The 105185-nt window shown below is 44.7% G+C and overlaps 7 protein-coding genes and 1 long non-coding RNA gene across 17 annotated transcripts; 2 read left to right on the forward strand and 6 right to left on the reverse strand.

The window, feature by feature from the left end:
• Positions 1-4223: 4223 nt before the first annotated feature.
• Positions 4224-5300, reverse strand: LOC119221051 (uncharacterized). Its single transcript, XR_009956229.1, has 2 exons — positions 4436-5300; positions 4224-4284 (listed from the first exon to the last, which is right to left on the reverse strand). It is a non-coding gene; the product is annotated as an uncharacterized LOC119221051 (long non-coding RNA).
• Positions 5301-5944: 644 nt separating this feature from the next.
• On the reverse strand, positions 5945-11096 carry LOC134129019 (uncharacterized). Its single transcript, XM_062562170.1, has 3 exons — positions 10930-11096; positions 6153-10778; positions 5945-6046 (listed from the first exon to the last, which is right to left on the reverse strand). The coding sequence occupies exons 2-3, from the start codon at positions 10593-10595 to the stop codon at positions 5945-5947; spliced, it is 4545 nt and encodes a 1514-aa protein (XP_062418154.1). The 5' UTR covers positions 10596-10778; positions 10930-11096.
• A 56-nt stretch (positions 11097-11152) lies between these two features.
• On the reverse strand, positions 11153-36037 carry pi4kab (phosphatidylinositol 4-kinase, catalytic, alpha b). Of its 3 annotated transcripts, XM_062562289.1 has the most exons (56): positions 35945-36037; positions 35618-35817; positions 34699-34815; positions 34202-34295; positions 33970-34058; positions 33819-33891; positions 33438-33694; positions 32707-32773; positions 32256-32401; positions 32096-32161; positions 31889-31985; positions 31435-31626; positions 31251-31351; positions 30930-31059; positions 30327-30456; positions 29778-29873; positions 29473-29656; positions 28545-28648; positions 28085-28253; positions 27947-27997; positions 24514-24622; positions 23739-23875; positions 23515-23648; positions 23119-23201; positions 22950-23020; positions 22693-22817; positions 22536-22617; positions 22329-22412; positions 21942-22031; positions 21528-21647; positions 20788-20802; positions 20544-20636; positions 20300-20456; positions 20069-20196; positions 19808-19966; positions 19571-19722; positions 19337-19444; positions 19128-19255; positions 18860-19015; positions 18620-18699; positions 18309-18508; positions 17239-17329; positions 16401-16568; positions 15681-15734; positions 15472-15592; positions 15258-15387; positions 14014-14157; positions 13841-13911; positions 13657-13763; positions 13469-13573; positions 13252-13377; positions 13066-13186; positions 12728-12887; positions 12553-12642; positions 12391-12474; positions 11153-12306 (listed from the first exon to the last, which is right to left on the reverse strand). In XM_062562289.1, exons 2-56 carry the CDS (start codon positions 35714-35716, stop codon positions 12255-12257), a joined length of 6297 nt encoding a protein of 2098 aa, XP_062418273.1. In that variant the 5' UTR covers positions 35717-35817; positions 35945-36037; the 3' UTR covers positions 11153-12254. The 3 variants fall into 3 exon arrangements, with proteins under 3 accessions (XP_062418273.1, XP_037337310.2, XP_037337312.2); XM_037481413.2 differs by having other exon boundaries at positions 27947-28253; XM_037481415.2 differs by lacking the exon at positions 20788-20802 and having other exon boundaries at positions 11154-12306.
• On the forward strand, positions 22885-27870 carry serpind1 (serpin peptidase inhibitor, clade D (heparin cofactor), member 1). 2 transcript variants are annotated; one of them, XM_037481417.2, is made up of 8 exons: positions 22885-22900; positions 24956-24978; positions 25148-25405; positions 25669-26312; positions 26438-26586; positions 26669-26793; positions 26932-27076; positions 27185-27869. In XM_037481417.2, exons 3-8 carry the CDS (start codon positions 25149-25151, stop codon positions 27374-27376), a joined length of 1512 nt encoding a protein of 503 aa, XP_037337314.2. In that variant the 5' UTR covers positions 22885-22900; positions 24956-24978; position 25148; the 3' UTR covers positions 27377-27869. The 2 variants fall into 2 exon arrangements, with proteins under 2 accessions (XP_037337314.2, XP_037337313.2); XM_037481416.2 differs by lacking the exons at positions 22885-22900; positions 24956-24978 and having other exon boundaries at positions 25025-25405; positions 27185-27870.
• On the forward strand, positions 35982-41315 carry snap29 (synaptosome associated protein 29). 2 transcript variants are annotated; one of them, XM_037481418.2, is made up of 6 exons: positions 35982-36111; positions 36778-37011; positions 37091-37284; positions 39975-40060; positions 40147-40251; positions 40391-41315. In XM_037481418.2, exons 2-6 carry the CDS (start codon positions 36778-36780, stop codon positions 40549-40551), a joined length of 780 nt encoding a protein of 259 aa, XP_037337315.2. In that variant the 5' UTR covers positions 35982-36111; the 3' UTR covers positions 40552-41315. The 2 variants fall into 2 exon arrangements, with proteins under 2 accessions (XP_037337315.2, XP_037337316.2); XM_037481419.2 differs by having other exon boundaries at positions 36090-36205.
• Positions 41316-43253: 1938 nt separating this feature from the next.
• Positions 43254-56126, reverse strand: si:dkey-178e17.3 (somatomedin-B and thrombospondin type-1 domain-containing protein). Of its 2 annotated transcripts, none has more exons than XM_037483531.2 (5): positions 55648-56126; positions 47514-47696; positions 47105-47195; positions 45337-45495; positions 43254-44374 (listed from the first exon to the last, which is right to left on the reverse strand). In XM_037483531.2, the coding sequence occupies exons 1-5, from the start codon at positions 55898-55900 to the stop codon at positions 44269-44271; spliced, it is 792 nt and encodes a 263-aa protein (XP_037339428.1). In that variant the 5' UTR covers positions 55901-56126; the 3' UTR covers positions 43254-44268. The 2 variants fall into 2 exon arrangements, with proteins under 2 accessions (XP_037339428.1, XP_037339427.1); XM_037483530.2 differs by having other exon boundaries at positions 47514-47699.
• Positions 56127-57646: 1520 nt separating this feature from the next.
• On the reverse strand, positions 57647-70677 carry si:dkey-178e17.1 (tricarboxylate transport protein B, mitochondrial). Of its 2 annotated transcripts, none has more exons than XM_037481501.2 (9): positions 70283-70677; positions 64599-64706; positions 63442-63541; positions 61010-61148; positions 60507-60591; positions 60229-60333; positions 59502-59617; positions 59276-59349; positions 57647-59135 (listed from the first exon to the last, which is right to left on the reverse strand). In XM_037481501.2, the coding sequence occupies exons 1-9, from the start codon at positions 70392-70394 to the stop codon at positions 59021-59023; spliced, it is 954 nt and encodes a 317-aa protein (XP_037337398.1). In that variant the 5' UTR covers positions 70395-70677; the 3' UTR covers positions 57647-59020. The 2 variants fall into 2 exon arrangements, with proteins under 2 accessions (XP_037337398.1, XP_037337399.1); XM_037481502.2 differs by lacking the exon at positions 70283-70677 and adding an exon at positions 69901-70209.
• A 470-nt stretch (positions 70678-71147) lies between these two features.
• On the reverse strand, positions 71148-100033 carry cltcl1 (clathrin, heavy chain-like 1). Of its 4 annotated transcripts, none has more exons than XM_062562291.1 (32): positions 99592-100033; positions 90767-90974; positions 89411-89679; positions 88623-88784; positions 88398-88511; positions 88136-88309; positions 87798-87995; positions 87329-87529; positions 85284-85436; positions 85078-85200; positions 84560-84697; positions 84327-84491; positions 84059-84239; positions 83780-83943; positions 83569-83694; positions 83328-83470; positions 82393-82627; positions 82194-82316; positions 80693-80838; positions 80424-80607; positions 79696-79888; positions 78588-78745; positions 78343-78507; positions 76832-77107; positions 75845-75994; positions 75630-75761; positions 75426-75536; positions 75144-75314; positions 74736-74957; positions 74409-74435; positions 72620-72695; positions 71148-72381 (listed from the first exon to the last, which is right to left on the reverse strand). In XM_062562291.1, the coding sequence occupies exons 1-32, from the start codon at positions 99631-99633 to the stop codon at positions 72308-72310; spliced, it is 5004 nt and encodes a 1667-aa protein (XP_062418275.1). In that variant the 5' UTR covers positions 99634-100033; the 3' UTR covers positions 71148-72307. The 4 variants fall into 4 exon arrangements, with proteins under 4 accessions (XP_062418275.1, XP_037337393.2, XP_062418276.1 ...); XM_037481496.2 differs by having other exon boundaries at positions 71148-72432; positions 99592-100032; XM_062562292.1 differs by lacking the exon at positions 74409-74435.
• Positions 100034-105185: the final 5152 nt, after the last annotated feature.

Here is a 105185-nt window from a genome sequence, read left to right on the forward strand (position 1 = left end):
CGCCATCCACACGTACACACGCCATCCACATCTACACACGCTATCCACATGTACACATGCCATCCACATGGACACACGCCATCCACACGTACACACGCCATCCACATGAACACACGCCATCCACATTGACACACGCCATTCACATGGACACACGCCATCCACATGAACACACGCCATCCACACGTACACACGCCATTCACATGGACACACGCCATCCACATGAACACACGCCATCCACATTGACACACGCCATTCACATGGACACACGCCATCCACATGGACACACGCCATCCACATGGACACACGCCATCCACATGAACACACACCATCCACATGGACACACGCCATCCACATGTCCACATGGACACACGCCATCCACATGAACACACGCCATCCACATTGACACACGCCATTCACATGGACACACGCCATCCACATGGACACACGCCATCCACATGGACACACGCCATTCACATGAACACACGCCATCCACATTTACACACGCCATCCACATGGACACACGCCATCCACATGAACACACGCCATCCACAAGAACACACGCCATCAACATGGACACACGCCATCCACATGAACACACGCCATCAACAAGAACACACGCCATCAACATGGGCACACGTCATCCACATGAACACACGCCATCCACATGGACACACGCCATCCACATGGACACACTCCGTCAGCATAGTTCATAATATACAACAGGCTTTTTTTTTTAAATAATGACGTTGCTTATGTCCTATATGCTCAGCTTCTTGAATGTTCTCCTCATTGTAGTCTGTGTTGATATTCCCCTCTTTATTTGGCATTTTTCTACATGAAAGAAACACAGAAAAGATTCCTTTCATTAATCACAATATTTGGAACAACTTTGATTTGACAAGCCCCATTGAAACTTATCCTGACAATATTACACAGGTTCTTGAGTAACTCCACAATAAAAGATGGATGTTGACTAAATGTTGCCTATAGCTGTTATTCATGATACTTGGGTCACTCTTACAAACAGACATACATACCGTATTTTCGCGACTATAAGGCACACTTAAAATCCTTTTTTTTCCTCAAAAAACGACAGTGCGCCTTACAATCCGGAGCGCCAAATATATGGATCAATTGGTTGATTAAGAATGTTTTCATTAATCAAGAACGAAAGTTGGAGGTTCAGAGATATTGTTAATATCCACATTAACGTTTGAACAACGTTACCATGGGAGTGAAGAGTTTTCAGAACGCTTAATAACGTTTGATTTAGCACAGCCCGATCTAGTGGATGCATAACGCAACCCCAGTCAAACGTTTTACTGCAGTATCTTCTATTCTATGCGCCTTATAATCCGGTGCGCACTATATAGGAAAATAGTTCTAAAAGAGGCGATTCATTGAAGGTGCGCCTTATAGTCGCAAAAACACGGTACACATGCAACTATGGGGATAGGATCAGTATACCTGTAGGTCCACTGGGAACTGATCTCATCAATAATACATCAAGGTGTTTCCCCCACAGACATCTGTATGCAATGAAATATTAACCACACAGGATTTGCCCATGAGCAAGCACACACGTGTTCCTCTTCAATGATCTGTGTCAGCTTGTCATTTGTTCTGCTGGTATGGATCAGCTGAACCAAAGGCACGAGCAGCGCAGTGAGCCGTCATGGGATCTCTGCATGCCTCACTGACTGTTGGGCCCAGAGTGGGGCGACCTAAGCTCCTTTGGCCCTTTGCCCCCCCCCCCCCCCCCCCCCCCCGAAGATACACACAGACAAGATTACATGATTTCAACATGGTTGCTGCTGTTTTTGGATGTATGAACCAATCATGATGGTAAGAGGACAAAAGCAAAGACTCATTTTGGGTGGGGGGGGGTTCTAGCTTTATAATCAGCAGATATGAAACAAATGTTGTTGACGTTTGCAAGTCATGCTGAATGTCTCCAATAAGTCTCACATCTCTTCTCTGTGAGGTTGGGTTGGTTCTGGGCTTCAGGTCCTGATGCTGGCAGAGACCCGGGTCTTCTTCAGAAGAGTCTCAGATGACATCACTTTAGTACGCAACGTCTTATCAACAGCCTCAGAGCCACACTGAATGCTGTGGTAGCTGTTTAGCTTTACACAAGCTGATTGAATGCTTTGATCTTTGAATCAATCAAAACAGGCCCCCACGTTAAGGTGGAACACGTGACATGTGTGGAGAGGTGCTGCCCTCTGTTGGATGTACATGTAAGATTATTGTTATTTAAGACCATTTGGGTTGTGAATTAGGATTCTCAGATGGGTGATTGGCCGGGGACATTTCTAAACCAAAACAACAGGAAAACGCTTCATTTATTCTCTTGGGGTGATTATTCTCTACTCTTATATTGATTACAATAATAAACCCTTTTGTAGGAGCTGCATTTAAGTTTATGTCCATGTATTTAAATGACTATTTTTGGTTCTTTATTTGTGTTTAAAATCAAAGCATGCCCCCTACAGGTGAGGCAGGCCCTCCTGTGAGTTGGTGGGACTGTTCCAGATGGTGATTGGCATCATCAGACATCTAATCAAGTTTGTCCATACTCTTGTTTTTGTCAAATTAAAAACTCACCACCAATAATCTGGATGATGATGATTCAGGTACCCATCATTTGAAAAATGTTTGAATCCAGAAATAATATATTCATTTTATAGAAGTTACAGAATTTTTATATTTGTAGTCTATGCCATATAAAGTAAAATATAGTCAGAAAATACCGTATAAACATTTAACATATGTTAAATATAAACAAGAGAAAGTTTTAATAAACTGGTAAACTGCAACATTATAATGTCCCTTTTATCATGGAAATGGAAGCTCTGAAATATTTCATAGGATACCGGTACTACAACATGTGGCTATTTATGACATACCATACATATACTTTTATGAAGCAATTTCCTTCCTTTATTCATCTGTGTGTTATTTCACTTTCAGAGATTCCCTATAGAACTGATAACTGACCCCTGCCATAATGGGGCTGCGTTCACTTTACTTGAGTTATTGAAAAGGGATTGTGTAGTCATTTAAAAGACAATGTGAAAAACATTGTCATTGTATTGTATGACAAAAAAACGATTTGTGCAATATGTCACAGTATTGGCAATACTGTATTGTATGTAAAAATATCGTAGTAAATCAGTCAAAAGAGAAAAAAATGATCACTGAGAAGTGTGATTAAAAAGGTAATAGTAACATATGTTAAAAAAAATATGAATATAGTAGAACAGTTCTTCATAAGTCAGGTAAAAAGGACTCATGGATCAAAGGGACATTAGATAGTGTGTCAAATTTAGTGTGATGTTTAAGTTCATGGAATATTATTATTATTTAAAAAGTCTTCCAAATCAATAACACTACAGATAGTCAAAACGTTTAATCCAAGTATAAAAAGTCAGATAAAGCCATGAAGTAATATATTGGTAATATAATATAATAAATGAAATTGTTATATTATAACATATTTGTCAAAACAAAGGAATAAAATAGTTGATGTAAATTATTACATAAAATGTAAAAGTATCAACAGTATCAGTCAAAGGTTTGGACACACATTCTTTGACTAGTTCTGTATGTTGAAACAAACAAAGAGGGATATTATTGTTAAAAGTTACTATAGAATGTCAAAGGTATCTTGAAAAAGTCATTACATGTTATGTTGAAAATAGTTGAAATAGAAACAGTATCGATCATATGTGAAAAAGTCAGCAACAAGTGCCACGAAATGTCGTAGAAAGTGTAAAAATGAATTCACATTTATGACTCAAAAAGTAATAAAAAAATTAAAGTATGTCAAAAGAGGTTATGGCTCATCACGTCAGCAAAAAGTCAATAAGCTAGTATTAGCTCAAAGACAAAGTCAGTAATTAGAATATCAAAAAGGTCTCAGTATTTTTTCAAGGTAATTTATGTGAACTTTGTTTTATCCAATTTATTTTTATCGTACATCTTGTCAAAATGTGATATGTAGGAAAATGATGTTGAAAGAAGTCATAAAATGTGAAAGTATGTAAAATGACAATGAAAAAAAACAATGACATAAGTAGTAGCATGACAAAAAAGCATTAAAAAATTCTATACAATGAGTTCTTTGTGACTTATATTACTATGTTGTCTTCACTACGGTGTAGCAACCGCAGCTATTCAACTAGCTAAACTCTTTCTGCAAATGACGAGTTGAGTCGTAGTAAGCTTCTCAAGCTGTTTACTGTGGCTCTTTATATCATGTCACAGACAGAAGAGTGAAAACTGTAACAAACACAAGATACAAAATTGTTTAGTCCTACGTAAACATATGTGAATAAAACGTTTTTTAATTACAGTCGTCAAATCTCCTTTTACTGTAAATATGCATCTTAACATTAACCTTATAAATAAAACAATGAAGTTATCAACTTACGACATTGCCTCTGCAGCATTTACGATGTGGATTGCAATGGATGACGAAAGCATGTTGATGGATTCCACCATTTTCCTCTAACCACTAACAGGAAACTAACGCCTGGAACTCCTAAGGCAGGAAACCATTTCAAAATAAAAGCTTGTACAAAATAAAAGCCTAATGCCTAAAAGGCAACACACTCCCCGCCTGGCCTCAGTGAGGTCACTAGTACTACTAAACTAGGAAATGAGTTTCAGTACATCAGTCCTTAACTAAAAGTAAGATCACCTCGGAGACTGGCCTGAGGAAAGTCTTTGAAGATCCCTGAACTGTGGTCCTTAGTTCCACTTTCCTCACTCTCCCATCTTTTCCAGGAAAGGTCTTTGTGATTATAGCCGTTGGCCAGTGGTTACGGGCTACTTGAGTGTCTTTAAGAAGGACAATGTCTCCCTCCTGAAGGTTTCGGTAAGACTTGTGCCATTTCTTCCTGCAAAGCAAGGTGGGCAAGTACTCACGACTCCAACGATTCCAGAACCTGTTGGCCAGCGCTTGAACTTGTCTCCATTGCTTGGTGAGGAGGTCTTTGTCTGTGAAATCCCCGGGTGGGGAAGGGACTCCCCCTTTCTGAGTTAGGAGCATTGATGGCGACAAGATCAATGGATCCTCGGGATCGTTTGAAACTGGGATTAGTGGCCTCGCGTTTAGGATTGCTGTGACTTCTGCCATTAGTGTACACAGGACATCGTGGGTTAAGCGAGTGTGCTGTTCAAGAAGCATTGAATCAAGAATTCTTCGGGCCAAACCGATCAGGCGTTCCCAAGAACCACCCATGTGCGAGGCGTGCGGGGGATTGAACTGCCAAGAACACCCTTCTTGGTTAAGATACTTCTGCAGTTGTATCTGGTTGGTCTTTGCTCATTCCAAGTTCTTTACAGGCCCCTATGAAGTTTGTGCCGCAATCTGATCGCAGTTGTTTGGCTGGTCCTCTTATTGCAAAGAAACGTCTTAAAGCGTTGATGCAGCCTGATGTGTCCATCGAGTCAATGACCTCGATGTGGACAGCCCTGGAGCTCATGCAGCAGAAGATTATGGCCCACCGCTTGCTCTCAGCTTGCCCCCCTCTTGTCCGTCTGGTGCAGACGACCCAAGGTCCGAAGACGTCCAAACCCACGTATGTAAAGGGAGGACAGGTCGTAAGGCGTTCTGGAGGTAAGTCTGCCATGCGTTGTTGCTGGAATTTACCTCTAAGCTTACGACAGGTTACACATTTGTGTAGAATCGAATTGATGATCCTTTTCCCGCCCAAGAGCCAAAATCCCGCTGCCCTGACAGCACCTTCCGTCAGGTGACGACCTTGATGTTTGACCTCAGCGTGGTGGTATCTGGCGAGTAGCAAGGAAACGTGGTTGTCTTTGGGGAGGATAACCGGGTTCTTTTCTCCAATGTTCAGGTTAGCATTCTTCAGCCGGCCTCCAAGGCAGATAAGATTGTTCTGCAACATTGGGCTAAGCCGATGAAGGCTGCTGTTCAAGGGGACTGGCCTAGATGTCTCCAAAGCTTCAAATTCTTTTTTGAACGCTTCCTTCTGAACAGCTCTGATGATGACCTCCTTCGCTTGACATAGTTCGTCTGGGGTGCGAGACAGATCACACTTATGCCATCCCTTACATTTGTCACTCCAGTTGGATAGTTTTTGACACCTTGCGATATGTATTAGGAGTGCAACGGCTCGAACAAGGGTCTTGAAGCTGGAGAACCTTTGAAAGCGTTCTGAGCTGAGTCCTTTCTCTTCGAGCTTTGTGGCATAGCTCCTTACTTCTGGACGGATCTCTACATCCATATCTGGTTTGATGAGATCGAATGTCTTTACTGGTTTGTCGGGAGTTTTGTAGAGGAAGTTGGGCCCTGTGAACCACGTTGTTTCTGGCAGACGTGAAGCAGGAACTGACCGCGATGCATGGTCAGCAGGATTTTCCTCTGTGTGCACATAGTGCCATTGTTCGGGTTTCGTGGATTGGCGAATACGCTGAACTCTATTATGCACGTAGACATGGAAACGTTTGCTTTCGTTGTAGATATAGCCAAGAACAACCTTGCTGTCGCTGTAGAACTTGGTTGAATCCAGCTTAACATCCAGTTCATCCTGAATTAGCTCTGCCATTTCCACGGCCAAGACGGCTGCACATAGCTCGAGTCTTGGGATGGTTGGTTCAGACTGAGGTGCCAGTTTTGACTTTCCCATAACAAATCCAATCTGAATTTGTTTGTCTTCTTGTATGGCCTTCAAGTATGCCACAGCGCCAATGGCTTTAGTGGATGCATCAGAGAACACGCAGAGCTCAGTTCTCACCGCTTTAGCTAGAGAGACTGCTGTGTATGTCCTTGGTATGTGAAGGAGCTTGAGGTCTTGGAGTGAGTCTCTCCAGGCCTCCCACTTTTTCAATTTGTCTGCAGGTAGCGGTGCATCCCAACCAGAAAGTTCGACTGTGAGTTCCCTGAGAAGGGCTCTTCCTTGAATAGTGACCGGGGCCACGAACCCAAAAGGGTCAAAAACACTGTTTACCGTGGAGAGGACTCCACGGCGAGTAAATGGCTTCATATCAGTTGAAGCAGAGAAGGTGAACGTGTCCCTGGTTATCTCCCATAGAAGACCCAGGCTCCGTTGAGTGTGTGCAGCTTCCCCACTGAGGTCGACATCCTTTGAGGCCCCTATACGGTCTTCTGGTGGGAAAGCTTGCAAGACTTCTTTACTGTTTGAGGCAAACTTGTGAAGGCGGAGGTTAGACTCGGCAAGTGAAGTCTGGGTTCGGCGCAGTAAGTCGATGGCTTCCGCATCCGTTGGCATAGAACAAAGGCCATCGTCGACGTAGAAGTGACGCATAACAAAGTTGACTGTGTCTTCCCCATGTTTTTGGGAACCCTCTCTGATAGCTCGTCTAAGCCCGTAAATAGCTATTGCGGGAGACGGGCTGTTGCCGAAGACATGAACCTTCATTCTGAAGTCTATGACGTCTTTGGTCACATCGTTGTCCCTGTACCAAAGAAATCTGAGGTAGTTCCTGTGATCTTCTCGTACCACAAAGCAGTGAAACATCTGCTGTATGTCCGCTAGGACAGCAACCTTTTCCTTCCGAAACCGCAACAGAACTCCAAGAAGTGAGTTGTTCAGGTCTGGGCCTGTGAGGAGCACATCATTGAGGGAAACCCCGGCATGTTTAGCACTTGAGTCGAAAACCACTCTGATTTGACCTGGCTTTTGTGGATGGAACACACCAAAGGTCGGCAGGTACCAACATTCTTCGTCTTCTGCCAGAGGTGGTGCGACTTCGGCGTGGTCGTTCTCCAATATTTTTCCCATGAAGGCCACAAACTGCTGTTGCATATCTGGCTTCCTACTCAGGCTTCGTTGAAGTGATCCAAAGCGCTGCACTGCCTGTTCCCGGTTGTTAGGTAAGTATTGTCTTGGTTGTCGGAATGGGAGTGGAGCTACCCAACTTTGTGACTCATTCCTGAAGACCTCTTCGTCCATAAGCTTCAAGAAAACCTTGTCTTCAAATGAGGGTGCCAACCTGTTGTCGTTTTCTGTGTGATTGAAAACAGTTTGTCCCAACACTTCTCCTGTAACCTTACTGGAGGTGTGTCTTGTCTCCCTGCTACAAGGAACCATTTCTTTGACTCGTAGAAAACTGGTGCAAGGTGGAAGGAGCGATGGGCGGCCATTGTCGAGCACAGCTGTCTTGAAGGTGCTAACTGTAGGCTTGTGTGCATTCCCCAAGCAGACTTCTCCTACTAGCACCCAGCCCAGATCTAGGCGTTGGGCAAATGGGGCATTGTGTGGACCATTGATTTGTTCCCGTACCTTGTGAACTCTAATGATATCTCTGCCGAGTAACAGGAGAATCTCTGCTGTGGGGTCAACTTCTGGAATGTGTTCTGCTACCTTGCGAAGGTGAGGGTGACATAGAGCTGCGTTTGGCGTTGGGATTTCTGACCGATTGTCAAGAATGTCGTTGCACTCGATGAGGGGTGGTAGAGGGATTGTGACCCTGCTGTCGAGTGACTCCACCACAAACTCTTCAGCCCTACGTCCGGATGTTTCTGTTGTGCCGGAACACGTCCTCAAAGAATAGGAATATGGTTCGCACTTGATGTCGAAGAGCTCGAAGAAAGTAGACCTTGCTAACGATCGGTTGCTTTGGTCGTCCAATATGGCGTAGGCCTTGATGGCTTTGTCTGGTTGACGTTTGTGGTATACTTTCACTAAGCAAATCTTGGAACATGACTTGCCGACTTGTCGTGCTCCACAAACTTCGGTGCAGCTTGCGCTGACGACGGCTTTAGTGTCACTGCTCTCTTCTCTCTCCCCGCCGTTGTGTGGTGAGGTTGAGGGAGCCCCGTCTTGAAGTGCAGGACCCGGATGCATAGCAGCGTCGTGGTAGGTACTATCACACTCTATACACTTGACTGTAGTTGGACAGTCTCTTGCCAAGTGCGTAGTTGAACTGCAGCATTTGAAGCAGATTCCCTTTGCCTTGAGAAAGCTTTTCCTTTCCTCTAGGTGTTTGGCTCTGAAGGCTTTGCATCGTCTGAGTGGGTGGGGTTTACCATGTATTGGACAGGTTTTGTTTGGATCGCCGGTTCCTTTTAGGTCGTTTGAGTGTGTTGAGGCTATATCCGTCTTGTGAACTGATATAGGGGTTTGGTTACTTCTAAAGGAGGGCCTTTCAGGCTTCGCAGCTAAGCCGCTAGTACCTTGAATGGCAAAGCTAGGGTCATTCCTTTTCCGTGCCTCGTGGTGTACAAAACTTGCAAAGAACTCGAATGGGGGAAATCGTCCATTATTTTCATCCTTGTGCTTTGAACCGGCGGATACCCATCTTTCTTGAAGACCATAAGGCAGTTTTGCAACTATGGGTTCGATCCCTCTTGCGGTGTCCAGGTAAGACAGGCCTGGGAGGTAGCCGTCCTCCTTGGCTCCCTGCACCTCCATTAACAGGTCGGCTAGTTCTCGTAGCTTTGTGTGTTCTTTCCCTGAAAGCCTTGGGAAATGATCGAGCCGGTTGAAAAGGGACCTTTCGATGACTTCGGGTGCTGCATAACATTCCTGGAGACGTTCCCAGGCCCTTCTGAGTGCTACGACAGGATTCGTCGCGTGCACTGAACGGAGACGTCTGACTTGGTCGCTGGATTCTCTACCGAGCCACTTAGTCATTAAGTCTAGCTCCTCCGTGGCTGTGAGGCCTAGCCCTTGAGTGGCGTTTATGTATGATGAATGCCAGGCTCGATAGTTTTCTGGGTTATCATCAAATTTATATAAACTTGAACTCACCAGGTCGCGACGAGCCAAGAACTGTGCTAGATGTTCCGCTCCGGGTGCACCATGGCTAGCTGTTGATATGTAGCGTGGAAAGGAAGGCTGAGGAGAGTTGTCTGAGGAAGTGGTACGCATGTTTATGTTTGTCTGATGGTCAGTCTCCTTTCGTGGGACTTGCCTTTCCACTTTAATAGCTGAAGGTGTTTGCACATTTTCCGAGCCATAGTTTGCTAATGCAGGGTTGGTAATATTTTTTGCATATGACGGTTCTTTAGGACTAACAGGCGGCTGCCATGTTGGAGAGAAAGGATTGGAAGAATATCCTTGAGGGGTTTCATCTGTCGGAAGCTGAGATACTTGGGAACTAGCATTCATGGCTGCTTGCCTTAGTGACCTGGTACGTGGATGGGTTTCACCTGAGTGTAGCTCGTATTGAGACTGGACATATTCACTTGTACGCTCCAGTTTGTCCTTCTCTGATGGGCCTGCTTCATCCAGTACAACAAAATTGTCCATTGCATCTTCCCACACGGCAGCTTCAGCTTCGGCCGCTGCGGCTTCGCGATAACTAGCAAGCGCTTCTAGCTCAGCATCCTTTCTTGCGTTCTCTAGCTGCAATTCGAACTCGATTGCTGCTTTCTCTTTGTAATATTCCGCTTCTTTTTCTGCCTTTTCTTTCTGTAGCTTAGCCTCCGTTGCAGCTCTTTCTAGCTTAGCTTTAGCTTCTTTGTTTGCAAATGTAGCGCGTGCTTTAGCTGCCTCCGCTTTAGCACGAGCACGTGTTACTGAGCCAGCTGATGAAGTTGAAGACCGTGAACTTCTTTTACTGGCCACTGACTCCCTGTCGCTTTGTTTGCTATCCATCTTACCACGATGTACAACGCCAGCTTTCTTTGTCTTTTCACTATGTTGTCTTCACTACGGTGTAGCAACCGCAGCTATTCAACTAGCTAAACTCTTTCTGCAAATGACGAGTTGAGTCGTAGTAAGCTTCTCAAGCTGTTTACTGTGGCTCTTTATATCATGTCACAGACAGAAGAGTGAAAACTGTAACAAACACAAGATACAAAATTGTTTAGTCCTACGTAAACATATGTGAATAAAACGTTTTTTAATTACAGTCGTCAAATCTCCTTTTACTGTAAATATGCATCTTAACATTAACCTTATAAATAAAACAATGAAGTTATCAACTTACGACATTGCCTCTGCAGCATTTACGATGTGGATTGCAATGGATGACGAAAGCATGTTGATGGATTCCACCATTTTCCTCTAACCACTAACAGGAAACTAACGCCTGGAACTCCTAAGGCAGGAAACCATTTCAAAATAAAAGCTTGTACAAAATAAAAGCCTAATGCCTAAAAGGCAACACAATTACTGTTATGCTTTTGTTGTATATTACTCATACTTTTACTTCAAAACTATACTTTCAAACTTACTATACTAGCCCTTGTTATAAGTTATTGGACATACAATAGTTTTTAAGCAGTAAACCATCATATGATTTTAAAAAAAAGGTAAAATGTCATAACGTTTTTAAAATGTCACATTACATGCCAGACGAAAATAAAACAGCAAGACAGTTTCTTTAAGTCAATAGATATTTATGTGAATTTTTTATCTCATGCATTCTCATTCAAAAGGCATGACAATAGAAAAGGAGATCATGGGCTATGGCTATAAATATACAAAATGGCAAAATCTTTACAATCAGTAACATCAGAACATGGCTTAAGCCCCACACGAACATGGGGCACAGCACTTTGGATTCTGAAAGATGCTCCCACCAAAAGCCACACGGTAGTTTACGCTTGACTTCATGCCACTGCCCGTCATTCAATCTGTGTTTCACCCTCATGCACAAACAATAGAAAAGTTTGATTCATGTGCATCGTTTAACCCCCCGCCCCACTCCCTATGGTAACGGTAAATATAAAACACTAACCCCCCGTGTATTTCAGAACTTGTGTGCACAAGTTCTCCTGTGGTACGGACACCCCATAATACACACAGTACTCGTCTACATACAGTACCATGCTACAGATCAAAGAACTCGCATTGGTTCGTTAAAGAGAGGAACACGGTAATACGGCCAGGTATGAGATGAAGCAATAGGCCTGAAACCGGTCTGCTTCAGCTACTTCAAGTATCCGATTCCACTCCAAACTCCTAAAATCAACAACTCAAGGAATCCACGTTCACAACAGGAGAATATCTGATTCGGTATTTACGGAATGGGCAGATTAACTAGAAGGTTTATTTTACCAAAGTGCACAGACGTCAAGATGCAATAACGGAAAACAACGGCTAAAAACAACATTGGTTTAGAAAATAATAAATAAGGGAATAGACAACTAAGAAATATGGTTTGAGAGGAAATAAAAAAAACATCCAACCCGCAGCAAAAACCATGAGCAACAATCTTCAATGTTGAACATCAACAAAAGGCACAAACGAGCAGAGCAAACACGCACACTATGTACCAGTTAAAATATGCACATGCTCACACACAGGCGCTCAGTACGGGATCTGGTTCTGGTAATACTGGATCATGTCGTAGGTCCGACTCCTGCAGGACAAATAAAGAGGGGACATAAGTGAACAATGCCCTGTGGACATCAGCATCAAGCAGCTGTAATCCTCTGTAGCGAACCTGTTGCTGAGGAAGCAGTTCTGGATGACTTTGATGATTTCAGAGGCTGCGTCTTTCTCGCTCATGCCAGGGTTGAACCGCTGCCTGGATGTGAGATAAAGAGTCTGACCCACAGCACTCACACAGCTTCACAGGGGGAAACGTATCACTCGGCAAACTCACTTCAGCTGTTTGATGGTCTGTCCTCTGAAGCAAGGGAGGCCAGTGTCCAGCATAAGCGTAACCAAGGAGACCACTCCGTCCATGTAGGGCCTGATTCAGCGGAGAAACACGCTTTAAATGTTTCGTCCTTTGGAGTGCAGCAAACATGTGGTTTTAGAGCCTTCTGTGTGCTCACCTCACGGCCAGGTATCCCCTCACGCACATCTCCATGAACCATTTGAAGGGCGTCGCCTCCATCTTCCCGCCCATGATCATCACCATCTCGTCGGTCAGCTTGATGTCGGGTTCCCAGCGAAGGTTCCCACCAGGAGAGCTTTCAAAAATGAACCCAAAGTCTGGAAGCATAGCAACGCAGGGACGTTTCAGAACGCATAACGCACGAGGATGACATGGGGCACCACTGCCATAACAAATCAGATCAATGCAGTCGGTAAAGCTTGCAGACAGAACAAAAAAAGAGCAAAATTTGCATTCGAATATTTGTTACATTGACGTGTTCAACAAATGGCGCACCAATGTGGATAACGTGGCCTTGGCTGTCCAGCATGATGTTGCCGTTGTGTCGGTCTTTTATCTGCAGCACGTAGAGCAGCAAGCTGTAAGCCGCCATGCTGCGGATGAAGTTGTACCGCGCCTGAAAAGAGAATCCGTTAAGCCTGCGAAGTGAATGGAATTTGCAAGCACTGGGGTTTGACCGACCTTCTGGAAAGCCAGAGTGGATTCATCTCCGTACTGGTTCCTAAAATAGTCGTACATGCCGAAGTCCGTCTGTCGGCCCAGCTGGTCCCGGGACTTGCAGTCTGGGATGCATTCGATCACTCCGCACTGTAACAGGAAGGAGGACAACAAGCATTCGTTAGGTAGCTCCAGTCAGGAACTGACAGAGGAGCACGGGAAAGGCTTCCTGGGAACTCACTCCAGGGGCCGTGGCCACCACCCTGTAAGGGAACACGTAGAGATCCAGGCCCACCAACTGGAAGATGTTCTTGAACAGGCTGATGATCTGAAGAGCCAGCATGTCCTGGGAAAACAGAGGAAGAAAGAAATGCATCAAGTCACAACCATGGAACCCACTCCGGTGTAGAAAATGGAAGGAGAGCAGACCTGTCGGCAGTCGTCTCCCACTTTAAAAATGGCCGCCTGCCAGCAGATTCTTTTGGCCTCATCTTCACTCTTCATGTCATCCACAGAATCTGAGAGGCACTTCAGACCTGAAGGGAAGAAATCTGTGTTTAAACTCCGTCTAAATATGGGAAAAGCAACATTGACTTTAGGCCCCCAAAAGTACCTTCTTTCTCCAGCTCACTGATTCCACACCTCCTAACTTTGAACTTGGCCAGGTACGGCGCTTTGGCAGCACTAGATACAGACACAGAGGGACGCCCCAGGCCGGGACTCAGTCACACTTCTTTTTTTAGAACTGTTTTGCACATTGAAATGAAAGGTGGTTTTGAGGCCCACCTCTGCATGGGGGTCCCAGACGTGTAGTCTATATCCAAGACTATGGCCTCCGGGTTACTGGGAAGATAACAGCCAGGCTGGACTTTGATCTGGGACATGGCTTCCAGGCAGGCCTTCTTTCTCTCCTCCCCTTTGGGAAACGGCCTGATGAAGACAAACAGAAAAACAACTTCAACACACCAGATTTTCCACAGCTCTGAGAGCAGCATGCATGGGTATCTCACTGAACGTGAGACCACTAGGGACAGTGAAGCTCCGCTGTTAGTCACACAGCGAGGTCACCGGGGAGGGGAAGCCAGAAGTTTGTTCCCCGGACAGTTGCAATTAGCACTGTAATGAGGGCTGAGGGGATTGGTCTTCCTCTGGTGAGAGGCAGCGACAATGGGGCCTGTCAGAAAAGTTCCAGACCGGAGCACAATTATAGAGACGGTACAGCAAGCAATAAGTGAGTAAACCAACAACAAAAGGGATTAGGAGATCACATCACAGAAGGTACCAGAATGGAAAGGAGCAAAACATCTGGGCTTGAGGGAACATTACCAAGGGTCTTCTAGCTAACAGAAAAGTTTCACTGTAGTACAGCTTTGAGGCCTGTGGCAAAAACCACGGTTTCAGAGCCATTAAAGTGCTTTTCCTTTTCTTTCAATGCCCAACCACGATTACGAGTGTATTATTCATCATTACAGAGAAGTGGAGGAGTTTGTTTAGGACACCACTTTGGTCCAGGAGGTGTTGCCATGTGCTTGGGGGGATTTACAATGTAGCTTGAAACTTTGGGTCACTCTGGGACAAGTGTCGCTCTAGGGAAGAAGACAAAGTTTTTTAAACTGTAATGCCTGGTATGTGTAAATAGCAATAATCATCCCATCAAGAAGCTGTTCCCCAGACACTACTTAATGGTGCTACGGCAGGCACGTCAATTACTATTCTGTTGATGCAGCACATGATAAAAGTTTAGACTCAGCCGCTACAATAATAGTGAAACTAAAACATGTAAAAAAGTGGTGAGAATGACATGAATAGAAGGATATGGAGATAAGCAAAGCCAACAAGGAATAGAACTTAATCCAGGTAACGACTTCTGGTCATGAAAACTGACCATAAGAATACACCTAATTACATTTTCACTGTGCCAATGGATGTTTGTGGGATGTCAATTAAGAAGGTTATGGTGACTTCAGGAAAAGTGCAGCTGCAATGTAAAGACTACGTAAAGAAGGACAACAAGAAGCGCGTGTTCGTACTTGATAATGGCCGACACGTTGGTGATCTTGTTGAAGAAGTCAAACTCTCTCTGGTAGAAGCCCTGAGCCGGACCGGACAAAGAGGTGGTGATCTCCTCCACCATCTGCTCCAGCAGCTCCCCTATGTCGGCTGCAGGGAGAGACGAGGTTATGGCTTTCTGACACTTGCCTGTTCACGGGTTGTGGGCGTGCACGTGTTGAGTGAGCGTCTCACGGTCTTTCTGGTTCGCTTCCTCGTCCAGGTATATATTTGTCTTCATGTTCCAGATGAACTGGTGAGCCAGAAGCTGAGATGTCTGAGCGGCCCTCAGGATGTACTCTCTCACATAACCCATCTGCAGCGAGGGAAGGTTGAGAGGATTAAATCCTGAGATGTGTGCGGCCTTTGATTGCATCAGGACTCATTTGGATCGGATACTTTACCTTGTCGTAACGAAGCGCTTGGACAATTTGAGGAATGTAAAACAAAATTGCATCCTAGAAAAGGGTGCGGGAAAAAAAGGATTTGTTTAAAATAAATGAAATGAATACCATAAATGTGACATTCATTGCATACAAGTAAAACCCCTAAAAATAATAGTACTTCAAGTGACGTTGGCCTATCAAGTCACAGTGTAATAAAATATTATCAGTGCCATTTGACACTCCAGTACCTCTTCCACCTTGGCATAATAGTATAGTTTTAACGTAATGGTCTAGTTTCAAAGTAGCGCCTCAGAATAAAACGTGTTGTTGGATTATTATTATCAATGCATTAATATGTACATCCCTGGTGGAGCTAATTTATATCACTTTGTATAATGCTGCGTAGCTTAATCTATACAAATACGTCCTACTTTACTTACTACTTTTCACATTTTTAATCTGAATCCCCAAAAAAGGAAAAAGTAAGATTATCAAATACATAGTAGGAGTAAAAAGAGTAACATTTCCCTCAGACATGTTTTGGAATATAAAGGAGCAGGGAATGGAAATACCTAAGTACACAGTACTTAAATAAACAAATGGCATTAAACATATGATGTGACTCCCAGATGGCTGAACACAGTACTCCAGGCAAGTATTGGGACAACCTTTAGCAAAACTACAAAATTTCAACAGACATGGCAACATTTGACTGTGTATGTGTGTGCATGGACGTACAGGGGGGAAGGAGCGCAGTACTTTGACTCCGTACTGGGCTGTGAGCGGGTGAGGAGGGTACATGGAGGAGAAGTAGGACAGTCCGGTGGGGGGATCTGCAGGGGCCCAGCACAGGATGTGACTCAGCTCTGGAGAGTCAGCATCGATGGTGTGCCACGTCACCAGGAACTGATGAAAGACAAACAAAGAGGGGGGAAACCATAAATGATTCCAGTTTAAGAGGTAGATCAATACTTAGAATAGCTTCCACCATCATGAACACATCACTGGATCCATATTCCTGCATAAAACATGACAGCCATCAAGGTCATAAAGCCCAAACTGAAGGTGTGCTAACTAGCCTCCTGAGGAAAGGGTGTTTATTAGGTACTGAAGTGACTGGAATGAACAAACAGGAGATGTCAAGGAGGATCTTTCCCTGAAACGATAAAGGCCTTTGGGGAAGAGTGTGCTCCGTCCTCCCTGCCTCTTCCTCAGACAGATGCACAGCTCATTAGGAGTTTAGTCAGCCGCAGCTAAACCAAAAGGACTACAGCAAGCTGGAGAGCACAACTAGTGCACAACATCCCTCAAGTGATAAGAGGACTCCAAGCCAGAACCCTGACTACCAAAGACAAACTTTTTCCTTCTTTACTTTTTTTTTTAAACTAAAAAGAGTCAACAGTATTATCGTTCAAAGGCTGCAGAACTCCTGTCTATTTAGAGGAAAGCTTATTACTGAATGGCTTGTAGTGGCTCAATATATTCTGTTTTCATATACAGGACGAGGTCAACAAAGGGTTGAAGACAACCGATCTACTGTGTTGGATGGCAGACACAAACAGGTGGACCGCCTCACCTTAACTGCTTCTGGAACATCACAAACAGCAGCCGGGTCCATTCGCACCAGTCGGGTCACCTGAGAGACGATCGCCTCGGTGTTTTTAAATCTGTAAGAACAACGAAGAGCTTAAAAGGTATATGCAACTGTTCCGATGAAGCCAACATGCTTGGCTGAGTCACTAAGCCAAGTTCTGTCTGAACATCCATTCACAGCTGACCCGTAGAGCACAGTGGTCTGGTGGTTAACATTGTGACCTTACAGTGTGGAGTTTGCATTGTTTCCTCGTCCCTGCGTGGGTTCTCTCTGGTACTCCGGCTTCCTCCCACAGTCCAAAGACATGCGCTGAGTGTTTGGTTAATATCTGAGACATAAAACGGTCTAATTTTACAGCATAAATACTGCAGTGAATTTATTATGTCTAATAATGTTTTATTATTAGGTGACTCTAAATAGCCCGCTCGTGAGAGTGAATGGTTGTTTGTCTCTGTGTCAGCCCGGTGATTGACATATCAAGATTGCACCTCATGTCTTTCCCCAATGCTTTCCCACCGCCACCCTGTAAAGGAGTGGTGTCAAACTATCATCTAGAGGGACAAAATTTCAAAATGGGACTGCGTTGAGGGCTGGCCATGCACAGTAGGGTTGTCGTACAGGTCTCCCATGCGACCCCTTGCAGTGAGCGCGTCCTGGGAAGCCCCGCCTCCTTGCAGTCGATGCGTGCAGGCCGGATGACAGGGAGCAGAGCAGTGAGGGCTAAACATATGCATAACAGTATCATTTTTTAATGTATGGGCAGCTTGTACCTTTTTGGTATCGATGCAGAGAGCAACTTAGCGCAGAGAGGTTGTCGGCTCTGACTGCAGCTGCTGAGTGAGACTACGTGACAGCAGCCGGGTCGCTAGTAGCTATATCAGTGCCTATTGGGACTGGGGTTTTAGTCACGTGTCTCATTGACCGATGTTTACTCGTGGAGCGGATACGATTGTATTGCTCGAAGGGATAAGCAGTATAGAAGATGACTGACTGGTGACCGAAAGTCTATCGCACTCTGGGTTGACTACTGTCTAAACCTGTGGATGCAGCACCTGGCAGGCAGCTGCAGGGCGAGGTAAGGCGCTATGCTCCAGGCAAGGTCGATGTTGTCCTTCCACTGTTTCTCCGTCAAACTGATGTATTTGGACCTCCAGTTAGCAATGCTGGTCTCCACCGACTGCTCTGTGGCAATAGCGAGCTCTTGAGCAGACAACGGGTTGTACCATATGGTCAGCCGCTCAATTTCGTTGGCCTGAAGAGAGACATAATCATCATTCACTGAACAAAGTGTAGACATGTAATCATTTTCCCCTTCATATTTTTGTAAATTAGAAAAATAATGGGGTTAAGAAAATGCAAATACCAGTAAAGCCAGCAAAAGAGTCCGGCGTTTCATGTAGTACTTGTGCAGCTGAGTGCCTCTGTTGCTTTTTTTAGACGGTCCTGAAACATTGCAAAAGAGGAGGTATTTAATTCCTATTTCATCCGTGCATGAGAAGCAGAAAGTGGTTTAGCTTCAACACAACCATCTTCTACTGCACACTCACGGCTTATTAAAACGCATCATCCCGTGTGTGTGTGTGTGAGCGCGTGAGGGTTTGACCTGATTTCTTGGAGATGGTGGACATCCCGGAGGACAGAGGGTAGGTGTTGATCCACCCCTGAGCCGCCTGCTGCCTCTGGCCCATGGCCGCATCCAGACTGTTCCTGTCTGTGCCCGCCATGACAGACAGGCTGTTCACTGACATGTCTAGGGGATCTACGCAAAGGAAAATCAAAAACCATTGATGAAGTGTGAGTTCCTGGGCTGCATGAAGTTTCTAAGTCTGTTATTACTACGAGATGTGGGCATAGTTGTATTAATGTTGTACCTGAGGGGACCAGCTGTCCGGCTGCCAGGTACTTCTTGTCGGACTGCAGACTGGCATAGAACTTGATCATTATACTGATGTCTTCCCTCAGACGCTTATCAGTCTGAGTGGGAAACTTGGGAGCGACACTACACAAGAAAGATGGATGATATCACACTAAAATACAAGACCGAAAAAACACAAATTTGATTGAGCTTTTTATTTTTTACCTGAAGTAGTCAAAAGCAGAAGAATAGATCTTCTCTCTAAGAACATTTCTGATGGTGGCGTTTGTTACAACGTCAGCATGCAGCAGAGTCAGACCTAGAGTCAGCAGTCTGAAACAAAGCAAAGGGATGACACAACAGTCTTATCAACTGTTAAAGATCAAGCATTTCTCTTCTCTCAGCTGATAATAACAGTCTTATGAACTAATCTACGGTCATAACAATAAAACATGGCACCTGAATCTTGGTCCGATGGCAGCAACATGTCGGTTCAGGCTGCTTTTGGGCCCTCCGACACTCAGGGACAGAGATCTCTGCATAATGGCGGTGAAAATCTCCACCTGGTCGGCGCTGCTGTACTTTGCTATCTCAAACCTCTGCACCAGAAACTGGAGGTAGAAAAAATAAGAAGAGTGATATCATTTTCCAACCTGCATAACCAGCGTAACGTAGTTTACGTATGGGGTGACTGACCTCTATCCAGAGGAAGTGGGGGACAACATCGGGTGCGCAGGGGGCCGGTCGACTCTCCTCTGACACAGCCAGAGGGCCGGCCTCCACCTTAGCCTCCGAGAACAAGCCCATCTTCAGCTCCACTGTCATCTGCCAGGCTCCTGCCATCTCACGCATGAACTAGGCAGATGGAAAAAAAGAGAACATTTATACGGTAACATCTCTAAAACCAAGAGCCACAATCATTCAACACAGGCACACACATGGGATCCATTCACATACTGGCACTTCCACGCCATTGTGTGCGGCCAGGAGCCACTCCCAGCAGGCAATAGCCGTTTCCATGCCGTGTTCAGTAAACATCTTCAGAGGAGACCAGCACAGATGGTGCAGGAGCTGAGGATTGCAGTCTGAAGGGACACAATACTGAAACTTAGCAGAACTGAAATTGAACAAAAAAACAACTGGCACTATTGCTTAAAGACTTAAAATAAACGAGGCAGAGCTGCTCACTTTTGGTGGTTATAAGCAGAGCGGCCATCTTGAACATGGTCTGGGTGAAGGCCTCTGGGTCATTTTGGTCCAGAGCGCTAGTCATCTGAAGGATCATCAGCTTGGTGAGGTCTGACTGGCACTGTGTGGCCTTCGAGAACTGGATCATCCCAGCAACCTAGACGATACAGAAGCAGGTGTGAATCCTACAGAGTACAGAAAGTGCAGGAAAGTTACATATATTTAAAATATATCTAGACATCACCTCTCCTGTGTAGCGGTTGCGCAGGTTGAGCGAAGCCATGAAGTTGGAGTAGTCCTTCTTCATGCATGTGGGTCTCTCCGTCAGCTGGGTGGCCTGATGAAAACACACAGTTTAGGGGCCACTCAGGGGGCCACATGGCCACATCAGTAGGTACGCAAGTAGCATTGCTGAAACACGTCTGTGTGTCTACAGTCAGGGTGTCATGCCTGAGCCCTGTCTCTTTGTGTTTAGAGTTCTGACCAACCTGAGGGAACGCAGCCTAGGGGTGGCCACATGGTGGGGGGGAGGGAGAGAGACGGGGACAGCACCAGCATAACCCAATTAGCCAAATGGGCAACCAGCCAACCAACCCACCCGTCCATTGCAGGTAAGTAACCAGGCAACCAGCAAATCCACAAACCAGCAAAGCAACGAGGAAGGCAGTTCGGTGCAGTTTAATAAAGACAAAACACAACATGAAGACACAGATAGCACAATTCCAAGCCCAAGAACAAAAAGGCAATGCCTAGCAAGCAAAACAATATTGCACAGGCTAGTAGGCATTCACACATGGACATACAATGTTGGAAATAGATTCACTACTAGAATCAGTGTTTACAATTAAACATCTGCTAATAACATCTGCTCTGTGTTACCACATGACAAAACAACTAGATGGCACATGTGTTAAATGAAATAGCAAAGTTGGACAAATATTAATGAGCTTCAAATTAAGACTGAATCTTCTTTTAAAGTTAGCAGTAGGTTCTGCACGGTTTCTGCATCCTTTTACCAGTCTCACTGCCATTTCTCACTTCCTGAGTGTTCCGCAGTCTTTCAATATGCCTAAATGTTACAGGTAGCTCAGAATAAAACCATTTATTTAAGATGTGCAATTCCGCCACAATTTAGCTTCTATATTGAATATGAAATAGTTGGTAAGTAAATTTGCATGGATACCGCAAGTATATGTGTGTGTGTGTGAGGGGGGGAGGGGGAACTCACGCCGAGTGTAGTACTCTGTCTGTTGTACCCGGCGAAGTGCAGTATGCTCTCTGTGGCCATGGCCAGGCCAGTGTGCTGAGACAGTCCTGGCACCCAGTTCTGGTGCTTGTTCAAGTATTCCTATACAGGACACAACATACAGGAATGGAAAAGAGAGAAAAGAAAAGAGACAGTAATATTAATGTGCAAATAGGCAAAAACAACTTTGCCTATTTAAATAATTCAGGTTAAAAGGTATCTCAGGGTACTGTGCATTTTGTTTTGTTTTGGCTTAGTTACAATGAAATGGTAATTACAATTACTTCTTTAATTTATTGTGTTGACTCCCCAGCACAGTTAATCTTTCTGAAATCCCCCCCCCCAAAGAAAAAAGAAGTCGACCCTCTGCGGAAGCATGAAGCTGAAGGAACAGACCTGTAGGTGGGACTTTGTGACTGAAGGCGCCCACTTCATGGCCTCTTTCAGGATCTCACCACAGCGAGCGGCAAAGTCCTTCACTATGCTCTAGAAGGAGATAAAGAATCCAGGATACGATTATTAATGAAAAAAAACTTGCAGACAAATTGCTTCAATTCTATCTAACTCTACACAAATATATGGCTATGTAATTAATCTCAAAGATTTATACTTGTGCAAATAGAGGGTGTAATAAAACGTTTGTATAATTTATGTAAAATCATTACAAAGGCTAATGTTGTAATGTAAACCCTTTACATCTCAAACTTCTGCCACTAATGTTTTCAAAACCAACACTGTGCTGCACTCTAGTGGCCCTACGTGTCTACAACACTCTGAACACACCTCTCGGCCCTCGTATGTGTCAGGAACAGTGATGCTGTACGGGGTGTCTGGAATGTCGTAATATGGCTGATCCTTGTGGATGTCCTGGAGAAAGAGAAGACATTTGTTGTAACTGACTGTTGTAGTCATGTTCTTACATTTTATTTTAACTAGCGACGTGGAATCAAAGCTGCAGCAGTGTAGAATAGTCCACACTCACATACTTACCGCACTTAGGGAGAGGGAGAGAGTCTGCAGGATGTCCAACATAGTCTTCAACACACGGCCGCTCCAAAGCAGATGGGGGAATCTGATGGAGGTAAAAAAGATGTGGAATAGGATTCAAACTGTATTCAACACTGTGGGTGGGTGGGGGGGCACTCACGTCTCAGCCAAACCAGAAAGGTACTTGTCCGCCACTCTGCGGATCCTCTTGTGGGTGTGGTTAAAGTTGATCAACAAGAATTGGGCATGACGCTCCAACTCCTCCTCATGCTCTTTGGTCTTTGGCTGGAAAGCAAAGAGAGAAATGTGCTTGCATTGTTATTCAGTGATACGGGGAAATTAAACACACCGTCAGCGGGCCTTCCAAGGTAAGCATTTGAAATTGCACTAAGTGTAAAAAGAAGCATTGCTTCCTACCTTCTCAGCCATCATATGCAGGAAGACGTCAAACACCTTGTCGCCGACACAAATGATGCACTGCATCATGCCTTCATTAGATGAAAAACCCATTAAAACCTTTTTAAGTAAATTGGAGAGAATGCCTTACACGGCATGCCGGATAGGATAACGGGTGTAATGCCCTCACCAGATTTGTCTTTCTGGATGGCTTTGTCTTCCAAGTATCGAAAAATGACCTGGAACCGGTCAGGATCATTGGACCGAAGCATCCTGAATGGATCCAGCAGAATTGAGGTTTTAGACACTTGTGTATATACTAATCGCTCTCTAAAATGTAGCATTCAAAAAAGGCTCAATTTTCCAAACTTAAAGACAGTCTGAAAATAATCTACGTAGAATAAAGGTATTGTGGACATTACGGATTACGTAATTACGGGTTACGGAACAAAGCGACACACAATGAACATGTTGCTACAAGCACAAGCAAACGCTATATAATAATCTAATGAGAATTACTTTATGGACAACATATATTCTTAAAAATAACAATGTGCACTGGATCCATTGGCGTAGAGCTGCTGACCTCATGTACTCTAATCTGTAGACGGAGAGCAGGTAGGTGGACATGGCGAAGTCCAGCTTGTTGATGAGGGCGGATCCTTCAGGCGGGGGGTCCAAGAGATTGCTGACGGTCGACCGCAGCTCGCTCAGCTCGGCCTGGTAGACAGAGATGAAGAGATCAGCCGGCCTGTCGCTGCCGTTCTAAAGTCCTTTTTAAACTCCTTTAAGAGGAAAAAAGCAGCCTACCGGCGTGACGGTGTCATTTTTCAGGGCAGAGTTGTACTGCAGTTCAGAGCGCAGAGGTTCTCCGCTGGGAAAGGTGAGGAGAGGAGATGTGGTGGCAATCTCACACACACCTTCATACCATTCCTCCGGCCAAAGCCCTGAAAGCACACACATGTCCACAGGAGTTATTAAAAAGCAGTGAAATAACACCCGTCAGCATGTTTTTATGTGATATCGATGCAGAGGCTACAGGAAGCCAAATCTGTCTTTATCTTGTATAATAAACCCTTTCATCACACAACTCAAATTATTTCCCATCTGTGAAGGACATCTTGATAATTACTAATAAGACTTCCAATATTCTGAATAATTAGGTTTCATATTATGTATATATATTTCTCACATCTGGTCTAAATAACAAACGGACAGATAAAACCTGTGTTTATTAATGTTATTATAACATAATTACGTAATAAATCAGTTATTAGTATTTAAAAGGCATCATAATCATAATACCATTATTGTTGAACAAATTCTCAATTAGAGTATCAATGAATACAGAGTATTGAGATACACAGTAGTATCTGAAACACATTTCATCCTTTGAAACATGATTACTGCACACACCACAGTATAAATAGACAATGCTGACATTTGTAAGAGCTCAACCTTGAATGGGGAAGAGATTTATTTAGTAAGGCTATTGAACATTTACACAAAATCGTTCAATCATTCACGTATGCGTGAATATCCATTTTCTAGGGAAACCTGTAGCGTGGTGACATCGACTGCTCACCTGATCCTTCCACAGCAAAACCCATGACCACAGAGTACAACCAGAAGTCCCTGAACAGCTTCTGGAGACGCGGCTTGGCCTCCTTGATCGGCGGAAGCCGTCTGGTCAACTGTAAATTAGAGCAATACCCAGTGTTTCATGTTGCTTTGGTCCAACCATCTCACTTTAAATGGGAGCTACATAAAATAAGAGTGCATGTTGTCAATTTTCTGCATACAAGAGATAAATAATATTAATAACTAAGTGCAAAATATCTCCAGTCAGTATAAAAGCCCTTGTTGAACGAAATCTTTTGAGAGATGAGCTGAATGGTGAAGAGTTAACGGTTTGAGTCAGTCCCAGCTCTTCGGGGTCTGTTTGATCTGCTCTATTTGTTCAGTAGGAGCCGACATCAAAGTTCACTTTTGTGTTCAATTCTTTGTGCTCTTCGTCCTACAAACAGAAGCAACACAGTCCACAGCTCAGGTAAGACACGTTACACAGCCGGGCTGCTATTCAGGGAATGTTACGTAAAACCATTTGTATTTTTTTCAGTCTTACGAAATTACTGAAAAGCAACGGCATTGAATCTTCTAAATGTTGATCGGATCAGATTAATAGGGCCAAGCTGAATGTCCGTTCCCTATGCCTTCAGCATGTGGGTCCTCGGCGCCGTTTCTGTAGCCTGTCTACTGGTTACTCCATCCTTGGCTGGGATCAAAGACCTCGGGTCTCACTTCGCTGACCCTGAACCCCGAGGCTTTGAGGCGGGGGGGGCCGTGGACATGGAGGCCGTCCCCATGGAATTCCACAAAGAAAACACGGTCACCAATGACCTGGTTTTTGATGGCTTCGAGGATGCCGATTATATTGATTTTGACAAGATCTTGGCCGCAGGCAGCGACGACTACACGTGAGTACTGTTGTTATTGGATCCAAGATGTAATGCTGAGAGAGAAATGTGGAGGTGTAAAGAAAGCACAAATATTGTATAAAAAAAATAAAAATACTTGGGGCGACGGCTTCATTCACATGCTGACAACACACTTCTCTATTCATTGCTGGGAATGTTGGAATGTTACTCAAAGTTTCAGTTCTTAGGCATAAAATACAAAAACTAATTTTAAGCGATTCTACTTTTGAGTGGCTGGATGATGAGGTGCTGATGGGTTTCAGGGAAGGGGATGAGATCGATGAGATTGCCACTCCGGCCCCAGACATTGACATCTTTGCCGAACCCTCCGACCCCAAGATCCGCCGCGCCAGACTCTTGCGTCTGTTCCACGGCCGCTCTCGCCTCCAACGCCTCAACATGGTCAATGCCCACTTCGGCTTCAACCTCTATCGGAGTATCCGCAACGACGTCAACCAGAGCGACAACATCCTGCTGGCGCCCGCCGCGATCTCTGTCGCCATGGGGATGATGTCTTTGGGGGCGGGTCCTGGAAGCCAGGATCAAATCTACAGAGCGCTGGGATTTGCAGACTTTGTCAACGCAAGCCATCATTACGACAACGCCACGGTGCACAAGCTCTTCAGGAAGCTGACGCACAGGCTCTTCAGGAGGAACTTTGGCTACACGCTGCGCTCAGTGAACGACGTGTATGTGAAGAGGAACGTGGTAGTGAAAGATGCCTTCCGTGCCCAGACCAAGGCGTTTTATTTTGCAGAGCCGCAGTCGGTGGACTTCGGGGACCCGGCCTTTCTAGACAAAGCCAACCGCCGTATCCTGAAGCTGACCAAAGGGCTGATCAAGGAGCCGCTCAAGAGCGTGGACCCAAATATGGTGCTGATGCTGCTCAACTACCTGTACTTCAAAGGTGAGACAAAGTTTAGGGCACAGTGTCCCCGGGCCGCGTTCAAGAGGTGCGCATGCTACATTACTTTAAGGGAAGTAAATTGACAGCGCAGTTAACTTATGTCTCTTACATGTTCATTCAAACAGGTACATGGGAACAGAAGTTCCCCAAGGAAACGACTCACTTACGCAACTTCAGAGTGAACGAAAAGACAAACGTGCGTGTGCCAATGATGAGCAACAAGGGGAACTATCTGGCGGCTGCCGACCACGAGCTAGAGTGTGACATCCTACAGGTGGGTAGGCGCTCACTGACCTCCGGAGGTTCCAGAAGACAAACAGCATGCAGGTCAATAAGGCAGATGTTCTTATTTGCAGCTCCCTTACACAGGAGAGATCAGCATGCTCATCGCCCTGCCGAGTAAGATCACCGGCATGAGGACCTTGGAGCAGGAGATCTCTCCCACTGTTGTCAACAAGTGGCTCAAAAACATGACAAACAGGTCAGGAACTAGTGAACCGCAGAGCAGGGCACCTGAAATATTATAGTGGAATACATTTTTAAAGTTTAATGGCGTAGGTGATAACGCTGAAAATGTCTCTCTTCGAGATTTAAAAGATTTTTCCGTGCCTCCTTTTAGGACTCGAGAGGTGGTGATACCCCGGTTTAAACTAGAGCAGAACTATGACTTGATCGCAAACTTGAAGGAGATGGGCCTCACAGACTTGTTCCAGGAGAGTGGGGATTTCTCTGCCATGACCTCCGATAAGGTCTCCATGAGCTGGGTGAGTAAAGGTCATATCAGTCCTGAGGCAAACATCTAGAAAAGGACACCTTGTCATCGACTATCTATGACAACAGAAGGTTCCAACTAATGGAAGCCCTTTCCCCAGCTCAAGCACCAGGGGACCATCACGGTAAACGAGGAGGGGACGGAGGCTGCTGCTCTGACCCAGGTGGGCTTCATGCCCCTCTCCTCTCAGATCCGCTTCACGGCGGACCACCCCTTCCTCTTCCTGATCTACGAGCACCGCACAGACTGCCTTGTGTTCATGGGCCGGCTGGTCAATCCTTCAATGAACTAATATGTTCACTACGAATTCAATATTAATTCCATACATCCAACTAAAACATAACTGATTGAAATACCCGGGATGTTGTTTTGTTAATAATGAACTATTTCTGCATTACAAAATGTTTGTGGAAGATGAAGTAATGAGTCCTTATATGTATGTAGTCTCTTTCTTTTTCATATTTCTCATAGTATTGTGAGACTACTGGAGTGACAAACAAATCTTAAATCTAAATTATTAATGTATGTAACGTAATCTATATAACTTAAAGGAGCAATCAGTCAGGCTGCAGTAAAAAGCTAAATTCTCTACAAGAGCTCTGGTACGTTACCCGCTAACCGCCGCCAAAGTCGTCTTAAAATTAGGATGTTTCCTGTGGTACCTTGAATAGAGCTAACCACCATTTAATATTCAGCAGAGAAGTGGCACACGGAAGCTGGCTCTGCAGCCACCACGGTAAATATTTGAGTAAAACGCTAACTAATCTCTTCATTCATCTGGAGCACTCAAACACTTTTTATTTCAGCACAGACTCTCGTCAAACTGAATGTTCTTAGTCTTCATACGACATCACACACTCACCACTGCAATCACTGGAATGAGGACTCCTAGGTTGCCAGCGCTACTTGATGCCTGTGGGAGACAAAGAGCAGTCATCATTTCACAAACTTCTGCTGCAGTGAAGTATCCTGCAGTGTTTCTGTGTGCTTGGACTCGTACCTTCAGTGCGGGGCCTTTGTCCGAGGCCCTCTCACTGGCTCGCTTTCCTTCAAGGCCCAGCTGCACAAACAGCTCTAACAGGTTCACCATCAGCTCATCCACCAGCTGCTCCCCCTGGAGGTTGGCTGCAATGTTGGCCAGAGCATTTATCACTGCCAAAGAGCAGTGCCTTTGGGGCGAGGGAGGGAGAGGGGGGAGGGGGGATCATAAATGAACAACCAACAAGATGTATTTATCAAAGATATTTCATTCTCAACCTGTTTTCATCAAAAATGACAAAACCCACTGCTAGTGTAATCTCCAATCGCGATTGTTCCCAAACTTAGAATATAGGAACATTAGACCTCCCTGCCCCCGAAAAAGGGTTTGAAGTAAATGTACTATATTGTTATATTATAATTGTAGTTAGGAAGAGTGCAAAAATGTATATTTCCACATACAACAGGACGCCTTTGCTGACCTGTAGCCGTGGTCTCTGTAGTCCTTGGTAGAAGAGTACACCACTGAGCTGGCCTTCACACTGATCTGCTGGAACAGGTTCCAGCCCTCCTGGTAGATGTATTGCTGCAGGACAATCCGACCAGACATAAAATGCTCCGTTAGCTGATCTTCTGCTCTGGGGAAACTCATTTGTACATAACCCCAAAATGCCATACAAGACTGTCACTGGAACTAAAGACTGAAAGACATTGACAACACGGTGTGACAATGGCCTTCAAAGTCATTTTTAACTTGGCCACTGTTCTCTTTCCACAGTGACCCCCCAAGTGCACGGTAAGGCCAATTACTAAGCAAGCCTCTCGGATCATCTTATTGATCCTGATTTTACCATCCGCAGGGATGTTTCTGCTGATGTCAAAAGGATAAGCTTCCTCAATAAGGCAGAGGCATTTTACATTTTTAAATACAGCATACACTTTTGTATTTTACCGAACCTCTGCTCTGTCTATAGTCAGCGCTATGAAATGAGAATAAAAAGGGAGATAAAAGCGTGTTGCTGCGCTTTTGGTTAAGACAGTTTTGGTAAGTAATCTGTATCGGCTGTGTAATTTCAGATTCTTTTTAAGTCTTAATTATAGTCCAGAATACCCTATTCCACACAAAGGAGGTGTCAACTAGCACCCTGGAACCCATTCTTAATGCTCAATGTAATGAGCAAGGAAACAGCAGCAAGCAGGTTTCCGGAAACTAATCACAGTGTGTCAGCCCCACCGGGTTAAGAAATAAGTCTCCAATACAAAACTGTCCCTGCATCAAATATATACACATTTGAATGATCTTCTACTGGTTCTGTGCCGCCCTATTTACCTTTTTCAACCAGAATTACGTCAAATAATGGAGGTAAGAAGCGCCAACAGGTGTGTTGCCATGTGTATCTTTGAACTCACGTTTCCTGTAATGACCATGCAGCCAAGCTGGTCGATGATAAGCACATCCAGCTGGGACGGAGGCTGGCAGAGCTTCTGCTGAAGGATTTGGAGGATGTGCTCCATGACTTTAGGAGTGTCTCTCAGGGCCACTGCAATATGGCCGAGGGCTCGGATGGTGTGGTCCGGGATCAAATAGGCATCCCTGGCAGAGAGGCAACTTTTATATTTTGCTGTTAGACTGAAGCTGAAAAAAAATCAATGACGAAAGGCCACAATGAAGAACCCCCCATCCCCTCCACAATGAAGAACGAAATGTTGCTCACTTGTCATTTTCCTGGGAAATGTACAGCCGGTTGGACAGACTGGCCAGAAAGGCCGCCACTATCTCATTGTCCATGGTGAGACCAGCTTTGAGACATCTGGGGAAGAGGAAATGCACAGAGATGAAGGGTTTAGACCAGTGGTTCTCAACGGGTCTGGCTCCGGGACCCACCATCACCCCTTAATGACCCAAATCGAGGAACATTCTCAACATCTCAAATTTATTCAAAATCAAGTTCATGAGCTGAATTTTATATTCAGGATGTTTAATTATCCTAAAAACCAAATGTCTCCCCCATATCAGAATGGTTTGACCCAACCTGGCACACGCTGCTGAAAATATGGACAGACGAGCAGACAAAGAAAACAACACTCCGCTGCATTAAAAAAGTCTCTTCAAAATAAAATCACAGGATGAATTTTTTTTTTTAATCTAATTTTTTTTTTTTCACATGCAAAGGCCCGCGACCCACTAAAAACGGGTCCCACCAGTTGAGAATCAGTGGTTTAGACTTTAAACCTTCAAATCCCAGTTGGGGAGACAGTCTGACCTGCATATGTTGTCGATGGAAATGTCCCGCAGCTGCTCGTACATGGACGGCTGATCTTTCCTGTGCGACAGCGGGTTGAAAGTGGGCTGAGAGTGCTCATTGGTCACGTTTATTCTGATTTCTCCCGTGCCTTCAAAAAAGAAAAAGAAAATAGCGCAAAGACGGAAAAACACACATAAAAGAGCATTAGAAAAAACTTTTTAAAGGGTCAGCATTTAAAGCATTGTAGCAAATATGGTCATGCCGATAGAAGGAAAAATCTAAAGAGCCTGTTATCTTTTAGAATACAAAAAATTAGCAGCTACTGAAGTAGGGTATCGACACATTTGTCTGAATTGCATTTCTAATAGTCTGTATTGGTCCAGATCAATAGTGGATGGGAGTCAAATGGGACAACTGTTTTTTGACTAGGTTTCACAGTGTATCACTAGCTCTTATTGTCCCATCCACTTTCAGCGCGGGTTATTTGTGCTGCAGCTAAGAAATAAAAAGGTTCCAGCTGAACGTATTGTGGACATGTTACTGCTGAATAATACATTCCAACTGGGAGGTACAGGCATAATCAAAGACATTAGGAAATAATAAATAAATAAATATCAATACCTGTGGTGTACTGGCTGTGATACTTATAGAGTTTTATGAGGACAGGGGAAGGAATCACGAGGAAGTCCTTTAGAGAGGTGGAGGCAGAGTGAGCGACGACTGGAAACCTCTCACACAAACGACCGAGGCCCTGACACCCAGAGGGAGGGAGAAAATGATTACCAATTCATGACATGCAACCCGGGTCTGGGTCAGCGCCGGTGCAGGGCCATTACCAGGATAGTCGCTCACTTTTAATGAGGTCATTTTCTACCCTGCGATGTGGTGCCTGGTTTAACAGTGTACGTATCTTAGCGTTGTGTCTGCTGAACAGCATCGTACCTGGAGGCAACAGATGAGCAGGGGCATGTGAGCAATGATGACTTTACTTGAGGTTTTGGACTGCAGCTTCTCTGACAGTTTGGTGCACAAATTCTCAGCTCCTGAAACAAAAGAGGAGGACGAATAAACACCTGCGGCATGTGATTACCACTTCTGAACTCGGTGCTGTGCAACGATCGATTACCTTGCTCGTCTTTGACAGCCCACACCATGAGGTCCACGCAGGCGGCGTTGGCTTGGCAACGGAGCTTGAGGGGGCTGTGCTCCACCGGCAACCCCCCCGTGTCATGAAGTACCCGCTGGAGCTCTGACTGGCTGCTGCTGAACTGCTCCAGCACAAAGTCATGCACTTGCCGTACAAAGCTTGGCTGCAAGGCTGAGACACATGGGGAAGGTATTTCTCAAAGTAATGAATACTACAAGCTGTAACTTCAGTAACCACTGTGAATCCTGACATATGAAGAGAGGGTTACCATAGTCTAAAAGACTGATCTGATGACCTACTCTGTGGACAACTGTGTCAAGTTGCTTCTTCAAGCTACAGAGTTTTGAATAAGCAAGCTCAGATGAAGAAGCCTAGTTTCTAGATCACAATACAGCATTAATGCATCATAAATGAGCCTTTCCGGATGATTTACCTTTCATGTAGTACAGAGTGTCCCGCAGCATTTTGAACACGCACACATAGAGAGTGTCGCTGAAGGATTTGTAGTAGAAGTTGATTCCAGGATTAGACTTAAGAACAAACAGAAGAGACAGTGACAGAATAGTAATCAAGAGTTAGTTGAATCGGCTTTAAGTTCATCAATCCCAGCGTTTAGTGCAGACAGCGGTTGCATAGTTACCTCTGTAACCGCCGTCATGACGGCATCCAGAGCTTTCAAAAACGTCTCAGAAACAAACTTCTTCACCTGCAAATTAACACCACCGGTAAAGACCCAGCATCCTCTTACAGGGGAGGGGGGGACACAGGCTTCATGGTAAACGTGTGCCGGGCTCCTGTACCATGCTCAGGAGCTGTCGAAGCTGATCCACAGGTACCTCCACCTCGTCTTCAGCCTCCATGAAGAGAGGAGACACAGAGAAACTGGAGCTGACTGTCGAGAAATAGTGGTCGGGGTCCACTGTGCTGCTGTCCGGGAGGTAGCCCCCTGAAGTAAAAAGGGGAGCACTGAATGCATGGTATGTGGTACCAAGCAAAGCACACGGTTGTCCCAAATTAAATCCCCTTCACTGTACACACAACATGGATTATTACAGCACGCCAGAGATGTCTTCAGTGGGATCACCAATATGCAAGTAGGTTATGTACCAGTCAAAAGTTTGGACACACTTTGAATTGAATGACTAAATGTGTCCAAACTTTTGACAGGTACAGTGGTTGTGACATAACACAATGTGATTGGTCAGGGTTGGCATCAAATAATCCAAGCAGCTTGCACTTCTGAAGTTTTACCTTCAAAGAAATGTTGTCCAGCGGCTGTGGGAGAGCAGGGCGAGTGGCCCCCTGAATCTGAACACACCTACGAGACACAACATTACAGAGCACTTGCATTGCATTACATTACATGTCATTTAGCTGACGCTTTTATCCAAAGCGACTTACAATAAGTGCATTTCCACAGAGATACAAACTCAGAGGAACAAGTAACAAGAAAGTACAATTTTCATCAAATAAGCAGTTTCAAAACATCTTATAGAAAAGTGCCATTATAAATACAATTTAAGTGCTACCATTTGTTAGTGCTACGGTTTGCTAGTGTTTTAGTCAAGGTAGAGTCTTACTCAACCACTGCCAGAATAAACCAAGTCAACAGCAAAGTACACCTCTCTCGCGGACATTGGTGCCTTAATTGGGATATGAATTACTGAGTTATGAGCAGAAATGTGTCTTGTGACACTCTTTGACCACCAAATTATTATGTGTTGAGTTTGTGCCAATTCGAAAAACCCTCCAAGCTATAATTCATGTGGTCAGTGACCTTGACCTTTAACCACGAGGATCTAAATCAGGTCATTCTAGAGTCCAGGTGGCCATTTTTCTGTCTGACGGACGACCCAAAAAAACAAAAAAATTATGCGAGTCCTGAGACCTGATAAGCATGTGAGGATATGCTAACTCTGCAGTCACTCTAAATGTTCTGGAATCCAAACGGTGCACGCACGCACACATGCACAAACACACACCTGTACAGAGGGATCCAGGCCGGTCCTCCTGCGCAGACTGCCGCTCTGGCACACTGTGAGCAGTGAGGACGGCATGATGGAGCGAAAGTCATTGAAGGACCTGCGTCGCACCCCCTCGGTTTCCTCTGGGACGCAGCGGGCTGGGGGCGGGTCTTTGGGGAACAGCTTGGACAGCAGGGCTTCGTCTGTGTAACTGTACCGGCCAAATGCCCGAGTCATGCCGAGCAGGCTGGGGACAACATACCTGCACAAGTAGACTGGAGGCAAGAGAGCAGCCGTGAGGATGTTTGATAATGAAGGAATGCTGCTTCAGTATGCAGTTTTTTGCCTTTTTGTGTGTGTGTGTGTGTGTGTGTGTGTGTGTGTGTGTGTGTACTGCACCTTTATCATGATTATCAGGTGTTTCGCACATGTCCTGCAGTGACTGCATGACCTCCATTATAGTGTTTATGATCTGCAGTGAAAACGGTAATTTAGCACTGCATTCTAATCAAGGAACAGTGTGTATTATTTTAACACTTTCAAAGCCGACCTCTTGTCGGGAGTCTGGGTCCCTCTGAGCCACATCCGACAAAAGAGTCACCAGAGAGTAGCTGAAGTTTTCCGCAACCGGGAGAAATTCTGAGGAGCAGAAAAGGGCAAAGAAGCAAGAATTGTTATTTTATGGATGTCAATACATCTTACAAATGAGTATGATCGTTACGATGAGTAAATGGAGTCCATTGCAAAACAAAAAGGCCCCACTGTAAGAGTATTGTTCTCACCCTTTCCTTTTTTGCCCAACCTTTCTTCGATCCACTGGACCCGTGGCAGCCCTCTAAATAGGCTCAGCAAGTAGGGAACAAGTGTGTCTTTGTGCTGCCAGAGTGAAGCAAATCATTACACACCACAAGCAACTGGCACAGAGCAGCACTACTGTTCACCTCATTGGCGGTATACATCCAACTAGAAGTTTGGCAATGAAAAGTGAAGATACCCTCTCTACATAATCAGATGGCAGGGAAGCTTTCCTCCCCGTGTCTTAGTGTGATGAGATAAGCGGCTTTACGTGGCCAGCTGAGTGCCTAATCACCTGTTTAATCAGATCATGGATATAAGATTATTCTGCTGAGAGGCTGGTCGTAAAAGCGGACTGAAAGTATATATGATAATATAATATAATATAATATGAAGATATACATGATCTATTTTTTACTTACAAGCACAGTTCAAACATGGAATGCTTGAAGTGATAATGAAAGCCCCACTAACCACCACCCACCTGTAGGCCGGATTCCACCAGAAACACAGCCAACGCAACCACAGCGTCTCTGCGGCGCACATCCAGAGTGAACACGCCCCGGACTTCCACTGGACACATGCATTGCAGCTTCTGGACCTGAGAGAGAGCAAAGAGATCTTGAAAATCAACTAGTGACGGGGATCAGGCACATTGGATTTCATTGTGTAGTGTTGCAGTGTGGTGTTAAAAGACCTATGCGAGACTGATTGCATGTTTTAATACAGAGTCAATTCTACCTTGTATTTTCTTATCTGTTTCTGGTGATCAATACTATCTTTATAATATTGTCAAGGCGGGATAAATTCGCGATTATGTTGCCGCCGACATTACTGGCATTATCATAGTAAGGATTTATGAATCATGACATTTTTAAGCGTGACGTCACTATGCCTCATTCACACAAAAAACACATTTAAAACTGGCTTTATATTGAACTCAAATGCTCCATAAAACGAAATGACTCGTTGACAGTGTATTGACGGTTGACTTAATATAATTCCTAGTTTGTGTTTACACTAATCTCCATTTATTGGCTCAATAAACGGGATTAATATGAATGAATATAACGTTGGACTTGCGCGCGCCCGTGACAGTTTGCCATGAAAACACGCCGCACCGAGAGCCTTTCACTCATGAACCTGTTTAACTGCAGTGCTGAACCGCGCAAGCAGCACAGCCACTTTATTCACCATGGCTTTGCTTCTTTCATTGCGGGGGAAAAAATAACAAGATGAAGGGGGTTTTATTTACCGATTTATGAGGCTGTCAAAAGACATAAGGTTAGATCAGAAGAAGCCACCGACTGTGCGCGGAAGTGGAGCGACACCCTGTTGTTTTATCGCGAGCTAATTCGCTTTAAAAACTAATTTAACGTGAACGTACTCCGTTTTCTCCTCACCTTTTCGACCGGTGCTGGACGGTGGGCGGCTAAAGAGCGGGCCAGCGACAGCACTGTGTTGAAGTAAAAGCCTCTCGTACCGCCTCCCGATGCGGACATATTTGCCCACACATCAAACAGTAGAAACGCTGCGAAGCCTCGGTAGTGGAAACACACGGACAAATGGCGCAGCCGCAGTACGGAAACTCAGCAGGCACAACCTGAATGAGGACGAAGAGGTTCTTTAGTGGCATTCTATTGCACATACAGTACATGACGTTTGATTCAGTATTTTAGTCAAAGGTAAAAGGTAATAATTGTTCCTTTTCCCCCCAGTGCCATTTTTACTTTATCAAGTGGCCTCCGTTTCACGGTGTGCGTTTTTGTTGCGCAGCATTAGCCGCTGAGACAACGCGGCGACGTCACCGAATGTGACAGGAAGGAACAGGAAGTGCTTAGTTGCCAGCAGTCAGCTGATAGAGAAACGACATCAGCTACAGGTTCCACGGTCGAAGGTTTGTGCTTTAGGTTAACCATACAGTAGTCGCACTCCGGTTTTACTTTAGCCATCCGTTCTACGAGGAGAAAACGCCCACCGTGTATTCAAAGGTGCTGCTATTTAGTTATATTAGCTTTCAAACCTCGTTGATCAACGTTAGCAACAAGCCAACACCCCGTAGCTAGCACCTGAAACAAAGCTACCGCAGAAACAGTGTAACTTACATTGGTCAAAATAAGCCATGTGGTGTTGCAGACCTATTGACATCTGAAACTACCAATCAGGAAAGCGTTAAGTAGCTAAATTGGGATAGCATTTCTCAAATCATCATGTCAGTTCAGCCTCACATTAATTCATTCTTAAGAATATTAAATATGTTAAAAGATGAACATGGAAGCTACAACACCCCCAACGCATATTTACATTGTAATAGATTGGAATGAAGATAAGAAATTCTTGGCTTTTGTGAGTCTGTATTCAGAATGTATTTCTCTATCGAATTACTTGGTCATTGAAAACTAATTTTTTAACTTGCAGATAGCCAATTTTGAGCCAATCTTTCCTCCCTAATCTCTCTGTTGAGCCCAGAAAGTATTGAAAAGATGTGTAAGAGAGCTCTGGAAACGGCTAGAAGAATTGAGATTACATACACTATGTGTGTGCGTGTGCCTGTGCTCCACAGATGGCCTACCCGAAATCCCACAACCCGTTTGCGGACGATGAGGAGGACGATTTCAGGCCCAAAAGAAGGGAGTTTGAGGACGCGCCCGGCGACAGTGAGATGAGCGAACCGGAGAGAAGGCAGCGGTATCTCCAGCAGGAAGTGATGCGCACTGCTCAGTCTGCTGTGGACAGCAGTCACCGTTCCATCGGACTCATTTATCAATCAGAGAAGATTGGTGTGGAAACTGCAGAGGTGCGTCAATGTAGTATCAGCTTTACCCTGCCATGCAGAGGCTGACAAAAACATGCTAGCTATCACTTTGTCGCTGTAGGAGCTGGTTAGACAGGGGGAGGTTTTGAAGAGGGCCGACAAGATGATGGACAACATGGATCAGGACCTGAAGACCAGCCAGAAGCACATTAACGGCATCAAGAGCGTGTGGGGCGGCCTCGTCAACTACTTCAAGGGCAAGCCAGAGACGAAGCCCCCACCCGAGGAGCCAAAGGCCTACCAGGCCAACGACCGGTAAGATTGACAGCCTTGTTCTCACAAGTCTTTTCTCGTTTTCTTCAATTATATCATACATGAGCCATATCATGAGCCTTTATTAGTGTGTATGCTTCTCTGTACAGCTTCTATTAATTTTGGTTTTAGACCGTATACCACCACGACTTTTCTGGAGGTGTCCAATAAGATTTTAAACCAGATTCAATTGACGTCGAGAGAAAACAGATATTGCACCAATGGGAGTATAAAGGAAAATGTTATCTGATTTAAGTTTCAACTCTAACTGAATAAAATACTACTGCTTTTTAATCACCAGTTACAAATATTTAAAGAGCGTTTGAGGAAAAGAGTCATCATCCACTTAATGTGCCAATACTTTTTCTTAGATTATAATTACGGACTTATTTTTAAAAGGTTTGATTCTAAATCAAAAATTCTACTTCCCAGCCTGAAACCAATATGTTTTTAGTTAGTCTAATTGTTGGTATGCATGGATGCATTCCAAGTATTGTTCTTCCAATCTTAATTCAACTTATTATTATTATTCTAATTCTTCCATGGCACGTTTCAAGTCACTTTCAACTATTAAAACCGTTCAAATATTAAAATGTTCATCTCCATCAGGAGAGGGGTGCTATGACGTTTCGCTTTCTAGCTCTTTAATTTAATTTATATTAATTTAAATCATAAACTTTTTTTAACATGGTTTTCAAATGGAGTTTGTTTTCAAATCCTCTTAAACTTCAACTTTTTCAGCTTTTCCATTCATTCAGCTAGAGACACCATTTGAACTTTAAAATGTTGACAAAATTCTAACCCATTTTATAAAAAAAACAGCTTGTTGATATCTATTCTACTATTTTCATAATCACTAATTATGTTTCATTAGTTTTTGGGTCCGTTTGAGTTTTACATTGGTGAGTGGAGACAGAGTGCGAGCCGAGTCAGAATCTGGTAAAAAAAAAAACATATAGCACTATTGCCCTCGCGACCACAATATTCACTTTTCAGGCTTCATTTGGAATCAACAACTAATGCCGTGCTTGTGCTGGTTGGACTCATAGAGTATGGAATCCCACAGTTATTTACTTTTTGCGTGAGGAGCCCGAGAGTGAGACAAAGTCTGTCCCAAGCCCTACAGGCTCCAATACAAATCTGCCGACATATTCTTAAAAAAAACCAGAAGGTACAACCGAGAGACATTTAAACTACACTGATGCGCTCAGTAGAGTGGTCTCTCAAAATGAATTTTTTGGATACCCCGTATAGTTTTGCGCCAGAGGACATTTGTTTGAGGTGTAGGTTCTGTGTATAGTGCTGTCTCTATGAGCTCGCTAGTGAATGCAGGGGCTCCGTTGTCACGGTTACTCGCAGACGCTCTCGTCTCTGTCTGTGACTCACACCTGATCTGTATTAGCTGATTAGTATTCAGGTCTTACAGAGGACATTTTCAGAACTTTCCTTTCCTTGTTATTAATTAAAGAAATGAGTAGTCAGGTTTCAACATTATTCCATATTCTGTATACACATATACATCAAATACATTTCACCATCAACACGGGTCAATTTCATCATTTCCAGGCATGTACAGTACACCTGAAAAGTTTTTACCTTTTCCAAATATAAACACGTACAGAAGTATTCACAGCTTTTGCTCAATACTTTGTTGAAGCATCTTTGGCAGCAATTACAGCCTCAAGTCTTATTGGGTATGATGCTACAAGCGGTGCACACCTTTTTCTGGGAAGTTTCTCCCATTTTTCTGTGTCAAACCTCTCCAGATCCATCAGGTTGGATGGGGAGCGTCTCATGTATTGAGTCCTTCAGGTGCCTTTTAGCAAACTCCAGCCTGGCGGTCATGTGCTTTTACAGAGGAGTGGCTTTCGTCTGGTCACTTTACCACACAGCCCTGATTTGAGAGCAAGGCTGAAGCTCTGTGAGAGCGACCATCGGGTTCTTGGTCACCTCTCCGACGAAGGTCCTTCTCCCCCGGGAGGCCAATTCTAGAAAGAGTCCTGGTGGTTCTAAACTTTTTCCATTACTTATGATGGAGGCCACTGTGGTTTTTGTATCCACTGACACAATACTGTCTCTGAGGTCTACAGACCATCCTTGGCCCTCATGGTGTGCTTTGTCTCTATCAACTGTGAGACCTTGTATAGACATGTGTGTGTCCAGCCAACTGAATTTACCACTGGAGTCTCCAATCAATCAAGTTGTAGCAACATCTCAAGGCTGATCGTTGGAAACTATTTTTAGTCATGGTCAAGGCTGTGAATACTTAAGTACAGTTTCCCGTTTTTATTTAAATGTATTAATAGATTTGCAAAAATTCCCAAAACTATGTTAACATTATCATAATGTGGTGCAATTTAATTCATTCTGGAATAAGGGTGTAAGATAACAAAATATGGAAAAAGTAAAGTGCTGTGAATACTTTCCATATGCAGCAACAATACTCAGTTCCTAAAGGCACTGAATGTACAATATATGGCCGTGATTTTATAATTCTATATAACAACATAATGTCTTCACGCCACGCGCAAATCAATTATTAGAGTTTGGCGTGAAGTTGTGTGTTATATTTTACATGGTGGTCTCCGCCCCCCATAGCAACGACTGGGTGATGCTACGGTCCTGCTGGTGCCGTTGACTCTCACCAGCTTCCTCCACCAAAAGGCTGAACCGTGCTCGTCTGACTCTCTTAGATTACAGACTGCCGTTTCCAGCAGCAGAGGAAACGAAGAGAAGTACGAAGCCAGCCACCCCAACTTAAGAAAGCTGGAGACGGGAGGTAAGCGTTTGTTGTCACAGACCCTGGACGGGGCATAGCCGCTAACACCAGCCAGCTGCCATTGTTCCACCGTGTCTGTGTCCCAGGATTCGGAGCGTCTGCGTCAATAGATGACGACTCATCTGGCAACAAAGGATACCCTCAGAACAGACACCTCAGGGAGGCTCACCAGACCCTCGACAACAATCTGGGTAAAAAAACATTTCAACCTAAATTGATTTTGAGCTTATGTTATTTGAATATCCATTGCCACAATTAGCCTTCTGCTCCCTTTTGTAAGTATAGTCCACTCGTCCCCAGTTTAACTAACGTCCCCTGTGACTGACCTAGATGAGATGTGCAACGGCTTGAGCAGACTGAAGAACCTCGGCCTTGGCCTCCAGTCCGAGATCGAGGACCAGGACAACTCCATTGATTCTCTGATGAACAAAGTGGACAAGATGGATCTTAAGATCCACAATACGAACCAACAGATTAAAAACCTCAAATAAAACCACTGCTTGGCCCCTTGGGGGACGTGGGATGGAGGACGTCGTTTCAACACGGCTCTCCACCCCAGACTGTGCTCAATGAACTCTGTGTTCTGTTACTGCTGGTTTGAGATATTTTGATCCCTTTTTTCCTCTGGGGGACTCAGTCATTTCCGTGTCAGCTTTGTCCACAACATTTTCCTTCTAGTCGGTTTTATTTTCCGACAAGTTGATTTAACAAATCCTTGCAAATCAAAGAAACTGATTTATTAACTTGTGTGTATTCAGTGTTCAATGTACTGTTCTTTTTTTAATTCCCTCTGAAACTTCACTGGCGATTAGTTTGATCCGTTTTTCTCAATCACCAAATCAGATGAATGCTTTGACAAATGAAGGGTGTGCGTGTGTTTGTGTGCGTCCTGGACTCCCCATATGTACCAAACACTTGCACGTCACTTTCTGCCTTACATGAATATGTTCAGTACACTAATAATTGTCTTCATCTAACCATGAGATGCTTCCCTTTGTTTGTATATGATTGGTGTTCCTCCCCCCTAGCTTTATATACCTTGTTTTACAGGGATGAACATTGTGTTGAATTCTGCAGAATGTGAAGGAGTTAGTTGTGAAAAGTACTCTTCTCTGGGACATGTTTAGACCTAGATAGACCACTTTGAAGTTGTTTTTTAAAACAAAAACAAGTCCATTGCAAGAGAACTATTGTCACATGTATATCATGTAGTCTATAATTGAAGCCACATACCCAATAAAACATTTAGAAGGAGTCTTACATTTGTGTTCCCAGGAAGTCCCATCCACCACAAGGTAGTGCCATATTTCCAGGGTGGAACTACACAAGCCCCTCCCTCCCACGATGCTATCATTCATCAATTATTTGATTGGAACTGTTGACATGGTTTTGATAGTTTGACAGCATAATTAATACACAACAGAGTGCTGTTTTATAGGTTATGAAAAAAACATTTAAAATGTATAAAAACTTCAATGCTTCTCAGTATTCTTGATCAAAGCACACCAAAATTATCATGTCTATGTAGATTCTTTGAAAAAGCAAAGAAAGATTGTACTTTACTGTATTCACCAGAAATCAAAATCCTTGAACTATTCTGTTAGAATCTTTGAAAACAAAGAGGCTGATGATGACCACCACAGACGGCTGGTCTACCAGCTGTGTTGCTGTATGTAACTCGGGTCCTCGTGTCAAGGCGTCTATTCATTATCATTCCTCCGTGTTGGACCAGATGCTCCCTCAGTGGCAACAAGCCCTCATTAGGATGGCTTGCTGATTACAGTACACACTAAAAACACACACACACACACACACACACAGGGTTAAAATGACCACCGGCCGAGAGTTCCAGACAGCTACAACCTGCACTGTACCATAAAAAGTGTGGTATTATTGACAGCAAAGTTTACACCTTAGGACGGTTGAAGCAAGAAGCCGAGGACTTTCCAGTAGACGAGCAAAAGCAGTCGCCCCAAAACACAAACACCCTACTTGCTTGAGCAGCTACCAATTTCGTTTGGGCCACAGAGCGAGGGACAGATAAACGCTGTGCTGAGGCGACCTCAGGTGGAGGTGCCATCGTGCATCCAGCAACAGCACTGATGAGCGGAAGTGACCCCTGGGTTCCATTTCCCAACGCCATCCTGGGTTGGGGGCGGGGCAGGCTTTGAACAGCTGTCTTGTCAAAAGCAAACAATGGGCGCACTGTGACAAAGGCCCGTCGGTGCTGGAATGCCCCCCCTTTCACCATGCGTAATCCCAGAACACACTGCTGTCGGAGCCCATCAGGCAGCCGGGCCAGAGAAGGGGCCTTCCTGTCCTTTGGAAAGTGGGGTTAGCACCCAGAGGCAGGGCAGCCAGGGAGGGGTTCAGGCTATGGTAGAGCCCCCTTCAGAGGGGACGGACTGGCTAACGGTACTCTGCTACTGCCACTGTTGTATAAAATGAAAGAAAGAGTTGTGCTGACAAAGGGGATCTGGAGAGGGGGCAGAGGAAGGGAAAAGACAGACGGGGGGGGGCGCTCAGACACAGGAAAGTGATCTTTCCCAAACGAGTAACTCGCTGGGTGTTGATTTGTTGTATCTTTCTTCGTTTTATGGAAAGATTTCATGAAAAAAGTTACTCTTACATTTACCCCCTCGAATATGTCCGTCGAGTCTCCAGCCATAAGCCACTGTGCAAAGGCCTTATGAACATCCCTCAGGTTCAGGGACAAGACTTAACACTTATGGAGAGGGGGTGTCAAATTAATAAGACCACACATCACATGATGTATGAGGAGAGCAAGCTGGCTTTTACTTTTTCTTCTTCTTTTCTGACCGAAAAGAGAAAACCAGAGAAGAATCTTACATGCAAGATGAAGATGTCCTGCGTCTCGAGTGTAGACTGTATGGCATTCACACATAAACACACCCCCAAATTCCAGGGAAAAAAAAAAAAAAAACGTCAAACCATAATAATATACATTAGTTGTCCTTATGCCTGTCGTCATCCCAGCGAAGAAATGCCAAGAATGGGACCAGAAAAGATGTTGGTCGGTACGTGCTACGTATGTTACACATGCCCCTAGGAATAATTGCAGAGGAGAGGGGTGAGAAATGCTAATGGTGGTCTGTGGGACATCTGAATTATACAATGAAGATACGCACTTGAGAAGATATGACGTGGTTGAGGGGCGAGTGAGAGAAGAAAGGACAGTATAGTAGTTTATTTTTCACTTATGGACAGTGTACAGAGTATGCTGTGCTGCACTAATAACATCATTATAATAAATAAACACACAAACACAGAGACATGGAGAGAATGTCATAACTCAGTCCGTAGAGGGTGGAGGGGGCAAAAAGAAGTGCAGATGGAGCAGATTGTTGGTGTAACATGGCGTACGCGGGTGGTTCTATTGGATGGCTCTTGTGAAAGGATTTGTGAGGACAGAGAGAAGCGCGGTGAAATCCTCCTAAATGGCTCATTCCTTCCCTCTCCACTCTCTCCAGCAGACGCCACGACTTCCCTCAAACTACTGAAACACCAGGAGAACAAAGTCGATGGAGAGACACGCACCTGAGAATCAATACCTGATGTTCAACTTGACTTGCTGCTAGAAATGTATTTTGACGGATAAAAAAAAGAACGAAGGGGACAACGCTGTGAAAACACAGATATGTTGACTCAAGGGATTAAGGTGGTCGGGTAAAATGAAGTGTCTCCATTTAAGGGGCGGCTGGCTGAGGGCTTCTGCCATTTGGTGTTTTTCGACTGTTGGATACAATAAGTGTGGATATACAAGTACACGTACATTACACAAACGCTCAAAGGTAGAAAATGTATAAAGCAAAATAATATATTTATATATTTATACATTATGCAATAACAAATGCACTGGAATTGATGGAGGTAGATAGCAGAGATTCAGAGGTAAAAAGAAAAACAACAAAGGTACATGGATGCTGCTGTGCTTTCAAAGGGAGGATAAGTACAAAATGTGGCTATAGTAGTTAAAGGACAGACCTTCAGTGTGCTTAGCTAATAATGTGTACAGTACAGAGTATGATGAGAGGGGGGAGCAGTGGCAGGATGCTGCTGATCTCCTTGAGTTTACCCGTCCGCTAATCAGGATGGGAAGGGGCTGCGTGGGGGGGGGGGGGTGGTGCTGATGGTGGCTGTTGTGTCTGGCTTGGTCTTCCGCTGTAGGCGTGTGGTCGCGCATCGTCTCAAACAAAGAGAACAGAGTAGGGGGGACACCGGCATCCTTCAGAGGACAACTCTCGCACCCAGGAACCATGACAGCCCGGCACCGAGGCCGCCGCCCAGAAGGTTCTGGTGAAAGAGAGAGACAGAGAGAGAGAGAGAGAGAGAGAGAGAGAGACACAGAGAGAGAGAGAGAGAGAGAGACACAGACAGACAGACAGACAGACAGACAGACAGACAGACAGACAGAGAGAGAGAGAGAGAGGGCCAGAGATGGGCGTTGAGATATTTAAGTCACATTACATTTTTATTTTTCATTCCAGTCTATGGTCGACATTGATGCAAATGTTAAGGCATATTTATTATTCAAAATATGTTATACTAATACCAAAGAATATTCATGGTGGGGGTTAGAAGACCACTTAAAAAAATCTTGGGGGTGGTGGATGACAATCTTTTCCAAATTATCCAATTTCAGACACACCAATGATGCTTTTTCTGACTGTTCACTATTGAATGTAGAACATAATTCTTCACCAATTGATGCCATGTCGAAAAAATACTTGTTTCTAACTGCACAACTAACAAAGGAACGATTTAAAATAGTATTTTAGTCTAGGCGTGGATTACACAGAATCATCTTTATTCATATGTAGGGTACAGAGTGTCACCCAAAGGGTTTCCCTTCTTTCAGATCCACAGACTTGCGTTGATTGAGCTAAATTAGGAGTTCCTTATTCAACATGCTGTACCTGTAACTGCATGCAAAGACACAAATTAGTCACGATTGGTGCCCAGCTCACAGGCTTGTTCCCTTCCTGATTTTCTCCAGTCAGTCTGCAGATGGCTGCGTTTAAAGCTGCTCCGCCCTAAACTGAGAACTTCAGTCTTTTCTTGGGGTGGTCGGGTTTAGTTGGATTTACTTGGGTTTAGTTGGGTTAATCTGGGTGTATTGGGTTTAGTTGGGGTTATTGGATCTAGTAAGGTTTATTTGGGTTTAGTTGGATTTATTGGGTTCATCTGGGTTTAGTTGAGGTTAGTTGGTTGATTGGGTTTAGTTGAGCTGGTTGATTGGGGTTAGTTGAGTTTACCTGGTGCTCTCCAAGCCGTCGCCTCCACAGCGGTCGGACTTTGACATGGCATCACTCTGACACTCGGCACAGACCAGCCTCTCTCTCACCAGCTGGGCGCTCCACAGTTTGAGTTTACAGGCTGCGCTGGCCTGCTTCACCCGCAGATACACGCAGTAGCTGCAAGCAGGGCCAAGAGAAAGAGGGACGGATGGTGGGACAGGAAACATGTTAAAAGTCATTTACAAAATAAATGAAATAATACAGGGGTCATAAGGTAGAAAGGCCTGGAATAGTCCTGGAATACAGAGCAGGTGCTGCTAACAGAGCCTGTAGCCAACTTTCCAACAAGGCCAACACAACAAGAGCAAAAACACAAAGTAATTAAGTAATTACGTAAATTAACAATAAATGCTTCATCAGTATATACCGTTGGGATTATTTTATCATTTTAAAATAGATGCTAGTATGAGGGGATATTTGAGTATACCAGCGAACTGGTTTGTGGTGCTGACCCTCAAACAAAGGATAAATCCCTCATAGCACTGAAATACTACCCTAGATATCCACAACACCCCTACATCTTAATCCCTGAAAGACTTTAACAAGCCATGTAGAAGTGTATGAAAACCCACAAAGGTGTTTTCAGTTAGTTTGGCTGATTAAACATCGGCTCAAGTTAAGAATTTATTCACAAATCTATCAATGGGAATGATGGAGGTGTAATTTGTCCCGCCCCTTAACAAGTGCAACAAAGCTCAGATGGGAACACAAGATGACAGTCTGCACACGCCCCCACTCTACTGAGAATGGAAACACCTGCCTCGGTGTTCAGAACATTTAAAGTCAGAACATCATCACTATAATACATTTTGAAACTTTCCCATCATTGGTTCATCAGAGAAAAACAAGTGATCCAGGGACAACTAGTGTCGTCATTTCCTGTCATTGTCACCCCTCATTCCCTGGGGTCAGCAGATGTCTGTGTGAGAGCCCGCCCTGGTTCTGTAACACGCACGCACGCACGCACACGCACACACACGTGTATGCGAAATCTCCCCCGACGCTTTGAATTTCAGTCAAAACAAAGTGATTTTTATGATCTCTCTAATCAGAGAACCGGCAGTGAATTTATTCACTACACGGCCTCCTGATTGTTCCAGCTATGAAAATAAATCTGCAATCAGCTCCTATCAAAGACAGCATACGCACAGTCTGGTGGGAGGGAGGTTTTCATATGGATCACAGCGACCTCATCAGCAAAAGGTCAGCTTGTGATGCAACTATTCAGCAGACAGCGTTCATATTACACAGTCAAAGCAATTTCAAGGCCCTGCGTGCTGTGGCAACCTCGGGCTGTTCTGACTTCTCTAATCTACTGGAGCACAAAGTTGATTCTCAAGAGAACTCTGACACTGAGTCAAAACGGAGGTGAAACTGAAATGAACCGGAAAGAAAAACATTGTGAGATCAACTAATAATAATTGCCAGCATAAAAGCTGATTATTGCTGATTATAGCATAGTGATGCGTATTAAAGATATACAAACTTTTGGAATATTGAAAAAAGAGCTTCTGTAAATCTAAATCTCTACTCAGGCTCAATCCATGTCTTGCCCTTTTCACCTGTAACTACCCCCCCCCCCCCCCCCGCACTAACATCTCATTAAAGCCATCAGTGCAGAGGCTCAGTATACTGAGCAGTGGGTGTGTGTGTGTGTGTGTGTGTGTGTGTGTGTGTGTGTGTGTGTGTGTGTGTGTGTGTCTGCAGCCTGGTGATGGGGCCTTACCTGGCCTTCTCCTCCTTCATCAGCATGTGAGGTCGACGCCAAGGGTCCTTGAAGTTCCTCTTAAAAGAATCCGGTAGGATCTTTGCCACCTCTGCAGATTGGGCGGACACAAATTAAAAAAATAAATGACAGAAAGGTCAGTGGAAGTATAAACACACTCCACATTTCTTGTGCCATGAATATAAACGACTCAAAGTGTTCTGGTGCATCATTGCTGGGAACCAGGCAATTCAACAGCAAAGAGCGTGACAGAGAGGTTTGAGAGGATACGGCTGGAGATAAGACGGTTTCTTACAGTAAAAATGTTAACAAGATGTTACCACAAAGGCAACTGACAAACTAAATCAACAGGTAACGGGGTTCAGAGCAGGTAGTGCGTACTGATGGTAGTAAGTGATCAGGGCCCGACCTTTGGCACTGCTGCATATGGCGTTGTTGCCGAAGCATCCCCTGCGCTGTTTGAGGTCTGGACAAGGCGTGCCTCCATTCCTTGGGGGGACGGACACTTGGCGAATCCTCTCCGTGCTGCCAACGCCGCACGGCGATGTGCACGGTGACCAGGGGCCCCACGAGCCCACCACACAATCAATGGCTGCTGGGGGAAGAACGGAGACAAAGAGAGAGCAGATGAGTGTTTCACTTGTCAGGAGACAAATGTTGGAGCAACAATGTTAGAAAAGTTTTATTGCAGTGTAAAATCATTGAACAGGATATTTATTAAAGACTTAAGCATTTAATCACAAACAATCATGCATCAAGGCTACTCAAAGCTTTCCTTCTTCAGCTTTGAGTTATAAAGTCTTAAGGTAATAAACAAATGTGGTCATCTCCACATCAAAGAGAAAGAAAGGGTATTGTCATCCATCAGTGAAGGAGATGGAAGTCAGAAAAGGAAGGGAGGAACCAATCGGAAACCTGAACTGATCTCTACCCCAGATGTAGTTGCAAATGTTCCCCTAATCTCTGCTGGTGCGTGAGCTGCCACACGCACACACTGATATGGGAGTTGCATAATATTGCGCCAGGGCATTTACCCGGGTCGGTGGGCGGGAAAACGAGCGACCGGGTCATTAGCGTCTGCCCCAGACTCAGGAAGTCTCCGGGGTCACATGTGTGGGGCCGTCTGAATAGGGGGCTAATTTTGTAGCCTGTCCTCTCTCTGCCACACATTTCATGAAACACACACTCAAATGCAGCACACCACATAAACAACCAGGCTTCCCCTTTGGTAGGCGGATATAAGCAATTACATAGGGCCAAGAGGAAGCTGTGTCAGTCAGATGGCTGCTTGATGAAAGCCCAGACTCCGGTCTAATTAAGCTCCATTTAGCGCTGACATTGAATAGCCATTTTGGGACGGAAGTGCCTGCTCGAACAACACCAAAAAACAGCTCAGAGGCATCAGAGGCATTTACACATTATTATTTTCTTAATTAGACAATAAATGATAATACACAAACTCATTAAATGTCTTTAATGTCTCTCTTTTTCCTGTTCACACACCAACACACACGCATTCACACAGCACAAAGCTGCAAATAAATAAGTATGTGTGTGAGTGAAAAGGAGAGAGAGAGAGCTTTCAAAGAGCCGCCTTTTCAGTTCATTCCCATGGTCCCATTGGGGTTTCAGAGGGGGAGGGGGCGGGCTGTCTCAGTGACACAGCAGATCCACAAAGCCACTGTGGAATCTCTGCATTCCTGCACATTAGTGCTGCCCACCTGACACTCGCTTTTTCCAGATCATCACACACACACACAACAAAAACAATGCTCATTCCACCCTCGGTCATCTACCACATAGACACACATAGTTACACTTTTTATCATGAGCTTTCTTGGCAGAACACTAATAGGCGTGGTCAAGTCTGCCGTATCGCCTTCGTACTTTGGCGCTATCCGCCTCCTCTTATCCTCCCTCCTTCTCCTGTGACATTCACACGGGGCCACTTCTAATGATACAGTTTGCCTTCCTCATTGTGGGTAAAGAAAGCACAAGTAAGCAGGTCAGGGCATTGGGGGGCAATAAAACCTGTAGGTTAGCAAGTTCCCGCACCAGAGGGGGAAACTATTGCCATCTCTAATTGACAGACACACACACACACACACAAGGCCCTGAGTGAGACTCTCAGACCTACTTGCCCCGAGCCACCAGAGGTCAGAAGGCAATTAACAAACTGGGGTGGTCGCCGGCTCTGTTTCTGGTACCACCAGTGCGACAGTCCCACCACCAACATGCTAGCCCTGCTGACAGCCTGACACAGCCTGAACCCCCACCCCCGGCCCGCCCCCATTGTTAACGGGAAAGTGCCCAGTCGGAAAGCAAGCCATTGCCTTCTGACCCCTGACCCCCCCATGTTTGGCTTTGGTTTTTGGATCAGCGTTTAAGTTTTCAAGTGTTTTAAAGTACTCTAGTGAGGTTCCACTCAAACGCTACTGACTAGATTTGTAAGGCCCATTTTATATAGAGGCCTAGGACACAAAACCTCCTTAAACTTGTACATTACACTTTAACAGAATGTTAATACAGCGGTGTTAAACCAAACAAAATAACAAATGTGGATCTGTTTGAAGGAGTTTATGGCAGTATGGCTTTTATTGCCAATTAAAAGGAACCAAACCACTTGCTGTGCATCCAACACTTTTATCTCCTTACTTGTCAGACAATCTGCGGTCACTCTGTCAGATAATTGTGTATCAGCATTCCTCCACTTTATCTTACTCTGCATGAAGTCAGCTTCCGGATCTAACAGACCTGATTTCCCCAATTGGCTTCTACTCCACCTCCCTCTTCCAGCTCTCCCTTAAGTTTTTAACCCCCATCTGGCTCCTTTTTTTTGGTCCATTTGTTTTCACCCTCCCACCCCTTGTCCTCTCGCTCCATCTCCTCTCGGATGGGACCCAGATGTCTAGTTGCTTCAGAGGACCACAACACCCTCGCGCCGCACATACAAATCTGCGCCTCGGCCCCATCAGCCAAGGGTTACGTTTGGCCAAACAAGGGAGAAGCCTGTTAATAGTGGAGAGGGACAAGGGACTGAGCCCTAATAACAGCTTAGGTCATACATATTTCCTGTAGACACCTTGAAGCTAATCAAAGCAAGAAGTTGTTACAAACACAACTGAGACAGACTTTCTGTTTGAGAATTGCACAACCTAAAAAAGTGTTTGCCAAGCATGGCCTCCCAACACTTCCCAACAACGCTAAAGCATATGTGGACAAAAGAATTCACAATCCTGACTGCACTTCATAACTGGAACAAAAGAAGAAAAACTTCAAATGTGCCAGAAAAAATGCTATAGCTAGCATGCTATTAGCTCATGGTATCAGTACTAAAACACTGACGTTGTTGCATGTTCACATATTCAGTTTTCAATGTTAGCATGCTAACATTTACCTACTAAAATAAAGAGGCGGATTTGGTCATAACACTAAAGGAAAGAGAGAGGGGGGGGGGCATGAATGTGTGTACCCATTTCCATGCTAATCCATCAAAGTTGAGAAACAAATTTACCCCCACAAACCAGAAATATCAACATCACAGTTAGGAAATGTTTGAGTCTAGTTAACACATTTTGGTTTGATTGACTGACCAACATTGTCATTCACAGAGATTTCATAGCATTGTTTTGGTATCTGAATAGATAGTTGCACTTTGGTGGAAAACGTGGCACATAGAGCACAGGGGGTGCCGCCGGTAATCGCAGGTTACAAAACCCCGACTGCTCCATGTCCCGTGTAGAAGTGTCCCTGAGACACCCAACCCCTAATGGCTGGTCTCCTTTACGGCAGCACACTCCTCCCACTGCGTGGGATGGGTTAAATGCAGAGAATCATTTTCCCACTGGATTTATTAAAAGATATTAATCATCATCTTGCCAGATCATTCTAGTTTAATTTGGCAATGATTTTGCATAATTCATCTCTTCTGCCACATTTTTTTTTTAAATTGACTGTTGACACCATCCAGGTTTAAAATGTGTTACATTGTTTGTGTTTTATGGTTATGTAGATTACAGATGAAGAGAACCTGTAGCACGTAGCATGTGTGTAGAGCATACAAACACCAGGAAAAACTGCAACAGCCGGCCCGTTTTAGACTAGCCAGCCAAAAACATCCACCACTCTAGAGGTCAGAAACGTGGGGGGAGGCGAAGGAAGAAGAAATAGGGAGTGAACGTCGTTGGAGTGAAGCAAATACCGTGGCATGACAGCGCTTCATAGAGAGGAAGAGAACCAGAGGATGAAGGATAAGCAGACCTCCGGTGTATTTGAGGCAGAGGCTACGGTACGCCTCCCTGCTACAATGACAACTACCAGGCTTCACAGTAGGAGGCAGCGGCCCCTTCCATCCTCCCGTGGCCCAGTTAACTCTCTGGAGCATGTGAAGAGGAATGAGCAATTAGAGACTCGCCGTAGGGCTGACATAGACATAATGTACTCCTACAACAGGAAAAAAACTCCCACCTCGAGTTCTCCGTTTTCAGGCGTAGAGTATTTAATGTTTACGTACTGTCCATCTGAATGTACCTGTATCCACTCTCTGTGTGAATAGTAAATTAAAAAAACACAATCTGTCTTAAGCAGTTTCTGAGAAAAAGTAGTTTGTGGGTTGGATAGACTGTCTCCAAGAAATGGACGTAAGCGTCGTGACGTCTCCCATTGGTTTGTGGACGGCCATTTTGAAGCCTTGAACTTGACCGTTAGGCATCTGCCGTCTTGTCTTCTATGCAACCAGTTAACAGAAGTGATATTTGGAATACAGAGAATCAAGAGAGAAATAGAGTCATATTCATTTTCTCGTAGATTTCTTTCTTTTTTGCAGATCCCAAAGTCGTTCCCTGCTGGCCTAATTGAAGAATGTAAGGTCTAACACACTTCCGCATTAGCTTTACTCAGAGGTGGGAAAAAGTCATTGTTATGCAAGTCACAAGTAAGTCTAAAGTCGTTGCCCTCGAGTCCCGAGTCGAGTCAAAGATGAGGCAAGTCCCAAGTCGAGTCAAAAGTCAAAGCCAACAAGTCTCAAGTCGAGTCCAAAGTCTTACCATTTTAGTTTTGAGTCATTTCAAGTCCTCTTATTATAGTGGGGACGGGGAACCCTGGGTGACAGACCTAGACTACGAAGGGAAGGGTAATGGTGGATCGACTGTGACTGTGTTATAGTACTTTAAAACGGACATTGACATAATGTTGGCGAGGATTTCCATCTGAGTCTGAATCCGGGTTCAAAAATCCAGATTTTTGTAACCATGAACGAGTTGTCTCGTTGATACGGTCAAATGGACTGCAGTGATTGGTTGTCGTGCAGGCAGCGCTCTCTGCATACAGGTGGCGCACATTTTTTTGACAGATGCAGATAAACAGAGCGGCGCGGCCGTGTGAAAATGCTTTCCCCAGTTTTTATGGGAAGTAGCAAGTCTTCTCGAGTCAAAAGGCTTGAGTCCAAGTGAAGTCACGAGTCATCGATGTTAAAGTCCAAGTCGAGTTGCAAGTCTTTGTACGTTTTGTCGAGTCGAGTCTGAAGTCATCAAATTCATGACTCGAGTCCACACCTCTGGCTTTACTGGTCAGGACTGGAGGTTGCGGCAGGGTTTGATTGGCAATACAGATACCTTAATCATTGGGGTATCTGGATTGGTTATATAGGACCTCAAATTTGTATGATACGTTCCCTCTAAACTAACTTGAAGGAGGTTGGCCCCCAATTCCTGTAAATCCTTAACCGTGTACTCCAGCACACATTCCTCAACTGAGCATACGTTTACAGAAACTCCTCAACACTGTTTAACATCATATCCTATCCTTCATCTGGACAACACCTCCCTATCAACTCTAAAGAGCTTTAAGTACACGTGTCCAAGTGGTGAAAAGAGTCCGACAGTTTTTTTCCTCTCAAGTCACCCACCCCACTTTCTTACACGAACACAGCCAAATTACAGACTTTGACGGACAGTAGACAGGCAGACTGCTTGGGGCTGCGTGGATCAGGATCAGGATCAAGCCTGCAGCAAGTCAGCAGCAGATGCTCTCGGGTTGCATGGGTAGGTGGGGGGTTCAAGGTGTTTTTCTCAGTATCACCCAGTGCACACTGATCCTGCTAGCAGTCATATTATCAATTTCATGTTCAGATTTGACCGAATCGAAGGCCGAATCACAAAGGAAATGTAGTTTCTGTGACCACGTTCATCGAGGAAACCACATCCAGTCTCTGACAAGACCTTAATACCACTCTAACCAAAAGCAGAAATGATGCTTACTGAGATGGATCACTTATCTCAAGTAAAGTTAAATGAATGTGATCTACAGTGCCTTCCAAAACTATTCACCCCCTTTGGCTTTTCATTTTATCATGGTATAATCACCAGACATGTCAACCCTCCCGATGTTTCCGGGAGACTCCCGAATTTCAAAGCCCCTCCCGAAAATCTCCCGGACCGACCTTTCTCCCGAATTCCTCCCGATTTCCACCTGGACAACAATATTGCTACACCATCAGACCGAACAATAATAAAGGTTACACCTTGAAGTCAAGCGCGGGATTTTATGTAATGGACCAACACAAAATAGGGACTCATCTGGGAGTCGGGGTTAAGTTTAAATGAATTTCAAAATTACTTACCAATAAAAATCTGTTGAGTGCATATGTATTCATCCTCTTTAGTGATTAACCCCTAACAAAGATGCTGCAACCAATTGCCTTCACAAGTCACAACTAAATGGGCTCCACCTGTCAGCAATTCTGTGAAAGCCAGAGTTTGTTAGAGAGGATTACTGAATAAAGAGCATGAAGACCAAGGAGCTCATCAAACAGCTCAGAGATAAAGTTGTACCTATGTATGAAGCAGGATTAGGTTGTTATAAATACCCCAAGTTTTCATCAAAAAACGGAAAGAACATGGCAGAACCGCAAACCTACCAAGAGAAGGCCGTCCAACCAAACGAACAAGCCACACAAGGAGAAATTAATCAGATACTCAACCAAGAGGTCCCTGGTAACTCTGGAGGAGCTTCAAAGATCCACAGCTAATGAGGGACATTCTGTCCACAGGACAACTATTTGCAGTGTACTCCACAATCTGGCCTTTATGGAAGAGGGGCAAGAAGAACGCTGCTGTTGAAAGTAAACCATAGAAAACCCGCTGGAGTTTGCCACAAGCCATGTGGGAGACACAGCAAAGTGTGGAAGAAGGTGCTCTGGTCAGATGTGACCAAAATGGAATGTATTGGACTTAATGCAAAACGATGTGTGGTAGAAACCCAACACTGCTCATCACCCTTAGCACAGCATCCCAACAGGGAAACGTAGTGGTGGTGGAATCACGCTCTGAGGATGCTTCTCTTCAGCTGGTACAGGGAAACGTCAGAATTGAGGGATGGAGCCAAATACAGGGCAATCTATCAAGAAAATATGCTGCAGGCTGCAAAAGACTGGGGCGGAGGTAATTCTTCCAGCATTCCAATGACCGTAAACATAAAGCCAGATCAAAGCATGTTCATGTTTTAAAGTAAACCTAGACATGGCGGTCTCCATCCAATCTGACTGAGCTTCAGCTATTTTGCCGAGAAGAATGGATGAACATTTCCATCTCTAGATGTAGGGGGTGAACACTTGTCAACAGTTTAGTTCTCATTAAAAGGTCTTGTACCTTCAAAGTACTATACATGTTGTGTTGATCAAATGTAAAAAAAGTATATTTGAAAGTTTGTAACACTCCGAAATGGGAAGAAATGCAATGGGGTTGAATACTACTGATAGTCAAGGCACTGTATATCGTATTGTAAAGTAAGCCATCCTATCAGCTGCAGTAGTGCGCCATGCTGCAGTTCAGCGCGGTTCCAGCAGGCGGCTCGGGACTCTGTGCAGTAAACAGCGGTCCAACAAACTGCGTCACAGCACTTTTGGGCACACTTCTTAAGCGACAAGATGCTGTCGCCCGTTAACATCGCGGCCCTGGTACGAACAAAACAAGAGCCCCCCGTGTGTTTACACCGGACGTGCCTACGTTTTAGGGACCAATCTACCCGAAGGTTGTTGCGTCTCTGCCACTACTCACACGCGCGCTCTGCGGTGACCCTGACCATCTTTGGCATTCCGTTTTCATGGTGTCCATTCCCTTAATTTGTCCATATATAGCAGCGGACAGCGGCGAAGAGAGGAAGGCGCACTGTGGGAGCCATCAGCCTCGTTCTCAATTGGGCCTCATTGTCTCTGAATCACGCAGATTCGCGACTTCGCTCACTCCACATCCCAAATGGATGGCTTTTTGGACCCAAAGGGTCAACCTCACAACCTAAAAACACACGCAACCTGCTGTGGGGAAAAATACCCCACGAAGAGCAAACATCAGCTGAGACAAGCAGCCACCATTGGGGCACTGAGGAGAGACAGCTATGTGCAGTATGTCTCAGTATGTCCAACTGTGTCCATGTCACCTCAACGCCAGTCATGGCTCAAATTAAAAGGCGTCACGGATCAGTCTTTAATTCTTCTCTTAAACATTGAGCTTCCACGCTTCTCAAAAAGCGCATCAACAGAAACTCACCAGACATTTGGCACACGCGCCGATAGTCCTCGCAGCAGTCTCCGGTTTTTTGACAGTAGGTATCGCAGTAGCACGCCGTCTTCCTCTCGCTGTATTCGAAGCATTCGTTGTTCCGGCCCGTGCAGCAGTTGGGGCTCTCTCTTTCCCCGCAGCCGGCCTCGGCCCGCGGGACGATTCCCCCGCAGAAAAACGCGAGATATCCCCAAACCACAAAGCAACAGAGGTGCGGCGAGCTCCATCCACGCGCTCCCATGGCGGAGAAGTTGCCACCGGTGGTCCTCAACTTGCTCACACGCACGCACACGGCAGGACGCGCGCACACACAGTCCGCGTGGTGCTGATTTACGTGGTAAAGACCCAGTAGATCCAAATCCCAGGTAAATTCGGCTTTGACTCCTTGACGCAAACAACCGATCCGTAAAGGTGGAGTCCGTGTGCGCACCAGCTCTCTTCTATCCTTGTGTTGGACACCGCCCCTTACAGCTTACTGTTGGCGTACAGTGCCCCCTCCCCACCCACCACCACCCACCACACCGCCTTCTCACCGGGTTGCTTAATCTGTTGCTCGACAAACTAGTGAGTGATGCAGGGTGTCTTATCTCAGTGTTGCTCCATCCTGAGACACGAGTGAGATGCAAATGGAAGATACATTTAGTTGTAGAGACAACCTCTCCGAATAGGTTAGATTATATAGAATATAGAATATTTCCATTGAAGCACAAAAAGCGCGAGTTGACTGATGTCTCCAATCAGAAGATCCCGTTCAGCACCACGGACAGCGGTGCCGCCGCTATAGGAAAGGAAGATGCGGACATACAAATAATCCAATCAAGCTGCTCAGAGGTCCCGTTTGGAGCAGCAGCACAAAATAAAAAGAATGAAGTCAAAAGCATCCACCCTTTAGACAGGAAGAACAATAAAAGTACTCACCCTCCACTGGATCAGAGCGGATGGGGGCTCTTGGGGAGAAACTGAGCAGGGAGGAGAGAGGGGGGAGCAGTGTTGCAAACCCCTCTGTGCAGTCAAAGTGAACATATCACAGGTCAATAAGTGAGCTCACTGATCCTCTAAAGTCACAACAGGGAGTGATACACACCAGTTCGGTCCTATATGGGGTCAACTAAAGGTTAATGGTAATAAAAACGTTTTATGTCTGCGCTTTGGGGCCTTTTACCTGTGGAAAATAGACATTTTCACTGCCTCAGGCCAAACAATGGATTAAACAAGAAATGGTTCTTTTAAACCAGGTCACAAGACGCCACAAGTCAAAAGAGACCAAAATTGTATTAGGAGGAATGGTAAAGAAAAAAGAAAAACATGGTATAAATATACAAGTATGTGTATTTAGAAGGCCCTTAAAAATACAAAACTAATCAAGCAAATAAAATAAAATGCAATGTAGGTTTATGCACACCTTAGTATTCACGCATGTTGGGGAAAATAAAGAAGCAGAAGTTTTAAACCATGTCTCAAAGATTAACAGGGAGGCTTAACTTTTTCATCCCCGAGGTTTGATGAGATCTTAAAGGCCTGAGATGTCTATGAAGATGACAGATTCTTCGGCTCAATTGTAACTCCATCAACCAAGACGAGTGGGGAGGTGGGTAGATTCTCTGACCCTTCCCTTCATAAAGCCCTAATGCACGGATCCACGCTTTTCTAAATGGTATTTTAGTTTATAAATAAAAAATAATTTCAGTAATTGAATGGCTTCCTCCCTTCTTTATTGGGGCCAGAAAATATCCACTAACACGCTGTCCTCACTTCTTCTTCTGCAGGGAGCTTTGCATTTCTTTGCACAACAAACACTGGGGCACTGTGGGTTTGAAGCGGGGCGTGCGTGCGTGTGTGAGTGAGAGAGAGATAAACTACATGAGCATCAGCCAAAAGCGGAACAATGAGTGCCCTGTTTGATCCCTCCCTGACCTGCCCCCCCCCCCCCCCCATGGTTTGTCCCAACAGGATCTGCAGCAACTGAACAAGAAAAAAACATTCCGCATACTCTCAATTTTTTTGTTTGTTTTATTGAGTTTTGAACCACCCCCCACCGCTCCGTGACATATTATATATATTATACGCACAGCCTGAGTACATCGATCCGCTGTGACAATCACATTTATCCTCGCTATTTGGCAGCAAGGAACAAAAGCATTTTGTTTGGTCAAACAGAAAAAAGTAAAACCATTAGCATATACTTACAACTATTACAGTAATAGACACAGATTGCGACTGGATATTTTTAAGCAAAAGGCACTTTAAAAAGACCTTTACAGCTAACGAAGCAGCGACTCTCCTCATAGGTTAAATATCATGTCAACAAATCAAACAGCTCCACCAGAGAGAGACTTCCTGGAAGAAAACGAATAAATGGGTACAGCAGAAGGATATTTCTCTACTTTCTTTTCTATTGGGATATCCCGTATCTCGGAAGTGGGGGACATATGAAACCTGCTTCCCCAGTGAGCAGAGGCCCTTTTGTCGGGGGATGGCTACTCCTTTTAAGGAGTTAAAAAGAGCTTTGAGGTACCTTGGTGTTGGTGACTTAAATGTTTTTGGGTCATTTAGACTCAGTGAAGTACAGAAATAAAATATTTTACCCAGTATATTTAAAACACCTTGACACCCAGACCTGGTCACAGGATTAGTAATCCTCAACCGTGTCCATATTAAACATTCATCTTGCAATAAATACATTTATAACCGATGTCACAATATAAGTCATATATTCTCTTGTTACGATCATGAGGCTACTCTGAACACATGTTCAAAATTTGGCACAGGAATAAAATGTATCATACTTTGCAATTACACCACAATGCTGGCAATCGACTAAATAAGAATATATACTGTATAAAAATAATTGACACATTTAAACTTAAACTCATCTATTAAAGGCTTACTTAGTGATTTTGCTGCAGTTTATGTGCACTCTGGTTCCTCTGGATTCTAAACCATATAAGGCTTAAGAAGAAACAGAGCATCACCTGCTAACCCTAGAAAGTTCCAGTATGACATATGCATACTCACAGTAAGCAACGGTAACACCTTTCTGAATGGAGCCAGATCAGTTCATATTTCTGCAAAAATGTTGTAAAATGAATCATGTTGGACATCCTAGTGTCATGTATAGAATGCCATGGTGAATAAAGGATGAAGCATATGTTGCCACAGTTATGGTCGTCTTTATAATCCCACCTCTACACTAGCACACACTGCGACACACAGGCCTCTTTTGAGGCTCTTCCATGCCCCCCCTTCGCCGGCGTGTCCTTTGCTCACACACTGGTTAGCATACGACACCGACTCCAGGTCTGCAAAAAACTCAAATGTGATGCCTGATAGGAAGCAGGGAGCCGCCTGTCCTGAAGTCGGCTCAGTCCGTCTTCCAGACCACGTTGAGGACCTTCACCACCTCCTCGTAGATGATGAAGACGATGGCCACGTCCAGACACACGCGGCCCAGCCGGGGAACGGTTCCCTTGTAGAAACTACGGGGCGACACGAGGAGACAGAAACCTTTGAATCCTGTACACTCCATGTATCACATGGGATTACTAAGAACATTGAAGAAAGCCAGGAGGTGTTTCCCCACACAACGTTAACTGAAACCAAGTGGAGCTGTACTCACGCTGCTAAGCCCTCATGTCTCAGGATCTTTGAAGCACAGTCCATCGTGCTTTTATATTTATGTGCTTCCAGGCCCTGTGGGATGAAAATAAAAGTGTGTTTTCTAAACAATGTCAGCAGGAGGCAACAACTTTACGAGGTTTGATTTACAGCACCAGGAAGGAAAACAAACAAACAAACAAACAAACAAACGTGTGGCTTCTAGTGGCGCCCACATTGCACTGTACCTGCATCCTCGTCTTGATGACGTCCAAAGGAGTGTTCCCAAAGACACTGGCTGCTCCGGCTACGGCTCCGAACCCCCCGGTCACCAGCGGATTCATGGCTCTGTTGGGGTCGTCGCCTGGTGAATGGACGTTACAGGGGAGTCAGCTCATGGAGGTTCCCCTCTGAACCCCTCTCTGGAAGTTCAAACACTTCTTAAAAAGGGAGGAGCTACAAGAACAACTTCTAACATATTTTTTTCTGCTTTGTTACAAGTCATTTATTTGGTTTCTTGGTAGGAATGTGTATTGACTTAATGCATTTTAGGTTCATATTTAGAACTTTCTTTATGATTTATCACAGAGCTTGGCTTTGTATTGGACGGGACATCGGCACAGTCTTTAGACTTTACGTTGTCCACTATGTTCAAATTAAACAGCCAAATGTTAAACTTGAATAAACAACGTGAATGAGAACACAAGTATTGTCTAGTCAGGAACAATGACAGCTGACATTCATGAAAAAAAGAAGCAATTCTCCGATGACGGCGGCTCAGCTGACTCGGCAAAACAAGTCGGATCCACGCCGTGAGTAAATCAATTGATTCAATGCACAAGAGGAGCTGCATCGATGAAAATAATATGGAGATGTTTGGAAGAAAGTCAAATCCCAACAAGTTCGTCTATCGCCCATCAGCAGTGTTTGTCTCTTCTTCAAAAATCTTTTACACCAAAAGACAGACCCACTGACCTTTGTACCAGTTCTTGAGAGAGGTCATCACATAGAACCGAATGGCTTGGTTGGAGCCCTGTTTGAGGACCGTGGCAGTGAGACCCTGATATGTGCCTCTTATTCCTAGTAAGACACAATAAGAAGATCATCAAAATACATTTATTATACATCGCCATGGAGGTGTAGTGGTTAGCACGGTCGCCTGCACTTTTATTAAATAGCGCCACTTCTGGGTGCATTACCCGGTTTGACCAGTAGATGTCAGGCACATGACATGCACTGCAGCCCGGCTTTACCTTGTGCTTTGATGATCTCTCTGATTCCATGGAAGAAGCCCTTGTATTTGGGGTTTGCTGAAGTCTGGTCATGGATGAATTTAACCTTGGGAGATTAAAAAACAGAACAAAATAATGAACAGGATGATTGTTGGGCAAACAGGAAATGTTGTGTCTGATCTTCTTTCAAATGATCCAAGGACACAGTGTGTACGGGACACACTATCCAACAATTCTTCAGAGAATATAATAAGTCAATGAGAGTTTCTTTATACCAAAATATTTGGGCTAAAAATCTTTGTTTCTCTGTTCTTTGAGGCTCTGACGTTGTATTCAGTCCTTGAAAAAGCACACTACGCCCAATCTGTTAGTTAGACATATCTTTAGAATTTTTTTTTATTTTTTTATGATAGTTGAGAATTCTTGGTACAGATGCTGCAGGTATAATGATCTTTGCTGGGCATTTGGTGACAATTAAATGATCAAACATTTGAAATCTGACCACAGATGAGTTAGGAACCTACCTTGACAGTTTCCATGGGGCAGACCACCACGATGGCCTCCAGGATCCCCGCTCCCAGCCCACAGAGCAGGCCTCTGGTGCTGTCCAGTCGACCAGACTCGTCCCTCGCGTGGTTGCTGAGGAACTCAAACACCCCGAACCTGAGGAGGATAGATCAATGGATGTTCAAACCCTCAGGGACTAGCCCACGTCCCTGGGTAAATGCTTCCGTGTGAGAGGTAGCGAGAAGAAAAAAAAAAAAAACGTTACTCTGACGACGAAAAAACTGCCTGAAACAACCGCCTGATTTGAACCTCAACATCAGAGCTAGGAATTTTGGGCGAATCCCCTCGGGCCGAGTGTGTGCGGACTTACTGCAAGTGTGCAAAGGGCAAACAATTGTGATCCAACAGCGCGTGTATATGTATATACAGTATATATATATATATATATTAAACCATCAGGCAATCTGATCAATGCTGCTTTAAATCGCCCAAATCCATCTTACAGTAAATGTAAAAGTCATAAGAGTGAAAGGATACAGTAAACACATGAAAAAAAAGAAGTAGAAATACTCCATCTAATACGATGACATTCTCCCCAGTAAAACATGGGTTATTAGAAAGCTGAATGGCTGAATGTGCTCATGGGTTTTACTTCATCATCCCTCCCTCCTGCAGCCTCATTAAGGATGCAACAATAAACCGGAGTGCCATGGAAGGCAGCCCAAAGAGGGAGACAGAAAGGGCTGTGGTTTATGCATCTCTTCAATCAGAAAAGGTTGTGCCAGTGAGTCCTGCGCAGGAAAGGTTATTTTTAGACTAAATTGAATTGAAGGGAGGACGTTGCCCGGGACATTTAGTGAGAAGGGGCGGGGAGGACACTGACTTGATGAATGCTTTGTTTTCGTCTCTGTCTCTACTCTCCGTCTCACGGCTTCTCGCTCATGTTTACTCCTGAAATTCTCCACCTATTCATCTGCCCCCCCCAGTGTCAACCAGCACAGCAGAACAAATCCTCTTGCTTCTCTCCCTCGACGCATGCCACTGCTGACCATGAAACCGTTTTGAAAGGAACTCTTTTTTTTATATGAAGGAACAAAAAGCCTCCCTGCAGCTTTCTTAGACTTCTACAGCAGTGCACTTAACTAACTTGGCGGAACGAAGGCTATTTGCTAAAAGTCGCAGGAGAGAAATGTGCCTCTGTCAGTCCTGCTCCACTGCCAATTTACTCTCTCTCTCTCTCAACCCATTTACCGTGTGGCCTGAACTTCTCCGCCAGGATGTGACATATTTTGGCAGACATCCAGTCAGAGATGAGTCATTCCCTATCTTCATTAGTGGATCTTTCTACAAGGTCAGTTGAGGCCATGAGTATGTGTGGGGGGGGGTACGAGGAGAAAAGAGTCAGCACGGTACTTAAGAAGTGGAGAAAGAAAGGAGGCTGGCCGACAGAGGAGAAGGATGTAGATGGGATGAAGGGTCAAGAGGACGCAGAGGTCAAAAGCTCTCTCCTCTATACCTCCCATGAGCCTCTCTGTCCCCCCCCCTCAGACAGGCTGCCACGCGCAAGATGGTGCAGGCAATCAGTTAATGGCATGGGGAAGCAGAGACCAGATCAAACGGACGACTTGGGGAGGGGCGGCAGAAAATATCCTTTGTAAATCAAATACAACGGTTTCCATTTGAACACCTTTGAGTCAGTCCGTTTCATTTATTTGATTAACCTTTTTACCGTTTCCTTTATCAGAACAAATCCCACTGTACTGTGCATTCTCACATGCATTTTTGTACATACAGAGCAAGACGACGGAGAAAACCAGTCCCACCCTCTGGGAAAGGGTGACTGCCGCACTCCGATGTGTGCACACACACGCACACACACACACACACACACACACACACCCACACCCATTGACAGAATAGCGACACAAGTCTTCCTCTGTGTGCTCCTATTGAGACCCGCGCTGCGTTTGAGTGGCATCTTTGCTCCGCCTGGCTGGGTCTGTCTCTCCATGGAACAGACAGCCTCCTCCCTTCGGGGCGCACACGTACACAAATAAGACAGAAAGAACCGGCGTGACTGAAAGACAGATGGAACAAAAACCAAAGCGCCTGACGTTACTGGTCTTTGTTCCATGGCTCTGCGATAGTGTACACTTGTCTGGAGAGAAATGTCAACGCTGGGAAAGAATAGTGTAATTATACCAAAGGCTAGTGTGGCATTTGGAGCTTGAATTGTGGGTAATTGTGCACGAGAATAATTGTTAGTGGTTCCAGGTAGATGATCCAGACTTTACTGCACACACACAAACACACACACACACGTACTTTCTGAGGTACGGCATGTGCCACAGAACCACAATGTAGAATAGAAAGGTAGAATGTGACATCATCTATTTGACCTGATGTCGAGTACGTTTCGTTGTTGAGTCCTTTTTGTTATTTGCCTCACCTGACTGCGGATTTGGGAATGGATCCATATACTAGGGAGCTGAGTCCTCTGTACAGCCCCTTAACACCGTGACCCTGAACCGTCTGTTTCACACAGTCACCTGGAGAAAAACACACATACCCAGACATGGGCACACATACAAAAAGGAAATTCAAAATGTGATCAATTTACTAATTTCTCGGTAAGTAATGTGCATTTGTGCACTGTTGACTCATCCTGGCCACCACAGAAATATGTACTTTTCACTAAATGCATAATCATTGTGGTGTTCCAGTGTTCTTCAGTCACGCATCTATTCCTTCGGATTCATCAGTATGGAATGAATTAAAGATTACACCAATTTCTGTGATTCGTCAACAGCGCGTTTTCACCAGATCTCTGTGTTTCTCTTTGAACTTACGTCCGGAGACATCTGTCTAGTCATTGGTCCAGGTTCTGGTATCCAGCCAAATGCTGAGCAGAAAGAGCAACAGCTGTCTCAAGCTCTCATTAGAAGGAGCTCTCATCCTCTGAACTCCCTCCAACATCACAGTCACACATCCGGCCTGAGAGTGTGTGTGTGTGTGTGTGTGTTTACCATGCTACGCATGGATTGGAGGGTGCATTGGTCTGTTCATATAAACAAGCACAGTGACAGCCCGCCAGAATCCCTTATGAACCTAGAGACGGTGGGTTTTTAGATAATGAGCTCCTGAGAGAGGCACGAGGACATGAGAAAGAAGAGAATATTCTTTAGGAAGATAGGTTGGTGCAAAAGTAAGTAAGGACACATTTAGGAAGGTTGGTAGAAAGAAATGTAGGTAGGCAATTGGCAAGGACGGTAGTTAAGTAGGCAGTTAGTCAGTTAGAAAGGGGGGTTTGTAGGAAAAAGGAAGCAAGGTAGCAATACGTAGGTGGGAGAGAAAGCTAGAACGGTTTGTATGTTGATAGCTAGGTAGGTAGGAGGGAAGGAAGGAGGGAAGGAATCTCTCTTTGTGCCATGCTAAGCTAACCGGCTGCTGATAGTAGCTTCATCTTTACAAACATACAACTGGATTTCCCACACTATCAAACCGCTCCTTTGATTGTTGATCCGTTGCCTTTCCTTCACTTGTATCAAAGTATGTTGGAATCCCACATTCAACTCTTTGAGGATTGCCCAGGAGAAAACGCCTCACCTATTCCTCTGTATTTGGGGGGATTGGCCTTCTCGTCCAGTTGTAGCTGGGTCTTGACGTACTCCGTAGGGAAGGTGATGCAGATCTCGATGCCGCCTGCGAGGCCACCTGGAAAGCAGACAATCAGAGCAGATGGTAGAGGATATAAGGAGAGCCCATTAAAAGCAGAAAGAAGAAGAAGGTAGCGGCGCCGACATACAGCTTGATTTCAGAGCTTAATGGATCATTACGGCGACTCCCAAATGTCTCTCCCTCCATAAACATTAAAACGCACCGAGGGAGGAGGCGCGAGGAAATAAATCCACCGCAGACCAAACGTCACTTTCCTTGCCCCCCCCCCCCGTTCTGCTCCATAGGAATAAGAGGAAGGACGGCGTGAGGGGACATGGGAGTCCCAAAGAAGAGGATCACGAGAGGAGACGTGCTGATGCAGAGCACGGGGGGGGGGGACACAAGGCAGACATTAATTAAATTATCCACTCAGTCTGCAGGGAGGGGTTCCATTACTGAGAACAAGACCGTCCATTAGCTCAATGACACACACACACACACTTTTAAAATCGCAGTAGCTTTTTCTTTCCGTTGTGTAGAATATTTATGACATTAAAGAATCATAAATAATATTCACTTATATTTTTTGCTTGTAGAAAAAGAGGATAATGTAGTTGAAAGTGGGTGCAATCTATGTGCGTTTTTTCTTTCACTCTCCGTTAGGCCCCCAGAAGCAGGGGCTTCACTCAAAGACCTAACCATATGTTCAACCCTGGACATACGTTTTTAGAATACAATTGGTTGTCCAAAGCAAAGAAAAGCATCGGACTCCTTTGCTTCTAATGATCTGAACCTCCTCTGCTGAGAGTGCCCTCTGATTCAATGAGGGAAATCAATAAGATGAAATGGTGTTTACGCAATACTTACCAATTATCTAATCGTGTGATGTGTCATTTATCTCCACATCATGGCGAAATATAAATAATGAAATCGTGTGATTCGCGTAAAGTAAACGTTGGCTGAGCCGTAACAGGAGTCACATGATGCACGTTACAAAACTCCACTGCAGCCAAGCTGATCCGGGATCAGTGTTTCCTGTAGAAGAAGCAAACAATGAACCTCATTCATCTCTTTCCAACCAAGACGTCGGCCTGAAAAGGGAAAAAAACAACATCCAGCAGTGACTCTGCAAGTTGCGTGCACACCAAACCCCTGATGAGGAGGCAAAGTGCTTCGTTTGTCTCTGCGGTCAGTTTGCATCCCACAAAAAACTGAAATATTTCACACCCACAATCTTTTGGAGGACACCCGAAACAACTGCCAGATGTGGGTGACTTGAGCAAACCGGCCATTCGTCTTTATCTCAGAGAGCGTGCCCCACTCTCCAGTTCTCCTTAGCATCCAACCCCCCCCCCCCGCCCTCCTCCCAGCAGCAGCACTCCTCCACCCTGTGTCAGAAAATCAATGCGTCCGCATGGATCCTTGACACTTGCTATTACACCAGGAGGAAATGGAAACAAATGAGCTTCAGACTTTCTAAGCGCACACCAGCAGCAATTGATAAATCAGAGACCTCATGACTTGGGCTGGTAAAAGAACCCATCAATCATCTCCTACACGCGACGGTTCCACCCAGATGTGATGGCCGAATGCATCATTCCGGATGTATTCACGTGCTGCTGTAACAGACTCCCTCTCTTCCACAAGGAGCTGGATTCTGGCTTCAGGGATTAGATCCCATTTAGCAAAAGCTATTTTTGTAAAGTAGCAATCAATAACAAAAAAGACATTTGTTTTCTACATTTGTTTAATATGATGATATGTGAAGGCTCCATTTGATCATGTGACTAAACACCATACGAAGCACCTTAGTGAAGAATCAGTCACGAGTCACGACTGAAGAGCTGGGCACAGCGGAAAGCAGTAAGACAAGTTAGTTCTCTAAAGATTCATTCCAGGCGACGACAGAGGAGAGGCGCAGAGGGAGCCAGGTGTGCGGCGCCCTGTCTGCCTCTAACGAGCAGCCAGCACATCTGGTCCAGGACACCGCCCCCGCTCTTTGGAGCAGCTGACAGACCAGCAACGTCTGACTGGTAGAGCTCCTCAAAGCCAACCGGTTTACACCTAAAACTGGCAAAAACTGGCATCTGCTTGCGTTTGTATGTATTTCCTAGCAAATGAAGCAGTTTTACAGCAGAATCTATTCATTATTCATCCAGATGTCCCTTATTAGATTATTATCTCCCACTTTAAATTCTCAGGAGGCGTGGGGGGGGGGGGGGGGGGGTGTTGTCACTTCCATGTCTCCAGTCCAAAAGGAGAACGTAGCCAGAGGGCCGATGTACTTCATGAACACGAGGTGTCCTCCTAACAAGGTCGGCCTGTTGCCTCACGCCAAAAGAAAAATGAAAGGAATTTGCCTGGCATCCGGCCTCGGAGGCTTCCTTTCTGGAGCAGCACCCCTTGATGCGGCGCTGATGCTTAATTACAGGACGGATGCCAACTCATTCGTCATGGGAGCAGGTTTAAACTAAGGCATGTTAAAACACCAACGTGCACAGGTTTGTTTTGACAGCGTGCACAACTAAAGAAAAGGCTTATGGGCCCTTTGAGGTAGAATAGGTTTCCCCATTGAGGTTAATTACACAACGGCTTGAGCTTGTGGCCCAACAGAAAGTACATCCGGCTTGCTGATCTTGCATCTTGTTTGAAATGAGGTTGCAGTGCAAACAAGGAAGCTCTGAATTCTGATATTCAAGCACAAACGGCTATTGAGCATTTGCATTAAACATTTCAATTTGCGCTGAAGTTAGGAGCAACAAAAAAATAAATACATGCAAAATGCGTTGCCCTGGATTCAGTCTTTCCTCTTTTTACGACTCCAAACAGCAGACGGGCTAAAGTTGGCAACTAGCTGGTGAAATATATTTAACGTGTAGCAGCTAAATAAAATTCCCCTCAGAACTACACAACAACCACATCACTCATAGTAAGAATCAGAGACAGTTGCCTGGCAACCAATTTGAAGTAGATGTCAGCAGCTAATTACTTGAAAATGAATCACCCTGCTGTCTGTGATTAAATAAACTATAATGACATTTTCACTAGATGCTTTTAAACAAGTTTAAGGTATTTCCACATCACTGTTTAAAGAATTAAAAGCAAAACAATTCTAACAACTTGTGTACGGGTTGTACAGGAAGTGGACGAAGTCACCAAGACATCATAAGCTGCTTTGTGGACCCAGTTTGGTAGCATTGAGTTTGGGCAATCAGGAGAGAAACCAGAGGGTAGAGCCTACCAAAACCAAACATCTCATAGACGGAACACCGCCATGATAGCTAGCTGTCAATCACAAAAGCCCCGCCCCCAAAGCACACCCAGCTCACAAAATAAACATGCTGTATTTAGGACTCTAAACTAGAGATTCAGATCACAATCTCATGTTTACTGAAGGATCATGAGAAGAAGAGTCATCTTCTCACAGACTTCTATACATTCAGACTTCTTTTTGCCTCTGCAGCATTGGCTTCAATTTCCTTGGATGAAACTTGTATTGATGTAATGAGTCTGACAGTCATGTCAGCCTTTGTTCACTCAATTCTATCCAATTGTGCGACTGCATAACGACAACATATATCTGACACGCAGTCACCTGCACTGTAATTTTTCATCTGGCCTCCTGGTCCTAGGGGAGGCGGGGTGGAGCGCACCCTTTGACGAGCCCTCTGAGAGGAGACAACCACTCAGAGAAAGCTAATCGGATGCCCCGAGGCTGGGGAGAGAGGTCACATTGAAAACAAGCCCGTCTCAGAGGGAAAATCCAATCCATCACGAGGACCATTTTTCTTTCTCTCTGCCTCCCTCCATCTCCTAGAGTTACAAAAGTCGAGTGCACAGCAGATCAGCGCTCCATATCCACCGTGCTCTCCCCCTCAGGCCCCGCGCAGACAAAACTCTCCCGTCTACTGTGTCTCAACTCTGGTGAGCGACAGCTCCAGCCAACGAGGTCAGAAAGCACTCCACCATATTTAAAAGCTACATCATCAGCCCCAACCAACCCCTCTCTATTCTATGCCAACATTGTAGCCCATTAAGCTTTGACCTTCTACTTCTTGCTTTTGCTACTGTGGGCCATGGGGTGCGGGGGGGGGGGGGGGTGTGCACTTTGCTCACAGCCGTGCTGCTAACCATAACAGTTGAACCCTGAGGCAGCGTTAGCATGTTGGAGCACTGCGAGGGTGGGCGAGTGCACGTTATCGGCTGTGGCTTTTGACGGAAGGCTCCAAAAGGACAAGTCGCAGAGTCACGCTTTGAGCATCGTGCTCTATGCATGCTTTGGAAAGAGTGTTGGGAGGATCCAAAGGGTTAACAGGGTTGGGGGAGCGTGCGGATGAGGTCACTGCTGCCGTTGTGAAACCAGACCAACTGGCTTGAGATGAGCTATCCAGCCACATCCAGTCAACCAGGCTGCACAGGACGGGTGGGGAGCCAACGCGGACGCATTTCCATTTCTCCCTGGCTGACAGGACGACACCAGTCAGGAGATTCGTTGTTCCTTATTCACTGTGAATCATTTACTCGATTGGTTGAATCGGTGCCACGGCCCGTTGGAACAACGCCCTGTACAGTCAGACCATGAAGCATGTCAAAGAGGGTGATTTCATAGGGAGTAAATGACCCACCATACGTAAACATGGAGACTATTAAAGCTATATATTTGTGCCTTAAGAGTTACAAACGCTCAAATGTCCCAAAACAGGTCGATGTAGTGTGTTTCAGTCCCATGACGTAACCGCTCACCACTGATTCACAGGGTGCAGCCTTTCTCTAGCAATACAGCCAGATGTTGCTAGGTTTGACTTCTCAAATGAATGATCAAAAACTAAAATATCAACACAATCAGTCAAATAATCCTAAGTGACTAATACAGCATGCGTTTCAAAGTCCAATCAAAGGGAATCCATTCAGAACGATGAAATATTCAGCATGGAGCCGGTGCCAGAGAACCACACAAATCAACAGAGTGCTCCAACACGGACCCTTAATACAGAGAGGCTCTTCATCAGCTGTAGGAAGAGGAACACGAGGGGAGGGGGTACTAAACCTCAGCGGGAATAAGCGCTCCACAACAAGCATGAGGATGGCTCTGAACCAAACATCCCAAGCTTACACTGCAATTTAGTTTAATGTAATACATTCTCCTGTTTGATTAATTTTTTATATATATCAATGTATAATAGAGGTATAATACAGGGCAAAATACCACGTATCCACCACATGGTTAAACCAATAAATTGTAAGACAGGACCATTTAGTTCCTGGGTCCATTTAGCAGCCTTCAGGTCCCTTTCGCCACATCGCGCAATCTTCATCGGACGATGTTTTGTTATCTTGTGTCAAAGGGTTAAAGTCCTAAAAGTGCTCGGGCGAATAACCTCCCTTTCCACATAGTATTTGTTCAGTTGTTGACTTTACGTTCCTCCTCTCGTGGTGTGACTAACATTACATTAAGTTCCCATTAATTCCACGAATTCTTTTTACCCTTTTTATAAAACATGTTTTACTACCGTTCAAGTATTTACTGTCGTTTGACCAGAAACCAGCTCACAAAACGACAACTAATCTTAATCTTGTCAAACCTCTTAGTCTTAACTCACAACTTTCCGGAGCACATATTCGGATGGACTCACCTGCCAGAATCGCCTTTCCCGGGTGAGTTAGTTTCGTTTTCTCCGCCGCCGCCGCCGCCGCCACGCAGCGCGGTCTGGAGAACGGGCTGATAAACGTCCCTCTACCCTGCATAGTTACCGGGAGATGCAAGTGATAAACCCCCCCAAAAGCTTCTACTTCTCCTCAAGTAGCTGAAGTGGCTTGCAGATGTGCAAGTGGCGCGCTGTTATGTCGCTCTGTTGACAGCGCGCGCTCACTGGGACCGAGGAGGAAGTTCAGGCGCTCCTTATCAAACGCCTGTTACTGGTAACTATGGCAACGCGTTTCACGACGGTACTGCGTAAGTGGAGAGGGGTGAAACCGGAAGCGAGAAGTTGGCTCCCCGGAGAAGGGCGTTCCCATCTGAATTCAGCCCCGCGGGGCGTGATACGATCCACTCCCCAGTTAGCAACTCATGACACAACCAAAACCGGATCCGTTTACCCACCACAGCAGCCAGTAGTCGTTCCAGATGTGCCAGCCACGCCCACTCCGAACAAAGCGGCAGTTTCTCCCACCACACCGGAACCAGCTGCCGGGCCGAGGAAGCTCGGGTAGTTCCCGAGGAGACACCACGGCACTACAGGGAGGAGGCCGAGACACACATCTGCGCGTGCGCACACACACCTCCAGAACCACGCGTACCAGAAGGCCTTGAGGGCTCACATAATTCCCCTGGCGTGTATAATGTTGGAGAAAAGCAACAGCACTGTGTATAAACTCTTGTAGTCACGTTACTCTCTGAAGAGACACAGGAAATGCCTCGTGCCTATCTGCTTTCGATCGCGCGCGCATCATCAGCGCGTCCCGCGGAAACCGACGGGAAGTAAACAAAGGTGAACGGTCACGTGTTAGAGCGGCCTCGATATTTATTAACCAGCTGTTTTTTTTCTTGCATTTTTCTTACAAAAATCATAATGCTTTTTAAGACTACAATACAGGCAGACAAACACAGTACACAGATAACATTATTTGATTCGTTAGGTGCTTCAATATATCTTAAATTATTACAATATATTGTCTTTTTCCCCCCTTAAGTCCGTCTGAGTTTCATCACCGCTTTGTTATGAACGTTGTTGGCAATACTGAAAATTGTGCTCCTGTTTGCAGCATTTTTCTTTGGCAGCACATGCACAGACTACAGCAAAACTTTATTGTTTTGATAATAATTTCATCTTTCTTTCACAAGCATCCTGAAACTCCAGATCCAAAAGTCAATCAGAAAAGTTTCTTTTTTGCTGCAGCGTAAGGATGGATTTTTCATTGAGTGTCTCTTGGTTTTGGTTGTGCCCTTTTAAAGCCTTTAGAAGCTATACACACGCCCACATGCATTCACATACACAGACAGTACCATTAACCTCAAACGCGTGTTCTTAATTGGTACAGTAAACACATACCTTTGAGAGGACAAACTATTGCACAGAAACTGTCTTTCCATCCAGATCACAAGACAGTAGTGGAATTAAATATTTGAGTCAGTTCTTTTTTTCCTTTTGCCCCCTCTTTAAAAGTGTGTGGGGCCGAAGCAGTGCTTTTACCACTTCTCTTTAACAAAGTCTGTTCCTCATCAGTGCTGAATCTCTGGGGAAAAAAAATATATATAAACAAAAGGTGCTCTACGGTTAATACATCTACATGGAGCAGCAGAACAGAGAGGTTGGGGGTCACTAGAGTAGTCCTGGGGATGCAGCCACTCAGCCTCTGGCAGCTCAGTGGCGACTTCATGCTGTGTAGATGAGTGACGCAGCCGCAACGTCTGAAAAGAGGGGCAGGGGTGGGGAGGGGGTGTCATACATTCTATTAAGGGCCATTCTGTCAAGGTGTGGAGATTGTAGAGGGGATACTATTGCAGTTCAGAGGCATGTCTCGTTGGACATGACTGCCCGGTTAAGTTTCTGGAGTTGACCCGGAGCAGCACGTTCCAGTGTGGTTCAGGTCCAAGGTGTGTTCGCGAAAGAGGAGAGAGCGGGCGGACGAGCCAGGGGTGGTGGGGGTTGGTTGGGCTCTTACATGTTGAAGCCGTAGACGGGCTGAGCCGGGAACCCGGCGGGAGCGACAGGGTAGCCGTAGCCGGGGTACCCTGGTTGGGGAGGAGTCGGAACAGGTGAGGGGGGCAACATCAGCTGCTGACCTGATCACACACAAACACAAATTTAGTTGTTTTCTTGCTGAATGTAAAAACAAATTGACGAGATTGTAAAACTAAATGAAAATGATCCTTCTTTCCATTGTTCCAATGTTTTACGAATACAGTGTGCTCAACATTTCTTTTAAGTTGTACAACCAGAGGTGGGAACGTTAACCGCCTGAAAACCTACCGAACACTATCGGCTGAGGCTCTATCACTTCCTCTTCGGTTTTCCTTTGGCTGTCTGCCTCGTCCAGTTTGTCCACCTGAGGGCAACAGAGACAGGAGGTCGCATCAGGCGGTCTCGCATGCATACACATCCTGCGGAAAACCCCATAACTCCGCCTGGCTATGCAGCCAATTTACCAATTGGGGGATTTAGAGAGAAGACAACATGCACATCTAATTTCTAATGCAGCTTCTAGTACAACTGTTCAGTGGGACAATCAAAGGGCCGGTTCACCCATCACAACAACACCAAGTACAAGCAACTATTCATCTCCTGTTGGTATCTAACCATGCTGAGAATACTCCTGCCGTCACCACAATTCAATAAAAGAACCAAATGAATTCATGCTGCCCAAAGCACCAGGTGTTTACACCAACACAAAAAGTATCTTATTTATGCCATTGATATTATTGATCTATTTCCATTGTTTTTATTTGACAGGGAGAGAGTACATCTTAGCTTTCCCAGTTAGATACACACCTCTCTTTCCTCTTTGGCGACTGACAATCGCATCAGCTTTGACTCATTGATCTTGACAACAGAATCATTTCTAATGAAAATTGTCGACAACATTCTCAGTGGGGAATCCTGCATAGCGACACAATCACTGCTCTTTGAGTTTCTGAAAGCTCACTTTTTAAAACCTTTGAGCATTAGAATTAGAAGAGGATTCACAAGTGAAACTACAGCGAGTTTGCAGGTTACATAAATATTAGTCTGTCCATCCCAGGAGAGGGATCCCTCCTCTGTTCTCCCTAAGGTTTCTTCCCTTTTCCCCCATTGAAGGGTTTTTCATTTTTTGGGGAGTTTTTCCTGTGCCGATGTGAGGGTTTTGGGGCAGATTGTAAAGCCCTCTGAGGCAAATTTGTAATTTGAAATTTTGGGCTATACTAAATAAAATGAATTGAAATTAAACAGTGTATTAAGGGGAAGTTGTATACACGCCAATGCTACGTCACATGCACCCCCCTCAGCAGCCACACACTGACAGGCCTCTGCTGAGCTGACCGCAGCAGGTCGTGGCTTTTCATCAACAACACTAGGAGCACAGAAATCATCAGGCACTGTGCTTCTGCTGTGCAGACAGCAATACAAATGAAGAGAAAAGGGTTCTGGCAATGGTTCTGCTGAATCACGTTGAGAAATTAAGAAAAGGTTAGAGCGCCATGAGTTGGTCGATTGAAAAGGAACTCGCAAGCTGAAGTTAGAAGGTTGTGTTAGTTCAGTTTGGCGCGCAGGCTTCGGCTCCAGCTTTCAACACCATATCTGTAGACTCCCTGACACAGGGCCAACCTGGGAGGTTTCTTCAAACGTCAGTCATACAACGCCATTAGGAAAAAACAGGTCATAACCAAACGAGTGCAGCTGCTCAAGAATTTTAATCTGACACCCGCAGCTTTAAATTTGCAAAGTCACATTGTCGAATTAGCTTGAAAATAAAAGATAAGATATTTCTTGTTTTTCATATATTTGTTTCTGCTGCAAAGGCTTCTTTTTTTCCTTCAAAAGTCAACCTATGCCAAACCACACTACAAGATCATTTAGAAAGCCCTCTCTAAAACACATTTTGAGTTTGTTCAAAGAGGCTGAAGCGGAGCAGAAGCCGGCACATACCACCACTGCTCCCCGAGGCCGGGGTTCTCCGCCCTACGGTCCATGCTTACGGTTCCCGCCTCAGAAAATCTCAGGGATGAGTTACAACAAAACGTGGACAGGACACTTAAGAGGAATGAAAAAGAGGGCCAGAGACCGTCACCTTCGCTGCAAACTCATCAACCTGGAAGACAAGCCAAAGAGATGACCTCACATGTCTGCAGTTCAGCATTTTTCCACCAGAAGGGAGTTCAGTGCAAAAAAAAAATACTTGACTAGCATGACCACTGTGCTTTTTAAATACCTCCAGGAAACTATAGTCTACCTCTCACCTGTCAAAACAAGTTGCCACAAGAAATTAAACAATATAAGAACAATAAAGCAGCTTTAAAACAGAAAAATTACCCCCATAAATGATATTGAATTATTTATCAGACTTTCTAACTAGAGTGTGTCTTTGCCCTGTCTTCCGTGGAGCACTCACCTTGGTCAGGTACTCTCTCATGACCTGGATGAAATAGGGCATGGCAAAGTCCACAATGTTGTGCCTCCAGGCCAGCTCTAGCACCACATCCGGGTGCAGCAGGTCATAGGAGGCAAACAGGCAGGCGGCGAAGCACTCCTTCCTGCCCTGCTCCAGGAACCACTGGAGCAGCGTCTCTGCCAGCTCAGCGTCCTTAGACTCCGCGGCGTAGAGCATGGCATCCTGGGAAAATGTTGGGAAGCAGAGAGCATATTTAACTCATAGTTGAAGCCCTTCCAAAGAATCTTTTCTGTGCTTTCCTGTGTGCTGTTCCTCCTTGTGTATAAAGGATCTCAATTAACTAAACAAACAGTGCCATCTACAGGAATATGGGGGTAATATTGCCACCAAGAGGTTTTCTGGTCCTACCTTGTAGAGCTTGTCCTTCTTGCAGAGCTCCACGCTCTGTCTCCAGCGGTTGTTGCCCTTGTAAAGGTAAGCGGCGATGCGCCTGAACTCAATCAGCTGGTGTTTCTCCAACCGCTGCGCCAGGTCGATGGTGTCAAAGTTGTCGTAGGCATCAATGGACGCTCTAAGGCCCTGAGGATCACATAGAGCATAGAGCATGACATCACAAAACACAGGGTTGAGAAGAGGGATGCCTGGAGGCATGCAAGATAGTTATCAACATGAGGAACATGGCTGGGAGACCTGGTAGTCCTCCTCCTCCGTCAGCAGGTTGTTAAGGGCCTCGTTGACCGACTTGTTGTTGTGATTCTGGACGGACTTCAGGTAAGGCTTGACCACCTTCAGCTGGTTCACCTGGTTGGGCAAAAACAACAGTGATCAGATCACCCCCACCTACCACTGCATTATGATTGTAAAGAGGCAGGGCTGGATCTTGCTGGCGGTTACCTTGCTGAAGAAGGTGACCGCTCGCGTATGGTCCAGCCGCGGGGACAGGATGGTCAGCAGGTCGTTAAGTAAAAGAGGTTTGAATTCCAGGTAGAAGGACAGAGATTTGTAGTACAACTCCACATTGGCGACCTGAGGAGAAACAATAATACATATGAAAAGATCACAAAAATATAAATGGAGTCGCAATCGTTGAGTCGCGAACACTAGTTCACCTTGGCAATGATGTCCTTGAACGATCCTTCTCTCCATGCATCTGTGGCATGAGACATCATTGTGATGGCGGCGTTGTCAAACTCCTCATATTTATCATAAAGGAAAACCAGTTCTGCCCATAAATGAGACTGCTCTGCTGCACGGAGGACCTGAGAAACACAGAAGCACAAACAGTGTTACTCCAAGGCACAGGTCGGGTTTCGTTTCATTCCTGGACTCAGAATTAAGTTTTTAGGGCAAAAAAGGCTGTCATTAAATAAGACCCAGATCAAACAATTGATTTGGAGATCAAACATTTTATGGAATTGTCCAAAATTAACATTTCAACAAATTGTTATATTTGTATATATATTCTATATATTATCTACATCGTGGCAAGCGGGTGAAAAATACAGCACTAAACTAGCTTACCTAGATTACCGATTACTCACATCGTCTAGGGGATGTTATTAATTCATTTTTGAAGTAGGTTTTATTTGCTAAACCATCAATTGTAGGTTTGTTTTGATTTATTTTATTACCCGACATATCAGCTGTGGAATTTATAGTGTAAAAAATATATATATATATATAGTATGGTTGTTTTAATACCAATGTTTATTTTGTGGTATTGATCAATCAATGCCAAATATTAACCTATGCAGGGACAACATTTAAGATAAGAACTTTAAAAAAGGCCACTTTCAAATCCTGTATGGAAGCCTTCAAGGCTTTCAGGACCTCACCTGACTTGTGTTTTTTAAAATCACCCTGGCAACAGATTTCCAAAGCTTTAAATAATATCTGATCATCAAAATATGACATCAAAGACTCCAAAAATACCCTCAATAAGCCTTCTGCGCTCACTATGAACTTTTGTTCCACGGTGCTGTGGGATGAGCTGAAATTATTGGAGGGTTTTAAATCAAACGGAGTTAATGGCACAACAAAACCTTTGAATAATTACAGAAGACGCTACTGTGCTGACACACACTGATAGCGTCTACCTTGGGGATGTTGACTCTGGACCAGAACAGCTCCAGGTGCTCCCTCATCCTCTGTGGTTTGAACTTTGAATACAAGATGGCGAGCTCGGTGAACATGCCCATGTGGGCCCGCTCCAGACCCAGCGCGGACTCCAGCAGGGCGATGAGCTCCTCAAAGTACCCACGGTCCTGATAGTAGCTTATCAGGTCCTCCAGCTCGTCGGCGTGGATAACTATGTGGAGACCGCATATCTGGGCCAGCCGAAACTCCTCCCCGTCCACGCACGCAAAACACACCTGATGATCAGAGGGGGCAAAAAGTTAAATATGAAAGCTATTTCAAATTGCATGAGGTAGATGCCTTTTATTTTTTATTATTGAAGGTCAAGTCCGATGTGCTACTTTCCCCGTCTGTAACAATGTACGTTACACAAGACTCAAGCTGATAATTCTCATAGAAACAAAACTCCAAACCTGACTGAAGATTCCTACAATAACTAACATTTCTTTTTTGTCTCAAAATGGTTAAGTGCTCCGTACAGTAATAGGTAACCAATTAATCCTATACATCCCCATATCACTAAAGGGGCGTTTCACGTAGGGATGGATATCGTTTTTTTTAAATTCCCGATACAGGTGCTAAAATATAAATAAATAAAAAAACAACTACGGCTTTGAACTTTTTAACTTCAAACTATGAACAATATATTAGCTGTTTACAGTTTAGTAACTTGGTGTTACTCCAAGAGCGTGAAGTGTATATATTATTTCATTGAAATTTGGGGCATATTAATCATAATATTTAATGCAGAAACTAGAGAAAATAAAATAGAGATATGTAACATATTGAAAAGCATTTAGGTTGGATTGACTTCTTGTTTGTCTCGGTGTATTGACGTCATGAATGCAGCAGTTGCAACACAGAAGAGCTGCATTAAGCATGAAAACATATTGTTTATCTACCGTGTGATGGAATTTATTATTACTACGTTTAGTTTTCTGCGTAAAATAAATACTAAAAGAATCAAACGATCTGCTGTCACGTAAGGAAATACAGTCACGTGTCTGCGGCTCAATGACGAATAACACAGAAGAAACGCGACTGCACCCTCTGTTTAATACTTCGGGGGGGAGAAACCAGAGCAGGACACAGAGCGTGCGTCCGTTGGTGAGCGCGTGCTCTCCTGTGTATGCGCTCATGTGTGTGTGCGCGCATTAGTCTGCCTGCGTTCGTCGGGGCGATTGTGCCGCGCGCTGTGAAAGAACTGCAGACTTTATTGGAAGGGAAACACTGACTTAAATAAATGGAAGGTAGACGGCTGGCTAGCCGCTGTAGCTACACAAGCGCTAGGCTTTTGTTACCCTCTGCGAGGACGGTGTCAGTGTGTAAATAAAGTGTTTCAATCGGCTCAGCATCCGAAATCAAGCACCAAAATCTGCGTTGCGTTTCGGTAGGGACCGGTCGTGTAAGAACCAGTGCAATGTTGGTACAGAGTTCTCGGTATCCAACCCTAGTTTCATGTGGCCGTTACCTCCTTCCACGTCCGCGTGCTGTTGGCTTTCCGGGCGCTGTCCACGGCCGCCTGGTACTCCCCGAGGTGGACCAGCGTCGATGCCAGGCGGGCAAAGTTGGACACGTTGTTGTACAAGAGCTTGGCCGCCTCGTGCATCCCCTCTTCGTAACACCGATCACCGACCTGGGGAGGGACAGGGTAGAGATGAGGGCCGTGGCGAGGCGATCCTCTCAGCGCACACAGCTGGGAGGCGTGGCCTGTACCTGCTGTATGTGAGCGTTATTGGGCCCGCTGACAAACTCCTCCAACTCGGCCAGACGGTTGGTTTTGGCCAAAGCGAAGATCAGTTCCGTCTCCACATATGACTCCCTTGCTTTCTTCCGAGACATCTGGAGGAATTTGACCAAGTCCTCCCAGTTATCTGCAAAAGAAAAATACGGGACACATTTATGTCACGGCTGCGCAAGAGAGACACGGGGCCATCATGTTGGTTCTCTGAAAATAAATGTTGTATACCTTCAGAGTAGGGCTGTCAATATAAACGCATTAATCTATGAGACTAATGTGGCCGAATTAATGCAAACATTTTTTTAACGTAATTAACGTACATTTGATTATTTCCGGTCCCAGAACCACAGAAACGAAACAGCCGCTAGCTGCAGTCAGTTAACGTTACATCAAGATGGAGAATACTTTTTGCATCAAAAGTAAAACAAACTGATGCACGACACACAGCAAAGAACTGTGCAGAGGAATTAAAGCACCACTATGCTAAGCTAGCTGCTAGGCTACTTTCATCTCAACATCTAACTTTACCCTGCGTGGCACAGTCTGCAGAGGACCACCACTGTGTTCCTAAAAGACCGTGGTTTGAAAACGTCCTGCTAAATGTGGGGAGATTGTTGGCACTTCAAACACAGCAGTTAAATAGAGTGTTGAGAGCAAAGTGCACAAGGACAGCAGGAAAAGTCACTAGTTCAACTTGATTCTGCCTCCAACAAATAAACAATGGTGTCTAAAATACATGCTTTCTAAAGTGATTACTCATTACTTTTAAGATTTAGTCTAAAAAATAACAATAACAATAACATTCATTAATTGCCATTAATCGAGATTGATAAATGTATTGATAAAATTAGTTTAATCTAATGAATATCCTACTTTAGAGACAACTACTTTTTGGCGAATTAATAAGAGGAAAAACATTTCACTTGAACCACCAAGCCTTTTTCTGGATGTCTTCAATGTTTTGTTGGTTTGATTAATTATGCCCCTTTATTGCCATTGCTGCTGTTATGTCTGAGCCATTATTAGTCACGCACCAGCTCAGGATGTGTCAATGTGTTCGTCCCAATGCAGTGGGAGGCTCACCGTTCTTGCTGGCAGCGTTGACCACCTCCATGTACGCCGAGGGGTCGACGGCCTTGATGTACGAGTCTATGGCCTCCTTAACCAGGTCTCTCTGCAGCTGAGCTCGAGCCAGCTGGCTCCACACAGCAGGCTCGTTGCAGCGCTCTGCGAACTCATAGGCCCGGTCCAAGTTCCCTATGTGCTCTATTAATACCTGAGGACCACAAAGAACGCAACAGCTCACTGACAGGGAGATGAAGCGGCATTTTTTAAAAAGATTAAGAGATTCTCTTAGTTTGTGTTCCAGACAGCAACAGTATCCATAAATCTAGCCGTATTCAGCTAGAGACGCAGAGAGGACGCCTGAAGCTGCTGCTGGGAGAACGTGACCCAGGGGACAACTCCAGAACCTGAGGTGAATGGGGATGTCCTTGCTGATATTTCTAAAACAAGGCTATGAGGACATCCGGCAAGGCTTCGCATCGGGAGAAAGGTGTTTGTATATCGGTCAATGCGCACTACAAAAATGATTCATCCTTTGTTATTATAAGGAATCTCTTCAATTTTACATTTTCATCAAAGACATGATGACAAATTCAAAATGGAACTCATGCTAGAATGGGGTCACCATGAAACGTATTAATGCAAATTTTTACATTTGTGTTATACTATTGAATGTGAAGTACTCCGGCCTATTTAATGGAAGTACTTGTTTGGGTGCAGCTGAAGCAATCAGTGTTTTATTTCACCTGTATGGCTGAGGTGTTGACGTCAAACTTCTTGAAAATGGCAAAGGCTTCCTCAAAGAGCTCGTTGCTGATGGCGATGTTAGCGATGTCCGGGGCGTCATAGTTGTCCAGTCTGTTGATGTACTCCATCACACGAGTGCGGTCAGCCTTGATGGCCGTCAAAATGAGCAGGTTCTGGAGGTTCCTGGGGGAAAATACCCGCAACAGTGTTATTTTAAGAAGAAAAAGGGAAGGCAATGCTTGTTAAATCATTGCAGGCTGTGCTGCACCGGTGTTCGCTGAAGACAGAGTTGTCGAGTACAATCTTCTCCAGCAACTCGATTAGCTCGTTGGGCAAGTCCGCGGTCATGAAGGCCTTCACCGTGACCGACACCTCCTCTGGATCCTGGGTCTCAGACAGCGCCGTCTGCACCACCTGAGGCGATAGATGGAAGACCAAACCTATATCATATGAAATAAATAGAGCTGGGCACGTTAACGCGTTGTAAATTTGTTAACATAACAATCCATTACCTCACACATGGATTTTATCATGCGTCAACCGCATTAAAAAAAAGCATCGGGAGGGGCTCAACACAAGGGCTGCAACAACGAAACCATGAAATCGATAAAAATCAACCAAAGTATTTGAATTAGTTGGCAACGAGTTTTATTAGCGATTCGTTGTTGCACAAATATTACATCACTCAATGAGTTGCGAGGGAAGCAAAAAAAAAAAGCCGAGCCAACGTAGAGGAAAAAGCAGCCAGCAGCATCGGCAGTTGTTGTCACATGGCGCAGGTAAAGACGTCTGTTCGAGTTAAGTCGTCCAACGTGTGCGAGCATTTTACATCGAATAAACTAAAAAGTGTGTTAATGGCAAAATATGCCATATCAACGCAACATGGCACGAGAGCACCACCGCACCAGGAACATAAGGAGCCTTCTGCTGCTGTTTACTGCTCATCCAGCTGATCAAGGTAGCATTAAGGTAGTAACAGCAGTAAAGCAGGTAGCAAGCAACACTAACTATTTACTCGCCTTTTTTGGACCATTCATTTTTCAATATGTTTTGTATATATTTCCAGCTTTGTCCAATTTCGGTTATTGTTGACAAATTTGTATTTGTATGTGTTGTACTTTTTAACGCTCTCATATAAGGTAGTCTAGTGCGCTTGCGCATATACTGTGGGTTATGTTATGCCTATAAAGAGACACATTAAATGATCTTAAACCAGCGAGGCTAACTTACGATGCCTCGAATGTATTTATTTACAAACGCCATTTTAAATTCATAGAATACATTTACTTAACTTGCAATACAATGATTGTAATAATTTAATGAATAAGCTTCAAGTAGACATTGGGGTGTGTTTCGGAGAGAGAGAGTTTGAGAGTGTGTGCGTCTGAGTGTAGTATAGAGAACAAGTTCTGACGTTTGATTTGATTTTTTTTTCATAAATTATTATGTTCAAGGAACAACGTGTGCGCTCTGAAGTATGTGAATTTGGAGTTACCTTTTAGAATAAAGGGTTGGAAATTAAAGCTTTTTAATGCTGTTTTTATCAAAAAAATAATCAACTGATTAATCAATTATAAAAATGATAGTTAGTTGGAGCCCTACTTAACACTGCTGCACACATTAACCAAACACATTGAGGTACTGTATTGTTAAATGGACATCACTTAAAAGGGTATATTTTTGTAGTAAAGTTGTCACCAGAAGTATACTGGTACACGTTGTTGCACCTTGTGGTTCAGATGTAACTTCTGAGCTTCACTCCACCTCACCTGGTCGATGAGTTGCCTTCTGAAGGGGTTGTTTTCATCCAAGACGTTCACCCAAAGCTCTGGATCTTTCCTTCGCACCAGATAGCGAGCCTCACTCTTGAATAAAGAGTTCTCATTGCACACCTGAGAGACAGAAAAAAAATGATAGAAAATAGTGTTTGGAATGACTTAGATGATCATCTTCGGCATCTCTACGTACTTTGATGAGATCCAGGTCACACTGTCCTCTCTCGTAGGCCACGCAGGCCAAGTGGGGGTCCCTCTTTTCGCAGTACTTCCCCACCACGGCGCTGTTGTAGAACGCGTTCTCCTTCAGGAAGCGCTCGGGTGTGTTGTTGCTGTCTATGTATATTTTGGCGAGGGCGTTGTGAGTGGCCGGCTCCTCGCAGCCATCGTGGATTCGGGACTCCAGCCACGACAGTAGAAGCTTTAACCTGAGGAAAAAGGATGAAAAACAGCAGAGACAAACATGCAGCATTGAAGTAGAATCTTCCAACTGGCCTGCATTGACGTTGGGTGAAGAAATGCTGAGGGCCATCAATGCCTTTTTAGAGTTATTGCAGCACCCACATACCACTAGGTGGCAGTGAAGCGCATTTAGCAACGTCATGCTCTCCTGGAAGTACTCATGCTCACATTCTCTCTGTCATAGAGAGTTGTAACAGTGGGTTTTCAATGACAGCGGCTTTAGCAATATTGGGGGGTTGGATTAACACCACAGGCCTCCAGAATCCCAGAAAGAATCAACAGCTGAGGAATGTCCTGTCTTAGAAAATGAAAATACTTTTCCATATTTGCTTATCTGCATTTTTCAGTCACCTGGGTGTGTCCCTCTGCGTGACGCTGTATTCGGCCATTTATGGGCATCAGGCCCTAGAATAAATATCTTAAGTTTTGCTTGTAACTGAAAATTGCTTTTTGTAGCCCTTTAAAGAATACAACCCTGTGTCTTGCGGCGTAAACACAGCCAATATAGCCGCTACGTGTCATTCAAGAGGTTTAATTAAACCCCCACAGGGTAAAGATGCTTTTACAACAGGTACTTAGATGCACAAGTGTCCACTAGCAACTAATAGGACACAGCAGAGCAGCTATGCATAAAAGCAGTGCAGGTGGTTTATCTCTGTGCCTCACCTGTTCCTCTTCTCCACCTGCTCCACCAGCTCGTCAGTGGAGAACTGCCCTCTGACCACCATGATCAGGTTTTTTATGACGTCCTCAGCACAGTCCACATCCAAAAGGCCGCCTATTACCACGGGGAGGCGACTGGGGTTCACCTGAAAGAGCAACAAATAGAAAATGAAGAGACGCACAGTCCATAAAAGGCCTGGATTATTAAGTGATAACCAGATATTCGTATGAAGTGGATTCCTACTTTCTGTACGTAGATTTCAATGTATTTCTGGAGGTTGTTACGGTAGAGGTAGAGCACCAGGTCATGGACGAAGTCGAAGCGATCACACACAATGATTAGGGGAAGCTGGTCTGTTAGCTTGGCCTCCTACAAAGGGAAGGAACGTGAGTTTGAACAGTGATGGGGCGTGATGCCCTACCATTTACCAGAGGATCCTTTTTGTAGTTTTTACCTTGAGGAAGTTTTTCACCCTTTCAGGGTCGTAGCAGTTGCTCTCCCTGCAGATCCTTTCCACTTCCTTAATCTGGCCTGTTTTACAGGCGGCCTGGATGTACTTGAAGTGGACGTCCGGCTCCTGGCTGAAATTCACAATCGACCCAAGGAAGTAAAACAAGCCTTGAATGGAGATGGGAGGGCGGGAATGCAGGGGGCAAAAAAAGCACAAAGTTAGCTCAATTTGTGCCAACTTTAAGCACAAATTCACTCCAAGAACGGTAGGGGCGACACCTACCCTCGTAGCTCTTGAAGGACTCAAAGAGCTCCACCAGCAACTGAGTCCCCAGCTGCTCGTGATACTTCGACGCAACCTGGACGCACAGCTGCAGGTTCTGCCTGATGTTGGCCGACAACATGGCCCTCAAACACTCCAGCGAGTCCTCCACTGATAAAGAGCCAAAGTAGTTCACCAGCCACTGAAAAGTAGGAGGAGGATGAGAAGGGGGGAGAGGTCAAAAGGTCATTTAAAACTGCTCCAGAGAGAGCGTTGGCCACCGGCTTACCTCCGGGTTGAGCAGATGTGTGTGCACCACAGCCCGCTTGATGTCGTACTGGTCGGTGTAGTGCTCCAGAGCTCTCTGTAGTAGCCCTGCCTTCTCACACAGCTGGGCAACATGGGGCCGGTCATAATGGGTGAACATCTGGTTGCCCAGGATAGCGTCTGCTACCTGAAAGAAGCCTGCATTAAAGTCTGATGGAGGGGATGTTGTCTGAGCAGGGCATTCCGGGTGTTCACCTGGGGAGCATGCATGAGGTTCATCTCTAGTAGACGCGTCTGCAGGTGGCCCTCAGCCGGGCGGTTATTCTTCAGAGCATCCAACAGAAAAGATGTGCACTGCTGGATCAGGTTTCCCTCCATGAACACATCGACGATCTACCGAAGGGGAAGCGGGCAGGAGGAGGCACAAAGAGGGCAAAAAATTGAAGGGTTTTCAAATGGATTATTTGCACTAAAATGCCCGGAAAGATTAGAGTTGCACGCCATCAAGGACTACAAGCCCCGCTGGCCAGATGTTTCAGCTTTTCTTATTCAAAATCTGCAAAAATGAGCAGGGACTTCAAAGAGCGTCACGTCTTGGAGACGTGGACTGAGCAGAACGATGTGGCTTTTTAAAAATGTGTGCGTGTGTGTACTCAGTGGATTCCGGGCATAGCTGGCACATCTGGAATAACAGAGGGAGGCTCCCACACAAGGCCTTCTGTGGTGTGTGTGTGTGTGTACAGGTTGGACATCCCTACGTGCTGCTGAATTACCTGGTTGATGTTGGCCAGCGGCTCCTCATCCTGCACCAGCATCTGGGCAAACTGAAGTCCCTGATCCGGGTTGACGCGCATCACGTTCCTCAGTAAAAACACCCAGTCTGGGGTGTAGCCCACCTAAAAAAGCATTGCAGATAAAATGGATACAAATGCAAATTCAGTGACAATAGATATGTGCGTGGAGAACTGAAGCAGTTTACCTTTTTAGCATATAGCACAATCTTCTGGAACTGGCTGGTCTCGGCAAAGCACTGGATAACCTTGTTGGGGATGTTAGCTCTGAGGTACACACTAAGAGCCAGGGTGGGGTCCGAGGCCTTCACCAGGTCCCCCAGCTCCTCAGAGCACTCCAGCTGCAACGCAAGACACATCTTGGTCACCAAATAATCAGGAGTTAAATGACCCTGGTGAGCAGCGTTTATTGGTTAAATTAGTCAGTGTTTCCCCTAGCTTCGGAGGGGGGGGGGTGTAGTGATCTGTTGGGTCAGGTTCAGCCGCCACATATTTTCACAGTAAAAGAAATTGTGTGTGTGTGTGTGTGTGTGTTGTCAGCTGTTTAGAGATTATGTAAGTACTTTTGATCATTATGCACAACATTGATTTCTCTCATTTACAAAATGTACAGCAGAATGCCAAGAAAAAAAGTCCTACTGTGTTTGTTTGTTTATTTTTTTTATTACAGGGGTCTTACACATTTTGACCAATGGATTTCCATGACTTTTTGTGAAATCTCAGTATTCATATAAAAATTAGAAAATATTTAAACAATGAGAAATCCAAAGGTATACACAATGTTTTCCCTACATTCGATTAGGCCTCAAGAAAGTATGTTTTTTATGTTTACCATATGCGTAAAATGAAGACCAAACGAAAAGAATCAAACGAAGGCGGTGGGCGAAGAGAGACGTGCTGCTCGGCGTGTGGCCGAGCTAGCAGTCGCCCTCTGACAGGGTTCCTGTAGTAGCTTCGCTAGCAGTGGCGCACTGATCTCTGCTTCCGTTAGCACGGCTCGTTAATGGCGCTCTCCCATGTTTGAAATATTTAACCGTCTCCACATAACTTAGTCTGCTCGTCCCGGGTCTCTGTCCCAACTCATGACATGCACATCCATATGTACAGGTTAGCTAACCACGGTTAGAAAAAATATATACCGTATTTTCGCGACTATAAGGCGCACTTAAAATCCTTTTTTTTCTAAAAAAACGACGCGGGCGCCTTGTAATCCGGAGCGCCATATATATGGATCAATTGGTTGTGTATTGTAACGGACTATGTTTTCATGTTCTGGAGCGGCGTTGCACTTTACAGAGTTTTGGGATGTTCAGTGAAGGGCGCACAATGTTACGTCACTCATCTTAGTGCCACCTATGGCGACGCGGGAGTTGTTGTTGTTTTGGAGAGCGATGGTGTGTTTTTGTTCGGCTGACAGTAGCCTGTTTCTCGACAATAAAACCAGAAGATAAGCACATTGTCCAGAGATTCATTAGCGAGAGTCGCTACACTATATTAAAGCTCGTAGTTGGATGTCGGGATCGCGCTGACGGTCCACTGTCTGTTCCAGCGCTGCCTCTCGGTGCAAGATGCACCAAAGCATTTGCCAAGAATGTTTTCATTAATCAAGAATTAAAGTTGGAGGTTCAGAGATATTGTTAATATCCACATTAACGTTTGAACAACGTTACCATGGGAGAGACGAGTTTTCAGAACGCTTAATAACATTTGATTTAGCACAGCCCGATCTAGTGGATGCACAACGGAGCCCCAGTCAAACGTTTTAGTGCAGGTACTTTCTCTAATGCAGCGGAGTGTCAGTGTTTTTCCGGTTCGTCCGTCCATGTTTTCAGTCAGCGCGGCAATTAGAACGCGGAAGCACCCCCCCCGCCACCGCCAGCGAATGCGGAAGCACCCCCCCGTCGACGGGGGACGAGCCGCGACCCGGGTCCCGGATATGCGCCTTATAATCCGGTGCGCCCTATATATGAAAATATTTCTAAAATCGGCGATTCACTAAAGGTGCGCCTTATAATTCAGTGCGCCTTATAGTCGCGAAAATACGGTATATATTTTTCAACGCTCGGCTGGTGGAAGTGGTGCAGAACTCCACCGTGAGCAATACCAAGTGCAAAGGAGAGTTATAAACATGACCATCTATAGAGACATAAAGGTCTGTGGGGGAGGCCCGACTGTTATAATGGTAGGGGAAACACTGCATCAGTCTAATCCCCTCTCCACCCCCACGTCCTACCTTGTCCTCCTTTAGCCATTTCTCCAGAAGTTGCTTGCGCCCCTGCTGCAGGACCGGCCGGCACAGCTCCAGGGACTCAAACTTGTTGAGCTGGCCCTGGTCCAGCAGAATCCCAAAGTACTGCAGGAGCGGTGAGGCCTGGCCCGGTTGGGCTGGGACGCTCTGGAACTTCCGGATGGTCTCTGCTGTCCGCAGAACACCCTAAGAGAGTCAAATTTCAGGTGAATGAAGAGAAACTACTGCGTTCTATGTGGCCCTGCCATGTTTCTACAGAAGCCCTGAGCGTACAAACGAAAAAAGAAACAAGGCCTATTTTAGCGTTTCCTTAAGGCACATAGGTCAAACTCACGGTCTGCCGCCGGAGATGCAGTCACATTACTGACACTGCCCCTTGAGGACAACTGTAAAAACACAATTCAGAGGCACCTTTTCTGACTTTTTATTTGATACGCATCTTATCTGGCCGTACCTTGGGTGCCGACGCAGCCACCTTAGTGGCCTCTGAATAACTCCCCTGAGCAAACAAGGTGTTGAACTTTCTGGCAAAAATCTCCTCAGCCCCAGCCAAGTTGGACCTCACAGCCATCCTCAAGGCCAGATCGGGGTTCTGCAGAACATTGGTGGCATAGTTGACAAGGTTTTCCTCCTCAACACACACAGACAGCACCTGGGGAGAAAGCAGATATATCAATACCATGGAAAGGTTTTCATACAAACATGAGGCCCAGAAGCTCATTCAAGCATTCGTCTTTGACATGAGAAGCAGAGCTGTTCTTTGCTATGGCTATGACTTGGCAGGTTTCTCACTTGTCCCTTCTTGTTGACTCCAATAATGCCCGACGTGGCTTCGTGAGGGGCGGTGACAAAGATGGTCTCTGCACTGATCCGGTTCATGTAGATGCATACTCCAGACTCCAAGTCGTACAGGTGAATGTAGCCATACTTTGTGATCAAATATATGACGCCATGTTTATTGCCAATCTAGGGAGAATGATCAGAGATGAGCATTTTTGATCAGCTGCCCCCCCTTAGTGTGCCACAGGAACTATCAAGTAGCAGGCATCCTCACCTGCATAGCTACAGGAAAGTCTGTCTGGGCCTCTGGGGGGAAGAACACATCCACTGCTTTCTTAGCAAATGGCTGGTTTCCTGCAGCTGGCTGACCAACTTCAATGATGTGCAACTGAAAGAAGAAATCCATATTTTAGAGACCAACAGACATGAAGCATTAAAGGTTGTTTCTTCAAATACACATTTATCATAACATCCCTGTCCTCGGTCCAGGGGCCCTTACCTTTCCCCCAGCCTGTGAGCGTACAGCAAAGCAGAAGAGAGTTGAGGCTTTGAGATTTCCCTCCACTTTGAACTCCCCGAAGGCAGCGGCATGACCCTCAATAGGCTGAGACACTTTCCTGTCAACAGAATACAGCTGCATGGCGCCAACCACTCTGTTTTGCTGCAGGGTAAAAAAGGAGGGGACAATCATTAATGCATTGAATTCATTAACACTACAAAAGGAATATGCATAGTCCGACTGTATAGATGTCTTTGAAAATATGCCCCTAACTCACATGATTTATTACCACTGTAAAGCAAACACATGTTTATTGTCTCATTCACTAGTTTCAAGTCTTCATTGAGTAAATCATGATGCCATTTAGAGTCAAATAGATAATATAGCGGGGTATGTTTTTGGGCTTGGGCCTTGTGATTAACAGGTCCCTTCAACAGAGTTGTTGTCGTCGTTGTCGTCGTCGTCGTCGTCGTCTGTGTTTTACTCTTTCAACGTAAACCCTTTCAGTGGATTTTCAGTTCAGCCAAGTTCATTGTAACATTCTTTCTCTGCACCGCCCCCTTTGTCTCTTCTGGTTGCAAAAAGCCAAAAAAGGTCCAAAGACCAAAACTAAAAAAAGAATACTTTCCAAAACTAACACGTTCAGATGATAACACTCAAAAAGAGATCTTTGAGTAAACTTTTATGTTCTATGAGGCTTTGGATGAGCTATTAAAGGGAGAGGGATGAATCATGCTAATTCTGTTTCAGAGACACTAATGGGCACATGAGTAAACAGGTTTTCATACCTGTGCAGAAATCCCTATCAGCAGCAGCCACTTCTGTTGCTCGTCAGTTCTGTAATTGATGATCTGACACCCTGCCAGACTGGCGTGCCGATCAAATACTTTGGCGGGCTGGGAATCCCCCTCCATGCTCCAGTGAAAGACTGCCGTGTCCGTCACCAGGGCAACGGTGTTCACAGAGATCCACTTCCAGAACATGACCTCCTCCGTCATGGTGTGCGCCTTTACCTTGCTCTTCATCTCAATGTTGAAAATCTGTAGCGTCTTGGCGGCTTTGGGGATGGAGAGTAGACATGAGTTGGACATGCAGCCAGAAAATCTTGAATATAAAACTAAAGTAAATTGATGTTCTTAATGCTTATTGTTATAAGGAGTACGTGGGGAGACTTGGAACCCAGGCAAAATTTAAGTGAGGAGGAGAATGGCATGGCTGTTTGTTCTCACATGTTGTGTGCTTTTAAAGACAGCAAAGTAATCTAAAAATGACGATAAAAAACAGCGCTAGTTCGCCGTAAAATAATTGTTGCCCTTGATGAATTAATGCCCAGCACAATGTGTTTATCTTCAAGTATGAAGTTAATGTTTTGCATGAATGATGAAATAATGCCTGAAAGCATGTATACATATACATATGTATACACATTTATCTATAAATACATTTATATAAATGTGTACATAAATACACTCACCCGTTTTTTCCCCTGCTCCCCAAATTATAAAAATATAATTTTGTCTCATATCTTGATGTATTATTTGGTTGTATTTGTGCTTTTCACGTGTGTTTTTGACATGTTTGCTGTAACCTGGATCAAATACAGTGAATAGGAATTTCCTTTGTGTCAATTACAGATTTGAAAAAGTACTGAAAAATACTAAATATTATAACTACCCTATTCCAAAAGCTCAGTAAAAAATGGTCCTTATGGTGAGCTGACTAAACTTTACATACATTATGTATATATAATGAGCAGTGAGTCTGCTCAAGAGTGCTGTTGAGGGTCCGTCACATTTCAATTTTCAATTTACCAAACAAACAGATGAGGGAATGGTGATTTTTTATGAGTGTGACATGGCGTCTGTATTGTTACAGAGCAGACAGACAGACACAGCAACTCACCGTCTGAGAGGGGACAGAAAGCAAGGGAGACAAAATCAAAGTGTCAGTCAAGTAAGAACAAGATAGACCAGGGGGAAGAGGGTGGGTGCCTGTGGCAGGGATGGAGGGTGGCTTGGAGAAGAGAAGCATTATATGCAAATCCTCCTGATCAGCACTTGTGTTTGTGCTCCAAGGACAAGAGCCAGGCGGACATCAGCCCTGCCAGGCATGAAGCCACTAGAGGTCCTCCCTCGCCCTCTCACCTTTTAGGGCGATGACCTTGCTGGTGGGGTTCATGATGGCACTGTCGGCAGAGATGGGCCTCCTGATGGGGTTGGTGGGGTCGGACATGTCCACGATCACCACCTGGTTCTGATCGCCCACCTTCTCCCTGATGCAGATGAACTTGTCCGACTCCATGGTCAGATAGCTGAACCCGATGTTGGCCGGGTTCACGCCCATGTTCTGCAACTGGAAATGAAGATATAGGGTTTATAAGACAGATAAGATAAGGATAAGGAAATCTTTACCCAGATAGGGTGACAGGCAGTGGCAGCTGGCCAATAGAGGGCCCCTTTTGGCGCACCCCTCTAAAAAGGAAAGGACGATATTAAGTTATAAGAAATATTTGTGTTTGTGAAAAATAGAATGTAGTCATAGTAGTAATATAAAATATGTCAGTGCAAAATATATGTATGTGTATGCATGTACGCAGGTCCTGTCTTCATTCGTGTTTTAGCTGCAGTAAGGGTATTCCCGGAGTAGGCGGGTCGAAGAAGCACTTCAGCCAATTGCTGATTAAATAAAATAACACATGACATACAATTCAGCCAATCAGCGCCTTAGACAGACTCCGCTTGGGGAAACATTGGTTTTGCCTGGTATATGTGTGATTAAATAGAGGAATAGTTGTATCAACGTTTACATGTAATCAATACAAGATTAACAAATCAAATGAATGCAGTATGATTCTAAAACTCTTGACAATATTTATTAACAAAATACAAAGAACTGAACATACGTGTGAATGAAAAAAATACTATATACTATAAACAATGTTCTCAATTAACTAAATGAAAGTATGGCTGCATTTAAAAGAAATAAAAAATACAACGTGGAAATTTCTGCATCAAATGATCAAATTCTTCAATTCAGAAGAAATAACAGGAAGATATGCCTGAATTTTTCCCATTTGATTTGACAGTCAACAAATTATAAATATTAAATCTAAAAGACATTTTAACAATTGAACAGTTAATAGAATATATATATATCCACTCTCCCACTTTTTTCCTGCCAGGACTTTAAATCTGGGCCTGAATGCACCAGGACCGGTCTCCCCCTCACATGGAGGAACTCATTGAGCCTCATAATGGCATTTCAACTGTCTTTTTTTAACTTTTGGTACGGGTTCAGATGGGACGGCTTCTGGGTCCAGATCCGGACCACCAGTTAGTGACCTCTGTTCTAGAGATAGTGGTGATGGTGGCGCATGGAGTAGTGTGATGCGCGGGGAGCCGCAAGGTTGGCAGTTCGAATCCCGGCTGCCCTATGTGCCATGTCTAAGTGTCCCTGAGCAAGACACCCAACCCCTAAATGCTCCTCAGGCAAAATACAAATTAGATATCAATAACTGTTTGGATTTAAAATAGCAGGTCTGCTCCAGCTTTTCCAGGGACATTCCCTAAATGCTACTTGCAGTAGCCCACAAGTGTGGGGCCACAGGATGATAAAGCCAGGATTCGAAATGAGAGCGGTCTGGGGGGGGTCCCGGACCCCCTATAAGAATTTATTTTTAGATTTTGGGTGGTCCCCAACAAATATTTTTAACAATAAAAATGATTGTGAAAAGGTCTTTAGCAGAGGTGTGGACTCGAGTCATGTGACTTGGACTCGAGTCAGACTAGTCATGAATTTGATGACTTCAGACTCGACAAAACGTACAAAGACCTGCAACTCGACTTGGACTTTAACATCGATGACTCGTGACTTCACTTGGACTCGAGCCTTTTGACTCGAGAAGACTTGCTACTTCCCATGAAAACTGGGGGAATACATTTTCACACGGCCGCGCCGCTCTGTTTATCTGCATCTGTCAAAAAAATGTGCGCCACCTGTATGCAGAGTGCGCGCTGCCTGCACAACATCCAATCACTGCAGTCCATTTTACCGTATCAACGAGACAGCTCGTTCATGCTTACAAAAATCGGGATTTTTGAACCCGGATTCAGACTCCGATGGAAATCCTCGCCAACATTATGTCAACGTCCGTTTTAAAGTACTATAACACAGTCACAGTCGATCCACCATTACCCTTCCCTTCGTAGTCTAGGTCTGTCACCCAGGGTTCCCCGTCCCCACTATAATAAGAGGACTTGAAATGACTCAAAACTAAAATGGTAAGACTTTGGACTCGACTTGAGACTTGTTGGCTTTGACTTTTGACTTGACACTTGCCTCATCTTTGACTCGACTTGACTCGGGACTCGAGGGCAACGACTTGAGACTTACTTGTGACTTGCATAACAATGACTTTGTCCCACCTCTGGTCTTTAGTGACGTTTTATATTTATAAACAATAATTTATTTATTTCCTACCGCGATTGGGCAGCAATCAGGGCAGCTAATAGCATCACAGATTGTTGTTGTGGTCTGTGGTGCAGACACGTAGGTTATTGTTGAACGAAGCCTCACAAAGAGTGAAATCCCTCATGAAAATCCTGTAAGTGCTTCGATTATGTTTATATCTCCATAATAATTGCTTATTATAGTAAATATTTGGAGTTGGTGTTCCTATATCAAAAGTTGCATTAACTAACTTAGATACCCAGTGTAACGTAATGATTAGAAGAGGTTCTTGCTGTATGTGTATGAAGCCAAACAACCTGCCAGCTAACAGCAGCACATTCATAAACATATTGCTGAAAATCTACAAAACGCATCACAAATACATTGCAGCGTTCACGATTGCATAAGTGAGCGCTACATCACAACCACGTATGAAAACATTTATTTAAGAAAATATATATTTTTTAAAGATCGGAACGGTCGGGATTCGAACCCCGTGGGTCAAAACATCCTAAAGCCAACGAGCCCACTGCTCTACGCAGTGAGCTATGGAGATTCAAAGGTTCTCCTGTGCGGATTTAGTTGATGATTTTAAACCATGAAAAACATCCCAAGACCATTATCCCACCTTCAAAATATGTCGATATAATTTTGCCAGCAGTTTATAGTGTAGAAAGGTAGTCTTCAGTATTTTTTATAGTTACATTTTAGGAGACCCCCCAAGAGTCCTAAGTCATTTCGAACCCTGGATAAAGCTCACTTATTATAGCTGCTAGTAATCTCCTGAACTATTCTGAGAACCATGTGAGATGACTGAGGATTTCCTTCTCTTCCTGTTGTAAGCAGCGTCACGTCTACCTTGAAAAGGAACTTCCACCATTAAGTAGTCTGAGGCAAGTGGAAAGGAATCTTTGCGCTCATAATCAGGATTGTGGTCCATTTCAGGGAGCAGGTTTGAGCAGGACGGGAAAAAAAATCTAGATAACAGGAAATATGCAGCAGGAAGGATTGCATCAGCATCCTTAGTTTGGGGGGAGGGGCGGTGCGGACAGAGGATTGGTGATAAAGCGCTTTTTTAAATGATTCATGCCTACTGACGCGTTTCATTTTTTAAATCCCATTAGGTGATACCTGCACTAATCAATATTGTTTACACAATTGTGTTTTTGCTTTTTGAGCCCACAAACGCTCAGCCCTGTGGTTCAATATTCTCAGAATGTGTGCATGGATGTACTAAATACCATTATTGGTTTCTCCAAACATTAGTTTGAAACTGAAAAAGATCAGCTGGTTGACAAATAATTCAAATAAATAAATGTGGATGTTCCAAAGTTTCACAAGTATATTTTTATCCCCTTTGGAAATTGTCTGACTTTTTATTTATTAATTAATTATTAATTGAATAAATAATTATGACACATAAACCAACCACTCAGCTGCTAGTTGTCTGTTGGGGAGTTATGGTAGACGTGAGATAAAGGCCTGAGGGAGGACTGGAGAAATTTACTGAATCTCCAGACTGCCGGAACTGAGGGGAGGGAAACTACAATAAAGATAGTGCAGGGAGAGAGGAGGGAAGAAAGGGAGTAAAGGGAGGAACTATTGTCCGTATCTGACTACATAGTTATTCCAAGTATGAATTACATCATTTTACAGATGTGTGTTTGAGGTGGAAAAAAACCTAAAGCTATGTTGGTTGGGTACATTAAAGATGGACACATAATTAAAGGGCAATTTCCCCCTTCATTGAAAAAACGACAATGAAAATTGCATCGAGTGTGTATTATATGGTACTATTTTGTGTGCATTCCGACCTCATCACATGGAACCACATGAGTGAAATTCTAAGTTATTTTGCATGTTTATCTTTCTGCTGTCTTGCTTGGTCTTGAGTTGCACTTGCTGATGTTTGACTCTTAGGAAAATTGTCAAGCTAACCAACACAGCTACAGGTTGCCATCTCTCACGGTTTCCCTGTGTGACACATACGTTTTTTGTTGGAGATGAACCAGGGCGGATTGTTTCAGCGTGAGACATTGGATGTGTGGCGTGAGTGCGTGTGAAAACCTGCAAATGCAGGGAAACCGTGAGAGAGCCTCTAGTTGTGTTGGGTTTAAGAACAACTTTCCCAACAGTCAAACATCAGCAAGTGCAACACGAGTTAAAAAATGTGTACAATAATAAATACTTTGTAACCGAAGTATTTCCAGATCTCATTTCATTCAACAAGCCGAGGACAGTGGACAACAGCTCCCCGGAGATGACTGAGTGACGGCTGCCTGTTGCATGTGAGCTGGTAGCCCCACCCAGCCAATGCATTCAAGCAGCCGGACAGGCAGCGGAAGAGTGCGCTCTGGTTGCGGCTTTTTTTAATGAAGTACCGGTACTAAAAAGATTCAAAATTGCACCGTTTTCAAGGTAAGGGTACGGCGGTACCTTTCTAGTACTGGTACACCGTGCAACATTAGTCCTGCAGTGCCGAGATCAACAATCACAGAGAGATCGAAATCACTGAACTGAGGCAGCAGGCTGATAATACTGCACTGACAGTATTTTGGTGAGTCATAGACTGGGAGGATGCAATGCCGAGGCACAGACACATCACGTCAGCAGCTGAGGGACTTTGGAGTGGGGGGGGCGGTTATGCAAGCACAATTAAAAAGAGGCCTGCAGAAAAAAAATATGTGTATGCTTACAAGCCTTTTCACACTTTCTCACAGGAGGCTGTAGGTGCAGAGTGTGTGTGTGTGTATCTGTGTAGCCATAGAGGTCAAGAGGTATATACCAAGAAAATAATGAAAATCATACAGCTGATCTAATCGCTTATCTCTGCCAACATTGGATGTGATTAGACGTTATGGCCAGCTCAATGCAGGGTCACAAAGACACTTCCTGCTCTTTTCATCCCGTCACTTTGCTGTTTTGTATCACTCATCCCTGAAAATGTTTAGTTTCATAAAGCAGACACCAAAAAGTGTTAAAAGCCCTTTTAAGGAAGGCGGTAATACCGGCCAATAAGCAGGATATAAATCCATCTACTTTTCTGGTGAGCAGCAGTCCTCTGCAGGTCTCGTTAGCCAGGCCATACCAACAATAGACTTCAACTACATTTATTGTTTGGCAGCAGAAGTATTTTTAAATCTTTTAAATCTCTTATTTTATATACAAGAATGATAAAGCAAGTTGATTATTCTTGTAAATAATTACTGAAAGTGTTTTTCTTTTACTGTGACGTAGGTCTTACGGATGAATACTGATCATATCTGGGACAGACTTTGTGACAATAACCAAATATAATAGCTGCTGGAGAATAATTTATGCAGATTTCATAGACAAAAACAAGTTATCTAGAAAATAATCTGTAAAACGCAAGTACAGTCCAGCCCCTGTTGGTTGAACAGTGTTTGACTGAATTCTCGTTGAGGAAAGACACAACGTGCCTATTGTTCCGCGGGACTGACTGCTCGTTTCGGAAGTCACTTTTTGTGACTGAAATCAGACGCAGACTTCCCCTCCCACCCTCAGCTGCCGATGTGTCCTGTTAAGCCTGGAACACACCAAGCCGACGGTCGCCCGTCGGGCAGTTTTTCGTGCGTCGGCAGACTAAATCTCCTCAGTGTGTTCTGCACCGTCGGCCGAAGTTGGTCCTCGTCGGCTTTGTTACGGCCGATTCCACATGTTGAATTGGCTTTTTGGTCAGTCGGGCCTTCTGATCATTCTGATTGGCTGCTCAGCCAGCGAACCAGTGCACTAGAAGAAAAAAAACGGCAGGCACAGAAGGGACGTGCTACTTGGCCGTCGGGTGTTGAGAATCGGCTTGGTGTGACGGGGCAACTTTGGACCCAGACGCTGCCGACTTGAGCCGATTCTGCAGTCTGCTCTCATCGCCACTAGTTGGTCGGCGTTGGCTTGGTGTGTTCTAGGCTTACGGGCTGCTCATCATGCTTCCCATACTAATGTCATTTGTTGAGCTCGCTTTCCCATCACATCCGGCAACATGGCGCCATCGCCATAGATACGCCGGCAACAAACCCTGCCATAAGCAACAACTGAGCAGCTCAGTGGGACTCTGGACTCTTCACAACACATTTCTGTGCTCACACAGGCTGCTACAGTGCGTGTGGGCCAGTTGATTTTCACTTTGCCCCCTTTATGATCCATCAGACTCCTAGATCGAGTTTGGAGGTTTGGAGTTGATCTGAAGCATCAGTTTTGCGCTTAACCTCATGCTGGTGCCTAATCTAGAAATCTGGGTGTGGGTTAAGGGACCGTCCCAGACTACAGACACCAAGCTGTAAATACCCAGTCAGGAGAGGAAAAAAGAAAAAAAGGAAAGCTAAACAACTTGAGGCCCAAAGTCCTGGGTTGGCAAATTCCAAGCATTTTTGAGACTCTGCTGGAGCCACCTAGATTCACAGAGGCAAGGGGGCCGAGCTGGGATTTCACGGTAGAGGTGGAACGTGAAGGCAGCAGTCTTGGTGCTTAGCACTTTCTCCAGCCACAGGGGTTAGGGTGGGGAGGGGGGGTTCTTAGGAGATTTATCAGAGAATGGCAAGTGCTGTTGAGAGCAACGTGAACTCATAACCCAGACATTGCCATGTTCTGAGTTTCTATCCTCCGTCCTCAAAGCTACAACAGGCCTGTCAGTTAGGAGAGGGGAGGAGGAGAGAATAAAGTACAATAGAGGGGGTGAGAAGAGAGAGACAAAGAGGACTAGTGAAGAGAGGAGAGGCCTGCATGCTGTTAAGCCTGGTTTATGGATATGTGTTTGGGTCCAGATCCGGACCGACAGTTAGTGACCTCTTGAGAAAATAAAGAGCCCGGATTTTATTGCCATTCAAGCTGAGAAGAATTGACATGAATACAGTTCATACGCAAGGACACAAACACACAAGAGCCCCTTGCATGCTTTTTTAACGCTTCTTGCATGTGTCGACCAATTTTTGTAGACTACATAGCATAATACCGCCATTTTTAAGATTTTTGAAGAGAAAATGAATCAGATTGAAGAGCTTTTGTCATAAGAAATACAGAAGTATGACCCCTTATACAACCCGTCATTGGCGGGAAAAATATGTCCGCGAAAAAAAGGCGATGTAAAGCAGCAGTAGTGATGCACGGGGCAAAAAAAAGTCTGCTTTTTATGTATCCCTAAATAAACCAACGACTTCCACACACACACACAAAGGAGTCACTCTCTAGGTCGTCTTCGACAGAAAGCGTTGCTCCTGTTGTTCTGGCGGTGAATTGCTTTGCAACACGCGCAACCATTCCAGGACCATTAATTGAAACGAGTCCATCGACACAACTGCGCGGAAAGACGCAGCTGCAGAACCATGCACCAGCCTTTAGGCAGCAGTGGGAAGCACACTGGAAGAGGGAGGGAGAGGGGGTCTCTTTTTTTCTAATGTGAAAGGCCATTTCACCGCCTGCTGTTAGCATAACAGGCTAAAACTTTTCTCCTCTGGCTGAAAGACAGCAAGCACTATGGGGACAATGGTCACCAAAGGGGGCGGGGCATAGGGGAGATAGTTCCTCCATGGACAACCTAAATAGGTGGCCTTTCTGTTACAGATTTTAACAGGGGTCAGCTGCATTAGATGGAGGACGAGACCAGCAGAGCAGAGAGAGTGCATCACTGCACTATTATCTCCATTTTATTGTGTTTTATATTCAAAGATACAATGCCTATATGTTCATATGCATACGTCCACACTAACGTTAAGTATTTATACTTGCCTTGTCCTTTTTTTTGTATGTACGTCAAGCTCAACAGAAAACCCCGCAGTCAGAGCCCTTAAACGGCCCATGAAGCAGATTCAGATGTTGTAATATGAAACCACAGTTTCAATAATGGGGTGTGGGTTGTTGTGACATAAAGACGTTGCTCAAATAAGATGTTTTTCAGCTGCAGTTATTGCAGCGGAATGATGCAGATCTTTCGAAGTCATTCCCCAGCTTTCTACCGCGAACACTTCTTATCCACGGTGAGTCCGTCTGTGACGACGTCGTCGGTACCGTTGAAGGTTACAAAGTAGCAAACATGGTCGCCGCAGGGCTTGACAACAATATGCCGGAGTTCACGGCTACGATGTCACCGCCGACCGCTGAGCTCAGCTGGCAGGACGCTGCAGTTTGCGTTGGAGCGGATTGAACATGACAGCGGCATTTTTCCATTTCGAGGGGGGGGGGGGGGGGGGGGGGGGGGGATGTCTCGGGCGTATCAATACACGCAGGCACGGACGCACGCACGCACGCACGCAGCATTTGAGCTGCTGCTGTATACCGCCCGACTGGTCAATTCTAGGTTTTATTTTTTACAAGTCACATTTAAAACTAGGCCTGTAACGTTAGCCATATTGAGTACCACCCGGCATCCCATTTCACATTCCTTCTAGACGCGACACGTGCCAAGTGAGCGCGCGCTAGGAACACGCTGCACCAGCAATTTCATTTTTAAATGAATGAGCTACAACACATTTTTATTATCCCCCGGCCCCCTCGCTTCGTCTGTGCTTACCTGCAGATGTTCCTGAAATCGTATCGGCAGTATCTGAGCCATGTCTGGGGGCTTTTTCTCTCTCCGAAGAGTCCGCGGGGAAGGGTCAGCAGCGAGACGAGTGGAGGGGAACTTGTTCTTCTCGTGGCCCCGAAAACGTCCAGAAAAGTCGGCCGCGGTGGTTAGCCTGCGTTGGTATCACACGGATCCAGTGACTGCTCCCATTCAGCTGCCCCCATTACGCCAGTCCCGATTTAAGAACTCCGCAGCTCCGCTGAGAAAACTAGTCCGCTTGGTGTGCAAACTACCCTCCCTCAGTTCCCACAAGCCATGTAACTGCATAAGACTGTTCTTTCAAAAAGTATTAATGATATTATTCATCATTTAAAAAATGTTGTCAGTGATGACCACTCATAAGCTTCCCGTTCCGTGAATTCATTTATGTTGTCCTCTTCTCTGAGCTGTCAAAAGAAGCGCGTAGGATGTGCAGTTTGTACCCCTCCGCCGTAGCCGAGATGAGTTAAACCATTCCAACCCATTGGGTCACATCCTGGGGGGAAACAAACGCTACTTTCTTTGTATTACAATTTGATTTCTACAACTTTGTTCATTTAATGTTGAAAATCTGAAATCTTGGCGTTGTCATAGCTGACAGTGATTTTCTTTCCTGTGAACAAGTCTGATCAAGTGCAAATTCTAAGGAAAATGGAGAGGTTCTGGGTGTCTAACTTTCTCAGGTATCCACTTACATACTTCACAGTTTGTTTTTCCTTGGCATTTTGGGTGCTGTTGTGAGTAATTGATCCGGTGAGCAATGTTGTTTCTAGCTCTTCATAGACTGCGGCAATCAATTTCAGCTTTGATCCAACAGGTGTATTGATCCATAGTTAAATCACAAAATCACTCTGAGGACTGGCTTGGTCCTGCAACACATCCGTTGAAGGAGGCAAAGCTGATTCAAAAGATGTCTCCGGAGAAAGAGACAAGGAGCACCAGCTAAGACCAATCACTTTGTCACTACCTTCTCTGAAACATCCACATGATGTAATGTGGTATGTTTTGGCAAAGTACATGCATCAGTTTGGTTGACTGTGGTTTAAAGAGGGGACATGCTCTCATTTGCAAATGTGTTGTACTCCTTCCAACATAAATGACATTTGAAATGTGAATCTCCACAGCGTCTTTTGCAGAAGTATTTGGAGAGTGACAATGGAGAGCAGGTCTGTCATGTGTCTTTTCCCCTTTTTGCTCACTGAAATCACTGTTTGCCTCCGCGAGATGGATATCATTGACAATGTCTTTCTTCTTGGTTGTTAAATAGAAACGCAAGAAAGGTATCTTCATCTTTTCAAACAGTTACCCGACTGTGATGCAATTTTCGAATGAATGCTGCTCAAAGTCAAGTAATTCAATGTTAAATTAGTAAAGCTCCCGTCAATTACTCCACCTGGAAAAAACAACAGGGCAGTCTTTGCAAAATAGTTCTCTTTTTCACTGTCTTCTGTACATATTCCCCTTTTCGGAAATGCATCCATCTAAAAAGAATTCTGACATTTCTGAGGATTCTTTGGAGAGCTTAGATGCTTTTTATCTCATCGTTTTTATGTCCTAATTTAGACCTACTATCCCTTCAATTTTTATTTTTTTAGTGGCAGAAATGGGCATCTATGCATCTCAGTATACATAACCAACATTATTTTTCACATTGAGATCTGATGTGTTTACAAAGTGTTTGAGCAATGTACACGTCATAACAGGATGAGCTGGACATGGCATCATTCACTTTTAGCTAATGCTAAAATAAACTGACATTACTGGCTATTTCCCCATTCATAACTTCTGTCGAGATGGCTTATACCTCCACATTTCAAGAGTTCAACGTTTTTAGATCATTTAAACAGTTTTGACATTAGTTAAATATTTAGTATGCTAATGGTTTCAATGATTCTGAACACCCTTGTTTACTAAGTTAACATCAATTTAGATGCAATCCCCACTGCAACGCAAGCCTTTCATACAACAGCTAAATGGCGGCGCCATGAATGATCTTACCACACAGGGTAACAATGATGGGGAACTGCTCAGTGTCACTCAAATTACTTCTGAAAGCACCTGTTTAAACTCCTTAGATTAACACCAACACTGGAAGCCATTTTACTCAATGGACTTTAATACCGCATATTTAACATCTTTTTTGGGGTTATTTTGTGTTGGGTGGACGCGACGGCCGACGGTTGAAGAGGAACCTACGCGACTCTGTTCTATTTTTTTGCCATGAGAAATTGGATGTGTGACGGAAAGCTGAGTAGAGACCGAAATGAGTGACTGTCACGCTCAATGCGTGACACTTGAGAGCCCTGCATACACAATATCTCGTTTAACAATGTAGTAAACATCAAAACAAATTAACAACACATGCTAATCTAACTTCTGCCAGACATAGTCTTACTGTGCGTTGATAGACTCGTGTTGGGATTTCCGATCCCTCCGAGATTCGACACGTCAATCAATTAAAGTTAAAAAGATAACATTTATTTAGAAGGGACAAAGATACATGAGCAATCCGCGCAGGTATCTGGAGTCCCTAGGCCACATCAAACAGCAAATCCGTCAGAAAGTCTGTCAGCTGTCAGACTGTCAGACAACTTCTCTGCTCTCGTCAGGGCTCTTACTTTGTCAGCTCGGAATTGTTTGTGCTAACAAGACCGTCTTTGTTTGTTCACCAAAAGTTCTGCTTGCTTGACGTTTTTAATTTCATGACAACGTCCAAAGGAGTAAAAGTTCTTCTTTAATTCTGTGGATCTTCAGACTCGCCAAAAGAGTCCTGGTTTCTTTTGCTCAGACTCCTGTCGCCTCTCGTTCAGATCATCCAAGCATTTCGTAATGTTCATTGATGGGGCTCTAGTTGGTGGTTCTTCTTCTTCCTTGGTGTGATGTGGTGTGGTGGGAGGTTGGCGGTACTGAAGCAGATCACAGCTGGTGGTGAATTGGAGTCCAGTTCAGGATCCACTGGAACATGGTTGTATGATAAAACAAAAAACAACAAAGTTCAGTCTACCATCTCTATCAATTCTAGACATTCTTTGTTTACAGTTTCTTCTCGGTTTATCTTATCTTATCTCTTATTTAGGAATTGCACTTCTGTTAAATATGTATGTGTGTATATATCTATATATATATTCTATTACCATTACTGTAACCAAACCAGAAATACTTGTAAGTTGACTCGTGGTCTAGGTGGCACCACCTGCAGATCCACCTGGGGTTCTTCACTGGTTCCAACTAGGTGACCTTATTGTACTCACCTCTCTGGTTCGCCAGCTATGCCTCGGAGGAGTCAAGTATCTGCAAAACTGAGTCATCAGCAGTGCAATCCCCTGCAGGCAATTGGCTCAACTTCTTACAGCTTCACCATTTATATTGATTTAGTTTTTGCCTGTATATTTTGAATCTGATTATGCTTTATCTTATTTGTCTTAAATCCCACAAACCATTAAGACAAATTACTGCTTGTTGGTGTGCTCGGTTCATGTCCGGCTCTCTGTGGTCTTCGTGGCCCGATAAGGAAGCTTCTGTGGAGGACATACATTGAGCAGCAAACGTACTTCCCTTTATTATATTCTCTGCTGTGTTTCCTCCCGTTTGTTCATTCTGCTTAACAAATGGTTTGAGCCATGTAAAATAAGTTAATAACTTCCATCATCTAATAGTTTACACATTAGAGGCCTCTAATGCTACTTAGTTTGTGACTTAATCCTACTGGCGCAACATGGAAGTATTTTCTGCAGCGGAAAACCTGGGAGTAACCAAAGTGGTGTGTTCGGAGGAGCGTAGAGTTCTGGTCTTGCGCACACGCAAGAACCCCTTGCGTGCCCTTTGCATGCTTTTTTTTACCCCTTCTTGCGTGCTTGCGAGCAATTTTTCTAGAAAAGCCACAAAAGCTACGCAAGCCTCACGCAGCCTGCAAGGCTGTGATTGGTCTGCTAACTACATCCTTTCCGGAGTCTCACATTTCCAGTTTCTTGGCATTATCCCGCCATTATTAAAACAGATATGATTGTTTATGAGAGAATGAATCAGATTGAAGAGCTTTCGGCGTAACAAACCCATAAATATGACCACTTATACAACCCATCATTGGCGGACTAGAAGGAGTTGTGGAGGAAAATCAGACAAATATGTCCCCGAAAAAAAGGCGATGAACAGCAGCAGTTGCGATAAAAAAATAAACAAATCAACGACTTCCACACACAATGACGTCATTCTCTAGGTTGTCTTCGACAAAAACGTTACTCCACTTATTGTTCTGGCGGTGAATTGCTTTGCAACACGCGCAGGCCTTTTAGAACCAGGAATTGAAACGAGTCCGTTAACACAACTGCGCGTGAAGGTGCAGACGCAGAACCATGCACCAGCCTACAGTTAGGAAACGTTTATTGCCATAATATGTCAGACATACAAACACCAGATTTGCGTTTTCTCATCTGCCATCGCAGCGTGCTGAGGTGAAATGCATTCTGGGATATTTGGCCCTCACAAGAACGGACGAGCCTGCTCCGATGCATGCCCGGTGTAATAAGCAACATTCTGGTATAAAGTTTCTATTTAACTGCTATATTGCAACCAGTCCTGGAAAGACCTCACCAGCTACCTGGAAAGACTGTGGTACATGTCCTGTCAACAAAAGATTCATAATATCCAGTGAAGACGTGCTAACTAAAGGAAATACTTCCTTAAGCAGCTTAGTCGGAATTGGATCCAAGAGACAAGTAGAAGATCCAGAATTTTAGAGATCAGTTGATCAAGGTTGATGGAAGAGAAGCCATCCAAAGCAGCAGTGCCCACTGCTGCATCCAAGCTTCCTACATCTGAGGACGGGTCGGTTCTGGTTGAAGGCAGGAGAACATCAATTTTCTCTTTGATAGTCAGAATCTTATCGTTGAAGAAATTCATGAAGTTGTTACTACTGAGGTCCAAAGGAATACTCGGCGAGAGAAAACCTGGTTCTCTCGATCTCTTCACATACACCTACTATTGGCATCTAACGATCCGGCAGGGACTGGATCTCCAGGCTGCTCCTGAACACCCCCCCTGTTAGGGAACTGGAGCCAGGTGAGTGATTTGGAGCAGCTGCGCATCCTCAAAGTCCCCGCCCCGTTGTCATGGTCACCGGAAAAACATCAACACAGACAGGGACAGGGCCTTTGTGACAGAAACCCTTGGGAAGAGGAGATTCCGCTAGTAGAAATTCAAAGGTTATTAGACAATGGCTTGACAATATGTGTGCACATGAATGGAGTTGATTTGTGTTATTAGATATTCTAGTAGTATGTTAGATTGATCTGTTAAATGACCTTAAACGCATTTCATATGTTGTAAGTTATATGATACTATACAGATGACATCCGTCCATTATGTAATGTTCTGCCTGGGGGAAGGATGCTTAAACATTCCTTGATGGATTTCTTCAATATTTTCTCCCCACTGAAGCTTTTTCTCCTCTCTTTCTCTCTGTGGTTGCCAGACAGGGGCTCCAGTAGGGCAGCCCTTCCCTAGGGGAGAACTCCCTAGTTCCACTGAGAGACTAAAAGGCACATGTGGGCGACGGTAGGGAT

The sequence above is a fragment of the Pungitius pungitius genome, chromosome 5 (assembly GCF_949316345.1).
Source record: "Pungitius pungitius chromosome 5, fPunPun2.1, whole genome shotgun sequence".
Classification (NCBI taxonomy): domain Eukaryota; kingdom Metazoa; phylum Chordata; class Actinopteri; order Perciformes; family Gasterosteidae; genus Pungitius; species Pungitius pungitius.

Excerpts from the sequence above, each read along its gene's own strand:
- si:dkey-178e17.3 (XM_037483530.2), bottom strand. The coding sequence starts at position 55,900 with ATGGGAGCGCGTGGATGGAGCTCGCCGCACCTCTGTTGCTTTGTGGTT. Across the intron at positions 47,700-55,647 it reads GCGCGTGTGCCAAATGTCTG|CAGCCATTGATTGTGTGGTG; the intron begins GTGAGTTTCTGT and ends TTCTTCCCCCAG. Across the intron at positions 47,196-47,513 it reads CATATGCAGCAGTGCCAAAG|AGGTGGCAAAGATCCTACCG; the intron begins GTCGGGCCCTGA and ends CCCAATCTGCAG.
- si:dkey-178e17.1 (XM_037481501.2), bottom strand. The coding sequence starts at position 70,394 with ATGCAGGGTAGAGGGACGTTTATCAGCCCGTTCTCCAGACCGCGCTGC. Across the intron at positions 60,592-61,009 it reads GCCCCATGGAAACTGTCAAG|GTTAAATTCATCCATGACCA; the intron begins GTAGGTTCCTAA and ends TAATCTCCCAAG. Across the intron at positions 59,350-59,501 it reads TCATCAAGACGAGGATGCAG|GGCCTGGAAGCACATAAATA; the intron begins GTACAGTGCAAT and ends TTCATCCCACAG.
- snap29 (XM_037481418.2), top strand. The coding sequence starts at position 36,778 with ATGGCCTACCCGAAATCCCACAACCCGTTTGCGGACGATGAGGAGGAC. Across the intron at positions 40,061-40,146 it reads AAGAAAGCTGGAGACGGGAG|GATTCGGAGCGTCTGCGTCA; the intron begins GTAAGCGTTTGT and ends TCTGTGTCCCAG. Across the intron at positions 40,252-40,390 it reads GACCCTCGACAACAATCTGG|ATGAGATGTGCAACGGCTTG; the intron begins GTAAAAAAACAT and ends TGACTGACCTAG.
- LOC134129019 (XM_062562170.1), bottom strand. The coding sequence starts at position 10,595 with ATGGATAGCAAACAAAGCGACAGGGAGTCAGTGGCCAGTAAAAGAAGT. Across the intron at positions 6,047-6,152 it reads TCTCCAGCTTCAAGACCCTT|ACGAACTATGTCAAGCGAAG; the intron begins GTTCGAGCCGTT and ends CTCGCACCCCAG.
- pi4kab (XM_037481413.2), bottom strand. The coding sequence starts at position 35,716 with ATGTCCGCATCGGGAGGCGGTACGAGAGGCTTTTACTTCAACACAGTG. Across the intron at positions 15,593-15,680 it reads AAGCGCTTCGTTACGACAAG|ATGGGTTATGTGAGAGAGTA; the intron begins GTAAAGTATCCG and ends CCCTCGCTGCAG. Across the intron at positions 13,764-13,840 it reads CAGTGAGCTGGAGAAAGAAG|GTCTGAAGTGCCTCTCAGAT; the intron begins GTACTTTTGGGG and ends TCTTCCCTTCAG.
- cltcl1 (XM_037481496.2), bottom strand. The coding sequence starts at position 99,633 with ATGGCTCAGATACTGCCGATACGATTTCAGGAACATCTGCAG. Across the intron at positions 78,746-79,695 it reads CAACGCTGCCAGCAAGAACG|ATAACTGGGAGGACTTGGTC; the intron begins GTGAGCCTCCCA and ends TTTCTTTTGCAG. Across the intron at positions 74,436-74,735 it reads TGAGAGAGTACCTGACCAAG|GTTGATGAGTTTGCAGCGAA; the intron begins GTGAGTGCTCCA and ends CTTGTCTTCCAG.
- serpind1 (XM_037481416.2), top strand. The coding sequence starts at position 25,125 with ATGTCCGTTCCCTATGCCTTCAGCATGTGGGTCCTCGGCGCCGTTTCT. Across the intron at positions 26,794-26,931 it reads CTCAAAAACATGACAAACAG|GACTCGAGAGGTGGTGATAC; the intron begins GTCAGGAACTAG and ends GCCTCCTTTTAG. Across the intron at positions 27,077-27,184 it reads ATAAGGTCTCCATGAGCTGG|CTCAAGCACCAGGGGACCAT; the intron begins GTGAGTAAAGGT and ends CCCTTTCCCCAG.